This window comes from Haematobia irritans, chromosome 1 (genome assembly GCF_050003625.1).
Source record: "Haematobia irritans isolate KBUSLIRL chromosome 1, ASM5000362v1, whole genome shotgun sequence".
Lineage (NCBI taxonomy): Eukaryota > Metazoa > Arthropoda > Insecta > Diptera > Muscidae > Haematobia > Haematobia irritans.
Genome location: NC_134397.1, coordinates 25,330,603 through 25,452,498, shown reverse-complemented (window position 1 = coordinate 25,452,498; position 121,896 = coordinate 25,330,603). Strand labels below are relative to the sequence as shown.

At 29.7% G+C, this 121,896-nt stretch overlaps 6 protein-coding genes, 1 long non-coding RNA gene and 1 pseudogene across 9 annotated transcripts; 6 read left to right on the top strand and 2 right to left on the bottom strand.

The window, feature by feature from the left end:
- The first annotated feature begins 5,898 nt into the window (after positions 1–5,898).
- Positions 5,899–67,411, top strand: LOC142220469 (uncharacterized). 2 transcript variants are annotated; one of them, XM_075289643.1, is made up of 10 exons: positions 5,899–6,205; positions 47,049–47,418; positions 47,489–47,667; positions 47,740–47,921; positions 47,994–48,232; positions 48,297–48,462; positions 61,026–61,143; positions 61,211–61,370; positions 61,435–61,562; positions 67,289–67,411. In XM_075289643.1, exons 1-10 carry the CDS (start codon positions 6,139–6,141, stop codon positions 67,336–67,338), a joined length of 1,659 nt encoding a protein of 552 aa, XP_075145758.1. In that variant the 5' UTR covers positions 5,899–6,138; the 3' UTR covers positions 67,339–67,411. The 2 variants fall into 2 exon arrangements, with proteins under 2 accessions (XP_075145758.1, XP_075145757.1); XM_075289642.1 differs by lacking the exons at positions 61,026–61,143; positions 61,211–61,370; positions 61,435–61,562; positions 67,289–67,411 and adding exons at positions 52,376–52,493; positions 52,568–52,727; positions 52,788–52,915; positions 53,017–53,208 and having other exon boundaries at positions 5,932–6,205.
- Positions 15,751–25,882, bottom strand: LOC142219747 (uncharacterized). Its single transcript, XM_075288597.1, has 9 exons — positions 25,770–25,882; positions 24,994–25,296; positions 24,786–24,918; positions 21,662–22,050; positions 21,439–21,592; positions 16,865–17,235; positions 16,663–16,795; positions 16,190–16,590; positions 15,751–16,099 (listed from the first exon to the last, which is right to left on the bottom strand). The coding sequence occupies exons 1-9, from the start codon at positions 25,880–25,882 to the stop codon at positions 15,934–15,936; spliced, it is 2,163 nt and encodes a 720-aa protein (XP_075144712.1). The 3' UTR covers positions 15,751–15,933.
- On the top strand, positions 34,153–40,100 carry LOC142220468 (sulfotransferase 1E1-like). Its single transcript, XM_075289641.1, has 4 exons — positions 34,153–34,497; positions 34,560–34,692; positions 35,187–35,584; positions 39,844–40,100. Exons 1-4 carry the CDS (start codon positions 34,226–34,228, stop codon positions 39,983–39,985), a joined length of 945 nt encoding a protein of 314 aa, XP_075145756.1. The 5' UTR covers positions 34,153–34,225; the 3' UTR covers positions 39,986–40,100.
- Positions 67,412–74,240: 6,829 nt separating the features above from the next.
- On the top strand, positions 74,241–82,421 carry LOC142220467 (luciferin sulfotransferase-like; annotated as a pseudogene).
- Positions 82,422–85,467: 3,046 nt separating this feature from the next.
- LOC142220466 (sulfotransferase 1E1-like) lies at positions 85,468–93,881 on the top strand. The gene is made up of 4 exons (XM_075289639.1): positions 85,468–85,772; positions 85,839–85,971; positions 90,286–90,686; positions 93,683–93,881. Exons 1-4 carry the CDS (start codon positions 85,498–85,500, stop codon positions 93,816–93,818), a joined length of 945 nt encoding a protein of 314 aa, XP_075145754.1. The 5' UTR covers positions 85,468–85,497; the 3' UTR covers positions 93,819–93,881.
- Positions 93,882–101,397: 7,516 nt separating this feature from the next.
- MED7 (mediator complex subunit 7) lies at positions 101,398–102,568 on the bottom strand. The gene is made up of 2 exons (XM_075289638.1): positions 102,102–102,568; positions 101,398–102,024 (listed from the first exon to the last, which is right to left on the bottom strand). Exons 1-2 carry the CDS (start codon positions 102,423–102,425, stop codon positions 101,695–101,697), a joined length of 654 nt encoding a protein of 217 aa, XP_075145753.1. The 5' UTR covers positions 102,426–102,568; the 3' UTR covers positions 101,398–101,694.
- A 4,597-nt stretch (positions 102,569–107,165) lies between these two features.
- On the top strand, positions 107,166–107,607 carry LOC142237884 (uncharacterized). The gene is made up of 2 exons (XR_012722590.1): positions 107,166–107,356; positions 107,414–107,607. It is a non-coding gene; the product is annotated as an uncharacterized LOC142237884 (long non-coding RNA).
- A 430-nt stretch (positions 107,608–108,037) lies between these two features.
- On the top strand, positions 108,038–120,331 carry LOC142220464 (uncharacterized). Of its 2 annotated transcripts, none has more exons than XM_075289637.1 (3): positions 108,038–108,217; positions 108,281–109,568; positions 118,823–120,331. In XM_075289637.1, exons 2-3 carry the CDS (start codon positions 108,287–108,289, stop codon positions 120,244–120,246), a joined length of 2,706 nt encoding a protein of 901 aa, XP_075145752.1. In that variant the 5' UTR covers positions 108,038–108,217; positions 108,281–108,286; the 3' UTR covers positions 120,247–120,331. The 2 variants fall into 2 exon arrangements, with proteins under 2 accessions (XP_075145752.1, XP_075145751.1); XM_075289636.1 differs by lacking the exon at positions 118,823–120,331 and adding an exon at positions 111,993–113,954 and having other exon boundaries at positions 108,045–108,217.
- Positions 120,332–121,896: the final 1,565 nt, after the last annotated feature.

The window sequence follows — 121,896 nt, the reverse complement described above, 5'->3', positions numbered from 1 at the left end:
AGTATCCTCATGAATCCAGTTCAGACCTGTCTGGTATGCTGCCTGGTCTAGAGGCTCTCTTTTGTAACGCTGGATCTCGTGCTCTAGAAGGTGAAGATCGACCCTTACATTACTGGGTGGAGGTTGTCTATCCACAAGATGATGATTCGGATGACAACTTCGATGGCAACCCAAGAGGTACTGCTTTGACAACATGTAAAGGGTGATTTGTTAAGAGCTTGATAACTTTTTTAAAAAAAAAAAACGCATAAAATTTGCAAAATCTCATCGGTTCTTTATTTGAAACGTTAGATTGGTCCATGACATTTACTTTTTGAAGATAATTTCATTTAAATGTTGACCGCGGCTGCGTCTTAGGTGGTCCATTCGGAAAGTCCAATTTTGGGTAACTTTTTCGAGCATTTCGGCCGGAATAGCCCGAATTTCTTCGGAAATGTTGTCTTCCAAAGCTGGAATAGTTGCTGGCTTATTTCTGTAGACTTTAGACTTGACGTAGCCCCACAAAAAATAGTCTAAAGGCGTCAAATCGCATGATCTTGGTGGCCAACTTACCGGTCCATTTCTTGAGATGAATTGTTCTCCGAAGTTTTCCCTCAAAATGGCCATAGAATCGCGAGCTGTGTGGCATGTAGCGCCATCTTGTTGAAACCACATGTTCAGTTCTTCCATTTTTGGCAACAAAAAGTTTGTTAGCATCGAACGATAGCGATCGCCATTCACCGTAACGTTGCGTCCAACAGCATCTTTGAAAAAATACGGTCCAATGATTCCACCAGCGTACAAACCACACCAAACAGTGCATTTTTCGGGATGCATGGGCAGTTCTTGAACGGCTTCTGGTTGCTCTTCACTCCAAATGCGGCAATTTTGCTTATTTACGTAGCCATTCAACCAGAAATGAGCCTCATCGCTGAACAAAATTTGTCGATAAAAAAGCGGATTTTCTGCCAACTTTTCTAGGGCCCATTCACTGAAAATTCGACGTTGTGGCAGATCGTTCGGCTTCAGTTCTTGCACGAGCTGTATTTTATACGGTTTTACACCAAGATCTTTGCGTAAAATCTTCCATGTGGTCGAATAACACAAACCCAATTGCTGCGAACGGCGACGAATCGACATTTCACGGTCTTCAGCAACACTCTCAGAAACAGACGCAATATTCTCTTCTGTACGCACTGTACGCATTCGTGTGGTTGGTTTAATGTCCAATAAAGTAAACTGAGTGCGAAACTTGGTCACAATCGCATTAATTGTTTGCTCACTTGGTCGATTATGTAGACCATAAATCGGACGTAAAGCGCGAAACACATTTCGAACCGAACACTGATTTTGGTAATAAAATTCAATGATTTGCAAGCGTTGCTCGTTAGTAAGTCTATTCATGATGAAATGTCAAAGCATACTGAGCATCTTTCTCTTTGACACCATGTCTGAAATCCCACGTGATCTGTCAAATACTAATGCATGAAAATCCTAACCTCAAAAGAATCACCCTTTAGTTGTGTCGACGCACTGGGATGATCTTGGTCTCCGCATAAAGGTGATCCAGGGGTGTACTGCGAAGACATCCTGTTGCGGTTCTAAGGGCAGCATTCTGACAGGTCTGCATGTTATTCCACTGCGTATCGCTCGTTTGAGGTGTCCACACTGGCGCTGCATAGTTTACCACTGACCGACCAATTGCCTTATATGTAGTTAACAAGGTTTCTTTGTCCGCATCCCAAGTGCTGCCGGCAAGCGACTTGAGGACATTGTTTCTACCGCGGAGCTTATCACAAATTGCAGTGGCATGGGCGGACGACTTATAAAGGCTGTCGAATGTGACCCCGAGAATCTTGGGGTAATTTGTTGTCGGAATTGTTTCGCCATCGACTCTGACATTCAACTGCCTGCGTACTTCCGCCGTCCATGTAGTGAATAGTGTGGCTGAGGATTTGGTGGGAGATATCCTCAAATTTCTTGCAGTGAAATAACTGGTAAGATCAGCGAGGTAGACATTTAATCGATCGCAAATGTCATCAACAATGGGCCCGGATGCCATGATTGTGCAATCGTCCGCATAAGACATAATATCGACGCAGTCAGGATGGAGTGGAATCGAGGACAGGTAGAGGTTAAACAGTGCCGGAGATATCACCCCGCCCTGGGGAACTCCCTGTTTAACTCTACGGGGTTTTGACTTATTGTCCCTAAATTCCACGTACGACTGGCGTCCACAAATATAATTCAGAACCCAACGCTTCGTTCCTACCGGTAGGGACGTGTTCTCGATGTCCTCGAATAATGTGGCATGGTTGACCGTATCGAACGCTTTTGATAGGTCAAGCGCCACGAGGACCGTCCTATGACACGGCTTGGGCTGATTAAGTCCCCTATTGATATGTGTCGAAATGGCATGTAAGGCTGTCGTCGTACTGTTTACCTTACGGAATCCATGTTGATGGTGGGCAGCTGGAAAATTATTCACAAGGCTGGGGAGGAGTAGTGCCTCAAGTGTCTTGGCTACTGGCGAGAGAACGGATATCGGTCTGTACGATTCACCTTTACTCGAATCTTTGCCTGGCTTCAGTAGTGGAATCACTCTTCCCACCTTCCAGACATCGGGTATAATGAGTGATTCCAAGGACAAATTGAGGAGTCTGGTCAGCTACTCAACTCCCAGTATTCCCAGATGCTTCAGCATTAGCATTGAAATTCCGTCGGGGCCCAGCGTCTTAGATGGTTTCGCGCTGTTGATGACATTGGTAACTTCGTCTGCGGTAAATTGTGGTGTGTCGTCGGCTCGGAGACCACGTATGCGACGAGTGGCTCTCCTTTTCGCTCTATCACTCTCGGGATGCTGGACAAACTGTCGGTTGAAGTATTTGGCGCATCTCTTCGGATCAGTCACAGTCACGTCGCCGAAGGTGACTGAAATCTCATCATCCCTTGTAGCGGGGTTCGAGAGGACTCTCACTGTTGACCACAATTTACAAGTTCCTGTGCCTAAGTTACATTGCTTCAGGTGCTCTAACCAAGTGTTCCTCTTGTGCTCGTCGACTATCTTACTAATCTCTAGATTTAGTTCTCTGATTCTAGGATCAGCAGGGTTAGCACGACGGCGTTCATCACGGTCGTCTGCGAGTCCCGCCGCTTCGCCTGGGAAGTTTGGCCTCACTTGGGCAATTCGACCAGCGGGTATGAAGCGAGCGGCTGCTGCGTTGATGATGTCCCGGAACGCCCTCTGGGCAACATGAACATGAGAGGGGGACGGGAGCTCTCTGAAGCGGCGATCGGTGTATTCTCTGAAGCCTTCCCAGTTGGCTTTCTTTTGATTGATAAACGGCCGGCGTTCAGAGGTTATGAAATCGGAGGGTCGGTTAATGGTGAGAATTATGGGGAGGTGGTCCGATCCCAATGAAATAACGGGTTGCCAGGAAACGTCCTTTATCAGGCGACGATAAAGATAAATCTGGCGAACTGCTGCAGTCACCCATAATTATTGTGGGGGCCTCTTCGTTCACCTTCGTTCACGTGCAAAATGTGGAGTCATCTATCTGCTCTGCCAAAGCTATGCCTCTCTGGTCATTACCTAGGAGTGAATGCCAAAGTTCATGGTGGGCATTAAAGTCTCCTAGAATCAATCGGTTATGCCCGCACAATAGCCACTCAATGTTTGGGCAATAACCTGGAGCACAGCTACCAACCGGCGGTATATACACATTGTATAGCTCTATCTCCAGCCCCAGACTTGACTGCTACCCCCATACATTCCATATACGGGTCACTAGTGTCTGGCACAAGCGGGATAGGTCTATACTGCACGGAACGGTGTATTATGAAAGCCAGGCCACCACCTCCACTTCTTGTGCGATCCTTTCGAAGCACATTGTATCCATCACAATGGCGTAGGCTGCAGGTGGAATTCAGCTTAGTCTCCTGAATCGCCGCGACCCTTATCCTTTTCCGATTCATAAAGTCCACGATTTCGCTAATCTTACCTCGGAGCCCGTTGCAATTAATTGCAAAAACAATGCACTATCCAGAACTGGGACAACAATATTGGGTGTAAGATGCTGCGGCGGAGAATATTGTTGTACGGGAGATGTCGGAGGGTCGCATAGTCAGACGACCCACTGCTGCTATCGCTGGCACAGCATCCTGCCACGTAGTCAGTATGACTATACTCCCGCAGCGATGTTAAGCCAGAGCAGTTCCGGTAATGCACCCACTCCAAGCACCGGTTACACCTGACCGAAACCGAACGGTGGTGGATCAGGTTTCGGCAGACTGAATAATACCATGGTCCGGGGTTCTCCTCTATCCCGGTTCGGACCAACAGCAAACGGAGAAGGCTCCCCGGGATGCACCTTCTCCAACACAAAAAGACGGACGAAACAACACGTACACTGATGTGACAGCCGCTGACCAATGGATGGGGTCCATCGGGTCAATCCGGTACACAGAACTCGCCGCCGTGGGATTGAAGCTAAGCGAGTAAATTATTGTGTCGTTAAAAAATCTATCTCTTATAGATTTCGAGAAATTCGAATTTTCCAAAATCACCAGAATCGGCATTTTCAAACGTAAATATTTCTTTTGTTGTTCTCACTTGAGTCTTTTTTGAGACGTTTTGGAGAAAATCGCCGTATTAATTTATTCCAAAGTAGATAAAAGCCAAAATTTTAAATTTTGAATAGCTAACAAATGTAGGGACATTTTATGTTAGATCACCTTTCTATATCAAGCCGCGTTGGAGAAAATTGCTAAAACCCTACAAATTTCCAATCATAAAAATTGACAAAAGCTTTATTATTACTTTTCTAATGCCATTTCGAAGATGATAATGACATTTCCAAGATTGTGCTGCTAATAGCGATGTGATGATAAATGAAAATTTTATTTTGTCTTTGGGGGATACAGGCGGAAAGTTTTTGATAGATTAGATATAAGATTAGACTTAGATAAGCCCTAAACACTAGAAGGCAGATCACAATTGGAGACGATTTTGTAAAATACCAAATAACAAGAAGTAAAAGTTTTAATCGGAGTTTTTCTTTTTTTAATAAAATGATGCGTGTTTACATTTCTCTTGCTTTCTTTTTTTTCAGTTTTATTTAAACACATTTTATCTGTGGACAATTATATGAGGGGTAAACTTTATAACATCAGTGACAACAATAACAACAACTGGCATTTATGACAGCTTCCCTGATGGTGGTGGGATGATTTCACAAAATCAGGAAAGAGGAGAAACAATTTTTTTTACTTCGTCATTTTAACGATGTACAAGGAATATCTCATATGCCACATTTTTTTTTAAATATGCTTGCAATTGTCCCATTAGAATCAGTCCAAACGTGACATTCAAACCGTATTGAGGGAAATAGAAGAAGGAAAAAAATCTTTACTAAAAAATCTTGTGAAAGGTCTCCTCTTCGGATTTGAAATTCATTTTTTTTTTTTGCTCATTGGTTATTTAAGCAAGGAAGCAAAAAAAACAACACTTACAGTTAATTGAAATGCCCATAAAATGAGAATATAGATTTGCACTGTGAATCTTCAATAAATGTCAGACATTAAAAATTGAAATTAATTGATTGTTAATTAACAAGAAAAGAAAAACAAAACAATTTTTGTGAAAACATAATATTAAATTGTATAGAAAATTGTATGGAAAAAAATCCCCAAGTGATTGAACAATAAATAAAATATTAAAAAAATAAAATAAAATAAAATAAAACAACATTTTTTAAAATACGAGTATTATATTATTTTCAAATCTTGAATTTGTGAAATTTTCTAAGAAACGTGTTTTTCTTTGAAATAGAAAAATAATAAAAAACAATAAATTTTTTTATAATAGTGACAACAACAAAAATAATTACATAAAATATAAAAAACAATAAATTTTTTTAAAACATTATATTATTTTCAAATCTTGTATTTGTGAAGATTTCTAAGAAAAACGTTTTTTTTCTTTGAAATAGAAAAATAATAAAATAATATTAAAAAAAAACATTTTTTTTTGGAAATATTATTATTTTCAAATCTAGAAATTTGTGAAATTTTCTAAGAAAAACGTGTTTTGCTCTACCCATAAAGTGATCCCACTTAGTTCTTAAGTCCATTTCAAACAAAATATCTCACTCTCTGATAATGGCAGTGACGAGTGTCAACAAAGATGACGATGCTAACACCATGAATGGCGGTGATAAAATTAAAGGTAATTTATGATTTTAGGGTAGGAACTGAATATAATCAACGTGGTGCTGTTATATACAGCACTTTAATAATTTTTACAATTTCTGCTAAATAAAGTTACTACTACATAATTTAAATTTTATTCAATTCTCTCGTTATAACCCAAGTTTGAAAAATTAATAGAATAATTCCGCAGATAAGGATTGAAGTGGCATTTGTAAATAAGATCCAAAATTTTTCTTTTAATATAAGCACAAAATTAATTGATCCAATAAATTTTTATTTGAATTAATAAAAATATCGATCATCGAATTTAATTAAAAATTTTTATTAATTCAATTAAAATTTTATTGATTTTTTGATTTTAGTTTTGATAAAAGATTTATTAGAATCAGTCAATTGTTTAGTTGCACTTTTGTTTTGTAAAATTCGATTCCGATTTTATTTGAAAAAATTTTCGTGAAATATTTCTCACCGATCAATTTTAGCTTTGATAAAGTAACATATCTAATTAACGGCCATTTTCATGTAGCTCCGTTAGGCTTTAACTGTCAGTTAACAGAAAGTAAATTGCAAAGATCTTTTCTCCAGTTAACTTTAACTGAAAAATTTTTAGCAGTTAAGCTCCTAACTGGCATATAGAATGTATAGGCAAGATGACACATATGTCCATAGATCGGTTTAAAAATTAGTTAGCTAACGTAGCACTAACGGAGCTTCATGAAAATGGGGGTAAATCAGTCAATTGTTTAGTCGAATATCGTTTTTATACCCACCACCATAGAATTGTAACGGGGGTATAATAAGTTTGTCATTCCGTTTGTAACACATCGAAATATCATTTCCGACTATATAAAGTATATATTCTTGATCAGGGAGAAATTCTAAGACTATATAAGCATGTCCGTCTGTCTGTCTGTCTGACTGTTGTAATCACGCCTTCAATAATGGCGCTATCGTTCTGAAATTTGGCACAGATTCGTTTTTGCTTTGCAGGCAGGTCAAGTTCGAAGATGGGTTATATCGGTCCAAGTTTTCATATAGTCCCCATATAAACCGACCTCCCGATTTGGGGTCTTGGGCTTATAAAAACCATAGTTTTTATCCAATTTGCTTGAAATTGGAATTCTAGAGGTATTTTAGAACCATTCATATGTGCGCCGAAAATGGTGCCTATCGGTCCATGTTTTGATATAGTCCCCATACAGACCGATCTCCCGAATTTACTTCTTAAGCTTCTAGAAACTGTATTTACTATCCGATTTGCCCGAAATTGAAAATCTAGAGGTATTTTATGACCACAAAAGGATGTGTCGGGGTGTTTCGGTCCATGTTTTGGTATAGCCCCCATATAGACCGATCTCCCGATTTTACTTCTTGGGCTTCTAGAAACTGTATTATCAATCCGATTTACGTGAAATTTGAAATCTAGAGGTATATTAGTACCAAAAATTGGTGTACCGAAAATGGCACATATTGGTCCATCTTTTGGTATAGCCCCCAAATAGACCGATCTCCCGATTTTACCTCTTGGGCTTCTGAAATTTGAAATCTAGAGGTATTTAATACCAAGAATTGGTGTAGCGAAAACGATTTTACTTCTTGGGTTTCTAGAAACCGTATTATCAATCCGATTTACCTGTAATTTGAATTCTAGAGGTATTTTAGTACCAAAAATTGGACCCTCAAAAAAATCTGTATCTCATTTATTTTTACCGGTCCATTTCGTAAGGCATCGATAGCAGGCGCACTAATCATAAAAATTGAGTGAAACTGAAAGTAAAAGCTCAAGATTTTACTCTTCGTAATCATTTAAATAATGGCGGTAAAAATCTACAACTTTAAGATTTTAAATTAAGGCTTTCTTTCATCAATTATACGATATGTTTATGTTTTCTCTAAAAGTCAAACAAAATTGGTTCTTATAAATCCAGAATCTGGTCTAGTCTTCATAGGTAGAATCTTTAAATTTATCTTCGGGAAGCGTACTGGTTGAAAGTATCTGCTTGGGAGAATATCTGTCATCAAACCCCCTGAAATTCTATATATTATCAAGTAACCCGCCACACCTAAGCGTTTTCAAAGTACCATGAATTCATGAATCAAATTAAACAGGACCATGAATCAAATTTAATAGTTAATTTGATTCATGGTGGTGGTTATTTAAGATTCGGCCCAGCCGAACTTACTACTGTATATACTTGTTTCAAATTCAATTCAGATTTAATTTGAAAAAAATATTGGTAAATAAAATATTGGTAAATATAGAAGGAATAGTCACAGATCCATCTTTTAGTATACCAATCGGCTTAGAATTAAATTCTGAGTCGATTTAACGATGTCTGCCTGTTGATTTATTTTTGTGAAAAGTCCGGCTCGCAGTTTAAGTCCGATCGTCCTCATATTTGGCATAGGGTCCTTTTTCGGCTCAAAGACGATCCCTATTGATGAAAAAATCGGTTCAGATTTAGATATAGCTGCCATATATATTTATAACCGATCTGGTCATAATTGATGTAATTATCAACTGATCTTCTTCCAATTTCGTGTAATTGAATATTTTGCGAGTCTCGTAAATTTTGCAGAATATCAGTCAAATCGGTTCAGATTCAGATATAACTCTCATATATATTGCTTTCGGCCGATTTACACTCCTTAGGCCCCAGAGGCCAATCTTTTGTTCCGATTTACGTGAAATTTTGCACAGGGGGTAGAATTAACATTGTAAATATGCGTACCAAATTTGGTTGAAATCGGTTCAGATATAGATATAGCTGCCATATATAGATTTACACTCCTATGGCCCCAGAGGTCAATTTTTAGTTCCGAGTTACGTGAAATTTTGCACAGGAAATAGAATTAACAATATAAATATGCGTACCGAATTTGATTGAAATCAGTTCGGATTTAGATATAGCTTTCGCCGATTTACACTCCTACGGCCCCAGAGTCAAAGTTTTACTCCGAGTTACGTGAAATTTTACACAGGGAGTAGAAGACATTATAACATTATATTATAGACATTATAAATATTTATACCGAATTTGAAATCGGTTCAGATTTAGCTATAGCTCCCATATATAGACTATTCAGTTCCATATTTAGTTTTCGCCCGATTTACAATCCTATGGCCCCAGAGGCCAAAGATTTACCCCGAGTTGCGTAAAATTTTGCACAAGGTTAGGACTAACATGACAAATATGCATACCGGATTTGGTTGAAATCGGTTCAGACTAAGATATAGCTTCCATATATATCTGTCTTCCGATTTACAATCATATGACTAGCGTAGATCAAAATTTCCCACCGATCTACTTAAAATTGTGCACAAGGAATGGAAATATCATTTTTAATTTTTTTACTGATGCATAAAGATTGTACCAATAAGGCACTGATACTGATACTGGCTCTAAACACAAGTTTGCAACTTTGAACTCTAATTTCTTCCGTCACACTACAAAAATTTCGTTTACAAGTTAAAAAATCAATTATGTCTAATAAATTTTCTTGAATTTGTCGAAAAATATTTACTTAACGTTTGTACTACAGTTTCGTTAAGATTTTCTAAAATTAATCAAAACTTCCCTTTGTGGTGGGGTCACATTTTTATTTTGAGTGTACCATCTGCGACGCTTGAGTTCTTGTGGGCAATCGTGAATATCGTGCATATTCACCGGCCAAAAATAACATTTTTCTCTTAAAACATATTGGGGGGATCATTAACCATAGCATGGAAAAAAAATTAAGAAATTAGTTCATTCATCGCGTTTAACAGGTAACAAGAGTTAAGTTGTTAATATTCTACATTTTTCTTTTTTTTTTAAATAATAAAAATAGTGTCATATTTCCGTAATTACAAAATTCTAATTACCTGTTAAAAAGAAATAAATTATTTTACAAAACCAGTTCCTGGTTAAAACATATTATTGATATGAATTCTGCCAGCTATTTTTTTTAGGGAAAACAAGTTTTTTTTATTAACATTTAACCTTATTACGTGAACATTTCTCATGTAAAGAAAAAGTTCAGCATCATAATTGGTAGAGTAATTGAATGACTGATTTTCTATCGAAACATAACCAAAAGAAAGGCTAATCCCAATTTTATTCAGAGAGTGAGAGAGGGAGAGCGAAAGAAAGAGAATTCGTAAACAACTGAGAAAGTCTTAACGTCGAATAACTGGTATATGCCAAATGTCATGAATTTAAAGAATGCTTAGTAGCAATTTTGAAAAACTTCTCATGTAAATAAAAAGTTAAGCATCATAAATGGCAGAGTAATGTAAATGACAGATTTTCTATCGGAACATTACCAAAAGAAAGAGGGAGTGAGAGAGAGTGAAAGAAAGAGAATTCATAAACCACTGAGAAAGTATTAAAGTCGAATAGGTGGCCAAATGTTATGAATTTAAAGAAAGCTTAGTAGCAATTTTCAAAAAATACTTGATGTTGTTATTATTATGAAAATCTGGTATATATTGTATGCAATATAATAATGTAAGTGAGTACTAGAAATAATTACCACATAGTATTTGTTACAGCTGGTACTATGTTTGGTTTTCCAATTGAAAACCCCTTAATTTTCGCGCTTATATTTTTTTTTAATATAGATATAAATGAAAACAAAAACCTTGTTTGCATTGCAATAAATTATTTTATCAGAATAACCACGAAAATTTCAATTCGACCTCCGAATATAGTACCGACCCCAAGGAACGAAATTTTAGACAGACCAATTTTTCTTTTGACCCAAACGAGTTTTTCTAAAAGCAAAAAAATGTTATCTCTAATCCTGAAGGAAAGTATTTGTTCTGTAGGAAATAAATGCATCTTTTCCGTTTTTATATTAAATTTATTTTTTATTAAATATATCTAGTGTGGCAAAAAAATATTGATGGACTTCAAAAGTTTAACATCAAACGTGCTTCAAGAGCAAAATGTCATTTTTGGATGGGGAACATGTTCATGTCATGTGATGACAATATTTATATCGCATGGATTAATAGGGATCGTAGGGGTGATGATTCAATTTCCATTGAATTGTAGACGATTGATATCAATTTTCAATGCGATGATTTTAGTTCATGAAACTCTATAAAATTATCTCAGGGGTAGTTTTTCGTATCAAATTTTTATATGTTTAGCGCAAATTAGGGTAAATTTTCTTATTGGAATAATTTGAAGTGGGATAAAGTATATTAAGTTATAAGTTTTCTTATTGGAATAATTTGAAGTGGGATAAAGTATATTAAGTTATAAAAACTATATATTATATATAACTATATATTTTTTTCTTCGAGATCGTAGAATTGGAAACGGAGACATTTCGTGATCTTTGAGACTTGAACGTGAAATATTTCCCATCTTGGACATGAAGTAGATCTATCCCGAAGAAATGGAGGACATATATCCATAATTACACTCAAAGTTACCGCAAGAATTGGTAGAATTCTTGATGTTTTGGTAGATTTTGCAAATTCTTCCTCTCCATCTAAGAGGGAGGTACTTCAACTTTCTATACATAGAAATAACATTTTGACAAAATCTTCTATAGAAATAAAATTTTGATAAAATCTTCTATAAAAATAAAATTTTGACAAAATCTTCTATAGAAATAAATTTTTGACAAAATTTCTATAGATATCAAATTTTGACAAAATGTTGATAACATTTTCTATATAAATAAAATTTTGACAAAATTTTCTATAGAAATAAATTTTTGACAAAATTTTCTATAGAAATAAAATTTTGACAAACGTTTCTATAGATATCAAATTTTGACAAAATAAAATTTTGACAAAATTTTCTATAGAAATAAAATGTTGACAAAATTTTCTATAGAAATAAAATGTTGACAACATTTTCTATTGAAATAAATTTTGACAAAATTTTTGATAGAAATAAAATTTTAACAAAATTTTCTATAGAAATAAAATTTTGACAAAATTTTCTATAGTAATAAAATTTTGACAAAAGTTTCTATACATATAAAATTTTGACAATATTTTCTATAGAAATAAAATTTTGATTAAAGTCTCTATAGATATACGATTTTGACAAAATGTCTATAACATTTTCTATGGAAATGAAATTTTGACAAAATTTTCTATAGAAATAAATTTTTGACAAAATTTTCTACAGAAATAAAATTTTAACAAAAGTTTCTATAGATATCAAATTTTCACAAAATCTTCTATAGAAATAAAATTTTGACAAAATTTTCTATAGAAATAAAATTCTGGCAAAATTTTATATAGAAATAAAATTTTGAAAAAATTTTCGATGGGAATAATATTTTGAAAAAATGTCCATAACATTTTCTATGCAAATAAAATGTTGACAACATTTTCTATAGAAATAAAACTTTGAAAAATTTTCTATTCAAATAAAAATTTCTATAGAAATAAAATTTTGACTTCAAAATATTTTTTTTTAATTTCGTAGATTTTTGGTAAAATTTTCTTCAAATTTTGTTAGATTATTTTTGGCACCGAGTGGCAACCGTGATCCATTGCCAATGTCTAGCTAATAATGTATCGGCATACTTTTCAAATATTTTTTTTTTCGTTTTGTTTTGTTATTGTTGGTTTTTTTCTTTAATCATTGTTGTTGTTTTTTTGGAAATTTTCTGTATATTATTTTTCGTTGCTGTTTTTATAAACAGAAAATTTAAATTTATTGCGAAAACTGCGAAAATAAACCATTTTTATATATATCTTCTCTTTTTATTAAGTGAAAAATAAGTCCATCTATAGAAAAGCAGTTGTGGATATACATTACAAAGTAATGACCTAGGAAGAATTTCCAAATGTTTTGCTGGGAAATTATGCCGCTGAGCTACCAATTTTAAGGAATGATTCGTTAAGATATAATTAAAAACAAGTATATAAGGCCGTAAGTTCGGCCAGGCCGAAGCTTATGTACCCTCCACCATGAATTGCGTAGAAACTTCTACTGAAGACTGTCATCCACAATCGAATTACTTGGGGTGCGGTAACATTTGCCGATGGCAAGGAATCTTAAAACTTCCTAACATCGTAATATATACCACATAGTCCATACGTGGTATATATTAAACTAAAAAGTCCGATTAAATTCGTATATAATTAAGTTTAAAGTTTCTAAAGAAATAAAATTTTGACAACATTTTTTATAGAAGTAAATTTTGGAAAAAAATTTTTATAGAAATAAAATTTGGAAAAAATTTTCTATAGAAATAAAATTTGGAAAAAAAATCTATAGAAATCAAATTTGGAAAAAAAATAATATAGAAATAAAATTTTGACAAAATTTTCCATAGAAATAAAATTTTGACAAAATTTTCCATAGAAATAAAATTTTGACAAAATTTTCTATAGAAATACAATTTTGACGAAATTTTCTATAGAAATAAAATTTTGACAAAATTTTCTATAGAAATGTTTTCTATAAAAATAAAATTTTGGTAGATTATTTTTGGCTCGAGTGGCAACCATGATTATGAACCGATATGGACCAATGTTTGTGTGATTGGGGATCGGCTATATATAACTGGACCAATTTTGGCATGGTTATTAGCGGCCTTATACTAACACCACGTTGCAAATTTCAACCGGATCGGATGAATTTTGCTCCTCCAAGAGGCTCCGGAGGACAAATCTGGGGATCGATTTATATGACGGCTATATATAATTATGGACAGATATGGACCAATTCGTGCATGGTTGTTATAGACCATAAGTAACACCACGTACCAAATTTCAACCGGATCGGATAAATAATGCTCGTCCAAGAGGCTCCGGAGCTCAAATCTGGGGATCGGTTTATTTGGGGGCTATATATAAATATGGACCGATATGGACCAATTTTGGCATGGTTGTTAGAGACAATATACTAATACCACGTACCAAATTTCAATCGGATCGGATGACTTTTGCTCCTCTAAGATGCTCCGGAGGTCAAATCTGGGGATCGGTTTATATGGGTTCTATATATAATTATGGGCCGATGTGGACCAATTTTTGCATGATCATTAGAGAACATATACCAACACCATGTAAAAAATTTCAGCCGGATCGGATGAAATTTGTTTCTCTTAGAGACTCCGCAAGCCAAATCGGGGGATCGGTTTATATAATTATGGACCGATGTAGACCAATTTTTGCACGGTTGTGAGAGACCATATACTAACACCATGTACCAAATTTCGGCCGGATCGGATGAAATTTGGTTCTCTTAGAGGCTCCGCAAGCCAAATCGGGGGATCGGTTTATATGGGGGCTATATATAATTATGGACCGATGTAGACCAATTTTTGCACGGTTGTTAGAGACCATATACTAACACCATGTACCAAATTTCGGCCGGATCGGATGAAATTTGGTTCTCTTAGAGGCTCCGCAAGCCAAATCGGGGGATCGGTTTATATAATTATGGACCGATGTAGACCAATTTTTGCACGGTTGTGAGAGACCATATACTAACACCATGTACCAAATTTCGGCCGGATCGGATGAAATTTGGTTCTCTTAGAGGCTCCGCAAGCCAAATCGGGGGATCGGTTTATATGGGGGCTATATATAATTATGGACCGATGTAGACCAATTTCTGCATGGTTGTTAGAGACCATATACAAATACCATGTACCAAATTTCAGCCGGATCGGATGAAATTGTCTTCTCTTAGAGCAATCGCAAGCCAAATTTGGGGGTCCATTTATATGGGGGCTATACGTAAAAGTGGACCAATTTTTGCATGGTTGTTAGAGACCATATACTAACACCATGTACCAAATTCCAGCCGGATCGGATGAAACTTGCTTGCTTAGAGCAATCGCAAGCCAAATTTGGGGGTCCGTTTATATGGGGGCTATACGTAAAAGTGGACCGATATGGCCCATTTGCAATACCATCCGACCTACATCAATAACAACTACTTGTGCCAAGTTTCAAGTCGATAGCTTGTTTCGTTCGGAAGTTAGCGTGATTTCAACAGACGGACGGACGGACAGACGGACAGACGGACGGACAGACGGACGGACGGACGGACGGACATGCTCAGATCGACTCAGAATTTCACCACGACCCAGAATATATATACTTTATGGGGTCTTAGAGCAATATTTCGATGTGTTACAAACGGAATGACAAAGTTAATATACCCCCATCCTATGGTGGAGGGTATAAAAAGTGATTTCACAATTGTGTATAAGGAAAGGAAAATAAATGCAATTAATTCGTATTTTCGTATTATTGCGAATGCTACGCTGAAAAATATATTGTCTTAAGCACATTTTTCTACGTTTTGTGCCTCTGTTTTAAATTAGCGTGCCACCAATTATTGCGAATGCTACACTGAAAATATGATATAGTCATAAACACAAAGATTTCATGTCCTGAATATCTCATTCACTTACACGTCCACTTCCAATTTGAATTTGTATCATATATCCAAACCGTAAAAGTGCATTGCTTCTAAAATGTATTTTTAGTGTAATTCCTCACTTCTTTATCTCAGAATTAGTAAATACAAAATCTTCGGAACGGGGTAATTTTTCTTGCCAATTTTTAGAACTTATCATACAAACTCGTTATTAGGAATTGGCTTATATTTACAATATTTATAGAAAACTTCCAATTAAAAACACAACTGTGAATACGATAAATACATAAGTATATAGAACACATAGATAGTATAATACATAAGTATATAGAACAGAATAGATAGTATCATATATTCTCTGCCGCCTGAAATTGAAACTTTTCCGTTTCTTTCAAATGGATTTTGTAGCTGCATCGTTATCAATCAATAATAATTCACTCAAGGTAACATTCAACTGTTTCAAATTTGTTTGAACCCAATCATCAATTTTGCTGACCATGTCTGGAGACAATTCTTCTCGATAGGCATTCATCTTCCCCTTACGAATAAAATTATATCTGAAAATAAAATTTAAGAAATACACACACACACACACACAAATCATGACCGAAATCTATCCATGAAAATTAGCAACAGTAGCAACTTACTCATATGGTTTGTCATTTGCGATACCACGTTTAGCACGTGCTTGATCAAATTCCCAAATATGATTGGTTTTTGGATTCTTTTTCATTTCCTCAAATGATAAATGTTTAAGCATTTTTTCCATGGTCTCCTCATCAACGGTTTTATCTAGAAATCGACAGACATCTGTAATGACCTGACGTAAATTCAGTTTCATTTGCTCGAAACTAGTATAGAATAGCCAGGGCTCGTGACGCATTGCATAAAATTCTGTTATATGTAAGAATGGATCATGCAATTTGGTGCCCTCAATTTCTTCACGAACATAGTCATCCAATGACTTGTCCACTACAGCGCCAACAGTACATGCATGATAATATTCCGAAACAGTGGCATCTTTTATATTACGGGCAACATAGACAACCTGGGGGGGTGATAAGAGTGAAAGTATATTTAAATGGAATTCCAATGTCCAATTCCTATAGTTTGAGTATACCTTGGGTTTTTTATCCCATATCTGATGGGGCAATAGAGGCAAACTTAAATGTGTTTTAATCAGACGAGGGCGTTTCAATTCTTCTATGGGTTTGAAACAATTCTCCAAATCATTATTGATCATATAATCAAACCTAGAAATTTGTACACAAAAATCAGTCTATACGGAATTACTTTCTCTCTCCACCTCCATTCAGACTTACTCCATATAGGGTGATCGAACTTCCAAATGTTCATTCTTGGCTGTTTCAAAATCATAGTCATTCATTACCAACCATAACAATTCCTGCATCCAGGTGGTACCACATTTGGGCAAGGTCACCAACCATACATCATTCGGAAATACCTCAACATTGTGCACTTTTTTAATGTATTCCAATCGTTCTGTTCGATAGTGTAGTTTTCTTTTATTCCAATCTTTTTGTAATAAATTACTTGGATAGCGCGGAGGTTGATATTCTGTAAAAGAACTCATGATGCGTGTAAGGCCCCAACAACACGAGAGTACTGTATGAATGCAACACAGAGACTGTTGTGAGTGCCAATTTTGAGATTGATGTGAGTGAAAATTTGTATGTTAATGTGGCCCCACACAGTTTTTTTGTTGCTGTTTGCTTTATTCCTATTGAGGTTTTGTTTATGTTTCTCTTTATCTCTCAGATTACAACTGGCGACATATAATGACAAGAGTTGACTATACGTTATCTAGGTGTTATATGTTATGAATTGTTTCAAGCAAATATTGTTTACTTGTTTACAATTATAGCTACATTTACAGTCTCTTACAAGAATATAGTAGTTTAGGAAAAAATTCTAGTTTATGAGCTACAACATAAAATTTTGGTTAATTTTAAAATAATACACATACAGGCCGAATCTTATGTACCCTCCACCAGGGATTCTACTAAAGACTGTCATCCACAATCGAATTACTTGAGTTGTGGTAATACTTACCGATGCACAGTGGTCGATCCCATTGGCCAAAAATAAAAAATCAAAGTTAGAAGTTTGTCAAAAAGTGTGACAGCCCTGTTTCTTATGCAAACAATGTTTTGAAATTTTGACAAAATTATCTATAGAAATAAAATTTTGACAAAACTTTCTATAGAAATAAAATTTTGACAAAATTTTCTATAGATATAAATTGACAAAATTGTCTAAAGAAATACATTTTGGACAAATTTTCTATGGAAATTAAATTTTGACAAAATTTTCTGTAGAAATAACATATGACAAAATTTTCTGTAGAAATAAAACTTTGACAAAATAATCTATAGAAATAAAATTTTGACAAAACTTTCTATAGAAATAACATTTTGACAAAATTTTCTATAGAAATAAAATTTTGACAAAACTTTCTATAGAAATAAAATTTTGACAAAATTTTCTATAGAAATAAATTGACAAAATTTTCTATAGAAATAAATTGACAAAATTTTCTATAGAAATAAACTTTCGACACAATTTTGTATGGAAATAAATTTTTGACAAAATTATCTATAGAAATAAAATTTTGACAAAATTTTCTGTAGAAATAAAATTTTGACAAAATTTTCTATAGAAATTAAATTTTTACAAAATTTTCTATAGAAATAAAATTTTGACAAAACTTTCTATAGAAATTAAATTTTATTGTTGTTTTTTTTCTATTGCAGCTTAAAACCATACATTGACTAAACTACAAGTGTAGCTTAACAAACAGAGGAAAAAAACAACAACAATGCTTAAAGAACAAAACCAACAATAACAAAACAAAACGAATGAAATTAAATTTTGACAAAATTTTGTATAGATATAACTTGACAAAATTGTCTATAGAAATACATTTTTGACAAAATTTTCTATAGAAATAAATTTTTGAGAAAATTTTCTAAGGAAATTAAATTTTGACAAAATTTTCTGTAGAAATAAAATTATGACAAAATTTTCTGTAGAAATAAAATTCTGACAAAATTATTTATGGAAATAAAATTTTGACAAAATTGTCTATAGAAATAAAATTTTGACAAAATTTTCTATAGAAATACAATTTTGACAAAATGAAATTAAATTTTGACAAATTTTTCTATATTTTAACAAAACTTTCTATAGAAATAAATTTTTGACACAATTTTCTATGGAAATTAAATTTTGACAAAATTTTCTGTAGAAATAAAATTATGACAAAATTTTCTGTAGAAATAAAATTCTGACAAAATTATCTAGAGAAATAAAATTTTGACAAAACTTTTAAAGAAATAAAATTTTGACAAAATTTTCTATAGAAATAAAACGTTGACAAAATTTTCTATAGAAATTAAATTTTGACATAATTTTCTATATTTTGACAAATTTTTTTATAGAAATAAAATTTTGACAAAGTTTTCTATACAAATAAAATTTTGACAACATTTTCTATAGAAATTAAATTTTGACAAAATTTTCTATATTTTGACAAAACTTTCTATACAAATAAAATTTTGACAAAACTTTCTATAAAATTATGACAAAATTTTCTGTAGAAATAAAATTCTGACAAAATTATTTATGGAAATAAAATTTTGACAAAATTGTCTATAGAAATAAAATTTTGACAAAATTTTCTATAGAAATACAATTTTGACAAAATGAAATTAAATTTTGACAAATTTTTCTATATTTTAACAAAACTTTCTATAGAAATAAATTTTTGACACAATTTTCTATGGAAATTAAATTTTGACAAAATTTTCTGTAGAAATAAAATTATGACAAAATTTTCTGTAGAAATAAAATTCTGACAAAATTATCTAGAGAAATAAAATTTTGACAAAACTTTTAAAGAAATAAAATTTTGACAAAATTTTCTATAGAAATAAAACGTTGACAAAATTTTCTATAGAAATTAAATTTTGACATAATTTTCTATATTTTGACAAATTTTTTTATAGAAATAAAATTTTGACAAAGTTTTCTATACAAATAAAATTTTGACAACATTTTCTATAGAAATTAAATTTTGACAAAATTTTCTATATTTTGACAAAACTTTCTATACAAATAAAATTTTGACAAAACTTTCTATAGAAATAAAATTTTGACAAAATTTTCTATGGAAATAAATTTTTGACACAATTTTCTATGGAAATAAATTTTTGACACAATTTTCTATGGAAATTTAATTTTGACAAAATTTTCTGTAGAAATGAAATTATGACAACATTTTCTGTAGAAATAAAATTCTGACAAAATTATCTATAGGAATAAAATTTTGACAAAACTTTTTATAGAAATAAAATTTTGACAAAATTTTCTATAGAAATAAAATTTTGACAAAATTTTCTATAGAAATAACTTGACAAAATTTTCTATGGAAATAAATTTTTGACAAAACTATCTATAGAAATAAAATTTTGACAAAATTTTCTGTAGAAATAAAATTTTGACAAAATTTTCTGTAGAAATAAAATTTCGACAAAATTTTCTGTAGAAATAAAATTTTGACAAATTTTTCTGTAGAAATAAAATTTTTTGTAGTAATAAAATTTTGTCAAAATTATCTATAGAAATAAAATTTTGACAACATTTTCTATAGAAATTAAATTTTTTCAAAATTTTCTATAGAAATAAAATTTTGACAAAACTTTCTACAGAAATAAAAATTTGACAAAATTTTCATAGAAATACATTTTCACAAAATTTTCTATGGAAATAAAATTGTTAAAAAATTTTCTATAGAAATACAATTTTGACAAAATTTTTTGTGTAAATAAATTTTCTATGGAGATAAAATTTTGACAAAATTTTGTATGGAAATAAAATTTTGACAATGTTTTTTATAAAAATAAAATTTTAACAAAATTTTCTATAGAAATAAAAATTTGACAAAATTTTCTTTAGAAATAAAATTTTAACAAAATTTTCTATAGAAATAAAAATTTGACAAAATTTTCTTTAGAAATAAAATTCTGACAAAATTTTCTATAGTAATAGGATTTCAGGCAAGAAGATTTGTTTATTTGGTAGTTTTGTTTGGTAAAATTTTCTCCAAATTTTGGTAGATTATTTTTGGGTCAAGACATGGTCACCATACAAAAATAACATTTTGCTCTTGAATCATGTTTGAGGTGATCATATTCCTTCTCTGCGTGTGGAGAGTGTAGAAAAACGAATGATGATCAGGTAGAAATTTTAACGCGATATAACGATGTCCGTCTAGCAATCTCTCTATTGTAATCATGGTACAGCATTCATTAATGGCGCTATCGTCCTGAAATGGTACAGCATTCATTAATGGCGCTATCGTCCTGAAATTTGTTACACATTCATTTGTTGTCTACAAGCAGCACAAGTTCGAAGATGGGATATATAAGAGTCCAGATTTTGATATAGGCCCCAGATAAACCGTTCCCCCATTTTGTTTTCTTGAGCATCTAGATACCGTAATTTTTATCCGATTTACATGTAAATGGAAATTTGGATGTATTTCAGGCCTCAACAAGGTGTGCCAAATAGGGAGCCACCATGGTACAATGGTTAGTATGCCCGCCTTGCATGCAAAGGGTCGTTCATAGAGTCGTATGTCCCTTGTCATTGAGTTAGAATCGGGCAGCATTCAGTGTCATGTCCTGTATGATAAAGTTGATTTTTGAATTGTATACATATAGTGAATATTCAAATATGGTATTCCAAATGGTTGCGAAATTAGTTTTACAATTTTATTATCTGATAGATTTTTAATGACGGATACAAAATTTTTTATTTCAAGCTAAAACTATGGTCGACAAATTGAGTTCTCTATTCTATAGTCTCATTTTTAATTTTTATCTTCAATATTCAACAGCAACAAATCATCCAGAGTAACATTGTATATCTTCAAATTATCATCAACCCAATGATCGAGTTTACGAACCATTTCCTCGGATAATTCTTCACGATAACTATTCACCTGGCCCTTACGCACAAAATTGAATCTTAAATGTAAAAATAAAATATTTATAACATAATTATGGCACATGGTCCGTCCCATTATTGAAACTTACTCAGGCATATTGGTCTTCTGAGTTTGTTGAAATTCCCACAAATGATTGGTTTTTGGATTCTTTTTCATTTCCTCAAATGACAAATGTTTCAGCATTTTTTCCATCGTAGTCTCATCAATAGTTTTATTCAAAAACTTGCATACATCTGTTATCACTTGTCTCAAATTCATTTTCATCTTTTCAAAACTGGTATAGAAAATCCACGATTCATTTCTTAGAGTATAAAATTCCATCATATGGGGAAATGGATCTTCTCCTTCAAAACCATCTTCAATTTCGTATTTTACAAAACTATCCAAGGTTGTATCGTTTGAAATCATACCAACAGCTCGTACATGGTAATATCCGGATACTATAGCATCTTTAAGATTACGAACAACATAAACTACCTGCATATAAATTAGAACACATATAGGATAGAGTTAATAAGAACTGATTGATTAATGATGTTATGCCTAGTACACAGAAAAAAGTGAACTCCCAGCAAAAAAGAGCTTCCAAAAAAGTAGTTTGGATCCCCAATCTGTGATCCGGAAGTAGTGCAAACTTGGATCATCTCCAATGAATTTTACATGAGCTTGTCATAGGACTGAAGTACTCCCTTTTTGGATCCTTTGCATTGCTTTAGAAGTTGTGCCCTGGAAGTTAATTTGAATGAAGAAATTTAAAAAGCGAAAAAAACAAATTTTTTTCAACCAATTTCACTTTTTTTCATCCATATGTTTTATTACACAATTATTTTCCTATTATATAATTTTTACAATTTGAAAAACTTTTTCGCTCCGATCAGGGGTTGAACCTGGGTTTGCTGGCACCATATTTTTATACCCTCCACCATAGGATGGGGGAATATTAACTTTGTCATTCCGTTTGTAACACATCGAAATATTGCTCTAAGACCCCATAAAGTATATATATTCTGGGTCGTGGTGAAATTCTGAGTCGATCTAAGCATGTCCGTCCGTCCGTCCGTCTGTTGAAATCACGCTAACTTCCGAACGAAACAAGCTATCGACTTGAAACTTGGCACAAGTAGTTGTTATTGATGTAGGTCGGATGGTATTGCAAATGGTCCACTTTTACGTATAACCCCCATATAAACGGACCCTCAAATTTGGCTTGCGAGACCTCTAAGAGAAGCAAATTTCATCCGATCCGGCTGAAATTTGGTACATGGTGTTAGTACATGGTCTCTAAACACCATGCAAAAATTGGTCCACATCGGTTCATAATTATATATAGCCCCCATATAAACCGATCCCCCGATTTGGCTTGCAGAACCTCTAAGAGCAACAACATCCGATCCGGCTGACATTTGGTACATGGTGTTAGTACAGGGTCTCTAAACACCATGCAAAAATTGGTCCACATCGGTTCATAATTATATATAGCCCCAATATAAACCGATCCCCCGATTTGGCTTGCAGAACCTCTAAGAGCAACAATTTTCATCCGATCCGGCTGAAATTTGGTACATGGTGTAAGTATATGGTCTCTAACAACCATGCAAAAATTTGTCCATAATTATATATAGCCCCCACATAAACCGATCCCCCGATTTGGCTTGCGGAGCCTCTAAGAGAAGCAAATTTAATCCGATCCGGCTGAAATTTGGTATATAGTGTTAGTATATGGTCTCTAACAACCATGCAAAAATTGGCTCACATCGGTCCATAATTATATATAGCCCCCATATAAACCGATCCCCCGATTTGGCTTGCGGAGCCTCTAAGAGAAGCAAATTTAATCCGATCCGGCTGAAATTTGGTATATAGTGTTAGTATATGGTCTCTAACAATCATGCAAAAATTGGTCCATATCGGTCTATAATTATATATAGGCCCCATATAAACCGATCACCAGATTTGACCTCCGGAGCCTTTTGGAAGACCAAAATTCATCTGATTCAGTTGAAATTTGGTACGTGATGTTAATATATGGCTTCAAACACCCATGCAAAAATTGATCGATATCGGTCCATAATTATATATAGGCCCCATATAAACCGATCCCCAGATTTGACCTCCGGAGCACCTTGGAAGAGCAAAATTTGTCCCATTCGGTTGAAATTTGGTACGTGATGTTAATATAGGGTATCCAACAACCATGCAGGAATTGGTTCCTATCAGTCCGTAATAATATATAGATCCCATATAAACCGATCCCCAGATTTGACCTCCGGTGCCTTTTGGAGAAGCAAAATTCATCCGATGTGGTTGAAATTTGGTACGTGGTGTTAGTATATGATATTTAACAACCATGTGAGTTGAAATTTGTGGATGACAGTCTTTCGTAGAAGTTTCTACGCAATCCATGGTGGAGGGTACATAAGATTCGGTCTGGCCGAACTTACGGCCGTATATACTTGTTTCCATTAAAAATCAACAAAAAAATAAAAATTCTCGTAATTTTCAAAACCTTCTCAAAAGAACTTCCATGGAAGCGAAAAAGTCAAACGGCACAGGTTCAAATCCCAGCGGGGATGAATTTTTTTTTTTAAATTATTTTTTTACTTTTTTTATTAATTTTTATTTTTTTATTAGTTTTCTATTTTTTTGTAAAAATTAACTGTACAAAATTTGCACTTAAAATAGCCTGATTGCGTTCTTTCTAATACTTGTCCACAAGAACTGCATCGGAAGTAGAAAAAAATCATTGGGGGATCCCAAGATGCGCTTTAGAAGAAATGTTTGTGGACTTGTCCAAAAGGACTGCATCGGAAGTGGAAAAAAATTATTGGGGGATCCCACGATGCGCTTTAGAAGAAATGTTTGTGGACTTGTCCAAAAGGACTGTATCGGAAGTTGAAAAAACTCGATGGAGGATTCTGGGATGGGATTTAAAAGAAATGTTTGTGGAACAACTTCCTATTTTTTTTTGCTGGGCTCTTACCACAACCCAATTAACAGTCTTTAGTAGAACTTTGTACGCAATCCAGAAAATTCTTTATGAAAAAGAAGAATTTCATTTTTCTAAAATTTTGTTCCGGAGATTTTTTTCTTTGGGTATAGTTTCTCAAACATTCTCCAAAGCCAATCATCCTGTAATTTGCTAACTGTCAGTGAATAATGCTACCACATAACTAATATAACTGTCATCGGTGTCTATCTTGGTGTATACTCACCTTGGGTTTCTTATCCCAAAGTTGATGTGGTAAAAATGGTAAACTTAAATGAGTCTTTATCAAACGTGGCCGCTTAAGTTCTTCTATACGTTTGAAGGCTGTCGTCAAATTATTATGAATATAATAATCAAATCTTTATATCAAAATTATAAAATAAAATAAAATTATTAAAATAATGTTGTTTTCTTATAACTTTATCCAAACTTACTCCATAAATGGTGATCTCAATTCCAAATGTTCCTCTTTAGCTGAGGCGAAATCGAAATCATTCATAACCAGCCACAACAATTCTTGCATCCATGTGGTTCCAGCTTTGGGGACTGTCACCAGCCATACATCATCGTCGAAAACTTCAACGTCATAGACCTTTCTATGAAATTGCAAATCTTTTACCGAAATATTGAGTTTTCTTTGAGACCAATCCTTTTGTATTAAATTTGTGGGATAACTAGGTGGAACATATTCCGTGTAACCATCTTTCATTGCTTGCGACTTGGAAGGTATATGACATCTAAAATGGTGGAACACAAAAAATATATAAGTAATATATTTTCCCATACTGGATGAAATACAAGATATTCCCCTCGGGGTATAACCTCTTCTCAAAAAAAAAAAAAAAAAAAACAATATACTGCAATGATCGGTAAACTATTTCAAGATGTATGTGAGTTAAAATGGGACTTATTCAGGAGTTAATTCTGGGTCGTCCTCATGAGATATATCAGATTAAAAAATGTGTTATAACCTATAGTCTATAACATATTTTCAGAGGCAAAATAGGAGATATTATCAACTCGATCTTATCAATATTAGATCTATTTTATGGGATTGCTGATCTTTTCTGTTGAACTTCTTTGAAAGAATAGTATAGGTTACCAAGATTTGTATTGGGTCCAATGGCTATAAGTTATTGAATACCAAACAAATTGACAATGCCCACAACTTTAAAGAACATGTTATTAAATACAAATTGTAGACACTTACGAAAATATTAAGATCAAATTAAAAATATTTAATATTCTTAAGCCAACTAACCCGGACATCGTAAATATTGTGACTGAGGTTAATTTGCTTGTTTTTTTGTAAAATATATGCATTTTTTCATATTAATCTGTTTCCCAGCCGAAGAGAGAATATAATTGAATTATTTGAGTGAGCCGAGATTACGCTGTAGAGATGAGCCCGTGAGTGTAATTTTTTCACTGTTCATTTTCACTCGTACGCAAGCGCACCACAACACAAAATAACCCACAAGCTTTCTTAAGCCTTAAGAGGGGGATAATGTTTTCGTGTTTCAATCACGGTTGCCAATACATTTCATTTAAGTTCCAACAATGATATAATCGGATCTTTCTAACTCGGATCTTTCTAAAAAAGAGCGAAAAACTACAAATAACGGGATATCTCAAAAACTGTTCCATAAAAAAATTTAAAATTTTGTTCTCGAATTCAGCAGATCAAAATACATAAGAAAAGTCACATCTCTTCAAATTTTCATGAAACAAAAATCATTTTGTAAAAATTTACCAAAAATCTACAAAATTTAAAAAAAAATCTTATTTCGAAACAAGTATATACGGCCGTAAGTTCGGCCAGGCCGAATCTTATGTACCCTCCACCATACATTGCGTAGAAACTTCTACGAAAGACTGTCATCCACAAATTTCAACTCACATGGTTGTTAAATATCATATACTACCACCACGTACCAGAAATTTCAACCAGATCGGATGAATTTTGTTTCTCCAAAAGGCACCGGGGGTCAAATCTGGGGATCGGTTTATATGGGAGCTATATATTATTATGGACTGATAGGAACCAATTCCTTCATGGTTGTTGGATTCCCTATACTAACATCACGTACCAAATTTCAACCGAATGGGAAGAATTTTGCTCTTCCAAGGTGCTCCGGAGGTCAAATCTGGGGATCGCTTTATATGGGGCCTATATATAATTATGGACCGATATCGACCAATTTTTGCATGGGTGTTTGAGGCCATATATTAACATCACGTACCAAATTTCAACTGAATCAGATAAATTTTGGTCTTCCAAGAGGCTCCGGAGGTCAAATCTGGTGATCGGTATATATGGGGCTATGTATAATTATGGACCGATATGGACCAATTTTTGCATGGTTGTTAGAGACCATATACTAACACCATGTACCAAATTTCAGCCGGATCGGATGAAATTTGCTTCTCTTAGGGGCTCCGCAAGCCAAATCTGGGGATCGGTTTATATGGACCGATGTGAACCAATTTTTGCATGGTTGTTAGATACCATATATTTACACCATGAACCAAATTTCAGCCGGATCGGATGAAATTTGCTCCTCTTAGAGGCTCCGCAAGCCAAATCGGGGGATCGGTTTATATGGGGGCTATATATAATTATGGACCGATATGGACCAATTTTTGCACGGTTGTTAGAGCTCATATACTTACACCATGTACCAAATTTCAGCCGGATCGGATGAAAATTGTTTCTCTTAGAGGCCTCGCAAGCCAAATTTGGGGGTCCGTTTATATGGGGGTTATACGTAAAAGTGGACCGACATGGCCCATTTGCAATACCATCTGACCTACATCAATAACAACTACTTGTGCCAAGTTTCAAGTCGATAGTTTGTTTCGTTCGGAAGTTAGCGTGATTTCAACAGACGGACGGACGGACATGCTCAGATCGACTCAGAATTTCACCACGACCCAGAATATATATACTTTATGGGGTCTTAGAGCAATATTTCGATGTGTTACATGGTGGAGGGTATAAAAAAATCAAAGTTTTGTGTTTATTATAAAAAAATGTTTGTTTCTTGGAAAGAAATGTTGTTTCAGTATTTGCTATATTAAATATTACATATTTTGTCAAAATTTTATCTCTATAGAAAATTTTGTTAAAACTTTATTTCTATAGAAAATTTTGTCAAAATTTTATTTCTATAGAAAATTTTGTCAAAATTTTATTTCTGAAGAAAATGGCCTCAAAATTTTATTTCTATACAACATTTAAGCACCTCTTAGTTGGAGAGATATTGAATTTATAGAAAATTTTGTCAAAATGTTATTTCTATAGAAAATTTTATTTCTAAATAAAATGTTCTCACAATTTTATTTCTATAGGAAATTTTGTCAAAATTTTATTTCTATAGAAAATTTTGTCAAAATTTTATTTCTATAGGAAATTTTGTCAAAATGTTATTTCTATAGAAAATTTTGTCAAAATTTTATTTCTATAGAAATTTTTCAAAATATTATTTCTATAGAAAATTTTGTCAAAATTTTATCTCTATAGAAAATTTTATCACAATTTTATTTCTATAGAAAATTTAAATACCTCTTAGTTGGAGTGGAATATTTTGCAAAATCTACCAAACCATCATGAATTCTACCAATCTACCAAACAGTAAAAAATTTATCATTGTTGTTAGAATTCTACCAACTGTGGCGACCGTTGTTTCAATATGAACATCGATCCTTAATTTTTCGTTTCATGTAATTGCACATATGCAATGTTAGTTTTTTTTGCCCTTATGGTGCTATGCTTTTATACATGTTTCCATATTATTTTTTTCTTTCTCACTGGTTTGAATTTAGAGATACTATTTGATGAGCTATTTGTCATAATTGAAAGTCAATCGGGGTTTGGTACACGGTTGCCACTCGAGACCAAAATAATCTACCAAAATTTGGAGAAAATTCTACAAAAAACTTCCAAACTAAAAATATCGAATTTTACTTGTATAGAAAATTTTGTCGAAATTTTATTTGTACAGAAATTTTTCTCAAGTTTTATTATTATAGAAAATTTTCTCAAAATTTTATTACTATAGAAAATTTTCTCAAAATTTTATTTATATAGATAAATTTTCTCCAAATTTTATTTCTATAGATACATTTTCTCATTGATTTATTTCTATAGAAATTTTGTCAACATTTTTTTACATAGAAAGTTTTGTCGATTTTTTTTTTATGTAGAACAATTAAGGACTTTGTACAACTAAATTTTGGATACCATATCACATCCGTCAAATGTGTTAGGAGCTATATATAAAGGTTTGTCCCAAATACATACATTTAAATATCACTTTGATCACAAAAATGTGTTCAGAGACAGACGGAGGACGGACTGAGCATTATTGCCAAAGACACCATGTGTCAATCTCGTCTCCTTCTGGGTGTTACAAACATATGCACTAACTTATAATACACAGTGTGGCGCAGGGTATAAAAATTTGCAAAATCTACCAAAACATCAAGAATTCTACCAATCTACCAAACAGTAAAAAATCGACCAAGTTTGAGTTGTTTCACCGTACATCATATGATAAAACATTTGTCCTTATCTTTACCATTTTCAAGAGAGGGAGAGGCTCAACACCAAAAAATACTCATAACTGGTGAATCACTAAATTATTCTTGACTTAAGCCTCTTATGTTTCACGTGTCCATCTCTATCTATTGTAGCTATATATATGCAATTCATGCTCTCCTACTCATAGGTTATCTGCAATTCATGTTCTACTTCTCATAGGTTATTTGAGTATTTATTTATTGAGGTGTGTTAAAAAAAAATCAACTGTAAATAATACACTGAAAAAATTAACGTAACTAACCGAAGTACTTACCTTACTTTTAAAAAGTAAAAATTTGTTCATATTTGGAAATCCAACCAACGAAAACGGATTACTCTTCACCACGACAATGCTAGCTCTCACACATCGGCTCAAACGACTTCAGTTTCGAGCACTCAAAACCAGGGCTGCCAATAAAATTTCAAGAACAATCGTCACCTTTTTCTGAAGAAATCGAACAGAATTTTTGCATACATAACTATGTATTTCAACAACAAAAGCATAATAATTTAAGTTTTGTATAAAAATAATACACTACAAGCAATTATTTAAAAATAAAGATCTTTAATAATTACGATCTTTAATAATTAATAATTACGTATTATTATTATTAATAATTAATAATTTAATAATTAATAATTACGTGAAACGATTTTCCACAATTCGATCATAAAACTCTTATTGATTGACACTCCATTTAAGAGGTACAATTTTCCACAGAAATAAAATTTTAACAAAATCTTCTATAGAAATAAAATTTTAACAAAATTTTCTATAGAAATAAAATTTTGAGAAATTTTTATTAAAAAAAAACAAATTGCAAATATTTTCATAGAAAAAATATTTGCAAGAATTTACTATAGAAAAAAATTGCAAAAATGATCTATAGAAATAAATTTTTGCAAGAATGTTCTATAGAAAAAAATATGCAAAAATGTTCTACAGATATGGAATTTTGAGAAAGTTTTCTATAGAAATAAAATTTTGACAGAATTTTCTTAGAAATAAAATTTTGACAAAATTTTCTTCAAACTAAAATTTTGACAAAATTTTCGTAGAAATAAAATTTTGACAAAATTTTCGTAGAAATAAAATTTAAAAAAATTTTCTATAGAAATAAAATTTTGACAAAATTTTCTATAGAAATAAAATTTTGACAAAAATTTCTATAAAAATAAAATTTTGGCAAAATTTTCTAAAGAAATAAAATTTTGACAAAATTTTCTATAGAAATTGCATTTTTGCAATAATGTTCTATAGAAAAAAAAAATGTGCAAAAATTTTCTTCAGGCATGGAATTTTGAGAAAGTTTTCTATAGAAATAAAATTTTGACAAAATTTTCTTAGAAATAAAATTTTGACAAAATTTCCTTAAAAATAAAAATTTGAAAAAATTTTCGTAGAAATAAAATTTTGACAAAATTTTCATAGAAATAAAATTTTGACAAAATTTTCTATAGAAATAAAATTTTGACAAAATTTTCTATAGAAATAAAATTTTGACAAAATTTTCTATAGAAATAAAATTTTGACAAAATTTTCTATAGAAATAAAATGTTGACAAAATTTTCTATAGAAATAAAATTTTGACAAAATTTTCTATAGAAATTAAATTTTTGCAAGAATGTTCTATAGAAAAAAAATGTGCAAAAATTTTCTTCAGACATGGAATTTTGAGAAAGTTTTCTATAGAAATAAAATTTTGACAAAATTTTCTGTAGAAATAAAATTTTGACAAAATTTTCTATAGAAATAAAATTTTGACAAAATTTTCTATAGAAATAAAATTTTGACAAAATTCAGCAATTTTTCCTCGAAATAAAAAAAACATTTTTGATTTAAATAAACTGAAATATTGAATCTTTTGATTTAAGATAAAAACGCTTCAAATAACGTTTAACGTTTTTTTTTTGGAATTAAAAACCATTTTTTACTTTGAAAAATCTGTTGTAATTTAGATTTTTAAACTGACATTTATTTTTACGTGAATACCCGTAGCTTTATTAAAATACCGAAAATTCCAAAAATTAGATCTATATCCTAAATTTTATTAAGCTACATAGTTCCCTAAAAAATGTCTTTATTTTAAAGATGTCGGATTCAATACCAAAATCCTTCAGGGAAGGTCAAAATCTTTCGATCCAAGTAAAATTTTTTTTGAGTGTATAGATCTTAATAAGGAAAAAATAATAAATCTATTTTCGATGATTACATGCAATTGGAAGTCTCTTAATGTTACTCTGCATCTTTGCAGTGTATGTATACTTGTCTCACCAATGGAATTTTTATTAGTGCTAACACATAAACATCAGAGTTGGGAAGTAGTACTATACAAAAAGCAGTTATAGTTGATTAAGTGAATACATAGATGTTTTCTAAAAATTTTTTCTGACCTTGTAGTTTTAACATATTTGAAACTAAAAAATTAAAATATTTTCTCTAAAAATATGAAAACGCGAGTTATACAATGTTTAATTAAAACCACTTCCTGAGAAGTTAAATTAAACAAAAACTTTGGTAGGACAGTTTTGGAAGTTTATTTAAAGTTGTTTAATGCAGTAATTTAATGCAGTGCAGTGTTTTCTAATAATGATGATTAATATTTCTCTAGGTGTATCTTTTAGGATTAATTGTTTAAAGCATACATAAGTCGTATATAAATTTGATAGTTGAATTGTAGACAGTGCAAATATAGCTCCCTTGTGAAAAATCACACATAAAGTCATACCGATAACAGAATCTAGAGATAAGCAAATGAGTATATAATTCCTACAAAATAATAAAGCAATTTTTATCGTCTTTACAATTCTCAACAAATATGTTACAGAGATGGAAAATGCTATTTTTTAAGAAAATACCAAAAAGTTATTTTTTGAGCGAAAAAGTACTTTTCAACAAAAATTCCATTGGAAGATTATTGTCAAGATCTTCTTTAGATTGAATTTTAAAGAAAATATTTTGTTTGTCAACTCCTCAATTTTAAATATTTTTTAGTTTTATATTCGCTTACAAAAATTGTAGTATTGTAATCACGGCTGCCACAGTTGGTATAATTCTACCAAAAATTGTAGATTTTTTACTGTCTGATTAATAGAATTTGTGGTACTTCATAAATTATCTATAAATAAATAAAAAGAAATTTTTTACAAAATTTTCTAACAGGTTGGCTGATAAGTCCCCGCTCTAACAAAGAAAAACACATTTTTTTGTCAAAATTCGTTTTTATTATTCAAGAGCGATACAACGATTATAACGACCTTCCAATTTTTTGATACCATTTTGGTAGTACTCCTTCGGTTTTGCCTCAAAATAAGCCTCAGTTTCGGCGATCACCTCTTCATTGCAGCCAAATTTTTTCCCTGCGAGCATCCTTTTGAGGTCTGAGAACAAGAAAAAGTCGCTGGGGGCCAGATCTTGAGAATACGGTTGGTGGGGAAGCAATTCGAATGACTTGTGGCACGGTGCGTTGTCTTGGTGGAACAACACTTTTTTCTTCTTCATATGGGGCCGTTTTGCCGCGATTTCGATAGAAATACGATTTTGAGAAATTTTTCTATAGTAATAAAATTTTGACAACATTTTCTATAGAACTAAACTTTTGACAACATTTTCTATAGAAAAGAATTATGAGAAAATTTTCTCTAGAAATAAAATTTTGAGAAAATTTTCATCAGAAATAATTTTTTGATAAAAATTTGATATAGAAATAAAATGTTGACTAAATTTGATATGGCAATAAAATTTTAAGAAAATTATAAGAAATCTATAGAAATAAAATTTTTTATAAAAATAAATTTCTGACAAAATTTTCTATAGAAATACAATTTTGAGACAAAAATTATTTTTTGTTTGAGGTGATCATATTCCTTCTATGGGTGAAGTTTCAACCGTGACTGTAATGGTTTGCATTATTTAGTACGCGATCGATAACTTTTATATAAAAAGTATTCGTGTGGAAGCGTAACCAAAAAAATCTTGAAATTCTTGAGGTTTTCTTCCCGCATGAACTTGTCTGTCTTGCCAAATTTGTAAATGACCGTTGGCAAATAAGTTTGCTAAAGACTTTCTCGAAATATTAAAATATTTCGTCAAAACTATTATACCATAAATTTGATATCGGCTCAAGACTGTATACACAAAGAGGTACTAAATCATTCGCTGGGGTACAACGGTATTGACCAAGTATTGAAAAAGTACTATAGTACTACATTTTCCATCTCCGAAATGTTACCAGTTGTTTTCAACATTCTTAAGGTGCATTATCTATTCACCGCCATGAATTATCTCCAGACTGATGCTAGTAGTATTTGTTCCGGCCCGATAACCAAACTAAGGGAATGAAAAATCAAATTATTAATTTTCAAATTTTATTTGTAAAATAAATAAAAAAAAAATTGCGACTCCCGGGAAGAATAAACTCTTATTGTACTTTACTTTGATATAAATTACAACAAAATGATATTGTGTATAAAGAACATCCCAGCATCATTCTGGACCGATGTGGACCAATTTTTGCATGGTTGTTAGAGACCATATACCAACATCATGTACCAAATTTCAGCCAAATCGGATGAAATATGCTTCTCTTAGAGGCCAAATCTGGGGATCCGTTTATATGGGGGCTATACGTAAAAGTGATCATATATGCAATACCATTTGCAATACCATCCGTTCTACATCAATAACAACTACTTGTGTGGACGGACGGACATGCTTAGGTCGACTCAGAATTTCACCACGACCCAGAATATACTTTATGGGGTCTGAGAGCAATATTTCGATGTGTAACAAACGGAATGACAAAGTTAGTATACCCCCATCCTATGGTGGAGGGTAAAAAAAAAACTATGGCCCCGTGAAAAAGTTCGTTGGACAGAAAGTGTGTTTGAAAAATTCAAGGTCATTGTTTTTAAAATTCGTTCATTTTGTGGTCAGCATTCCACATACCCATCTCTGGCTGATAGCAAGCAATATTCGCCAGAGAGCCAACGCAATGGCAAAATGTTTGTCCGGATTAAAAGAGAAAAAAATTAAATTTAAAAGTGGAAGTTTGGCACAAATACTGGTCATATTAGTAGACAAAATGCTGCAACCGGTAGAAGTCACACCAAAGAGCTATCCAACAAATATCTTAGCCACAGATTGGTCTAAACGAAAATGTTTCTATCGACCCAATAGTGAAGAATTTCTTCATAAAGTTCATGATCTTGAAATATACACAGACGATGTATGGCTTGTAACATTGAAGAAAGCTGGAACTACTTGGATGCAGGAACTTTTATGGTTGGTTATGAATAATTTTAATTTCACGACAGCAAAAGAAATCGATTTAGAATTACGTACACCCTTCATGGAGTAAGTTCAATATAGGGAATAAAATGGTAATTGTTATCATTTCTGTTTACTTTTTTTTCAAGATTTGATTTTATGACCTATGGAGATATGTGGAGGGCTTTTAAACCAATTGAAAATACAAAAAGACCTCGTCTGATAAAATCCCATTTATGTATGCCTCTATTGCCAACTCAGATATGGGAGAAAAAACCTAAGGTAGGTAATGGTATCAGAGAGAATAAAAACATAAACAAGAGAACGAAAATTTCTCCTCTACAAAAACAACAAATGTCAACCGTATAGATGTCGCACAATGCCTGCGGCTTTGGTATTACCGACGTTGCGGTTGAAGCGCTGTTTTGACAAATTCTTTATAAAGGCATCGGCAGTTAAAATTTCAAATTGTCTGCCAAAAAAATTAATAGAATGAAAAGATTTATATTAAAGAACATTTGTTATTACAAATTTTGCTTACGTTTCGTAAAGCCGGCAGAGAACTGAACTGGGCGACGCCGACGCAAATTGTATGATATTTGAGAGAAGTGCCGACAAAAACTGCATGAGATTAGAGAAATTTTCCTCATGACTGACACCTATTGACGCAGTTTCCCTTCACAGTTTCGTCCTCTTGTCTTTTTATTCTCTCTGATTGTATGTCACACAGACTTTCCATTTACATATATTAAAATCCACCTTTTTCCCCTCCCAAGGTGGTTTATGTGGCCCGTAATATCAAAGATGTTCTTGTTTCGGAATTTTATCACGATAGAACTCTGGGTCGTTTACCCTCGACAAGTTTAGATGATTACATCTGCAAACGCATGGAAATGAATACCGCTCATGATTACCTCAATCATATCACCGAATTTTATGCCATACGTTCGGAACCATGGCTATACTATACAAGCTATGAACGCATGAAACGGAATTTAAAAGAAGAAATTCTCAATATTACCCAATTTTTACGAGTATCCATCGATGAATCCACTATGGAATTAATGCTGAAACATTTGTCATTTGAAGAAATGAAGAAAAATCCAAAAACCAATCATTATTGGGAATTTGAACAGATTATGCGAAAATCTGGATTACATTTTGAAGGAACTGGGTAGGTGGTTTAAACAAAAAAGGTTCATTAAGTCAACAAAATTGGTTTTTAAATTTGAGTCAATCAAACTGTATTGGCTCAATTTTAATGAATTTTTCTTTGTTTGCATGACTGTGAGAGAGCAACGTAAATGCATTTAAGTGCCATCTAATCATGGAGTGCAGTGATAAGAAATCATTTGCTAAAGTACATTCACCTCCAAGACAAAATACTTTTGTTTGGCGATGGTGGATGGTCAAGTTTTATTTCTTCACTTTGTCTCTAAATTGTCCATAGTCCATATGGAGTCTATGTTACACTGAAAAAACATATTGTCGTGAATCCAAAGATTTCTTGTCCTTAAAAGAAGAAGGAGCGTTGCTCTGATATACACGTTTTTTCCTTGTCCAAAAGTCGATAAAAATTTCAATTTCAAGTCGATTTGTCTTTATAGTTAAATGATTCGACATAAACATGGGTATAAAATGGGTAGAAAATTTGGTTTTACTAAAGTCAACTTGACTTTAATGGTTCTGAAAAATCTTAAATATGAATCAAATCGTCTTTAAATTTGTAGACTTTTTGAATACAACGCAAAAAAAATCACATGTTTTCATCGCCTTATTTTAAGGACGTTTTTACTTGAAACCTACCATAATTTCTACTTGAAGACGTGTCCTTAAAGTATTGTTACTTCAATTCTCCACTTCTGTGGTTCGAAATCAAAATCAATAGTCTAATGACAAAATCTTTGGAACCGGACAAGCTTTTTTTTTTCAGTGTAGATAAAAAGAGAGATTACATATCTATACAAGCCTCTTTAGTTCTTGATCGGTTTATGTAGAGGAGTTTATAAATAATTATGAACCGATATGAATCAATTTTCGTATGATATTTAGGGGGCTACATTCACGGTTGCCTCTCGAGTAAACAAAAATCTACCAAATTTTGAAGAAAATTTTACCAAACCAAAAACTCTTGTTTTGTCAATTTTTTTTTTTTTGTTTTTGTCTATAGAAAATTTTGTCAAAATTTTATTGCATAGAATATTTTGTCAAAATTTTATTTCTATAGGAAATTTAGTCAAAATTTTAGTTCTTTAGAAAATTTAGTCAAAAATTTATTTCTGTAGGAAATTTTGTCAAAATGTTATTTCTTTAGAAAATTTAGTCAAAATTTTATTTCTATAGAAAATTTTGTCCAAATTTTATTTCTATAGAAAATTTTGTCAAAATGTCAAAATTTTATTTCTATAGAAAATTTTTTCACAATTTTATTTCCATAGGACATTTTGTCAAAATTTTATTTCTATAGGAAATTTTGTCAAAATTTTATTTCTATAGAAAATTTTGTCAAAATTGAATTTCTATAGAACATTTTGTCAAAATTTTATTTCTATAGAAAATTTTGTCCAAATTTTATTTCTATAGAAAATTTTGTCAAAATTTTATTTCTATAGAAAATGTTGTCAAAATTTTATTTCTATAGACAATTTAGTCAAAATTTTATTTCCATACCACATACTGTCGTGAATCCAAAGATTTCTTGTCCTGATATAAACGTTTTTTCCTTATCCAAAAGTCGATAAATATTTCAATGAAGTCGATTTGTCTTTATTGATAAGTGATTTGACATAAAAATACGTATCTTTACATCAAAGAAAATTTGGTTTTACTAAAGTCAACTTGACTTTAATGGTTCCAAACAAATTTTTAAAATTAATGAAATCGTCTTTAAATTTGTTGACTTTTTGAATACAACGCAAAAACAAAAGCACATGTTTTCATCACCTTATTTTAAGGACGCTTTCACTTGAAACCTATCATAATTTCTATTTGAAGACGTGTCCTTAAAGTATCCTTACTTCAATTCTCCACTTCTGTGGCTCGAAATCAAAGTCTAATGACAAAATCTTTGGAACAGGGCAAGCTTTTTTTCAGTGTAGATAAAAAGAGAGATTACATAGCTATACAAGCCTCTTTAGTTCTTGATCGGTTTATGCAGAGGAGTTTATAAATAATTATGAACCGATATGAATCAATTTTCGTATGATATTCAGGGGGTTACATTCACGATTGCCAATCGAGTAAAAAAAAATCTACCAAATTTTGAAGAAAATTTTACCAAACCAAAAAGTCTTGTTCTGTCAAAATTTTTTTTTTCTATAGAAAATTTTGTCAAAATTTTATTGCATAGAATATTTTGTCAAAATTTTCAAAATTTCAAAATTTTATTTCTATAGTAAATTTTGTCAAACTTTTATTTCTATAGAAAATTTTGTCAAACTTTTATTTCTATAGAAAATTTTGTCAAAATTTTATTTCTATAGAAAATTTTGTCAAAATTTTATTGTTACAGAAAATTTTGTAAAAATTGTGTTTCTATTTTGTTACAGAAAATTTTTTCAAAATTTTATTTCTATAGTAAATTTTGTCAAAATTTTATTTCTATAGAAAATTTTGTTTCTATAGACAATTTTGTCAAAATATTATTTCTATAGAAAATTTTGTCAAAATATTATTTCTATAGAAAATTTTGTCTAAATTTTATTTCTATAGAAAATTTTGTCAAAATATTATTTCTATAGAAAATTTTGTCAACATTTTATTTCTATAGAAAATTTTGTCAAAATTTTATTTCTATAGAAAATGTTGTCAAAATTTTATTTCTATAGAAAATTTTGTACAAATTTTATTTCTATAGAAAATTTTGTAAAAATTTTATTTCTATAGAAAATTTTGTAAAAAATTTATTTCTATAGAAAATTTTGTAAAAAATTTTATTTCTACAGAAAATTTTGTCAAAATTTTATTTCTATAGGAAATTTTGTCACAATTTTATATCCATAGGAAATTTTTTCAAAATTTTATTTCTATAGGAAAATAAAGATATAAAAAATTTTGAAGTACCCTTTAGTTGGAGAGGGATATTTTGCAAAATCTACCAAATCATCAGGAATTCTATCAATCTACCTAATAATAAAAAATCTACCATTTTTGGTAGAATTCTACCAACTGTGGCAACCGTGGTTACATTTCAGCTGGTACGAATGAAATTTATTCCTCTACGAGGATCCCGAAATAGAATAGAAAAATTGATTTTATACAAAATTTTGCCAAAATTTTATTCCTATAGGAATAATTTTTGTTGTTAGAAAGCATATACTAACGTCACGTACCAAATGTCAAACAAATCGAATGAAATTTACTCATTCAAGAGATTTCGCAGGTCAAATCTGAGATTTGGTTTATATGGGGGCTATATATATTTATAGACCGATATTTACGAAATTCTTCGTAGTTGTGATAGGTTACATACCGACATCGTATACCAAATTTCAAGCGGATCCAATCAAATTTGTATTCCAAGAGGCTGCGGTAGTTAAATCTGGGCATGGGGTCTATATGCCGACTTTATTCAATTATGGAACGATATGGGCGATTTTTGTATGATTTTTAGAGACCATATATACCAAATTTTAACCGGAAGGGATGAAATTTGCTTTTTCAAGAAGTTCCGGAAATCAAATCTAAGCATCGGTTTATATTGAGACTACATAAAATTAGAGACCATATACTAAAGTCACATCAACCGAATCGGATAAAATTTGATCTTTCAGCGACCTCCGGAATTCAAATCTGGGTATATATGGGGATATATATAATTATGGAACGATATGGGCCGGATCGGATGAAATTTTATCATCCAAGAGGTTCCCAAAATCATATCTGTTGGTATATGTTTGCTCTAGCTAAAAATGGTCTGTACCACGTTTCAAGTTGATAGCTTGTTTAGTTCGAAAGTTAGCGTGATTTCAACATATGGACTTACGGACATCGGGGGTCTGATGTTGTAAAGAATGACAAAGATAATGTACCTCCCATTGTATGGCGGAGGGTATAATAACTTATCGATATTTTAATGTACGGGCTGCTAACGAAATATGTCGTGCTTTACAAAGAGTCATAGGTTATATTACCGTCTCCACCCAACACCTAAAAATTTTAAGGAGTGACTTATCTCTGATGGTATATACAACACCAATTAAGAAAATGTCATTAAAACGGAACAAAATAAATATTTCATAAATGTAATGTAATGTTTCGTTATTATAATGAATTTCTATTGAATAACCGCATTTTCATTATCCTTATAAAAATATTTCGTTTTATTATTTTTGTTGACTCTACTTTATAGGCGTACCTCGATCTCTCTATTCTGTGATCTCAGCTCGATAGCAATTATAAACTTCATGTAAATTCGTTTTTTGTTTTCAACAGTTTTTGCCGAAAAGGTCAAATAAATGCCTACAAAGAGGAACTATCACCAGAAATTGCCAAAAAATTAGATGAATGGGTTGACGATGCCTTACCCAGTTACAATTTAACTATGGATCAAATTTTATTGTTGAATAACCCATAATACCTTTGCGATGAAGCCAGTCGGATATTTAAAAAGTATTATGAATTTATAATTAATTTTCATTTATTTTTGTAAGAAATGCCAAATAAAGCAAATAAAATTATTTTATTATTAATGTATATAGTTTAACAAAAAACAAGTATGTTATAGCATTAAGTTCGGCCAGGCCGAATCTTAAATACCCTACCCACCACCATAAATCAAATATAATAGTTACCTTTGAAAACTCGTCGTCGTAGTGTGTTACTTGATAATATATAGAGGGTATTTAATGCTAATATATAAAAATGAATTAATAACGCCTTGATTTTAAATCTAAAATCTATAGACTTGGAAACTTCACTTTCAGTTTCAAGCAAATTTGATGATCAATGCGCCTTCTATACCCTCAAGAAATGAAATCGGTCTATATGGAGGCCTTACCAAATGGAGCGATAAACTAAATCCGTTACAATTTTAGGAAAATCGAATAAAAACGACGGTTTCTATAAGCCCAAGTAGTTAAATCAGGAAACCAGTCTATATGGGTGCTATGCCAAAATATGCACCGATACACAAAATTCAGCACAACTAGTTGTGGTTCTGAAAAACCTACAGAATTTAGGCCCCAAATCGAATGGGGGGTTTATAAGGGAGATATATCAAAATCTATACCGATACACAATTAATTCGGAACACCTATTTCTCAAAAACCTCTAGATTTCAAATTTCAAGCAAACTGAATAAAAACTACGGTTTCTAGAAGTAATAATATCGGGAGATCGGGCTATATGGGGGCTATAGCAAACCATAGACCGATACACAACATATTCGGCATCCCTGTTTGTGGTCCTAACATACCCTTAGATTTCGAATTTTAGGCAAATCGGATAGAAAATAAGGTTTCTAGAAGCCCAAGACCCCAAATCGGGAGGTTGATTTATAGCCCATTTTCGAACTTGACATGCTTTGAGACAAAAAACGAGTTTGTGCAAAAATGAAGCAAGATAGCTTTGTTGTTGAAGGCTGTAGCGTGATTACAACAGACATCCAGACAGGCAGACGGACATCGTTATACATAGATGGCGTCGCTAGTATTAAATGTATATTATTTTTATATAAAGGGTGATACGGTCAAAATTTGGTCAATATAAACGTGACGTACTTCTTTAAATTTTGCATTTAAAAAACCTGAACACCCCTCATTTTGAATGTGTGTGTGTAGAATGTTGCTCCTATTTTGATTTTGGAATTCACTCTTCAGTTGTCAAAATGCCGTCCAAGCAAGAAGAGCAGCGTATCAAAATTTTGCTCGCGCATCGCGAAAATCCGAGCTACTCGCACGCAAAGCTGGCAAAATCGCTAAAAGTTGCCAAATCAACCGTTACAAATGTAATTAAAGTGTTTGGGGAACGTTTGTCGACAGCCAGGAAGTCTGGATCGGGGGGAAATCGAAAACCGGAAGCCGCTGAGACGACAAAGAGAGTTGCCGGTAGTTTCAAGCGAAACCCTAACCTCTCTCTCCGAGATGCCGCAAATAAGCTGGGTGTATCGTCTACAACCGTGCATCGAGCCAAAAAACCAGCCGGACTATCGACTTACAAGAAGGTAGTGACTCCAAATCGCGATGATAAACAAAATACGACGGCCAAAGCGCGATCCAGGAGGCTGTACACGACGATGCTGACGAAGTTTGACTGCGTGGTAATGCACGACGAAACCGAAGCCGACTACAAGCAGCTTCCGGGACAGGAGTTTTATACGGCAAAAGGAAGGGGAAAGGTAGCAGATATTTTCAAGCACATAAAACTGTCAAAGTTCGCAAAAAAATATCTGGTTTGGCAAGCCATCTGTACCTGTGGCTTGAAAAGCAGCATTTTCATAGCTTCCGGGACTGTCAACCAAGAAATTTACGTGAAAGAGTGTTTGAATAAACGTCTGCTGCCTTTCCTGAAGAAACACGGTTGTTCCGTACTGTTTTGGCATCTTGCCATGGAGTGGTACGCCGCCAACAACGTGCAGGTGGTTCCCAAGGACAAGAACCCTCCCAACACGCCAGAGCTCCGCCCAATTGAGAAATACTGGGCTATTGTCAAGCGGAACCTAAAGGAGACAAAAAAAACTGCTAAGGACGAGCAGCAGTTCAAGGCAAACTGGCTTTCTGCGGCGAAGAAGGTGGACAAGGTGGCTGTACAAAATCTGATGGCAGGTGTCAAGCGTGAGGCCCGGCAATTCGGATTTGGAAAAGCGAAAGCCTAACTGAATATTTTTCCTGAATTTTATACTAATTGAACTTGAAAAAGAAATTTAATTTGATTTTTTAAATAAACGATTTCACCGATTTACACGCGTTTTCCCTTGACCAAATTTTGACCGTATCACCCTTTAGTACCAACCTTCAAATGATTCGTGTCAAAATTTGACGTCTGTAAGTCAATTAGTTTGTGAGATAGAGCGTATTTTGTGAAGCAACTTTTGTTGTTGTGAAAAAAATGGAAAAAAAGGATTTTCGTGTTTTGATAAAATACTGTTTTCTAAAGGGGAAAAATACGGTGGAAGCAAAAACTTGGCTTGATAATGAGTTTCCGGACTCTGTCCCAGGGAAATCAACAAAAATTTAGTGGTATGCAAAATTCAAGCGTGGTGAAATGAGCACGGAGGACGGTGAACGCAGTGGACGCCCGACGCCCGTCGATATGTGACAATGGATGAAACATGGCTCCATCACTACACTCCTGAGTCCAATCGACAGTCGGCTGAATGGACAGCGACCGGTGAACCGTCTCCGAAGCGTGGAAAGACTCAAAAGTCCGCTGGCAAAGTAATGGCCTCTGTTTCTTGGGATGCGCATGGAATAATTTTTATCGATTATCTTGAGAAGGGAAAACCCATCAACAGTGACTATTATATGGCGTTATTGGAGCGTTTGAAGGTCGAAATCGCGGCAAAACGGCCCCATATGAAGAAGAAAAAAGTGTTGTTCCATCGAGACAACGCACCGTGCCACATGTCATTGAGAACGATGGCAAAAATTCATGAATTGGGCTTCGAATTGCTTCCCCACCCACCGTATTCTCCAGATCTGGCCCCCAGCGACTTTTTCTTTTTCATCCTCAGAAGGATGCTCGCAGGGAAAAAATTTGGCTGCTATTAAGAGGTGATCGCCGAAACTGAGGCCTATTTTGGGGCAAAACCGAAGGAGTACTACCAAAATGGTATCAAAAAATTGGAAGGTCGTTATAATCGTGGTATCGCTATTGATGGGAACTAAAGGGTGGTTAAAATTTCAAGGGCCGATGTTGATTTTGAATAAAACACAAACTATTTAGGAAATTATTGTAATTTTATTTTATTATGATATATTGGTATTACTGAATTATGTATGGAACAAATATCGGCCAAATGGGCGCCGCGACCTCGGTAGCACACCATCATCCGATGGTCCAAATTTTCGATGACGCTGAGGCATAATGGAGGTTCTATGCCATTAATGTGCCGAATTATCTCATCCTTTAGCTCTTGAATTGTTGCTGGCTTATCGACGTACATCTTTTCTTTCAAATAACCCCAAAGAAAAAAGTCAAAAGGTGTCAAATCACATGATCTTGGCGGCCTTATCAGCCAACCTGTTATCGTCTTAGAATTTCTCCCTGATCAAGAATATATATACTTTATATGGTGGGAATCGATATTTCGATGTGTTACAAACGGAATGACAAACTTATTGTACCCTCAACACCATTCTATGGTGGTGGGTATCGAAAAACAAAGCAAAATAATATAAATTATTTTAATTTAAATCTTTCTAATGGTATGAAACTATAATGAAGAAACGAAATACTACAACAAAAAAATTCTGATTCCATCACGAAATTAATTGATCCAATTATTTTTATACCCTCCACCATAGGATGGGGGTATATTAACTTTGTCATTCCGTTTGTAACACATCGAAATATTGCTCTAAGACCCCATAAAGTATATATATTCTGGGTCGTGGTGAAATTCTGAGTCGATCTAAGCATGTCCGTCCGTCCGTCCGTCCGTCTGTCCGGCTGTCCGTCCGTCTGTGGAAATCACGTTAACTTCCGAACGAAACTAGCTATCGACTTGAAACTTGGCACAAGTAGTTGTTATTGATGTAGGTCGGATGGTATTGAAAATGGGCCATATCGGCCCACGTTTACGTATAGCCCCCATATAAACCGATCCCCAAATTTGGCTTGCGGAGCCTTCCGGAGCAGCAAAATTCATCCGATACGGTTGAAATTTGGTACGTGGTCTAAGTATACGGTCTCTAACAACCATGCCAAAATTGGTCCATATCGGTCCATAATTATATATAGCCCCCATATAAACCGATCCCCAGATTTGACCTCCGGAGCCTCTTGGAGGGGCAAAATTCATCCGATCCGGTTGAAATTTGGTACCTGATGTTAGTATACGGTCTCTAACAACCATGCAAAAATTGGTCCATATCGGTCCATAAATATATATAGCTCCCATATAAACCGATCCCCAGATTTGACCTCCGGAGCCTCTTGGAGGAGCAAACTTCATCCTACCCGATTGAAATTTGGTACGTGGTGTTAGTATATGGTCTCTACCAACCATGCAAAAACTGGTCCATATCGGTCCATAATTATATATAGCTCCCATATAAACCGATCCCCAGATTTGACCTCCGGAGCCTCTTGGAGGGGTAAAATTCATCCGATCCGTTTGAAATTGGGTACCTGATGTTAGTATACGGTATCTAACAAGCATGCAAAAATTGGTCCATATCGTTCTATAATTATATATAGCTCCCATATAAACCGATCCCCAGATTTGAACTCTGGAGCCTCTTGGATGAGCAAAATTCATCCGATCCAATTGAAATTTAGTACGTGGTGTTAGTATATGGTCTCTAACACCCATGCAAAAATTGGTCCATATCGGTCCATAATTATATATAGCTCCCATATAAACCGATCCCCAGATTTGACCTCCGGAGCCTCTTGGAGGAGCAAAAGTCATCCGATGCGGTTGAAATTTGGTACATTTCGTTAGTATATGGCCACTAACAGCCATGTAAAAATTGTCAAATTTTACTACTATAGAAAGTTTTGTCAAAATTTCATTTCTATAGAAAGTTTTGTAAAAAGTTTATTTCTATAGCAATGTTTGTCAACATTTTATTTCCATAGAAAATTTTGTCAAAATTTTATTTCTATAGAAAATTTTGTAAAAAATTTATTTCTGTAGAAAATTTTGTCAACATTTTATTTCTATAGACAATTTTGTTAACATTTTATTTCTATAGAACATTTTGTCAACATTTTATTTCTATAGAAAATTTTGTCAACATTTTTTTTTTATAGAAAATTTTGTCAAAATTTTATTGCTATAGAAAATTTTGTCAACATTTTACTTCCATAGAAAATTTTGTCAACATTTTATTTCTATAGAAAATTTTGTCAAGTTTTTATTTCTATAGAAAATTTTGTCAAAATTTTATTTCTATAGAAAATTTTGTCAAACTGAATTATATACGTATTTAATCGGCCTTTTTTTTGTTTAATATATACCCCTTATGGACTAACTTACAATTTAGAAGACAGTGTTAAAAAGTTTTACGATACCTTGCCATCGGCAAGTGTTATCGCAACCCAAGTAATTCGATTGTGGATGACAGCCTTTAGTAGAAGTTCCTACGCAATCCATGGTGGAGGGTACATAAGATTCGGCCTGGCCGAACTTACGGCCGTATATACTTGTTTTAATTGAAATGTCTTCAATCACAGAAATGATAGTATAAATTAAAAAATTAATTGAAAGCCAATTAAAAAATGTATTGATCCAATTAAAAATTAATTAGTACTATTAATTTTTGTGATTGATTTTTGTTTCAATTAAAAATTTGTTGAATTATTTAAATTTTTAATTGAATATTTGTTAAGGCTCGGTTAAGACTTTAATTGGAAAATTTTTTGTGATTTTTTTTTCTGTATATAGACTAAAATTTTTATTTTAAACTATTAAAACTAGACAAACTTACAACTTGGCATCAAAATAATTTATTAATTATACCCCCACAATACGCCGAATCTTAGCCACTCTCCACCATGGGTTGCGTACAAAATTCTACTAACTGTGCTGGGATAGCGGATATAGATAATAAATATTTAAAATTGTTTTCCTCATTGGAAGTTAGTTATAAATCATTTTATATTGGGACAATATTTAATTTGGGCAAAAATAAGCCAAATTTTGTGGTGAACTTCTCTCTTATCACTGAGTGGTGCCCGATACTATGTTTGGCTCAATGTCAGGGGACCTCTTGTTTATAGCCGAGTCCGATCGGCGTTCCATATAGCGGTGAAAACTCATAGAGAAGCCATTAAACACCACTGAAAAACTTTTTGGTGTTTGATGGAAATTGGAATTGAACCCAACACCCTTTGTATACAAGACGGACATGCTAACCTTTGCGCCACGGTGGCAGAAGGCCCAACAAATCATATCGGTGGATCAGTTTATACACCCTCAAAAAAATCGCTTCTGTAACATATACCCCAAATACATTCTGCTTCAAGCATATATATTTTCAGGATTGGTCCAAACAAAATATTGTTTGTATTGTTCAAACATATTATGTTTCACCTTAGGCATACACTGGTAGAAAAAAAAATTTGAATGAAATTTTCTTTGTGTATATATATTTTTAAGGCGCCAATTGGTTACTTCCATTCTTTTACTTGCAGCATACTCTCTAGATCTCTCTTTCTAAACACATATATGTTCATAGGATATTTCTAAATTAGTATATGTTTGCATCCAAGCATATTATATTTACAAAAATTTTATGTCCCAAACATAATATGTTCTAACATATTAACATATATGTCCCAAACATGATCTACTAGTTTATATGCCCGCACTTTAAAATTGTGTTAAAAATTTTGAGTTCCAAACATTTAATTTTCACACCCAAACATATGAAAAACAGTCTTTTTCATCCGTGTAGTTATATAGTTTATTTTATTGGGATATATATTCAAATATATTTATAACAATATTTCGATTTTCATTTTTTTTACAGATCTCAATACTCCTGCTGATTTTGAAAAAGCTATAGAAGCTTCGGGATTTGGTCTCTTCAATTTATTGCTGATTTTTGTAGCAATACCGGCAACCCTGGCCAATGTATTCTCTACCACAACTATGGCTTATATACTGCCCATAGCAGAATGCGATCTAAAACTAACACTCTTCAATAAGGGCATGTTAAATGCAGCTACCTATGCTGGAATGATATCTTCGGCTATTATTTGGGGTTATCTAGCCGATACACAAGGAAGAAAAAAGATTCTAGTAGTAGGCTACATAGCCGATGCCATATGTGTATTTTGTAGTTCATTAAGTCAAAATTTTACTATGTTAGTTACCTTTAAATTTCTTGGAGGATTAATGTGAGTTTTTTGAGAAATTCCCCGTAACTTTCAAATGGTTAAAAACTGCCCATTTTTGGTTTTATTCTAGAGTTAATGGTCCCGGAGCAGTATTGTTTACCTATTTAACAGAACTTCATGGATCAAAACATCGTCCTACAGTTTTAATGATTTTGGGAATGATAACATCTTTGGGTACACTATTGCTACCAATTTTGGCATGGTTAATATTACCAAGAGATTGGGAATTTGTAATAGAGGATTTCAATGGTAAGTGTCCTTGAACTAGGAGTTTTAGAGATTAATCCCTTCAAATCGATTTCTATTATTTTTTTCTTACAGTTCACACATGGCAAATATTTTTATTACTATGTGGCCTGCCCAGTTTAATATGTGGCCTAACACTTATCATTCTACCAGAAAGTCCGAAATTTCTAATGTCTCAGGGTCGTAATATGGAAGCTTTGAGAGCTTTTCAAAAAATCTACCATTTTAATACTCGAAAACCAAAGAATACATATCCTGTAAGTTATAGAGCTACAATAAAACAGTCTACATGACTTTAGGGATTCATTATAATTTTGTAATTTCCACAGATTCATCATTTAATAGAAGAAGTTCCCACACGTGATACCAATGCCAATGAAGTGATTTTTACCATAGAGAATAAAAATCAAATTGCCGATGGAACTAATCCTCACAAGTCTAAACGTGAACATCGCACCTTGATACAGAGTTTACGTGAAGGTTGGCAACAAACCAAACCCATGTTCCGCAAACCTCTGCTGGCCAGATCTTTACATGTCTACGTAATGCAATTTTGTATTTTATTGGGGTAAATTCTATTAACTTTAATTTAAATATTTATATTAAAATGCTTCATTTTTATACAATTTCAGTTTAAATACCATACGCCTATGGTTGCCCCAATTATTTGCCTCCATTGCTGAATTTGAACACGAATTTGCCGATACCAATGAATCAGCGAACTTATGTGCCATTTTGGATTATAGTGTAAATAAGACCGCTACAGCAATAGCCAGTGATACTGAAGAATGTACAGCAGTAAGTAATTTACTTCAATCACGAAATTAATTGAGTCATTTAATAAATTTCTATAGCAATATATTTAATTTAAATAAAATTTAGACAACATTTTCTATAGAAATAAAATGTTGACAAAATTTTTTATCAAAATAAACTGTAGACAAAATTTTTCATCAAAATAAAATGTTGACAAAATTTTCTATGGAAATAAAATTTTGACAAAATTTTCTATAGTGATACAATTTTGCAACAATTTTCTATAGAAATAAAATTTTGACAAAATTTTCTATAGAAATAAAATTTTGACAAAATTTTCTATAGAAATAAAATTTTGACACAATTTCCTATAGAAATAAAATTTTGACAAAATTTCCTATAGAAATAAAATTTTGAAAAAAATTTGTATCGATAGAAAATTTTGACAACATTTTATATAGAAATAAAATTTTGAGAAAAATTCTATAGAAATAAAATTTCAGCCAAAAATTCTATAAAAATAAAATTTTAACAAAATTTTCTATGGAAATAAACTGTTGACAACATTTTCTATAGAAATACAATTTTGACAAAGTTTTCTATAGAAATAAAATTCTGACAAAATTTTCTATAGAAATAAAATTTTGAGAAAAATTCTATAGAAATAAAAATTTCACAAAATTTTCTATAAAAATTTTGAAAAAAAATTCTATAAAAATTTTGAAAAAAAATTTCTATAAAAATTTTGAAAAAAATTCCTATAGAAATAAAATTATAACAAAATTTTCTATAGAAATAAAATTTTGACCAAATTTTCTATAGATATCAAATGTTGACAAAATTTTCTATAGAAATACAATTTTGACACAATTTCCTATAGAAACAAAATTTTGAAAAAAAAATTGTATCGATAGAAAATTTTGACAAAATTTTATATAGAAATAAAATTTTGCCAAAATTTTATATAGGAATAAAATTTTGACAAAATTTTCTATAGGAATAAAATTTTGAGAAATTTTTCTATAGAAATACAATTTCACCCAAATATTCTATAGAAATAAAATTTTGACAAAATTTTCTATAGAAATAAAATTTTTACAAAATTTTCTATAGACATAAAATGTTCACAACATTTTCTATAGACATAAAATTTTCACAACATTTTCTATAGAAATGCAATGTTGACAAAATTGTCTATAAAAATAAAATTTTGATAAAATTTACTATAGAATTAAAATTTTGACAAACTCTACTATATAACAAGAATATACTGCCGTAAGTTCGGCCAGGCCGAATCTTATGTACCCTCCACCATGGATTGCGTAGAAACTTCTACGAAAGACTGTCATCCATAATCGAAATACATGGGTTGTGGTATCTTAAAACTTCTTAACATCGTTTTCTAAATTGTTAGTCCATACGTGGTATATATTAGACAAAAAAGTTATGTATAGTTAAGTCTACAAATAATTACGAATCGATATGGACTTTTTGCACGGTACGTAGAGAGCCAGAATTGAAATATGGGGGGCTTCTCCAAAAGGCACCGGAGGTCAAATCTGGGGATCGGTTTATATGGGAGCTATATATAATTATGGGCTGATATGAACCAATTCCTGCATGGTTGTTAGATACCATATACTAACATCACTATCAAATTTCAACAGAATCGGTTGAATTTTACTCTTCCAAGGGGCTCCGGAGGCCAAATCTGGGGATCGGTTTATATGGGGGCTATATATAATTATGGCCCGATTTCAACCAATTTTCGCATGGGAGTTTGAGGCCGTATATTAACACCACGTACCAAATTTCAACTGAATCAAATGAAATTTGGTCTTCCAAGAGGCTCCGGAGGTCAAATCTGGTGATCGGTTTATATGTGGGCTATATATAATTATGGACCGATGTGGACCAATTTTTGCAAGGTTGTTAGAGACCATATACTAACACCATGTACCAAATTTCAGCCGGATCGGGTGAAATTTGCTTCTCTTAGAGGCCTCGCACTCCAAATCGGGGGATCGGTTTATATGGGGGCTATATATAATTATGGACCGATGTGGACCACTTTTTGCATGGTTGTTAGAGACCATATACTAACACCATGTACCAAATTTCAGCCGGATCGGATGAAAATTGCTTCTCTTAGAGGCCTCGCAAGCCAAATTTGGGGGTCCGTTTATATGGGGGCTATACGTAAAAGTGGACCGATATGGCCCATTTGCAATACCATCCGACCTACATCAATAACACCCACTTGTGCCAAGTTTCAAGTCGAAAGCTTGTTTCGTTCGGAAGTTAGCGTGATTTCAACAGACGGACGGACATGCTCGGATCGACTCAGAATTTCACCACGACCCAGAATATATATACTTTATGGGGTCTTAGAGCAATATTTCGATGTGTTACAAACGGAATGACAAAGTTAATATACCCCCCATCCTATGGTGGAGGGTATAAAAATAAGTCGAGAGGCCTCGGGCTCTGTGAGGTTTATAGCAAAGAAATTTCAAGAAAAGCGGTAAATATAGAATTATGAACTTGATATGGAACAATTTTTGTGTGATTGGGGATCGATTTATATGAGGGCTATGTATAACTATAGAGCGATATGGATCTAGTTAGGCAAGATTTTAGCGGACATATACTAGCACAATGTACCAAATTTCAACTCACTCGGATGAAATTTGCTCCTCCAAGAGGCTCCAAAACCAAATCTCGGAATCGGTTTATATGGGGGCTATATATGATTATGGACTGATATGGACCACTTTTGGCATGATTGTTAAATAGCATATACTACTACCACGTACCAAATTTCAACCAGATCTGATGAATTTTGCTTCTCCAAAAGGCACCGGAGGTCAAATCTGGGGATCGGTTTATATGGACTGATATGAACCAATTCCTGCATGGTTGTTGGATACCATATACTAACATCACGTACCAAATTTCAACCGAATCGGATGAATTTTGCTCTTCCAAGGGGCTCCGGAGGTCAAATCTGGAGATCGGTTTATATGGGGGCTATATATAATTATGGACCGATGTGGACCAATTTTTGCATGGTCATTAGAGACCATATACTAACACCATGTACCAAATTTCAGCCGGATCGGATGATCGGAGACCATATACTAACACCATGTACCAAATTTCAGCCGGATCGGATGAAATTTGCCAAATTTGGGGGTCCGTTTATATGGGGGCTATACGTAAAAGTAGACCGATATGGCCCATTTGCAATACCATCCGACCTACATCAATAACAACTACTTGTGCCAAGTTTCAAGTCGATAGCTTGTTTCGTTCGGAAGTTAGCGTGATTTCAACAGACGGACGGACGAACATGCTCAGATCGACACAGAATTTCACCACGACCCAGAATATATATACTTTATAGGGTCTTAGAGCAATATTTCGATGTGTTACAAACGAAATGACAAAGTTAATATACCCCCATCCTATGATGGAGGGTATAAAAAAAATTGTCTACATTTTCAATAGAAATAGTATGTCGACAAAATTTTCTATAGAAATAAAATGCTGACAATATTATCTATAGAAATAAAATTTTGATAAAATTATCTATAGAAATAAAATTTTGACAAAATTTTCTATGGAAATAAAATTTTGTAAAATAGCATTTTTTTGTTTGCTAGTTGTTTGGTAAAATTTTCTACAAATGTTGGTACATTCCCCACAAAATATTCCTATATATGTATCTGTATAATTGTAAATAGAATGGCAGTTTTTATTTTTTAATTAATTTGGAAAATTGACGAAAAACAAGTTATTTGATATTTGTGATGATATTAAAACAAACACTATCCTTCACAAAAACTAATTGGTTTCGAATCACTGTCAAAATTCCCTGAAGGACATGTATGTATATACATAATTGATTAAATTCATCACAATTGTCTTTATTTTATTTCAAATATTCTTTCAGAGTCGAAATATATCAGTTGATATGTATTTGAATAACATCATTGTGGCCACATCAAGTTTGGTGGGTTACTGTTTTGCTGGTTTAATAATTCGGGCCTTGGGTAATAATCGTCTACTAAGTAAATATCTTAATTTAAAATGGATTTATAAGTTATTATTCTCACATATAGTTTATTAATGTTATTTCCTATAGCATATGGTCTTCTACTATCAGGATGTTTGGGTTTCAGTTTGTATTGGTCTACAAGTGGTCGGTCAACTCTGATATTATCCTCAGTATTTATTACCGTATGCAGTATATCAACTTCATCATTGTTGGGAATGGTTGTAGCATTATTTCCCACATCTATGAGGTAAGTTATACGAAAATCGATAGATGATAGGAGAAATCAAGAACTCTTTTATGATTATAGAACTATGATAGTTGCAATTGCAATGATGTTGGGTCGTCTGGGAGCTTTGGCGGGTAATTTAATGTTTCCCGTTTTAGTGGAAATCGGCTGTGTTCCTCCATTTATAATGGTAGGAGCGGTTTTGATATGTAAGTATAAATACGTTTTATTTTTTAGATTCATCAGCATTTATACAAATCTATATTAATTTCAAATAATCTTATATATTTTCTCTTTTTGTAATATACAGTTGCTAGTGCGTTATCCTGCGTTTTACCCAAAAAGATCGATTTCAAATAGGAACCAAAGTACCTGATGTGTAAAATGTACAACATACATATATGAAAAATACATAATATTTTTAATTTTTAAGATTAGTTTAATTTTAAAAATGTGATAGTGATATAAAAAAAAAATAAATAAACACATTTATTCTAATATATTTAATTTGCATATGATTCCATATTACGTCGATTATTTTCTTGGTGTAGCTATGAACACTCCCCCAGCTCGGAAGGAAGTCAGCTGCCGGTAATTAACAAAATTATACTATGGTTCCATATTATATATTATTGTATGAACAATCGTCTTTACGGAAATGGAACTCATTAACTATGAGGGAATTACACTCAAAAAAGTGAGCCCTTCAAGACACCAAATTCAAATTCAGCACTATTTTAGTTCAGGGAAATTTTTATAATATACGCACAAGAAAATGAGACCACCATGAAAGAAACAGTATTTTTTTTTGAAAATTTTAGCTAAAATATTTTAGTTATTACAACATAATACAAATACGTTTTTTTTTTTTGTAAAATTGAAGAACATTCATTAAAAATAATACATTTTTTCTGTTGTTTATGAATAGTTCATATTTGAAAGGAAAAAATTGCTGTTTAAAATTGTTCAAATGTTTTTAGCTCTAGATAAAGTTCAAAACGGACAAAGTTGAAAACGGACGGATTTAAGAAAAATTTACTCATATGACAAACTTAAGAATTCAATTTAAATAAACTTAACCCATATTAGAATTTTAGAAAAATATGAACTATTTTCCAATTTAGTAAAATTTCAATATTTAATAAAATAAAAATGATTAAAATATGCAAAAAAATAATTAAATCAATCTTCTGTACCCTCCACTATGGATAGCATAGAAACTTGTAGTAAAGACTGTCATCCACAATCGAATTACTTGGGTTGTGGTAAAACTTGCCGATGGCAAGGTATCTTAAAACTTCTTAACACCGTCTTCTCAATTGTAGGTTAGTCCATACGGGGTATATATTGAACAAAGAAAGCCGATTAAATACGTAAATAATTCAGTTTGACAAAATTTTCTATAGAAAAAAATTTTGACAACATTTTCTATAGAAATAAAATTTTGACAAAATTTTCTATAGAAATAAAATTTTGACAAAATTTTGTATAATTAATTTAGAAAATTTTGATAAAATTTTCTATAGAAATAAAATTTTGACAAAATTTTCTATAGCAATAAAATTTTCACAAAATTTTCTATAGAAATAAAATTTTGACAAATTTTTCAATAGCAATAAAATCGTGACAAAATTTTGTATAGTAATAAAATTTTGACAAAACTTTTTCTATAGCAATAAAATTTTGACAAAATTTCCTATAGAAATAACATTTTGACAAAATTTCCTATAGAAATAAAATTTTGACAAAATTTTCTATAGAAATAAAATTTTGACAACATTTTCTATAGAAATAAAATTTTGACAAAATTTTCTATAGAAATAAAATTTTGACAAAATTTTCTATAGAAATAAAATTTTGACAAAATTTTCTATAGAAATAAAATTTTGACAAAATTTTCTATAGAAATAAAATTTTGACAAAATTTTCTATAGAAATAAAAATTTGACAAAATTTTCTATAGAAATAAAATGTTGACAAAATTTTCTATAGAAATAAAATTTTGACAAAATTTTCTAAAACAATAAAATTTTCACAAAATTTTCTATAGAAATAAAATTTTGACAAATTTTTCAATAGCAATAAAATCGTGACAAAATTTTGTATAGTAATAAAATTTTGACAAAACTTTTTCTATAGCAATAAAATTTTGACAAAATTTTCTATAGTAATAAAATTTTGACAAAACTTTTTCTATAGCAATAAAATTTTGGCAAAATTTTCTATAGAAATAAAATTTTGACAAAATTTTCTATAGAAATAAAATGTTGTCAAAATTTTCTATAGAAATAAAAAATTGACAAAATTTTCTATAGAAATAAAATTTTGACAAATTTTTCTATAGAAATAAAATTTTGAAAAAATTTCTATAGAAATAAAATTTTGAAAAAATTTTGACAACTTTTTCTATAGAAATACAATTTTGACAACTTTTTCTATAGAAATACAATTTTGACAAATTTTTCTAAAGAAATAAAATGTTGACAAAATTTTCTATAGAAATAAAATTTTAACAAAATTTTCTATAGAAAGAAAATTTTTACAAAATTTTCTATAGAAATAAAATGTTGATAAAATTTTCTATAGAAATAAAATTTAGACAAAATTTTCCATGGAAATAAAATTTTGACAAAATTTTCTATAGCAATAAAATTTTCACAAAATTTTCTATAGAAATAAAATTTTGACAAATATTTCTATAGCAATAAAATTTTGACAAAATTTTGTATAGAAAAAAAAATTTTTTGACAAAATTTTCTATAGAAATACAATTTTGACAACTTTTTCTATAGAAATACAAATTTGACAAATTTTTCTAAACAAATAATATGTTGACAAAATTATCTATAGAAATAAAATTTTGACAAAACTTTTTCTATAGCAATAAAATTTTGACAAAATTTTCTATAGTAATAAAATTTTGACAAAATTTTCTATAATTAAGACTGTCATGGACCAATTTTTGCATGGTTGTTAGAGACCATATACTAACACCACGTACCAAATTTCAACCGAATCGGATGATATTTGCTCAGCCATGAGGCTCCGGAGGTCAAATCTGGGGATCGGTTTATATTCAGCCGGATTGGATGAAATTTGCTTCTCTTAGAGGCTCCCCAAGCCAAATCTGGGGATCGGTTTATATGGGGGCTATATATAATTATGGACCGATGTGGACCAATTTTTACATGGTTGTGAGAGACTATGTATTAACACCATGTACCAAATTTCAACCGGATCGGATGAATTTTGCTCCTCTAAGAGGCTCCGCAAGCCAAATCTGAGCGTCGATTTATATGGGGGCTATACGTAAAAGTGGTCCATTTGCAATACCATCCGACCTACATCAATAACTACTACTTGTGCCAAGTTTCAAGCCGATAGCTTGTTTCGTTCGGAAGTTAGCGTGATTTCAACAGACGGACGGACGGACACGCTTAGATCGACTCAGAAATTCACCACGACCCAAAATATATACACTTTATGGGGTCTTAGAGCAATATTTCGATGTGTTACAAACGGAATGACAAAGTTAATATACCCCCCATCCTATGGTGGAGGGTATAATAAGAAGAATGTTCTGACATTTGGTTAAATTTAACTAAAATCATGAAATTTTCATGAACTAAAATAAAGTTAAATCGAAAAATTTCATTGGGGTTTTTTCTGAGGGTACCAACCATTAGAAAAATATGAACTATTTTCAAATTTAGTAAAATTTCAAAATTTAATAAAATAAAAATGATTAAAATATGCAAAAAATAATTAAAATATGAAGAATGTTCTGACATCTGGCAAAATTTAACTAAAATCAAGAAATTTTATGAACTAAAATAAAGTTAAATCGAAAAATTTCATTGGGTTTTTTTTGTGGAGGTACCAACCATTATAGTATGGTGATGGTGGTATAATATATTCCCCCATATATATTCTTGATCAGGGGGAAATTCGAAAGACAGCAGAACCTTAAACGTCTGTTAGTCTATTGTAATCACGCTACAGCCTCCAACAATGGCGATAACGTCCTGAAATTTGTCATAGATTAGGCCTTTGTCTGCACGCAAGTGAAGTTCGAAGATGGGATATATCATATATCGGTCCATCTATCTCCCGATTTGAGGCTTATACACACCGAAATTTTTATTCAATTTGCTTAAATCGAAAATCTATTATATGGAGTCTATCGATCTATGCTTTATTTTAGCCCCCATATAGGGCGATCTCCCGATTTGAATTCTTAGGCTTCTACACACCGCATTATGCGATGTGTTCTATAGAAAAATTTTGCAAAATTTTATTTCTATAGAAAATGTTTGCAAAATTTTATTTCTAAAGGAAATTTTTGCAAAATTTTATTTCTGTAGAAAATTTTTCAAAATTTTACTTCTTAAAAGTTTGCAACATTTTATTTTTATAGAAATTTTTTGCAACATTTTTTTTTTTATAGAAAATTTATGCAAAATTTTATTTCTATAGAAAATTTTTCAAAATTTTATTTCTATAGAAAATTTTAATTCTAAAGAAAATTTTAGCAAAATTTTATTTTATAGAAAATTTTTGCAAAATTTTATTTTTATAGAAAATTTTTGCAAAATTTTATTAGTATAGAAAATTTATGCACAATCATATTTCTATAGAAAATTTTTGCAATTTTTTTTTCTATAGAAAATGTTTGCAAAATTTTATTTCTAAAGGATATTTGCAACATATTTTTTTTATAGAAAATTTTTGCAAAATTGTATTTTTATAGAAAATTTTGTCAAAATTTTATTTCTATAGAAATATATTGAAAATTTTATTTCTATAGAAAATTTTGGCAAAATTTTATTTCTATAGAAAATTTTGTCAAAATTTTATTTTTATAGAAAGTGTTTTTATTTCTGTAGAAATTTTTGTCAACACTTTATTTCCATAGAAAATTTTGTCAAAATGTTATTCCTATAGAAAATTTATGCAAAATTTCATTTCTAAAGGAAATTTTTGCAATATTTTATTTCTAAAGAAAATTTTTGCAAAATTTTATTTCTATAGAAAATGTTTGCAACATTTTATTTTTATAGAAAATTTTTGCAAAATTTTATTTCTATAGAAAATTTATGCAAAATTTTATTTCTATAGAAAATTTGTCAAAATTTTATTTCTATAGAAAATTTTTGCAAAATTTTAATTCTAAAGAAAATTTTAGCAAAATTTTATTTTATAGAAAATTTTTGCAAAATTTTATTCCTATAGAAAATTAATGCAAAATATTATTTCTATAGAAAATGTTTGCAAAATTTTATTTCTATAGAAAATGTTTGCAAAATTTTATTTCTAAAGGAAAATTTTGTAAAAATTTATTTCTGTAGAAAATGTTTGCAACATTTTATTTTTATAGAAAATTTTTGCAAAATTTTATTTTTATAGAAAATGTTTGCAAAATTTTATTTCCATAGAAAATTTATGCGAAATTTAATTTCTATAGAAAATTTTTGCAAATTTTTTTCTATAGAAAATGTTTGCAAAATTTTATTTCTAAAGGAAATTTTTGCAAAATTTTATTTCTATAGAAAATATTTGCAACACGATCTCCCGATTTGAATTCTTGGGCTTCTACACACCGCATTATGCGATGTGTTCTATAGAAAAATTTTGCAAAATTTTATTTCTATAGAAAATGTTTACAAGATTTTTTTTCTAAAGGAAATATTTGCAAAATTTTATTTCTGTAGAAAATTTTTCAAAATTTTACTTCTAAAAAGTTTTCAACATTTTATTTTTATAGAAATTTTTTGCAACATTTTTTTTATAGAAAATTTATGCAAAATTTTATTCCTATAGAAAATTTTTCAAAATTTTATTTCTATAGAAAATTTTTGCAAAATTTTAATTCTAAAGAAAATTTTAGCAAAATTTTATTTTATAGAAAATTTTTGCAAAATGTTATTTTTATAGAAAAATTTTGCAAACTTTTATTAGTATAGAAAACGTATGCAAAATCATATTTCTATAGAAAATTTTTGCAATTTTTTTTTCTATAGCAAATGTTTGCAAAATTTTATTTCTAAAGCATATTTGCAACATATTTTTTTTATAGAAAATTTTTGCAAAATTGTATTTTTATAGAAAATTTTGGCAAAATTTTATTTCTATAGAAAATTTTGTCAAAATTTTATTTTTATAGAAAGTGTTTTTATTTCTGTAGAAATTTTTGTCAACACTTTATTTCCATAGAAAATTTTTGTCAAAATGTTATTCCTATAGAAAATTTATGCAAAATTTCATTTCTAAAGGAAATTTTTGCAATATTTTATTTCTAAAGAAAATTTTTGCAAAATTTTATTTCTGTAGAAAATGTTTGCAACATTTTATTTTTATAGAAAATTTTGCAAAATTTTATTTCTATAGAAAATTTAAGCAAAATTTTATTTCTATAGAAAATTTGTCAAAATTTTATTTCTATAGAAAATTTTTGCAAAATTTTAATTCTAAAGAAAATTTTAGCAAAATTTTATTTTATAGAAATTTTTTGCAAAATTTTATTCCTATAGAAAATTAATGCAAAATATTATTTCTATAGAAAATGTTTGCAAAATTTTATTTCTATAGAAAATGTTTGCAAAATTTTATTTCTAAAGGAAATTTTTGTAAAAATTTATTTCTGTAGAAAATGTTTGCAACATTTTATTTTTATAGAAAATTTTTGCAAAATTTTATTTTTATAGAAAATGTTTGCAAAATTTTATTTCTATAGAAAATTTATGCAAAATTTAATTCCTATAGAAAATTTTTGCAAATTTTTTTCTATAGAAAATGTTTGCAAAATTTTATTTCTAAAGGAAATTTTTGCAAAATTTTATTTCTATAGAAAATATTTGCAACATATTCTTTTTATAGAAAATTTTTGCAAAATTGTATTTCTATAGAAAATTTTGTCAATATTTTACTTCTATAGAAATATATTGAAAATTTTATCAACATTTTATTTTTATAGAAAATGTTTGCAACATTTTATTTCTGTAGAAATTTTTGTCAACACTTTATTTCCATAGAATGTTTTGTCTAAATTTTAGTTTAGGGTAGCGATGGTTAGCATGCCCGCCTTACATACACAAGGTCGTGAGTTCGATTCCTGCTTCAGCGGTGGATTATCCCACCTCAGTAATGCTGGTGACATTTCTGAGGGTTTCAAAGCTTCTCTAAGTTCGGACTCGGCTATAAAAAGGAGGTCCCTTGTCAATGAGCTTAACATGGAATCGGGCAGCACTCAGTGATAAGAGAGAAGTTCACCAATGTGCTATCACAATGGACTGAATAGTCTAAGTGAGCCTGATACATCGGGCTGCCACCTAACCTAACCTAACCTACTTCTATAGAAAATTTTGTCAAAATCTTATTTCTATAGAAACATTAAATGAACCTCTTAGCTGGAGAGGAATATTTTGCAAAATCTACCAAAATATCAAGAATTCTACCAATGGACCAAACAGTAAAAAAATCTACCATTTTCGGTAGAATTCTACCAACTGTGGCAACCGTGGCTTCTAGACACTGCCGTTTTTATTAGATTTGTTTGAAATTCGAAATCTAGAAGGACTTTAGATCCACAAATAGGTGTGCCTAATATGTTGTGTATCGGTCCATATTTTGCTTCAACCCCCATATAGACCGATCTCCCGACTTGGCTTCTTATGTTTCTAGACACAGCAGTTTTTATACAATTTTCTTGAAATTGAAAATATGGAAGAATTTTAGGTCAACAAATAGTTGGGCCTAATATGGTGTGTATCGGTCCATCCTGATCTTCCGATTTGATTTCTGGGGTGGCTATGCACCCCAATTTATATCCAATTTGTCTGAAATTCAAAATCAAGATGTATTTTAGGTCCACAAATATGGTGTGCCAAATATAGTGAGTATCGGTCCATGTTTCAGTATAGCCTGCATATAGACCGGGCTTGCCATTTGCCTTCTTGGGCTTCTTGACACTGCAATTTTGATCCGATTTTCCTGAAATTCGAAATCTAGATGTACTTTAGGTCCATAAATTATTGAATACTCTTAATTGTTTTAAAATATATGCATAGCACAGATACTCCAACAGCCATTTAATTTAGTAATTTGTTGTGATACAACTTTTTAATAGTGACGACGCTTTTGCGATGAACTTTAGATACCAAGAAGTATCGTCAAATTCAATAAATGTTAGCAGGACATTTTTAAATTTTGGAAAATTCGACATTGGTACGAAAAAAACGTAGCTATTAATTAATCCTTAGAATATTGTATTAAAGGATTTTGCTTAATTTGTTTTTATTTTTATATCATTTCAATCCACAGCACCTAAATGTATCAGTTGATACATATTTCAACAATATCATTGTATCACTAACGGGCTTAATAGGATTCTGTTTTGCCGATTTCATTGTACGTGCTTTGGGCAATAAGCGTCTTTTAAGTAAGCATAAAATCAATTTGTCCAATATTTACAAATATATTTATTTATATTCTCAATATATTTTTAGCTTATGGTTTATTTATATCTGGATGTTTGGGTTTGAGTCTTTATTGGTCCAATAGTGGTCTATCCACATTAATTCTATCAACACTTTTCATCAATGTGAGTCTAATATCAACCTCTTCATTGTTGGGTATGGTAATTGCTTCATTTCCTACAACTTTAAGGTAAGGGTATTAAAATAAGATAATATGAAAAAAATATTTTATTTTTATAAATACCTCTTTATAGGACTATGATTGTAGCCATGGCAATGATGTTTGGACGTTTGGGTGCTTTAACGGGAAATTTATTATTTCCTATCCTGGTGGAAATCGGATGTATTCCACCTTTCATAATGGTGGGCTCTGTATTGATATGTAAGTGAAATATATTGATAGAAAAAGTTTCGAAACGAAAATTTTCATTACAATGGAGCCAACGAAACAATTTTAGAAATGCAATGAAACTTGAATGTTATTGTTATTATTTTTTTTTTTATAAAATAATGAAAAGATTAATATCTTTTCCCTAATGAAACACCTAGAACAGGCTTTAAAGCCGTTATACACATAAAAAATATTTTTCTGATTCAATCACGAAATTAATTGATCCAATTAATTTTTAATTGAAATGTCTTCAATCACAGAAATGATAGTATCAATTAAAAAATTAATTGATCCAATTAAAAAAGTCATTGCAATTCAATTAAAAAATTAGTTGACACTATTAATTTGTGTGATTGATTTTTGTTTCAATTAAAAAATGTGTGGAATCAATTAAAGTTTTAATTGAATATTTTTTTAAAACTCTACTAAGATTTAAAGGTGGGTATTAAGTTCGAGTTTAGCCGCTAAAATCAAAAATAAATCTGTAGAAGCTGAATAAAATTACAACTGTTTTGGGCAAATTTGTTTATAATCTGATGGGGAATCATTCAAAGCAAAAATTTAAAAAGTTTTCTTTAAAGTGAATTATTAAAGAAAAGTAACAGTGAAAAAATGCAATATTAGCGGCTAACTCGAACTTAATACTCACCTTTAATTAGAAACAAGTAAGGAAAGTCTAAAGTCGGGCGGGGCCGACTATATTATACCCTGCACCACTTTAGATCTAAATTTTCGATACCATATCACATCGGTGAAATGTGTTGGGGGCTATATATAAAGGTTTGTCCCAAATACATACATTTAAATATCACTCGATCTGGACAGAATTTGATAGACTTCTACAAGATCTATAGACTCAAAATTTAAGTCAGCTAATGCACTAGGGTGGAAAAATATGGGAAACATTTAAATCTGAGGCAATTTTAAGGAAACTTCGCAAAAGTTTATTTATGATATATCGCTCGATATATATGGATTAGAAGTTTAGGAAAATTAGAGCCATTTTTACAACTTTTCGAATAAGCAGTGGCGATTTTACAAGGAAAATGTTTGTATTTTGATCATTTTTTTTCGAAATCAGAAAAACATATATATGGGAGATATATCTAAATCTGAACCGATTTCAACCAAATGGCACAATGCTAATTCTACTCCCTGTGCAAAATTTCAACTAAATCGGAGCAAAAAATTGGCCTCTGTGGTCATATGAGTGTAAATCGACCGAAAGCTATATATTGGAGCTATATCTAAATCTGAACTGATTTCAACCAAATTTGGCACGCATAGCTACAATGCCAATTCTACTCCTTGTGTAAAATTTCAACCAAATTGGGGTATAACTCTGGCTTCTGGGACCGTATTAGTCCATATCGGGCGAAAGATATATATGGGAGCTATATCTAAACCTAAATCTGAACCGATTTAAATAAAATTTGGCACACTTGACTATAGTACTAATTGTTCTTCTTGTGCAAAATTTTGAGCAAATTAGGGTAAAACTCTGGCTTCTGGGGCCATATAAGTTCATATCGGGCGAAATATATATATGGGAGCTATATCTAAATCTGAACCGATTTCTTCCAAAATCAATAGAGTTCTATTCTGAGCCGAAACACATACTTGTGCCAAATTTGAAGTCGATTGGACTAAAACTGGGACCTAGACTTTGATTACAAAAATGTGCTCACGGACATGGCTATATCGACTCAGGAGCCCACCCTGAGCATTTTTGCCAAAGACACCATGTGTCTATCTCGTCTCCTTCTGGGTGTTGCAAACATATGCACTAACTTATAATACCCTGTTCCACAGTGTGGCGCAGGGTATAAAAATTTGCTGAAATTTTTGTCTGCATACAAAAAAAAATTTCTGATTCAATCACGAAATTAATTGATCCAATTAATTTTTTAATTGATATGTCTTCAAGCACATAAATAATAGTATCAATCAAAAAATTAATTGAAATTCAATTTAAAATTAATTGATACTATTATTTTTATACCCTCCACCATTGGATGGGGGTTAACTTTGTCATTCCGTTTGTAACACATCGAAATATTGCTCTACGACCCCATAAAGTATATATATTCTGGGTCGTGGTGAAATTCTGAGTCGATCTAAGCATATCCGTCCGTCCGTCCGTCCGTCTGTTGAAATCACGCTAACTTCCGAACGAAACAAGCTATCGACTTGAAACTTGGCACAAGTCGTTGTTATTGATGTAGGTCGGATGGTATTGAAAATGGGCCATATCCATTGAGTTGGTATATGGTCTCTAACAACCATGCAAAAATTGGTCCACATTGGTCCATAATTATATATAGCCCCCATAGGGTAGGTTAGGTTAGGTGGCAGCCCGATGTATCAGGCTCACTTATACTATTCAGTCCATTGTGATACCACATTGGTGAACTTCTCTCTTATCACTGAGTGCTGCCCGATTCCATGTTAAGCTCAATGACAAGGGACCTCCTTTTTATAGCCGAGTCCGAACGGCGTTCCACATTGCAATGAAACCACTTAGAGAAGCTTTGAAACCCTCAGAAATGTCACCAGCATTACTGAGGTGGGATAATCCACCGCTGAAAAACTTTTTGGTGTTCGGTCGAAGCAGGAATCGAACCCACGACCTTGGGTATGCAAGGCGGGCATGCTAACCATTGCACACGGTGGCTCCCATATAGCCCCCATATAAACCGAACCCCAGATTTGACTTGCGAAGCCTCAAAGAGAAGCAAATTTCATGCGATGTTGCTGAAATTTTGTACATGATGTTGGTATATGTTCTCTAACAACCAAAATTGGTCCACATCGGTCTATAATTATATAGCCCCCATAACATATAAACCGATCCCCAGATTTGGCTTACGGAGCCTCAAAGAGAAGTAAATTTCATCCGATCCGGCTGAAATTTGGTACCTGATTTAAGTATATGGTCTCTAATAACCATGCAAAAATTGGTCCACATCGGTTTACAATTATATACAGCCCCCATATAAACCGATCCCCAGATTTGGCTTGTGGAGCCTCAAAGAGAAGCAAATTTCATCCGATCGGACTGAAATTTGGTACATGATGTCGGTATATGGTCTCTAACAACCATGCATAAATTGGTACACATTGGTTCATAATTATATATATGATAGCCCCTAAACAAACCGATCCCAGATTTGGCTTGCGGAGGCTCTAAGAGAAGCAAATTTCATCCGATCCGGTTGAAATTTGGAACATGGTGTTAGTATATGGTCCCTATCAACCGTGCCAGAATTGGTCCATATCGGTCAATAATTATATATATAGCGCCCATATAAACCGTTCTCCAGATTAGACTTCCGGAGCCTCTTGGAGGAGCAAAATTCATCCGATCCGGTTCAAATGTGCAACGTGGTGTTAGTATATGGTCTCTAACATCCATGCAAAAATTGGTCCACATCAGTTCACATTTATATATAGCCCCCTTATAAACCGATCTCCTGATTTGGCTTGTGGAGCCTATAATAGAAGCAAATTTCATCCTATCCGGTTGAAATTTGGACATTGGTTTTAGTATATGGTCTCTAACAACCGTGCCCGAATTGGTCCATATCGGTCCAAAATTATATATAGCCCCCATACACGCAAAAAAATAATTCTTTCCTCCCAAACGAAATTTTAGACAAACAAAGTTCGTTTCTCATTTGCTTTTCGCTGTAAGGAAGTGTATTTGGAAGAAAAGTATATACTTTTTGTGATAAACGTTTATTCTTTTCCAGGATGTAAAAACAATTTCATAAATACTAACTCAAAAAAAAAACATTATTTTCTTGCTAATTGCATTGTCCCTCACATCTTTCTCACATCCACGAGGATTTTTAGTTCTTAACACCTTTTCCTGTAATACCAACAATGTAGAAGAAATTATACGATTTTATAAATTTTTAAAATTTTTTTTACCTTTCGTCTGGACGGAGAATCGAACCGCGGACCATGCACATTGTAAGCCAACACACTAACCACTGAGCTATGTACCTGTATGGTCATCAATAGATAAATATCCATATAAGTTATATTTATATAGCATAGCTTGCGGCGCCCACGAACCGAATAAACAAAGTTTATTTAACAGAAACAAACATTTAGTTTGGCACCGTGGAGCAGTGGTAGCTACCTCCGACTCTCATGCCAAGGGTCGTGGGTTCGATCTCTGCTTCGGCCAAAGTTTTTTTTTTTTTGCTTTTGTTTTTTTACATATATTACAGATATATTCGGAAGATTCCGAAAAAATGTTCAACATTACATTGTACTATATTAAATTTTGAACTGTAAAATGCGTCTTATTAAAGACCTAAAGTCAGAAAAGAACAGTGTTTGATATAAACGAAATGGACTGTGTTGTTATTTCAAAAATAACTTTTTTTATTGAAAAAATAAAAATTTTATAACAAACGAATTTTTTTGGTGATAAAAGTTTAAAATTTTCGAAGCAATGCAAAAAACTCTAACAAAAGAAAAACGTTTTCGGTACACGTTTTCCAAACGTTTTTTTTCTTTGCGTGTATAAACCGTTCTCCAGATTTAACCTCCGGAGCCTCTTGGAGGAGCAAAATTCATCCGGCCCGGTTCAAATTTGGAACGTGATGTTAGTATATGGCCGCTAACAACCATACCAAAATTGGTCCATATCGGTCTATAGTTATATATAGCCGATCTCCAATCACACAAAAATTGGTCCATATCGGTTCATAATCATAGTTGCCACTCGAGTCAAAAATAATCTACCAAAATTTTATTTCTATAGAAAGTTTTGTGAAAATTTTATTTCTATAGAAAATTTTGTTAAAATTTTATTTCTATAGAAAATTTTGTTAAAATTTTTATTTGTATAGAAAATTTTGTAAAAATTTTATTTCTATAGAAAGTTTTGTCAAAATTTTATTTCTATAGAAAATTTTGTTAAAATTTTATTTCTATAGAAAATTTTGTTAAAATTTTATTTCTATAGAAATTTTTGTCAAAATTTTTATTTGTATAGAAAATTTTGTAAAAATTTTATTTCTATAGAAAGTTTTGTCAAAATTTTATTTCTATAGAAAATTTTGTTAAATTTTTATTTCTATAGAAAATTTTTTTTTAAATTTCATTTCTATAGAAAATTTTGTCAAAACTATATTTCTATAGAAAATTTTTTCAAAATTTTAAGTTCAATTAAATTTTTAATTGAATATTTTTTAAAACTCAACTAAGACTTTAATTGGATACATGTTCGTGAAATTTCTTTCTGTGTAGAAGTAATATAAGAAAATCTAAAATAATCATTTATCAATGTCGTATAGCATTAAGAAGTTAAAAAAAAATCGTTATGGTAATGACAAATTTCGTAAGCTTAATTGTAATAAAATTTTCTTTTTAAACACCAATGATTACACACAATTTTTTTCTGATTCAATCACGAATTGATCTAATTGATTTTTTAATTGAAATGTCTTCAATCACAGAAATCATTGCATCAATTAAAAAATTAATTGGAAGTCAATTAAAAAATTAAATGACTACGAGTATTATTTTTTGTGATTGAAATTTTTTTGAATCAAGTAAATTTTTAATCGAATATTTTTTAAAACTCAATTAAGACTTTAATTGGAAACATTTTCGTGAACATTTTGTCTGTGTAATATTTTATTTTTTAGCCAATGATTAATATTTTATTTTTTTGCATTTTCCATTTTGTTTGATTTCAGTTGCCAGTGGACTTTCATATTTTTTACCAAAAGCCACAACATTTAAATAGTATAAATTATTTATTTGTCATTTAACTTGTAATTATTTTATAGTGATAATAAATTATAGCTAATAAATTTTTTTACGAAAATCACAACTACACTGAAAAAACGCATGCTCCGTTTCAAAGATTTTGGTATTGATTCCGAGCTAAAGAAGCGGAGAATTCAAATAAGGATACTTTTAAGACACGATTCTCTTTTCAATGTGGGGTTTGCTTTGATTCTAGGAAGCAAATTTTAATTTTTCGTTTTGTTCTTCATATGCTATCAATTTTCAAAATCAGACTCGACTTCCAGTAGAAATTATGCTATGTTTCAAGTAAAAAACGTCTTTAAAATAAAGTGTTGAAAAACATGTCATGTTGAACGATTGTTTGCTTTGTAGTCAAGATGCAAAAAGACAACAAATTTAAAGATAATTTCATTAATTTTAAAGAATTTTTCTGAATTAATAAAGTCAAGTTGACCTTAGTCCAAAAAATTTTTCTTTCATTTTTTGATACCAATTTTTAATTCGAATCAATAAATTCTAAGGGCCAAACAACTCCATTGAAAAGTTTATCGACTTTTGGATAAGGAACAAAACTTTATATCAGAGAAATGCGTCTACTTTGCTAGAACATGAAATCTTTTACCTCACGACAATATTTTTTTCAGTCTAGCCATTTTCCGATATTCAGAATCGCAGGAATTTATTTTTCTAAAGGTAAGTACTATGTACGCTTTTCCCATTGAGATTTTCGCGGTTACTTTATTAAAACAGTTCAATATAAAGCAGATAGATTAACTCATTTGATGTGCAATTTCTTGTTCATCTAGATTTCGACATTTTTTGCTTTTTTTTGACCGGTTGTCACACTAGTTTCCAAAGAACTGAAAAAACCCTAGTATAACAACAATCGAAAAATTTCTTGCTTTAACATTTCGTTTCCCACAAAAGAAATTCATTTTTTGTGTGTAGCACTATTTTGCACTCATTTCTTTTTTGGACTGAGAAATATTTATGCGGGTATAATCATTTGTCATATCAGTATATATTTAAACCACAAGTATATAAAAACTATTTTATTTCTAAATATGAACCTGAAAAATTAGGCGTACTATATCTTATCAATTTACGTATGAGGCATTCCATTTCACTGTATTATATCAAAATATTTGCTTGTGGTTCTTTACAGCGGACTGATATGTATGGCAAACAAATTTAGGTTGCTATGATTTCTAAATCGCTCATTCATAATTTTATTGTTTACAAGCTTATAAAAACATTATGATCAACATATCACGGAAAGGATGCAACCCACATATAAAAATCTGACAAAAATTTCTATAGAAATAAAATTTTGACAAAATTTTCTATGGAAATAAAATTTTGACAAAATTTTCTTTAGAAATAAAATGTTGACAAAAACTTCTATAGGGATAAAATTTTGAAAAAAAATTCTATAGAAATAAAATTTTAACAAAAGTTTTTATAAAAATAAACAATTGAAAATATTTTCTATAGAAATAAAATTTTGACAAAATTTTCAACAGAAATAAATGTTTGACAAATTTTCCCATAAAAATCAAATGTAAGGTGTCATAAAACAGTAAAGTGCAATTCACTCTTGTTTTATTTAAAACCTGGCCCTGATGAAGATTGACGATGTCAAATCGAAATATTGGCTTGAATAAAATAAAACTCAAATAAAAAACATCTGGAGTATTTCATTAATGACCTCAAGCTGGACTAAAACCAAAAATAAAATCAAATATTGACAAAATTTTCTTTAGAAATAAAATTTTGACAGAATTTTCTATGAAAATACAATTTTGACAAAATTTCCTATCGAGATAAAATGTTGAAAAAATTTTTTATAGTTATAAAATTTTGACAAAATTTTCTATAGAAATCAAATTTTGACAACATTCTCTATAGAAGTACAATTTTGACAAAATTTTCCAAAAAAAAATAAAATTTTCTTTAGAAATAAAATTTCGACAACATCTTCTATAGAAATAAAATTTTGACAACATTTTCTATACGAATAAAATTTTGACAAAATTATCTATAGAAATAAAAATTTGACAACATTTTCTATAAGAATAAAATTTTAACAAAACTATGCATAGAAATAAAATTATGACAAAATTTTCTTTAGAAATAAAATGTTGCGAAAATTTTCTATAGAGATAAAATTTTGACAAAATTTTTTATAATAATAAAATATTGATAATATTTTTTATAGAAATAAAAAATTTTAACATAATTTTTGATAGAAATAAAAATTTTAACAAAATCTTTAATAGAAATAAAAATTTTAACAACATTTTTTGTAGAAATAAAAATTTTAACAACAATTTTTATAGAAATAAAAATTTGAAAATATTTTCTATAGAAATAAAATTTTGAGAAAATTTTTTATAGAAATAAAATTTTGACAAAATTTTCTATAGAAATAAAAATTTGACAACATGTTCTATAGGAATAAAATTTTGACAAAATTATCTATAGAAATAACATTTTGACAAAATTTTCTATAGAAAGAAAATTATGACCAAATTTTCCATAAATTTTCTGTAAATTTTCTGTAAAAATAAAATTTTGACAACATTTTCTATACGAATAAAATTTTGGCAAAATTTTCTATAAAAATAAAATTTTGACAAAACTATGTATAGAAATAAAATTATGACAAAATTTTCTTTAGAAATAAAAGGTTGTGAAAATGTTATATAGAAATAAAATTTTGACAACATTTTTTATAATAATAAAATATTCATAATATTTTTTATAGAAATAAAAAATTTTAACATAATTTTTGATAGAAATAAAAATTTTAACAAAATCTTTAATAGAAATAAAAATTTTAACAACATTTTTTGTAGAAATAAAAATTTTAACAACAATTTTTATAGAAATAAAAATTTGAAAATATTTTCTATAGAAATAAAATTTTGAGAAAATTTTCTATAGAAATAAAATTTTGACAAAATTTTCTATAGAAATAAAAATTTGACAACATGTTCTATAGGAATAAAATTTTGACAAAATTATCTATAGAAATAACATTTTGACAAAATTTTCTATAGAAAGAAAATTATGACCAAATTTTCCATAGAAATAAAATTTTGACAAAATTTTCTGTAGAAATAAAATTTTGACAAAATTTTCTAAAGAAATTAAATTTTGACAACATTCTCTATAGAAGTAAAATTTTGACAAAATTTTCAAAAAAAAAAAATAAAATTTTCTTTAGAGATAAAAAGTTGACAAAATTGTTTACAGTTATAAAATTTTGACAAATTTTCTATAGAAATCAAATTTTGACAACATTCTCTAAAGAGGTAAAATTTTGACAAAATTTTTCACAAAAAAATAAAATTTTCTTTAGAAATAAATTTCGACAACATTTTCTGTAAAAATAAAATTTTGACAACATTTTCTATACGAATAAAATTTTGGCAAAATTTTCTATAAAAATAAAATTTTGACAAAACTATGTATAGAAATAAAATTATGACAACATTTTCTTTAGAAATAAAAGGTTGTGAAAATGTTATATAGAAATAAAATTTTGACAACATTTTTTATAATAATAAAATATTCATAATATTTTTTATAGAAATAAAAAATTTTAACAAATTTTTAATAGAAATAAAAATTTTAAAAAAAATTTTAATAGAAATAAAAATTTTAACAACATTTTTTATAGAAATAAAAATTTGAAAATATTTTCTTTAGAAATAAAATTTTGAGAAAAATTTCTATAGAAATAAAATTTTGACAAAATTTTCTATAGAAATCAAAATTTGACAACATTTTCTGTAGGAATAAAATTTTGACAAAATTATCTATAGAAATAAAATTTTGACAAAATTTTTTATTGGAATAAAATTTTGACAAAATTTTCCATAGAAAAAAAATTTTGACAAAATTTTCTATAGAAATAAAATTTTGACAAAATTTTCTATAGAAATAAAATTTTGACAAAATTTTCTATAGAAATAAAGTTTTGACAAGAATTTCTAAAAAAAATAAAATTTTCTTTAGAAATAAAATTTTCTATAGAAATAAAGTTTTGACAAAATTTTCTAAAAAAAATAAAATTTTCTTTAGAAATAAAATTTTGACAAAATTTTCTAAAAAGAAATAAAATTTTCTTTATAAATAAAATTTTGACAAAATTTTCTATAGAAATCAAATTTTGACAACATTCTCTATAGAAGTACAATTTTGACAAAATTTTCCAAAAAAAAAAATAAAATTTTCTTTAGAAATAAAATTTCGACAACATCTTCTATAGAAATAAAATTTTGACAACATTTTCTATACGAATAAAATTTTGACAAAATTATCTATAGAAATAAAAATTTGACAACATTTTCTATAAGAATAAAATTTTAACAAAACTATGCATAGAAATAAAATTATGACAAAATTTTCTTTAGAAATAAAATGTTGCGAAAATTTTCTATAGAGATAAAATTTTGACAAAATTTTTTATAATAATAAAATATTGATAATATTTTTTATAGAAATAAAAAATTTTAACATAATTTTTGATAGAAATAAAAATTTTAACAAAATCTTTAATAGAAATAAAAATTTTAACAACATTTTTTGTAGAAATAAAAATTTTAACAACAATTTTTATAGAAATAAAAATTTGAAAATATTTTCTATAGAAATAAAATTTTGAGAAAATTTTCTATAGAAATAAAATTTTGACAAAATTTTCTATAGAAATAAAAATTTGACAACATGTTCTATAGGTATAAAATTTTGACAAAATTATCTATAGAAATAACATTTTGACAAAATTTTCTATAGAAAGAAAATTATGACCAAATTTTCCATAGAAATAAAATTTTGACAAAATTTTCTGTAGAAATAAAATTTTGACAAAATTTTCTAAAGAAATTAAATTTTGACAACATTCTCTATAGAAGTAAAATTTTGACAAAATTTTCAAAAAAAAAAATAAAATTTTCTTTAGAGATAAAAAGTTGACAAAATTGTTTACAGTTATAAAATTTTGACAAATTTTCTATAGAAATCAAATTTTGACAACATTCTCTAAAGAGGTAAAATTTTGACAAAATTTTTCACAAAAAAATAAAATTTTCTTTAGAAATAAATTTCGACAACATTTTCTGTAAAAATAAAATTTTGACAACATTTTCTATACGAATAAAATTTTGGCAAAATTTTCTATAAAAATAAAATTTTGACAAAACTATGTATAGAAATAAAATTATGACAAAATTTTCTTTAGAAATAAAAGGTTGTGAAAATGTTATATAGAAATAAAATTTTGACAACATTTTTTATAATAATAAAATATTCATAATATTTTTTATAGAAATAAAAAATTTTAACTAATTTTTAATAGAAATAAAAATTTTAAAAAAAATTTTAATAGAAATAAAAATTTTAACAACATTTTTTATAGAAATAAAAATTTGAAAATATTTTCTTTAGAAATAAAATTTTGAGAAAAATTTCTATAGAAATAAAATTTTGACAAAATTTTCTATAGAAATCAAAATTTGACAATATTTTCTGTAGGAATAAAATTTTGACAAAATTATCTATAGAAATAAAATTTTGACAAAATTTTTTATTGGAATAAAATTTTGACAAAATTTTCCATAGAAAAAAAATTTTGACAAAATTTTCTATAGAAATAAAATTTTGACAAAATTTTCTATAGAAATAAAATTTTGACAAAATTTTCTATAGAAATAAAGTTTTGACAAAAATTTCTAAAAAAAATAAAATTTTCTTTAGAAATAAAATTTTCTATAGAAATAAAGTTTTGACAAAATTTTCTAAAAAAAATAAAATTTTCTTTAGAAATAAAATTTTGACAAAATTTTCTAAAAAGAAATCAAATTTTCTTTATAAATAAAATGTTGACAAAATTTTTATAGAAATAAAATTTTGCAAAATATCTTATAGAAATAAAATTTGACAACATTTCCTATAGAAATAAAATGTTGACATTTTCTACAGAAATAAAATGTTGACAACATTTTCTATAGAAATAACATTTTGGCAACATTTTCTATAGAAATAAAATGTTGACAACATTTTCTATAGAAATAAAATATTGCAAAAATTTTCTATAGAAATAAAATTTTGACAAAATTTTCCATAGAAATAAAATTTGGACAAAATTTTCCATAGAAATAAAATCTTGCAAAAATTTTCTATAGAAATAAAATTTTGCAAAAATTTTCTATAGAAATAAAATTTTGCAAAAATTTTCTATAGAAATAATATATTGACAAAATTTTCCATAGAAATAAAATTTTGACAAACTATTCCATAGAAATAAAATTTTGACAAAATATTCCATAGAAATAAAATTTTGACAAAATATTCCATAGAAATAAAATTTTGACCAAATTTTGGTAATTACGTTCTTTATGGTTATCTCAGACGGTTTATGGTTTATGGTTATCTCAGACGATTTTAAAATCGTCCGAAGTGGTCTCTAAATATAGAGACGTCACTTTAAACTGTCAAAACAGCTGTGACAACAAAGTGATTCATTTCAAAAAAAAACTCATAAAAAACTCCCTTTATTATCACTAACTGCAACAGTTGCTCTTATCTAATCCACGCTTACAATTTAGTTGTTTGTAATTGTTTAGATTCCCAAACATGTGTTATCTTCGATATTTATATTTAGGATAGATAAAGTTTATGACAGGTATTACAAGAAAAACGAAGGTGCATTACATATGTGCAACCGAGGCTTATGACGCACCAATGGGCTGCACGTGCGCGGTAATATAACCTTTTTAGTGGCAACAACTACAAAGTAGCTGTTGGAGTTCTTATCTCTTAACTTTTTAATATTTAGACTGTAGCTAGTTTAAGATTTAGTTTATAAGGGTTGCATATTTTTTTGATAATAAATTAGTGTCTTCCAAACACTCAATGAGCAAAGTAAATGCTGCAGTCAAGTATTTTCCTCATAGGATATGCTTTTGAAAAAGTAAAAACAAAAAATCCATTTAATCGTTTGATCTTGTAAAAAAATCACGCAATGTCCCATATATGTACATTTTAATAAACTATGAAATTTTAATAAAGTACAAATAACAGACACATTGGAAAAACAATAATTTTGGCACAATAAAAAAAACTCTCAAGTTCAGTGTAAATAAGTTAATAATACAATGAAGTTAACGCATATACAACCACCCAAAAATTTGCCAACAAATATTTTACCCCAGGAATATTGGTCACAGCGAGTATTTCGTTATTCTGCCAATCATGAGAGGTTCCTTGAGAAAATTCACGAAATGGAAATCTACGAAGATGATGTATGGCTGGTGACATTACCAAAATGTGGAACAACATGGATGCAAGAACTCCTGTGGTTGGTGATGAATAACTACGATTTTCAAACAGCGAAAAATTAGCATCTGGAATTGCGTTCTCCTTTCTTGGAGTAAGTAAATATCTAGAAATAAATAAAAATGCATAGTATGTATTTTTTTTTTTTTCGTTTTAGATTTGATTATCTCTTTTATCAAGATTTTGAAAAAGCATTTAAACCAATTGATACATTAAGGCGACCTCGTCTAATAAAAACTCATTTATGTTTGGGATTATTGCCAGCACAAATTTGGGAAAAGAAACCTAAGGTAAGTTCTTTTGCTTCTGATTGAATATAAGATACACTAAAAAAAAACGCCAAACCAAAATATTGTCTTTACACTAATGATTTTGGTATTGATTCCGAGCCAAAGAAGTGCAGAATTTTCGTAGGGATATTTTTAAGATACAATTCTTTTGCGTACTTGATTCTGGTAAACAAATTTTAATTTATTCATGATTTTCAGCTTTTTTACTTCATACTCTGTCAAAGTCCTTTAAAATTGTAGTAACAACAATTTAAGTTTCCAAATTCAGACTCGATTTCAAGTACAAATTATCCTATCTTTAAAATAAAATGTTTAGAAACATCTCATATTTTTAGACGTTGGTTTGCTTTGTGTTAGAAATATATACTGTAGAAACCTTTTTCCAATTCAACATGAATATTGAAAGCCATGAATAATATTGTATAGTATTGTATTTTTCTGTCTTGTGACTTGTCATATTTTTTCATTTTCTAAATATTAATTTTGCTTCTGAATAAATACTTTTGTATAAAAACTATCCAAACCGCGTTCTGCTAATAGGAGATCACAACAAATTATCTCCATCAGGTTATGGGCCCAGAGCGCATTGGGTTATTTAAGATAGCGATTTATCAGTGAGAAAAATAAGTATATATTCAACATGAGTTCGCCGTTATACCAAATTGAAAAGCTCGATGAGAAGAACTATGAAACCTGGAGTATTCACATGAGAAGGGTGCTAATACACAGCGGATACTGGAAGTACGTGAATGGACAATTTCCGAAAGATTTAACATGGAGCGCTGAGAGGAAAGCGGATTGGGATTCCACAGATGAAAAGGCTCTAGCAACTCTCATGTTAAGTGTGAAGTCAACTCAACTAAATTACGTGAAAAATTGTTCAACTTCAAAGGATGCTTGGGATAAGCTTATGGAAGTCTATAAGCCCAGTGGACCCCTGCAAAAGGTAACGTTGTACAAGAAATTACTTGGTCTGAACATGAAGGATAGCCAAACTATGAGTGAGTATTTAAGTGGTTTCTCTGATATAACTGAAAAATTGGCCGACGTGGGAATTCAAATCCAAGAGGAACTTCTTGTCATCATTCTGCTATCCAGCCTTGAGAAAGACTATGAGAATTTTGTGGTTGCCATTGAAACCAGAGATGAGTTGCCATCTTTGAGGGTATTAAAGCAAAAACTTCTTGAGGAGTGGGAACGGCGAAATCAAACGAAAGATGAAAATTCGAGTCAACAAGCTTTTGGAGCAATTTCAAAGAAGAATAAAAAGGGTTTTGGGAAAAATCAAGATTTTAAGAGAGAAAAAGATCTCAAATGTTTTATATGCGGTAAGACAGGTCACTTTGCGAACAAGTGCAACTCCAAACGTAGCGAGCATAAAACATATTCCATGATAGCAATGGCAGAATCAAAAACAAAACAAAAATCGTCTACATGGTACCTAGATAGTGGTGCTACGAGCCATATGAGCTCTAACCGTAAGTTTTTTGTAACTTTCAATGATTGTGAAGAAACCATCATGTTGGCAGATGATAAATCTATAAAGGCCAGTGGAGTTGGAATTGTATCTTTGGAGGTTAATGGGAAAGAAATAAGGCTGAAAGATGTTCTGTTTTCTTCAGAGCTAAACGGCAATTTCGTTTCAGTTAACAAACTAGTACAAAATGGTTGTGTGGTCAAATTCAGCGAAAAAAGGACAGAAATAACCGATGATGGAAAATTGGTATTTACTGCGAGAAGAGAGAATAATTTATTTCTATTTGACGCCAAAGAAAATCAGCAAAAAGTCTTCCAAGCGGCTTCTAGCAACCAGTTGTGGCACAGGAGGTATGGTCACCTTAATTACAAAAATCTAACTGATTTGTGTAAGAAAGAAATGGTGGATGGTTTGAAAATGGAGAAACATTCTGGTAAGATGGATTGTAACACATGCATGGTGGGAAAAATACATGCCTTACAGTTTCCCAAAAATTCTGAAATAAAGTCCGAGGAGTTACTTGATATTATTCATTCGGACGTTTGTGGGCCTATCGATGTAGATTCACTCGGTGGCTCAAAATACTTCGTAACTTTCATTGACGACAAGTCAAGAAGAATATTTGTCTATTTCATGAAAAGGAGGAATGAAGTATTTGAAATATTCAAATCGTTTAAAAATATGGTGGAGCGTCAATTGGAACATAAAATAAAAATATTCCGCAGTGACAATGGCGGTGAATACGTTGGTAAAGAATTTAGCAAATATTTGAAAGAGCATGGCATTCAACACCAACTAACGGTCCCCTACACACCTCAACAAAACGGAGTGGCAGAAAGGGCCAATAGAACATTAGTGGAAATGGCGAGATGTTTGCTAATAGATGCAAAATTAGATAAGCGTTTTTGGGCTGAAGCTATAGCAACGTCATGCTATATAAGGAACCGTTGTCCATCAAAAATGCTACAAGATAAAACTCCATATGAGATATGGACTGGACGTAAACCAAAGGTAAGCCATTTTAAAGTTTTTGGTTCGCAAGCTGTAGCGCTCAATAAAAAGAAGTCTGGAAAATTTGATGAAAAGGGTTCCGAGTGCATAATGGTTGGATATTCCTTGACATCCAAGGCATACAGATTATTCGACAAGAAAAGGCAAAAAGTCATCGAATGCCGAGATGTTTTATTCAATGAGAGCAATTTGCCAGGTGGAGATTACACAGTTGAATGCTCTGAATTTGTATCATTCGAAGAACCTAAATCTCATATAGGTGCTGTGTTAAACCAAGACCCAATCGAAAGAATCGTTGAACCTATAGAGGTGGGGAGTAGGTCATCTTCGCCTGAAATTTTTCACGAATTCTCTACAGAAGAAGAAGAGGAGGAGGAGAACTCAACAGAGATTATCCAAAAAAGAGGACCAGGAAGACCACGGATTATTCGAAATGGACTTCGCGGAAGACCTAAGAAAGTTCCAAATTTGCTGAACAATGTGGTGGAGGATGATAATATTCCAAAAAGTTATAAGGAAGCATTGTCCAGTAAATCAAGAAATGAATGGGAAGATGCAATGCAAAAGGAAATAGCATCGTTATTAGAAAAGAAAACTTGGGATATGCAAGATCTTCCTTCGGGTCATAAACCTATAAAATGTAGGTGGGTGTACTCCCTGAAAAAGAATAAGAAAGGAGAAATTGTACGATATAAAGCAAGATTAGTAGCGAAAGGTTGCAGCCAGAGGTATGGTGTAGATTATCAAGAGACATTCTCTCCCGTAGTCAGGCATGCCACAATCAGAATGCTATTGGCATTGGCAGTGGAGTATGGGATGCACTTACATCAAATTGATGTTGTCACGGCATACCTGAATGGAAATCTCAGCGATGAGATTTACATGGTTCAACCAGAAGGATTTGAAGATGCCAAAAATCCTCAGAAAGTTCTACGTTTGCGAAAGTCGCTTTATGGTCTTAAACAAGCTGGGAGAGAGTGGAACACTAAGTTAAATGAAACTTTGTATAAACTTGGATTCAAAGCATGTGAGAATGAACCGTGCTTATATATGATGACCAAGAATGACAGCTTGATTCTCATTGCCGTTTATGTCGACGATATAATTATCGCTTGTAAAAATGAAGATGAAATTCGAAAAATCAAGACTCAGATCGGAAAAGAATTTGAAATCACTGACAAAGGATTGCTGGACCATTTTTTGGGAATTGAATTCAGCCGCGAAGGAAAAACAGGCAACATTGCAATATGTCAAACTAACTATATAAAAGAATTGTTAGAAGACTATGGAATGTCAAATTGTAAGCCAGCATCAGTTCCATTGAACCCAGGGTTTCAAGTGAAATGTAACGATGCATGTGCCAAAGTGGATCAAACAACATACCAATCGTTAATTGGCGCATTGATTTACTTGTCTGTGACAACAAGACCGGATATTCTCCACTCAGTCTCCAAATTGTCACAAAGGAATTCAGACCCCCATGAAGAACACTTTACAGCTGCTAAACAAATTTTACGTTATCTAAAAGGAACGCAAGATTTGAAACTTCAATTCAAGAAAGGAGATAAAAATCTTGTCGGATATGCAGATGCAGACTGGGGTGGATGCTCAATGGACAGAAAATCTTACTCCGGATTTGTATTTTATCTTGGAAAATGTGCCATTTCATGGGAATCAAAAAAGCAATCTACAATAGCTTTAAGCAGCACCGAAGCTGAGTATATTTCCATGTCAAATGCAGCAAAGGAAGCTATATACTTGAAGAGGTTGTTGCATGAACTAGGTTTCTGGAAAGATGATCCAGTACAGTTACAAGTAGATAACCAAGGAGCGTCAAAATTAGCTACAAACCCGATATACCATAACCGTACCAAACACATTGATATTAAATACCACCATGTAAGAGAATTAGTATCATCAAATGAAATTGAATTGAAATACTGCCCGTCGGAAAATATGATAGCCGATATTTTCACCAAAAATTTAGCCAAGCCAAAACACGCTAATTTTGTAAAATGGATAAATTTAGAAAAATAGATTTTGTTTTAATATCCATGTTGAGGAGGAGTGTTAGAAATATATACTGTAGAAACCTTTTTCCAATTCAACATGAATATTGAAAGCCATGAATAATATTGTATAGTATTGTATTTTTCTGTCTTGTGACTTGTCATATTTTTTCATTTTCTAAATATTAATTTTGCTTCTGAATAAATACTTTTGTATAAAAACTATCCAAACCGCGTTCTGCTAATAGGAGATCACAACAAATTATCTCCATCACTTTGTACTCAAGACACAAAATTACAAGAAATTTAAAAACGATTTAATTAATTTTGAAAAATTTTTGAGAATTATAAGAAATTTTTCTCAAAATTTTATTTCTATCGATTTTTTTCAAAATTTTATTACTGTAGAAAATTTGGTCAAAATTTTATTTCTAAAGAAAATTTTGTCAAAATTTTATTTTTAAACAAAATTTTGTCAAAATTTTATTTCTATAGAAATTTTGGTGAAAATTTTATTTTAATAGAATTTTTTTTTAAATTTTATTTCTATAGAAAATTATGGTAAAATTTTATTTTTATAGAAAATTGTGTCAAAATTTTATTTCTATAGAAATGTTTAACAAAATTTTAGTTTTATAGAAAATTTGGTCTATATTTTATTTTTATAGAACATTTTGTCAACATTTTATTTCTATAGAAATTGTTATCAAAATTTCATTCCTACAGAAAATATTATTTTTTATAGAAAATTTATTAATTTATTATTTATAGAAAATTTTGTCAAAATGTTATTTCTATAGAAAGTTTTGTCAAAATTTTATTTCTATATAAAGTTTTGTCAAATTTTATTTCTATATAAATTTTTGTCAAAATTTTATTTCTATATAAAATTATGTTAACATTTTATTTCTATAGAAAATTTTGTCAAAATTTTATTTCTATAGAAATTTTTATCAAAAAAAATTTTTTTATAGAAAATTTTGTCAAAATTTTATTTCTATAGAAAATTTTGTCCAAATTTTATTTCTATAGAAAATTTTGTCAAAATGTTGTTCCTATAGAAAATTTTGTCAAAATTTTATTTCTATAGAACATTTTGTCAATATGTTATTTCTATAGAAAATTTTGACAAAATTTTATTTCTATATAAAATTTTGTCAAAATTTTATTTCTATAGAAAATTATGTTAAAATTTTATTTCTATAGAAAATTTTGTCAAAATTTTATTTCTATAGAAAATTTTGTCAAGATTTTATTTCTATAGAAAATTATGGTAAAATTTTATTTTGTATAGAAAATTGTGTCAACATTTTATTTCCATAGAAATTTTTAACAAAATTTTATTTCTATAGAAAATTTGGTCTATATTTTATTTTTGTAGAACATTTTGTCAACATTTTATTTCTTTAGAAATTGTTATCAAAATTTCATTCCTACAGAAATAATTATTATTTTTTTAATTTATAGAAAATTTATTAATTTTTTATTTATAGAAAATTTTGTCAAAATGTTATTTCTATAGAAAGTTTTGTCAAAATTTTATTTCTATATAAAGTTTTGTCAAAATTTTATTTCTATATTTCTATTATGTTAAAATTTTATTTCTATAGAAAATTTTGTCAAAATTTTATTTCTATAGAAAATTTTGTCCAAATTTTATTTCTATAAAAAATTTTGGCAAAATGTTATTCCTATAGAAAATTTTGTCAAAATTTTATTTCTATAGAAAATTTTGTCAAAAATTTATTTCTATAGAAATTTTTACCAAAATTTTATTTCTATAGAAAATTTGGTCAATATTTTATTTCTACTCGTATAGAACATTTTGCCAACATTTTATTCCTATAGAAATTTTTATCAAAATTTTATTCCAATTGCCTGTTTCGGTATAAGGCTAACATGAAAAATAAACTTTTATTCCTATAGAAAATATTATCAAAATTTTATTTTTTATAGAAAATTTTGTCAAAATTTTATTTCTATAGAAAATTTTGTCAACATTTTATTTCTATAGAAAATTTTGTCAAAACATTATTTCTATAGAAAATTTTGTCAAAATTTTATTTCTATAAAAAAATTTTGTCAAAATTTTATTTCTATAGAAAATTATGTGAAAATTTTATTTCTATAGAAAATTTTGTCTTTTTTTTTTTTTTTTTTTGACAAAAAGTCGATGTAACGCAATGTGATTGGTTAACAAGCTACGAAAATTCCTCTTTCGATTACCCAATATTTACTTTATTTTTTATTTTCAGATTATTTATGTATCTCGTAGTCCCAAAGATTCCTTTGTTTCCGAATATCATTTCTTCCGTCAATTGGGATATTTTCCACCCGAACATACGCTAGAAGAATATTTAAAAGAACGCATTGAGGATATCCATTCAAATGAACAATTTGATAATATGATGGAATTCTATTTATTGAAAAATGAACCTTGGCTATATTATACCAGTTTTGAACGTATGAAAGCCGATCTTCGGAGTGTCATTGGAGATGTTGGCCAATTTCTCAATAAAACCATAGATGAGGACACAATGCAGGAAATGTTGGAACATTTATCGTTTGAACAAATGAAGAAAAATCCTACAACAAATCATTATTGGGAAATCGAACAAGTCCAGAAGATGAAAAATTTGTCATTAGGTGGATTTCAGTGAGTTATATTTATATTAAATATTTTTTAATTGTTTTTAAATATAATTTTTTTTAATATTTTAAAGATTTTGCCGCAAAGGACAAGTAAATGGTTATAAGGAAGAAGTATCCTTGGATATGGTAAATAAATTAGATGAATGGGTCCAAAAGCAAACTTTACGATGTAATATCACCTTGGATGAAGTTTTATTGTTAAAATAAAAATACAATTAATGACATATAATAATATTAAGATATGTAACATATGATTACAATATATCGTCATAAATAAAACAAACATTCCAAGCTATTTTTTTTAGACTAAACTGTATCCGTTTCTGTATCGGTTTTATAATAAATTTTGTCAAAATTTTATTTCTAGAAAATTTTGTCAAAATTTTATTTCTATAGAAATTTTTATCTAAATTTTATTTTTATAGAATATTTTGTCAAAATTTTATTTCCATAGAAAATTTTGTCAAAATTTTATTTCCATAGAAAATTTTGTCAAAATTTTATTTCCCTAGAAAATTTTGTCAAAATATTATTTTAGTATAAAAATTTTTGTCAAAACTTTATTTCTATAGAAAATTTTGTCAAAACTTTATTTCTATAGAAAATTTTGTCAAAACTTTATTTCTATAGAAAATTTTGGTAAAATTTTATTTGTATAGAAAATTTTGTCAAAATTTTATTTCCATAGAAAATTTTGTCAAAATATTATCTTAAAATAAAAATTTTTGTCAAAATTTTATTTCTATAGAAAATTTTATCTAAATTTTATTTTTATAGAAAATTTTGTCAAAATTTTATTCCATAGAAAATTTTGTCAAAATTTTATTTCTATAGAAAATTTTGTCAAAATTTTATTTCCCTAGAAAATTTTGTCAAAATATTATTTTAATATAAAAGATTTTGTCAAAACTTTATTTCTATAGACAATTTTGTCAAAACTTTATTTCTATAGAAAATTTTGTAAAAATTTTAATTACATAGCAAATTTTGTCAAAATTTTTTTTCTATAGAAAATTTTGTCAAAATTTTATTTCCATAGAAAATTTTGTCAAAATATTATTTCGATAGAAAATTTTGTCAAAATATTATCTTAATATAAAAATTTTTGTCAAAACTTTATTTCTATAGAAAATTTTTTCAAAATTTTATTTCCATAGAAAATTTTGTCAAAATTTTATTTCCATAGAAAATTTTGTCAAAATTTTATTTCTATAGAAAATTTTGTCAAAATATTATTTTAATATAAAAAATTGTGTTAAAATTTTATTTCCATAGAAAATTTAGTCAAAATTTTATTTCTGTAGAGAATTTTGTCAAAATGTTAATCCCTATAGAAAATTTTGTCAAAATTTTATTTCTATAGAAAATTTTGTCAAAATATTATTTTAATATAAAAAATTCTGTTAAAATTTTATTTCCATAGAAAATTTAGTCAAAATTTTATTTTCATAGAAAATTTTGTCAAAATTTTATTTCCATAGAAAATTTTGTCAAAATATTATTTTAATATAAACAATTTTGGCATTGTTGTCGTTTTTTTATTTCAGCTTAAAACCATACAATTTTGTCAAAACTTTATTTCTATAACAAATTTTTGCAAAATTTTAGTTCTATAGAAATTTCTGCAAAATTTTATTTCTATAAAAGTTTTTGCAAAATTGTATTTCTATAGAAAATTTTGCCAAAATGTTATTTCTATAGAAAATTTTGACAAAATTTTATTTCTATAGAAAATTTTGTCAAAATTTGATTTCTATAGAAAATTTTGTCAAAATTTTTATATAAACAATTTTAATATAAACAATTTTGTCAAAACTTTATTTCTATAACAAATTTTTGCAAAATTTTAGTTCTATAGAAATTTCTGCAAAATTTTATTTCTATAAAAGTTTTTGCAAAATTGTATTTCTATAGAAAATTTTGACAAAATTTTCTATTTTGACAAAATTTTCTATAGAAATAAAATTTTGTCAAAATTTGATTTCTATAGAAAATTTTGTCAAAATTTTATTTCTATAGAAAATTTTGTCAAAATTTCATTTCTATAGAAAATGTTGTCAAAATTTTATTTCTATAGAAAAATTTGTCAAAATTTTATTTCTATAGAAAAATTTGTCAAAATTTTATTTCTATAGAAATTTTTGCAAAATTTCATTTTTATAGAAAATTTTTTCAAAACTTTTTTTTATAGAAAATTTTTTCAAAATTTTATTTCTATAGAAATTTTTTTCAAAATTTTATTTCTATAGAAAATTTTGTCAGAATTTTATTTCTATAGAAAATTTTGTCAAAATTGTATTTCTATAGAAAATTCTGTCAAAATTGTATTTCTATAGAAAATTATGTCAAAATTTTATTTCTATAGAAAATTTTATTAAAAGTTTATTTCTATAGAAAATTTTGTCAAAATTTAATTTCTATAGAAAATTTTGTCAAAATTTTATTTCTATAGAAAATTTTGTCAGAATTTTATATCTACAGAAAATTTTGTCAAAATTGTATTTCTATAGAAAATTTTGTCAAAATTGTATTTCTATAGAAAATTATGTCAAAATATTATTTCTATAGAAAATTTTGTCAAAATTTTATTTCTATAGAAAATTTTGTCAAAATTTTATTTCTATGAAAATTTTGTCAAAATTTTATTTCTACGAAAATTTTTTCAAATTTTTATTTTTAAGGAAATTTTGTCAAAATTTTATTTCTAAGAAAATTTTGTCAAAATTTTATTTCTATAGAAAACTTTCTCAAAATTCCATGCCTGAAGAAAATTTTTTTAGGTCGAAAACCTTAGTTGTTAGTACCTTCATTTTTTTGTATTTATTTTCATAATTTATTATGATTTTAAATAAACTAATAATAATAATAATAATATTATTTCTATTGAAACTTATGTCAAAATTTTATTTCTATAGAAAATTTTGTAAAAAACAATGAAGCGCCACTGTGGACAACTCAGACAAGTAACACGAAGTGGAATAACATACAGAACTGTCAGTACGACAGGGTGTCTTTGCAGTACTCCCTTGGATCATCTTTATGTGGAGGCCAAGATACTTTCGTAGAAATGTTAAATAAATATATTTCTCAGTGTACATTCACACTTCTCTTAACAAAATATCTTTGGTTGTTTTATAAATTGAATGGCTAATGTCAATACCACTGGTTTTAGATTTGAATCAAGTATACAACATTCCCATCCCTGATGTTATCTGCAATAAGCTTTTATTTTTTTATTTTATTTTATTTATTTTTTTGCAAAAACAAAAAGAAAGTATATAGTGTGATTAAACTATATAGATTTTATTGCAAATAGTTACAATATATTTTACACTAGAGTAATGTAAGCAAAAGGGTCAGTATTAATAGAAATGCAATCGGCACAAGTAAGACCGCCCAAACGATTTCCCACAAATCTTCTACCTCTGGAACATTGGTCCAAACGCGTATTTCATTATGTACCCAATCAAGAGAAATTCCTCGATAAAGTTCACGATATCGAAGTATTCGAAGATGATGTTTGGCTAGTGACATTACCCAAATGTGGAACAACTTGGATGCAAGAGCTGCTATGGTTGGTAATGAATGGCTATGATTTTCAGGCAGCTAAAAGTGAACATCTAGAAGTGCGCTCTCCTTTCATGGAGTAAGTTTAGCAAAACCTAAATGGAAATCTGATAGACAGAATTTTTGAAAATTATTATATTGACAGGTTCGATTATTTAATCTATCATGATTTGGAGAGGGCATTTAAGGCAATTGAAAATGTGAAACGTCCTCGCTTGATAAAATCTCATTTATCATTGGCTTTATTGCCTACACAAATATGGGAAAAGAAACCAAAGGTGGGTGTTTACATTTTTTTAATATTAAGGAATATGTAACGAAAGTTAATGTGTCCGTCCATATGTCTACTTATTTTGATGTAAGAATGAACTATCTCGTGAGAAAGTTAAACTTTTCCATTTACCAAATTCTTCCATCTCATAAAAGAAAAAAAAAAAAGTAACGAAAAAATTATTGGCACCAAACTATAACCATGCCGTAGTTCATTCTTACTATTTTTAAGAATTTTACAAACATTTTCCTCGGCTTTAGTGAGCATTGATTGACTTGATTATCAGTTAACATTGGAATTTTTATTATGGCGTTTTCTTTTCTTGTAAAAAATGCGCACTTTTTTTCATTTTGCCCGGAAAATGTACGTTTTAGGTTATTTTCTAAAAAAAACAGACAAAAGTGTGAAAAGGCTTCGAATTCTTTGTGAAAATAGCGCCACACATAGAGACAAAGTGCGGGCATCCGCCGACAAACGAGAGTGCTGCGATTGCCTTTTTTGAATTCTTTTCTGCTCGCTGATTGACAGCATTTTTTAGGTTGTATCGGAGCACTTTTTAGATATAGCCTCCATAAAAACCAACCCCCACATTCTGCTTGTGAGCATTTTGCTGGAGAAAAATTCATCCGATCCGGTTAAAATTTGATACGTACGTCTTAGTATATGACCTCTAACAAAATTGTTTCGTATCGGTCCATAATTATATTTGATTTCCGAAGCTTCCTAGAGGTCCAAATTTGATATTAAATATAATTGAATTAATTTAACGCTATATAAATGAATTTAAATAAATTAGAAATTATTTTCTTCTAGTTTAAATTAAATTATAGTAATTATTTTAAATTTTATTAATTAAATTAAATTTACGTAATTAAATTAAACATAAATTTAAAATAAATTAATAAATTTTTTTACTATAATAAATTTTAATGATAGATCCAAACTGGAGGTCCAAATTTGATATTAAATATAATTAAATTAATTTAACGCTATGAATTTATATAAATTTCAAATTATTTTTATACCCTTCACCACTACTGTGGCACAGGGTATAATAAGTTTGTGCATTTGTATGTAACGCCAAGAAGGAGTAATCATAGACCAACCTTTTAGTATACGGATCGACTTAGAATTAAATTCTGAGTCGATTTAGCGATGTCCGTCTGTCTGTCTGTCTGTTGGTGTATTTTTGTGTGCAAAGTACAGCTCGCAGTTTTAGTCCGATTGTCCTAAAATTTGGTATAGGGTCCTGTTTCGGCTCAAAGACGATCCCTATTGATTTTGGAAAAAATCGGTTCAGATTTAGATATAGCTGCCATATATATTTTTCACCGATCTGGTCATAATTGGCGTGTATATCAACCGATCTTCCTCAAATTCCGTACATCCGAATATTTTATGAGTCTCGAAAAACTTGCAAAATATCAGCCAAATCGGTTCAGATTTAGATATAGATCCCATATATAGCTTTCGCCCGATTTACACTCATATGACCACAGAGGCCAATTTTTTGCTCCGATTTAGTTGAAATTTTGCACAGAGAGTAGAATTAGCATTGTAGCTATGCGTGCCAAATTTGGTTGAAATCGGTTCAGATTTAGATATAGCTCCCATATATAGCTTTCGCCCGATTTACACTCATATGACCACAGAGGCCAATTTTTTGCTCCGATTTAGTTGAAATTTTGCACAGGGAGTAGAATTAGCATTGTAGCTATGTGTGCCAAATTTGGTTGAAATCGGTTCAGATTTAGATATAGCTCCCATATATAGCTTTCGCCTGATTTACACTCATATGGCCATAGAGGCCAATTTTTAACTCCGATTTAGTTGAAATTTTGCACAAGGGGTTGAATTAGCATTGTTGCTATGCATGCCAAATTTGGTTGAAATCGGTTCAGATTTAGATATAGCTCCCATATATATGTTTTTCTGATTTCGACAAAAATGGTCAAAATACCAACATTTTCCATGTAAAATCGCCACTGTTTAGTCGAAAAGTTGTAAAAGTGACTCTATTTTTCCTTAACTTCTAATGCATATATATCGAGCGATAAATCATAAATAAACTTTTGCGAAGTTTTCTTAAAATTGCTCCAGATTTAAATGTTTCCCATATTTTTTTTTACTAACATTGTGTTCCACCCTAGTGCATTAGCCGACTTAAATTTTGTCTATAGATTTTGTAGAAGTCTATCAAATTCTGTCCAGATCGAGTGATATTTAAATGTATGTATTTGGGACAAACCTTTATATATAGCCCCAACACATTTGACGGATGTGATATGGTATCGAAAATTCAGATCTACAAAGTGGTGCAGGGTATAATATAGTCGGCCCCGCCCGACTTTAGACTTTCCTTACTGGTTTTTTACTAAAATTGTGTTCCACCCTAGTGCATTAGCCAACTTAAATTTTGAGTCTATAGATTTTGTAAAAGTATATCAAATTCTGTCCAAATCGAGTGATATTTAAATGTATGTATTTGGGACAAACCTTTATATATAGCCCCAACACATTTGACGGATGTGATATGGTATCGAAAATTTAGATCTACAAAGTGGCGCAGGGTATAATATAGTCGGTCCCGCCCGACTGTAGACTTTCCTTACTTGTTTCTAATTAAATTACGGTAATTATTTTAAATTTTATTAATTAAATTAACTTTACCTAACTAAATTAAATATAAATTTAAAATAAATTAATAAATTTTAAACTATAATTAAAATTAAAAAAATTAACTAAATTAACCATAATAATAAAAAATTATATTAAACAAAATTAATTTAAATTTTATTGTGTTATATATCAACAACAAACATAATAATCATTTTGTGTAAAAAAGAAAACTACATATTTTATATTAAATTGAAATACATTTAATTAAACTTAAAATTAATTAAATGAATTTATTTATAATTATATTGCATTGCAATAAATTTAATTTATTTTAATTATATTGAATTTTACTGAATTATATTAAATAGTTTTATTTTAAAGTTATAATAATTTAATGGTATGAAGTCCTTTAAATTTAATTTAGTAAAATCTATTATTATTATTATTTACTTTAAAATTAATTCATTCAAAACTAAATTAACCACAATGCCAAAAAATGGATGTTAAATGAAATTTATTTAAATTATATTGAAATATCTTTAAAAAAACAATAATAATAATAATTTTATTTAATAAGATTAAAATAAAAAAATATATGTTCTATATTAAATTAAAATAGATCTAAACAGGTCGAAAACCTATGTTGTTAGCACCTATATTTCCTGTTTATTTTCATAATTCATTATCATTGTAAATATATAAATAAATAAATAAATAAGATCTAAAGTAGTTAAATGAATACATTTAATTTATATTGCATTGTAAAATTAATTTTGAATTATTTAATTTAATTTGTTTTTTATTCTTAATGGAACTCTTAACGAAAAAATATACTAAAGAAATTTAATTTAAATTTTATTGAATTATATATCAAAAAACCAACAACCAAAAATTAATTTTGTTTAATATACAGAAAAAAATTCACAAAAATTTTTCCAATTATAGTCTTAATTGAGTTTTAAAAAATATTCAATTAAAAAATTAATTGATTCAAACATTTTTTTTTTAATTGAAACAAAAAATTTTTTTCATGACTTTGAATTAATTTTTTAAGTGATATTATCATTTCTGTGATTGAAGACATTTCAATTAAAAAAATAATTGGATCAATTAATTTCGTGATTGAATCAGAAAAAAATTTTGGGTGTATGATTAAAATAAAAAACTTTATATTTTATATTAAATTGAAATATATTTAACTAAACTAAAATAATAAAAAAAATATTTTAATTACATTACGTTGCATTAAATTGATTATATTTCAATTAAATTTTTATAAAAATAATTGATTCAAACATTTTTTTTAATTGAAACAAAACTCAATCACAAAAATTAATAGTATCAATTAATTTTTCACATGACTTTGAATTAATTTTTTAAGTGATATTATCATTTCTGTGATTGAAGACAATTGGGATTATACTATAATGTAATCTACATATCCTATTATATCCCTATTTGTATATTTGTTATTTATGTATTATGACATTTATTGTATTCCTTATGTTATTGACTAAACTTACTAACTAACTAAACTAAAATTAATAAAAAAAAATATTTTAATTACATTACGTTGCATTAAATTGATTATATTTAAATTAAATTTCTTTAAATTATAACAATTAGTTTTATATTATTTTATATTATAATTATTTAACTTTATATTATAATTATTTAACTTAAACTCTTTATTTTCTTTCAGTTAATTTATGTTTCACGCAATCCCAAAGATGCCTTTGTATCGGAATATCATTTCTTTCGTCATATGGGTGATTTTGAGCCCGAACATAAGCTAGAGGATTATCTATGTAATCGCATGGAGAATAGCAGTTCTAATGAACAATTTGATAACACTATGGAATTCTACACTTTGCGAAATGAACCATGGATTTACTATACCAGTTTTGAGCGAATGAAAATGGATCTTCGAGCTGTTATCCAAGATGTATGTCAATTCCTTAATAAAACCATTGATGATGAAACGATGAAGCAAATGTTGAAACATTTATCATTTGAGGAAATGAAGAAAAATCCTACAACAAATCATTATTGGGAAATTGAGCGTGCCCACAAGGAGAGGAATGTTTCTTTAGATGGATTTCAGTGAGTATTATTTAGTATGCAGTTTTTAGACTTTGAATTTTTAAAAAGTGAAGGAGCAAAACATACAAAGAAAATTTCTTTTGTTTTTACTACTAACTTTTTCTTTTGAGTGTGCTTAACTTACATATCCACAAAACATTTGATTTAAAGCAGCTCTTAGTCTTTATCGCTGACAGACATTTCAGTGATTGAGGTATAGTGTGTTTTAGGAACCTCAAAATGCAAAATGTAAAGGGTTCGGGCTCAAGTTAGTCTGGTTTGCGCTCAGTGTTAGTAATTGTTACTGTTCGTACAGACTTTTTTCTATGAGTGTATTACAGTCTCTGTCAATGAATTATTACACACTCATAGAAGTCAGCAAAAACAGCTGCTGTAGAGGAGTCTATAAATAATTAGACTACACCCAAAGAAATTTGTTAGTAGGGACAGCAGAAAAGTCTGCTAAAACAGCAGAAAGTCTGCTGAAAAAGGGACAGCATTCACTGTTTGCTGAAATAGCAAACATTTCCTGCTATTTTTTAAGCTCGATTACACTAAAACATGTTTTATTTTGACTAAAACAAATAAAAATGTCAACTTAGGAGCTATCCTAACATAATTAAAACAATATTTTATGAATATCTATAGTATTTGACCAAAAATCTGAATATTTATCGAATTGAGGCATAACAGCAAACAAAATGTTTGCTGATCGTATTTAGGAGCTTGTAGGTATATTACAGTGCAAAAATATACCAAAAACTACTTTTGGTTCTTTAATATGCTTTGGGGAAAAATTTATAACCTATAAATTTTATAAATTGTTGTTCACTTGGCCCTGAAGTACAAAAATATAACAGCAGACATCGACTGCTGTTTTTAGCAGACTTTTTTCTATGAGTGTAGTTTACAAAAAAAAAATATTTCATGTACATTTGATGAGAGGCTACTTTTCTTATGTATTTTGATCTACTGAATTCGAATAAATATTAAAAAAATTATGGAACAGTTTTTGAGATATCCCGTTATTTTTAGTTTTTCGCTCTCTTACACACAAAAAAATTTTTTTCTGATTCAATCACGAAATTAATTGATCCAATTAATTTTTTAATTGAAATGTCTTCAATCACGAAAATGATAGTATCAATCACAGTTTTAATTGGGCATAGAAAAAATCTTGATGAAAAATTAATTGATTTCATTACCAAATTTCAATTAATTTTTTTATTGATTCAATTAAAAATTTAATTGATGTTGATTGCAAAACTCAATTAATTTATTAATTAAAAAAAGGTAACTATTTTCAATTACATTCTGAATTGGCTTAGAATTTTTATTTGGATTAACAATTGATTGCTTGAAAAAAAAAAATTAATTAAAAATTTAAAAAAATGTTCATGGCTTTTTTAACTGACTTAAGGTTGAATTACACACCATGCGTCAATCCGTGCGTTGATGGAAGGGTTGATATTTTCTGTTTGCGGCAGCCTATTCGAGCTTTTGATTTCAAAGAGAAATTTCAACTCTTCAATCATCGGACGCATTGAATGCATGGTATGTAATTCTACCTTTAGTCTTCCGAATTTGATTAAAAGTTAATTGTATCAATTAACTTTTTAATTAAAAATTTTAAAATTTTCAATCATTGACTTAATTAACTTAATGTTTCAATCTTGATTAAAAAGTTAATTGTACCAATTAATTTATTAATTGAAAAAAATTTCAACTTCAATTAACTTTTTAATTGGAAATATTTTGGTGATATTTTTTTTCTGTGTATATGGCCAACTAGAAGAAAAACGAGGGAGCCACCGTGGTGCAATGGTTAGCATGCCCGCCTTGCATACACAAGGTCGTGGGTTCGATTTTTGCTTCGACCGAACACTAAAAAGTGTTTCAGGGGTGGATTATCCACCTCAGTAATGCTGGTGACATTTCTGACGGTTTCAAAACTTCTCTAAGTGGTTTCACTGCAATGTGGAACGCCGTTCGGACTCGGCTATAAAAAGGAGGTCCCTTGTCATTGAGCTTAACATGGAATCGGGCAGCACTCAGTGATAAGAGAGAAGTTCACCAATGTGGTATCACAATGGACTGAATAGTCTAAGTGAGCCTGATAAATACATCGGGCTGCCACCTAACCTAACCTAACCTAGAAGAAAAACGACCGAAAAATGACAAAGTTACAAACAACTGAGTGAACATATCCGATGTCAAATCATGCAAATATGTGCAACTCACCCACACAAAAATGCCTCTCGGCCACAGAGAAATGCATTTTTGTGTGGGTGAGTGGCTCATATTTGCATGATTTGACATCATTCAATTGCTTATAATTTTGTAATTTTTCGGTCGTTTTTCTTCTAGTTGGTCTTATTCCTTACGTTAGAGTATCATCTATAAGACCATGGAGACAAAATGTCCAAAGGTCCATTGTTATCTTAATACCTTTAATTTAAGTACCAACAACGATATAATCGGACATTGCAAACTCGAGCTTTAATTCGTTTAGTAAAAGAACAGCGAAAAACTAAAAATATTTCAAGAACTGTTCCATAAAAAATGTTTAAACATTTTTTTTTTTTCGAATTCAGCAGATCAAAATACATAAGAGAAGTCGACACTCATTAAATGTACATTTTCAGTGTAAACAAGTCTTATGAACCAATTTTCGCATGGTAATTAGAGGGCTTCGGAAGTTAAATCTTGTGGAGTCGGTTTATATGGGAGCTATGTATAATTATGGGCAAAACAGATATGGGGATCGGTTTATGTGGAAGTTATACCTAACACAGATCCGATATGGCCCATATGCAATACTATCTGAGACCTACATCAATAACAACTACTGATACCAATAATTCAAGTCGGACGGACGGACATCGCTAAATCAACACGGAATTTCACCACAATTAATCATAGTATTAAAGAAAAATATTCTTATATTTTAATTGAATACATTTTTTTACTTTAATTAACATAATAATATTTGAAATTCTTTTTAATTTTTTTTTTAGATTCTGTCGCAAAGGAAAAATCAATGGTTACAAGGAAGAGATATCCTCGGGTATGGCTAAGAAATTAGACGACTGGGTACAAAATAAAATGGCATTCTATAATATTACCTTGGATGAAATGCTATTATTGAAATAAATTATAATAAATTAAACAATTAATTATGTGATAATAAAATAAAAAAGCAACAAAATTGAAAAATTGCTTTAAAACAATTTTTAACCCATACACAAAACCAGGGCTGTGGAGTTGAGCCAATTTTGCCAATCTCAAATCAGACTTCTACAAAATCTCAAGCAATATTTGGGAAATATTTATAATTGTTTAGACAATATCGCAAAAATGCATTTATGATTCATTCATTGAAAAATTTGAAAATTTGAGTAATTTCTACAAGTTTTCGACTTAGCAGTGAGTATCAGTGAGCATACAATTTTGGAAAAATTTTTGTCTAGTAAATAAAATTTTGCAAAATTTTCTACAAAAACAAAATTTTGACCAAATTTTCTATAGAAATAAAATTTTGACAAAATTTTCTATAGCAATCAAATTTTGACCAAATATATAGAAATAAAATTTTGAATAAAATTTTTATAGAAATAAAATTTGGCAAAATTTTTTATAGAAATAAAAGTTTGAAAAAATTATCAATAGAAATACAATTGAAAATAAAAATTGTGTAGCAAACAAAATTTTGCAAAATTTTCTATAGAAATAAAATTTTGCGAAATATTCTATAGAAACAAAATTTTGACTAAATTTTCTATAGAAATAAAATTTAGACTAAATTTTATATAGAAAAAATATTTCTATAGTAATTAAATTTTGAATACATTTTTTATAGCATTGAGTATCAATGAGCATTAGTAAAAAAAAAATTGAGAAAATTAGCTATAGAAATAAAATTTGACAATTTTTTCTTATAGAAATAAAATTTTGAAAAATTTTCAATAAAAAAAAATTTTAGAAAAATTTTTGTGTCGTAAATAAAATTCTGCAAAATATTCTACAGAGACAAAATTTTGACTAAATTTTCTATAGAAAAAAAAATTTAACCAAATTTGCTAATAAAAAAATCTATTACTATAAAATTTTGGCAACATTTTCTATAGAAATAAAATTTTGACTTAAATTTTTATAGAAATAAAATTATCAATACAAATAAAATTTTGAAAAAATGTTTGTGTAAGAAACAAAATTTTGCAAAATTTTGTATAGAAATAAAATTTTGCAAAATACTCTATAGAAAAAAAATTTTGACTCAATTTTCTATAGAAATAAAATTTTGACTAAATTTTCTATAGAAAAAAAATATTTCTATAGTAATAAAATTTTGAATAAATTTTTTATAGAAATAAAATTTTGACAAAATTTGCTATATAAATAAAATGTTGACAAAATTTTTTATAGAAATAACATTTTGACAAAATTTTCTATAAAAAAACAACTTTGAAAAAATTTTCTGTCAATATTCCACATATGTATATGGCCTTAAAATAAAATTAAAAAAAAAAAATTTCGATTGTTCGAAATATTTTAAATAAATTGATATGGGCATTAAAATGGATCGATCCAGCCCATTTGCTAGTCTAACATTCTAGGAAACATAAAAAGATAGCTGTAATTGGAAGTTGATTTTCATTTACAATCATGCTGTACATTGATCGAATGAATAACGCAATGGAAACTAATTTGCGTAAAAACTTGCTTAGTTACAAAAATGTGAAGTGTTTTAAAAAATTTGGTTTAGCCGGAGTCGGAGTCGAGCAAAATTTTTACGACTCCGACTCCAGCAAAATCTTCAGACTCCGACTCCAAGACTCCGACTCCGGCTCCACAGCCCTGCTCAAAACAAGTAAGGATAGTTTAAAGTCTATATTATACCCTGCACCACTTTGTAGATGCACATTTTCGATACCATATCAAATCCGTCAAATGTGTTGGGTTCTATATATAAAGGTTTTTCCCCTATACATACATTTAAATCTGAGTCGATGTGGACAAAATTTGTAAGACTTCTAAAAACAACTGTAGACTTAAAATTTCAGTCGGATAGTCCCCTGGGGTGGAAAACAATGATAGTAAAAAATATGGGAACCATTTAAATCTGAAGCAATTATTAGGCAACTTTGCTAAAATGCATTTATTATTTATCGGTCAACAGCTATGTATTAGAAGTATTTATTTAAGTCATTCTTACAAGTTTTCGACTTACCAGTGGCGATTTTGCCAAAATAAGAAAAAACATATATTTGGGAGCTATATCTAACTCTAAACCAATTTCAACCAAATTTGGCATGCTTAGGTACAATATTAATTCTACCCCCTGCGCAAAATTAAAGTAAATCAGGCTAAAATTCTGGCTTCTGGGGCCGTATTAGTAGATATCGGGCGAAAGTCACAGTGTGGCGCAGGCTATAAAACAAAAAAAACCATTTTTAACTGAATACTTATTTTTAAAACATTGCCTTTAAACTTACTAAACACTGACTGTCTTTCTTTCCTTTTTTTCTCCAAACCTCAGACACTATGAAAACCGGACATCCCCAAAAGTAGGCAATTGTCGTGAGAAGTTGGCTGTATTAGCATATTCTATTTTTTATTTATTTACTTATTTATTTGTGGACAATATTTAGGCGACCGTGGGTGTCCACTTTTGAGAGGTTCAACTGTATTCAGGCGACCGAGGTTTCACTGTATTTGCAAAATCTTGATCATCTACAAAACGTGTTTCATAATTCTCTTATCTCTGCGATAATTAGCGTTTATGGCATATCTGGGAACATTTTTCATTTTTTTTTTTTATTATTTGAGTATCAACAAAGTTAAGAAACTGTCTTCAATTATCTACCTATCATAAAATCGTACTACAATAAAATATATTACAAACCCTATTTCTATTTGCATATTTCGCAATAAACATCCGTTAGTTGAAATAGCAAACATTTTTCTATGCTGAAATAGCAAACGATTATTTGACAAAAATCGCTGCTGAAACAAAAAACTGCATTATTGAAATAGTTTTTATTTCTATAGAAATAAAATTTTAACAAAATTTTCTACAGAAATAAAATTTTTACAAAATTTTCTATGGAAAAAAACATTTTGACAAAATTTTCTATAGAAATAAAATTTTAACAAAATTTTCTATAGAAATAAAATTTTAACAAAATTTTCTATAGAAATAAAATTTTGACAAAATTTTATACAGAAATAAAATTTTGACAAAATCTTCTACAGAAATAAAATTTTGACAAAATATTCTACAGAAATAAAAAAAATTTTCTATAGAAATAACATTTTGACAAAATTTTCTATGGAAATACAATTTTGACAAAATTTTCTATAGAAATACAATTTTGACAAAATTGTCTATAGAAATTAAATTTTGTCAAAATTTTCTACAATTTTAACAAAATTTTCTATAAAAATAAAATTTTGAGAAAATTTTCCACAGAAATAAAATTTTGACATAATTTTCTAGAGAAATAAAATTTTGAAAAATTTTCTACAGAAATAAAATTTTGAGAAAATTTTCTATAGAAATAAAATTTTGACAAAATTTTTCTATAGAAATAAAATTTTAACAAAATTTTCTATAGAAACAAAATTTTAACAAAGTTTTCTACAGAAATACAATTTTGACAAAAGTTTCTATAGAAATAAAATTTCGACAAAATTATCTATGGAAATAAAATTTAACAAAATTTTCTATAGAAATACAATTTTGACAAAATTGTCTATAGAAATTAAATTTTGTCAAAATTTTCTACAGAAATAAAATCTTGACAAAATTTTCTATAGAAATAACATTTTTGCAAAATTTTCTATAGAAATAACATTTTGACAAAATTTTCTATTGAAATAAACTTTACACAAACTTGTCTTTTTCTACAGAAATAAAATTTTGAGAAAAAAATTTGTATAGAAATAAAATTTTGACAAAATTTTCTATAGAATTAAAATTTTGACAAAATTTTCTATAGAATTAAAATTTTGACAAAATTTTCTATAGAAATAAAATTTTGACAAAATTTTCTATGGAAAAAACATTTTGACAAAATTTTCTATAGAAATAAAATTTTAACAAAATTTTCTATAGAAATAAAATTTTGACAAAATCTTCTACAGAAATAAAATTTTGACATAATTTTCTAGAGAAATAAAATTTTGAAAAATTTTCTACAGAAATAAAATGTTGACAAAATTTTCTACAGAAATAAAATATTGACAAAATTTTCTATAGAAATAATATTTTAACAAAATTTTCTATAGAAATAAAATTTTGACAAAATTTTCTATGGAAATACAATTTTGACAAAATTTTCCACAGAAATAAAATTTTGAGAAAATTTTCTATAGAAATAAAATGTTGACAAAATTTTCTACAGAAATAAAATTTTGACAAAATTTTCTACAGAAATAAAATTTTGACAAAATTTTCTATCGAAATAAAATGTTGACAAAATTTTCTATGGAAATAAAATTTTAACAAAATTTTCTATCGAAATAAAATTTTAACAAAATTTTCTATAGAAATAAAATTTTGACATAATTTTCTATAGAAATAAAATTTTGACAAAATTTTCTATAGAAATAAAATTTTGACAAAATTTTCTATAGAAATAAAATTTTGACAAAATTTTCTATGGAAATAAAATTTCATAGAGAAATAGAATTTAGACAAAATTTTCTATAGCAATAAAATTTTAACAAAATTTTCTATAGAAATAAAATTTTGACAAAATTTTCTATAGAAATAAAATTTTGACAAAATTTTCTATGGAAATACAATTTTGACAGAATTTTCCACAGAAATAAAATTTTGAGAAAATTTTCTATAAAAATAACATTTTGACAAAATTTTCTACAGAAATAAAATTTTGACAAAATTTTCTATAGAAATAACATATTTGCAAAATTTTCTATAGAACTAACATTTTGACAAAATTTTCTATGGAAATACAATTTTGACAAAATTTTGACCAAATTTTCTATAGAAATAACATTTTGACAAAATTTTCTATAGAAATACAATTTTGACAAAATTTTCTATAGAAATAAAATTTTGACAAAATTTTCTACGGAAATAAAATATAACAAAATTTTATATAGAAATACAATTTTGACAAAATTTTCTATAGAAATAAAATTTTGACAAAATTCTCTATAGAAATAAAATTTTGACAAAATTTTCTAAAGAAATAAAATTTTGAAAAATTTTCTAAAGAAATAGAATTTTGACATAATTTTCTATAGAAATAAAATTTTGACAAAATTTTCTATAGAAATAAAATTTTGAGAAAATTTTCTATAGAAGTAAAATTTTGACAAAATTTTCTATCGAAATAAAATTTTGACAAAATTTTCTATTGAAATAAAATTTTGACAAAATTTTCTATCGAAATAAAATTTTGAGAAAATTTTCTATCGAAATAAAATTTTGAGAAAATTTTCTATCGAAATAAAATTTTGAGAAAATTTTCTAAAGAAATAAAAGTTTTGAAAAAATGTTCTATCGAAATAAAATTTTTACAAAATTTTCTATAGAAATACAATTTTGACAAAATTTTCTATACAAATAAAATTTTGTCAAAATTTTCTACAGAAATAAAATTTTGACAAAATTTTCTATAGAAACAAAATTTTGACAAAAGTTTCTATAGAAATAAAATTTCGACAAAATTTTCTATGGAAATAAAATTTAACAAAATTTTCTATAGAAATACAATTTTGACAAAATTGTCTATAGAAATTAAATTTTGTCAAAATTTTCTACAGAAATAAAATTTTAACAAAATTTTCTATAAAAATAAAATGTTGAGAAAATTTTCCACAGAAATAAAATTCTGACATAATTTTCTAGAGAAATAAAATTTTGACATTTTCTTTAGAAATAAAATTTTAGCAAAATTCTCTATAGAAATAAAATTTTGACAAAATTTTCTATAGAAATAAAATTTTGAAAAATTTTCTAAAGAAATAGAATTTTGACATAATTTTCTATAGAAATAAAATTTTGACAAAATTTTCTATAGAAATAAAATTTTGACAAAATTTTCTATCGAAATAAAATTTTGACAAAATTTTCTATCGAAATAAAATTTTGACATAATTTTCTAGAAAAATAGAATTTTGACAAAATTTTCTATAGAAATTAAAAATTTAGCAAAATTTTATAGAGAATAGAATTTTCACAAAATTTTCTATTTTTGACAAAATTTTCAGTAGAAATAAAATTTTCTATAGAAATAAAATTTTGGAAGTGTAATGTGAATGAGGTATTAGGGATAAATCCTAAGTTGACATTTTTATTTTTTTCAGCCAAACTAAAACCTGTTTTAGTGTAATCGAACTTAAAAAATAGTAGACAATGTTTGCTATTTCGGCAAACAGTGACTTATTTCCCTTTTTTCAGCAGACTTTTCTGCTGTCCCTACTAACAAATTCCTTTTGGGTGTAGAACGGCAATGTATGCGACATGTGATATTTTGGGGCCCGGGACAAATGCCAATTTTTTAAACATACGTCCAAAGAAATTGTTTAGTAGATACAACAGAAAAATCTGCTGAAAAAGAGAGAGAGAGAGAGAGCTGTTGAAACATTTGCTATTGCTATTGTCTGCCAGTTTTTAAGCTCTATTGTTATAGGTCAGGAATATACTTTCTGCTGCTTTTTCGTTTAACGACCATAGTCACACATTCATTTTTGGATCAGCTACCTTTAGGTGACCCAAGAACGGAGGATACTATAAAAACAAATGACGACAAATTTCTCTTTCTGGAAAACATCGTATACCAAACAATACTCAAAAATGTGGACTTTGTGCAGCGAACTGAAAAAGCTGAAGACTTCCCGAATGTTGTAGCCCTTTAGAGTTGTGTGTATTTTCGACGTTTTCAGGCAATAAACATGCTCCAAATGAGCGTTTGCACTCTTTGGATAGAGTTAAAAACCCTGTATCCGCCCCGCATTGACTATGTCGGTAAACACTGCTGCCCTTCTGCCACATTCTTCTGATTTGGGTTTATGCGACTTTTTTTTTCCAAATTTTAGAAAAAGAAGTATCAGTCAAATGAGGTCAAACGCCCTCCACCAAGACCAAGAAAATATCTTTTTGATATAGGCGAATAAAGTTAAAAGCATCAATGGGCCAAGTGCACCGAGATGTCGAAAATACCACCACCCTTCCACAGTATTCTCTTCATATGGTCCCATGCGACCATTTTTGTTTTGTTTTCCGAATTTAGACAATATTACAAATATCAATTAAATGAGAAGGCCATCCACTCAAGACCTCGAGGAAAGATATATGTTGGATACAGGCGAAAAAATGTGGAGCATCTCTGGGTCAGTGGTACGCGATAAAAGTAGCCTGTGTTGAAAAACAAACCGATTATGTTGAAAAACACTGCCATTCCCGTTTTCTTGGCATGGTCCCATGCAACTTTTTTTGTATCCAAATTTAGAAAATTAGGAGACCTCAAGTCCTCGGTAAAAGTATTTTTGAGACAGGCCATATTAGGTATAGTAACAGCTGGTTATTTTAGACTCACTTAAGACAATTCAGGTTTTTTGTGGGATATGCTAATAAAGAGCAGGAAACTATGTTGAAAAGCAAGTCGCCATTTTTTGAATACCCCACATTTATTAAAAGTACCTTATCCACCTGTCAATAACAATTTACCCTTTTATGCTATCTTAAAAAGAGATCATATTCCGTATTGTTCCTTTGTTTAATTATTGCCTTCTTTATACTATAAATAAACTCATCTATTTTATATTATACATTGTTTTTATACACAATTATTAAAAGATTTGTTGGTTGTTTTTGTTTTTCAGTACTTTTTGGGGGGTTGGAACTCATCACTTGAAGTAAGGACAAGTTGATTTGTTTCTTTTTTTTAAATATAGAAATATATATCTAAGTAATTATAATTAATAAAAAAATCAGAGATAACCTACTAAAATTACAAACTAATGTCAAATCATCATGATCATCGCACACCTGAGGTTATTCCATGCTATCAATAACACTGCACATAATACGGTCTAATTGATAGCTGGCATCTGATTTATTGCCACTATTTGTATCCTGCGAATCGACTTCCATTTTTATATCACTATCGCTCATATCGTCGTCAGTGATTTCTGGTAAATCGCTGAAGGCTGTATTCACAATATCACAGACCTTTTCCAAATGCTTTTCGAAACGTGTGGTGGTTTCTACTCGCTGACGTTTTTGAGTCTCCATCATTACTCGCAGTGTCTCGCGGGCCTGATGGGGTCGAAATTCGTTGAGTAAGTGGTGCATATGGACAAACAGCAGGCTTAAATCGTCAATCTAAGATGAACATGGAAAAGGATTTAATTATCTGACACTTGTAAACTAAAAAAAAACAACAAATCTCAAAATCATACCTTCTCTGATCTTCGTGGACTATCTGGATACTGTATGAGCAAATCTATCAGGTCCAGAAAATTTACAAACAATGAATGATTAAGCTTTTTCAATTCTTTCCTTCTATCAAAATGCAGGGGTATGAGTCTTTTGATATTCTGCGACTCCAGGGAACGTATCATTTCCTCATTGTTATATTGTATGCCAAACATACTGTAGCCATCTGGAATGGGTGGTGGTGGTCTAGGAGCTCTATTGCGTCTGATGTTCTCCTCCGAAAAGAGATTTATGTATTGTGACGGCGGCAGAGGCAAGCTCATCACCTGTGACTCCTGCTGGGCCATTTTTGTTGGTTCTTGGTGTTATCCGGCCTGTATGGTAATTTGTAGTATTATCCCAATAGTATGTTTTTGTTAAATAACAATTTCAATTGTTTCAGTTTAATTTAATATTGGTTTTTTTGTGATTTCTTTTTCTACTTGATTGTTTCGTTGTCATACAACACAAAATATTTCACAAGCTCTTCTTCTTCCATCTTTATGGGATTCACATCATGATGTTAACAGACCAATTTCACCACTGAACATACATTCCACCACCAGGAGTTAAATGTTTATCCAAACCAACATTAAAGCGCTCCAAATACATTCACAATGAGCTCAAGCGGAAAATGTTGCCACGCGACAATTATTTCTTTCCCTTTTTGGGTTCTGTTAGAACTAATGTTTTTAGTCAAGGTCGGGCTGTGTACATAAATTTTAAACCAGCTAATCGCTTTTAAAAATTGTTAATATATGTTCCAAATATTCCTCAAATGAATTGTTTATTATTTACAGACCTTTTAAAACTTGTACGCACACAATGATTGTAATAAATTAAATGTTTGCTGCCAAAATATGCTTTTGACAACCCTGTTATTTTCATTAGAGGTGCGTACCAGCTTACGAAATTGAACGCTACCGAAAATTTCGTTGGCATAAATAGCAATGCATTTCTTATGGGAATGAAATTTTTCGCTAGAGGTGCATACCGGCCTTCAAGCCAAAGCTATTATTTGTTGATGAATTGTAAATAATAACAAGAAATTATTTGTGCTTTCGCTTAAACAAATAATTTTTATTGGTAGAGACAATTCATACCCTGCTAGCATTTCAAAGTTCCATTTCATCCTAATCGCTACCACAGACTCGTAAGTGACACTGCAACAATCGCCAACTGTGATAGTATTTTGCCACCACTATTCGCATGAAAGTATTTTGCCATAACTATTGTTACAAGAGCCATTTTATATTTTGTGAAACACCAAGCACAACTAGCTTCTTTAAATTAAAATGATAATGAAGTGCTGAAAGCATAGTTATTTCGCTTAAAATTGTGAAAGGTATATTGGTGAACAATTTTTTACTTTCCAAATGGAATAAATTGATAGTTTTTCAAATATTTTTCCAGACACGCTGCCTCCATTGGGAATAAAAGCACTGGCTGATAGACGCTACATCATGTAACTTGCAACTTGTAACTCAACATTAATCTTTTATTAATGCATAACAAGTATATACAGCCGTAAGTTCGGCCAGGCCGAAGCTTATGTACCCTCCATCATGGATTGCGTAGAAACTTCATCTAAACACTGCCATCCACAATCGAATTACTTAAGTTGCGGTAACGCTTGCCGATGGCAAGGTATCTTAAAACCTCCTAACACCATCTTCTAAATTGTATGTAAGTCCATACGTGGTATATATTAAATCAAAAACGATCGATCCAATACGTATATAATTCAGTTTGACAAAGTAGGCATAAAATTTTGACAACATTTTCTACAGAAATAAAATTTTAACAAAATTTTCTATAGGAATAAAGTTTTCACAAAATTTTCTATAGAAATAAAATTGTGACAATGATGAAAATTTTATTATGAAAGGCCGGTATGCACCTCTAGCGAAATTTTCGGTAGCAAAAATTTATTTAAGTCTACAACAAAAAGCAGGGCTGTGTACACAAATTTTAAACCAGCTAATCGCTTTTAAAAATTGTGAATATATGTTCCAAATATTCCTCAAATAAATTGTTTATTATTTACAGACCTTTTAAAACTTTTACGCACACAATGATAGTAATAAATTAAATGTTTGCTGCCAAAATATGCTTTTGACAACCCTGTTATTTTCGGTAGCGTTCAATTACGAAATTGAACGCTACCGAAAATTTCGTTAGCATAAATAGCAATGCATTTCTTATGGGAATGAAATTTTTCGCTAGAGGTGCATACCGGCCTGAACCGAATAAAATTTTAACAAAATTTTCTCTAGAAATAAAATTTTGACAAAATTTTCTATAGAAATAAAATTTTGACAAAATTTTCTATAGAAATAAAATGTTGGTAGATTATTTTTGGCTCTAGTGGCAACCATGATTATGAACCGATATGGACCAATTTTTGTGTGATTAGACCAATTTTGGTATGGTTGTTAGCGACCATATACTAACAACACGTGCCTAATTTGAACCGGATCGGAATTTAACTCCTCCAAGAGGCTCCGGAGGTCAAATCTGGAGAATGTTTTATATGGGGGCTATATATAATTATGGACCGATATGGGCCAATTCTGGCACGGTTGTTAAAGATCATATACTAACACCATGTTCCAAATTACAACCGGATTGGATGAAATTTGCTTCTCTTGGAGACTTCGCAAGCCAAATCTGGGGATCGGTTTATATGGGGGCTATATATAATTATGAACCGATGTGGACCAATTTTTGCATGGTTGTTAGAGACCATATACCAATATCATGTACCAAATTTCAGGCGGATCGGATGAAATTTGCATCTCTTTGAGGCTCCGCAAGCCAAATCTGGAGATCGGTTTATATGGGGTCTATATATAATTATGGACCGATGTGGACCAATTTTTGCATGGTTATTAGAGACCATATACCAACATCACGAACCAAATTTCAGCCGGATCGGATGAAATTTGCTTCTCTTTGAGGCTCCGCAAGCCAAATCTGGGGATCGGTTTATATGGGGGCTATATATAATTATGGACCGATATGGACCAATTTTTGCATGATTGTTAGAGACCATATACCAACACCATGTACCAAATTTCAGCCGGATCGGATGAAATTTTCTTCTCTTTGAGGCTCCGCAAGCCAAATCTGGGGATCGGTTTATATGGGGGCTATGTATAATTATGGACCGATGTAAACCAATTTTTGCATGGTTGTTGGAGACCATATACCAACACCATATACCAACACCATATACCAAATTTCAGCTGGATCGGATGAAATATGCTTCTGTTAGAGGCTCCACAAGCCAAATCTGAGGGTCCCTTTATATGGGGGCTATACGTAAAAGTAGACCGATATGGCCCATTTTCAATACCATCCGACCTACATCGATAACAACTACTTTTGCCAAGTTTCAAGTCGATAGCTTGTTTCGTTCGGAAGTTATCGTGATTTCAACAGACGGACGGACGGACGGACATGCTTAGATCGACTCAGTATTTCACCACGACCCAGAATATATATACTTTATGGGGTCTTAGAGCAATATTTCGATGTGTTACAAACGGAATGACAAAGTTAATATACCCCCATCCTATGATGGAGGGTATAAAAATATGTTATGCGCTTTACAGACTATAAGTTATTCCGGACGACAATGCTCGCGTCGAACATATCCCATATACTGTGCACATTATAAGTTAAGGTAAGTACTATGTTCGCTTTTCGAGTTGAAATTTTCGCGGTTACTTTATTAAAACAGTTCAATATAAAACAGACAAATTAACTCAATTGATGCGCAGTTTCTTGTTCCTCTAAATTTCGGCAAGTCGTTATTAGAATATATTTCTTTTCATTTATAATTTTGATTATTTCAGGAAAATTTATCGCGAAAATAAAGTGATTTTCAACTCGAAAACCGAACATAGTACCTACCTTTAAGTTCGAAGGCATAATCGATACTGCTGCATGTTTATGGGATCCATAACACGTTTACCGATTATTTAGACATCGCCGATAAGTCGTATCGATCCGACACACTGTAAGATTCTTTACAAACACCGACATTCCGTCCGGAATAACTGATACTCTGTAAAGCGCATTAAATGTGATGTGATAGTCGTATAAAAGTTTTATTTATTAGCATTTACAAATGTTTAATAAAATTAATAAACATCTAAACAATCGTGTTTTGCTTGACCACAATGATTCTTTTACAACTATCTTAAAATGCACTTTGTCTGATTGTTTGAAGGGGCTCTTATTGGCGTCCTTCTAAATGTATCCAAAAGGGCACCTAATAATTGCACTCATGCGATACTTTTTTGTAGTAGGTTAGGTTAGGTTAAAGTGACAGCCCGTTAAAATTCAGGCTCACTTAGACTATTCAGTCCATTGTGATTTTTTTTGTAGTAACTTGGCGTGGTACAACTTCTCAATAGTGACGGCGCATTTCTGTGGAGTTTATGATATCGTATACGACTGTTTTCGACGTAGTGGGGATTCTCAGAAGCGCCCCCAAATTCAAAAAATATCGGCAGGGTTTATCTATCGGCTTGGGGAGGAAATTTCTGGAAAGTATATATTGAATTAGGTTTTGTAGTTTGACCACATAATAACCATCTGCCATTGGTTTAGAAAAATACCCCTATAAAAATAGACAAACATTATTTCATCCCTTTGTAAATTGATCTCACATATAGATCAAAAGCCTTTGTTGTAAGCATATTTTGTAATTATTTTCGTAATTTATTATGATTGTAAATCTTGTAATAAATTAATAAAATCTCAATATAATCTGCCCTTTCATTTAATATTGGAATTTGGTTAGGGTAATAATAAATAACATCGATGGCGGTTGCACCAACAAACCAAACAAATAATTTGAGATTGCGACAACCAATGCTGAGTTGGTCCAACATACTACCATGCAGTTGCAATTGCCATATGTTAGTTGTGCTGACAGATATCATTGATAGTTGATGGAACCTCATGCTTTCGGTTGGCAAATAATTCCCCTGCCAGCATTTCAAAGTTCCATTTCAACCTCATCGTTACCACAGACTCGTAAATGTCACTTCAACCATCATGAAAACGTACATCAAAAAGTACATGCAAGTAATTTGCCATCCCTACTGTTAAAAAAAGCCATTTTTTTTTGTGAAACGCCAAGCGCAACCAGCTTGTTATATTTTAATTAAATAAAAACGAAAATAAAGTTCTGAAAACATAGATTATACGCTTAAAATTGTGAAAGGTATATTGGTGAACAATTTGGTGATTTTCCAAATGGAATAAAGTGATTGTTTTTCAGATATTTTACAGACACGCTGCCTCCATGGAATAAAAACTCTGGTTGATAGACGCAGCAACATGTAACTCGCTACTTGTAACTCAACATCATCATTAATGCCAAAAATTATGTTAAATGTAATGTGATAGTGGTATAAATGTTATATTTTTAAGTAATTGTAAATGTTTAATCAAATTAATAAATATCTAAACAAACGTGTTTTACTCGACCACAATGATTCTTTTACAACTATCTTAAAATGCACTTTTTCTGATTGTTTGGAGGGTCCCTTATTGGCGTCGTTCTAAATTGATCTATAAAGGCACCTAATAATTGCACTCATGCGAAACATTTTTGTAGTAACTTGGCGTGGTACAACTTCTCAATAGTGACGGCGCTTTTCCGACGAGTTTTTTATGTCGTATATGATTGTTTTCGACGTAGTGGGGATTCTCAAAAGAGTCCCCAAATTCAAAAAATGTTGGCAGGGTCGGTTTAGGCAACGAATTTGTTTGGGTGTATCTATACCTTCCTTTGTCTATAATTTAGGTCATTTACGCCTTTAATTCGATTTTATTTGGCAACACTGATCTTAGGAATCCCCGTTGTAAACAAACGAATAATACCCGTGTTAATTGTGAATGAACTATTAAACCGTAAATTAAGCCGGCAGGATTTGCAATGGCGCTCTGTATCAACTGATGGGCCAAGATAATCTCTTTCTTGCTGACTGGGAGTAACTTTAAAACTTAAATAAATAAGCCGGCAGGACAACATTTGTTTCTTCAGCTCAGCAACGTACGGAAGTCTGGAACAAAATTAGGCGTGAGTAAAAATAAATTCTTCAAGAATATTTTTAAAATACCACCTAATCTAATTCATAAACAGGTGGAAATGATGTCTTCACAACAAGATGCGGATCCAATTTCCATGCTTAAGGCAAAGGTGGATTCTCTCGAATGTGCCATAGCAATGACTTTGGGAGCTCACAACAGGTGTTCTTTCAATTGTACCTTGAAGGTAAACAAAACGAAATTATTTACGGCTACGGCACCCACAGCTAACTTAGCGAAGAAAAGGGCCGCATTAGTTGCCCTGGAAGAATTACAAAAAAGTGCTCACCTTATACCAAACCCAGCGAAGCTGTTCCGTAACGGTCGTAACGTTGAAAGTGAAAACCTGAAAAAATTGTGTGCTGGCACACAAAATTTGGAGAAGGAAAGTGTTGAAGGCCATGAAAATAATAAAAGAACCATCGACAAAACAACTGATCTCAATGAAAAGCACGCAGGAGGAGAGGCCCAACAAAACAAAGGTTCTGGTCATGACTCGAATAATAAAACTGGAGATGCGAACCATGAGTCAAAGTTAGAAGATACTCCAATTGCAGAAGTTATAAAAGTATATCCTTCCAAAAGACAAAACGATGATAATTTGGGTTTATGTCAAAAGAAACCAAAACTAGCCGAAGAGCTTAATTGTGAACTGGGAAAAGATAAGGAATCTAATACAGACTGTATAGCACTTCGAGAAAAATTAGAAAATGTATCACAAGAAGAACCTATTATGCCTGATCCCAATCTAGATGCTAGTGAAAAATTGTCGGTAGCACTTCAAGATACAGATAATCTTGTAGATCTTAGCGATACAGAAGATAGTTCAATCGAAATTCTTTCTCCAGAACCAAATGCTCCTATTGAGCTGGTGTCTGATGAAGACGAAAGTGTGGAAGAAATAATCAATGATTGTATGATCCAAATTCTACAAGAACCGCCAAAGCAAATAGAAGCAATAGAGGCACAAGACATAGAACAAAATAAAGTCGAAGACCATAAAATTCCCGATGGAGTAGGTATTGACCTATCAAGTGTAGATAATTCCAACTCTAGCGAAGGCATTCAAATATTGGATGATGAGCATGATCTGAATAAATCACTTCCATGTGAAGACGAATCTAAGGATGTTGAGGTCAACGAAATGAGTGGAAATTTGGCCATGAATGAATCTCTAACATCTTTAAACACATCCCAGGTTGACAACAATACGGAAGCAATTGTAACTTCTTGTTTATCAATACCAAGAATTGAGGAAGAGAATAGTGAAGTCATAGCAACTAAAAGGGCGTCGAAGTGGTTATCCAAAAATCCTTTCCGAACCAGAGAAAGTTCATCACTTGGTAAGTTTATGAAAATCCGTTTTCATCTAAATTCTTCCAATAACAGTTTAACAATAATATAACAATTTTCTCATAAAATTCTTGATCGTATTAAATATTTTATATTATACGATATGCTATAACCCTAAGGAAGGGCGGCTGCTTGTTTCTATGGACACTCTTCGAATTACTTTCAAAAAAGCGCTACATAATATTTTATAAGGTAGAGTTTTCCATAACACCCTTGCCCACTAGGGCGGATATCATAGGTTTTAATTAAAAAATTTCTTTCTATACCAATGAAATTTGTGAAAGATTTTAATAGCGCTCTTAGTTTAGGATTTAGTTTGTGGCATGAGCGGATAAATTAGTGCGTGTCGCTTACATTGACCAATATCAAGATTTTATTTCTATAGAAAATTTTGTCAAAATTTTATTTCTATCGAAAATTTTTCAAAAATTTTAGTTCTATAGAAAATTTTCTCATAATTTACTTTCTAACGAAAATTTTGTCAAAATTTTTGTTTCTATAGAAAATTTTGTCAAAATTTTATTTCTATAGAAAAGTTTGCCAAATTTTTATTTCTATAGAAAATTTTGTCAATATTTTATTTCTTTAGAAAATTTTGCCAAATTTTATTTCTATAGAAAATTTTGTTAAAATTTTATTTCTATACAACATTTTATTTCTATAGAAATTTTTCTCAAAATTTCGTTTCTATAGGAAATTTTCTCATAATTTACTTTCTAAAGAAAATTTTGTCAAAATTTTTGTTTCTATAGAAAATTTTGTCAAAATTTTATTTCTATAGAAAATTTTGTCAAAATTTTATTTCTATAGAAAATTTTCTCAAAATTTTATTTCTATAGAAAATTTTCTCAAAATTTTATTTCTATAGAAAATTTTCTCAAAATTTCGTTTCTATAGGAAATTTTTTCATAATTTACTTTCTAAAGAAAATTTTGTCAAAATTTTTGTTTCTATAGAAAATGTCAACATATTATTTCTATATAAAATTTTGTCAAAATGTTATTTCTATAGAAAATTTTGTCAGAATTTTATTTCTATAGTAAATTTTGTCTAAATTTTCTATAGATTATAGAAAATTTTGTCAAAATTTTATTTCTATAGAAAATTTTCTCAAAATTTTATTTCTATAGAAAATGTTGTCAAAATTTTATTTCTATAGAAAATTTTGTCAAAATTTTATTTCTATAGAAAATTTTGTCAAAATTTTATTTCTATAGAAAATTTTGTCAAAATTTTATTTCTATAGAAAATTTTGTCAACATTTTATTTCTATAGAAAATTTTGTCAAAATTTTATTTCTATAGAAAATGTCAAAATTTTATTTCTATAGAAAATTTTGTCAAAATTTTATTTTATAGAAAATTTTGTCAAAATTTTATTTCTATAGAAAATTTTGTCAAAATCTTATTTCTATAGAAAATTTTGTCAAAATTTTATTTCTATAGAAAATTTTGTCAAAATTTTATTTCTATAGAAAATTTTGTCAAAATTTTATTTCTATAGAAAATTTTGTCAAAATTTTATTTCTATAGAAAATTTTGTCAAAATTTTATTTCTATAGAAAATTTTGTCAAAATTTTATTTCTATAGAAAATTTTATTTCTATAGAAAATTTTGTTAAAATTTTATTTCTCCAGTATAAAAATTGAAAAAAAAGAACAAGTAACCCTGAGAAGGCAGCCGCTGGCAGATGTGCTTGGGGCTTTCTGATGATATCAGGGCTCTTCGAATATTATGTTCACTGTGATGCCCGATATGATGTTTAGCTCAATGCCAAAGGAGATCCGTTTAATAGTCCGAGTCCGAATGACAAGTTTTGAAACACTAAGAAATATCACTAACATTCCTGGAATCGAATAGAACACAGCTGAAAAACGTATATAATTTTGCCAAAACAAAAACAACTTTGTCCTGAATTTCTATGTCTCCAGACAAAGCCGCTAGCTAGGGCGTTTAACAAGTTTATTCCCTTTCATGATACAGATAACGTTTAGGTATAGTGACAGGCTATTTTTGGGGCACACTTTGACTATTTTGTCCATTGTGATGTCACTGGAACACTTGAGAAGGGAACTCCTTTTAATAGCCGAATCCGAAGGAAAATTTAGGAAACACTAAAAAAATGTCACCAGCATTGCTGACATGGAATAAATCACTGACGATCGGCCGAAACTGGCAATAAACCCACGAGCTTACCATTGCACCACGATGGCTAGCATTTGGAAGCTAGCTTAAGATCACTTTTAATCGAACTCTACAATTCGAAAATAAAATGGTATTTGATTAAGGTTATCCTCTTTGACGCTGCCAAATATAACATCCATATTTTACTTATATTTATAAAAAATTCTTATATTCCCCGCTCGTGCCATGCTATACCATGATATATGATTATCCAATTTCCTTTCCTATAGGTTCAAATACACCGGGTAACTCGCGTATGGTGTATGTGGCACCGATGAAAGAATCTACAAGTACGCATTGGAGACCAATGCAGAATTCATCTAATAAATCATTCCATAATTTTAAATCAAATAGAACTAATAACCATAGAATAAGCGACCAACCAATATCCGAAATAGATAATATGGAAGATTCTGTAAATCGTCTAAATAAAATATGTCCTGGTATTCGTTATAATTTGGAAGCCGATATGAGTACACCTGACAAAACATTTATGTTAATGTCTGCCACATTCAATAAAAACAAATACTATGGTCATGGAGAGAATAAAGATCAAGCTTGTGCAGATGCGGCTAAAAAAATTCTTAATGCCTATGACAGTATTGTACCCCAAGTACCAGGGGCCGAATTTTCTATTGGTCATCAAAGTCATTTTAAAGTAATGCCCGAACCCTATGATAATAATTTTAGCGATGCACTTCCTGATGATATCGATGGACAAATGCTTATGGATGGTAGACGAAGCAATGCTAATATGTGTACCTTGACCTTACCACAAAATGAGGCCGACCAAGTGGAGAAGCTGATTTTAAACAAATACGATCAATTAATGAAAAATTGTCCTAAATTTTCCAAATACAAATCAATTGCCGGTATTGTAATGACACGCAACTTAGATTTTGAGAATGCCACCGTTATATCTGTTGCAACGGGTACAAAATGTATCAATGGACTATGCATTGATCGCAATGGTGGAGTTTTGAATGATACCCATGCTGAGATTATAGCCCGGCGATGTTTAATGCAATATCTGTATACACAACTAAAAGAGCATTGTAATCCCAATTGGGGAGATGATAACTCAATATTCTATAGAAATCCAAGTGGTCTTCAGTATGCGTTTGCATTGAAATCAGAGATTGCTTTCCATCTGTATAGCAGTACAGTACCATGTGGTGATGCCAAAGCCTATAGTGATCGCAATAATTATGATGAGTATGGACATTTGCGTACGAAACTATATGGTGGTTTGACAACTAGAAGTATTGGTAATCGGTTTTTTGCTCAATCATGGAATGATGTAAAATATGGCAGAGAGCCCCTTTACATAATGTCCTGTTCGGATAAAATTGCCCGTTGGAATGTTTTAGGTGTACAAGGTTCATTATTGGCCACCCTAATTGAGCCTGTCTATCTGTACTCCATAGTCCTGGGCAATAAATTCTATACAAATCATATGTATCGTGCGGTATGTGGTCGTTTAGAGCAAAAAATAAAATTCCTACCGAAACCATACCATTTGAATCGACCCTTATTGGCTTCTACTTCGGTCAAAAGGTTCCGTACTATATATGACATTCCAAATGTTGGCATGAATTGGACTATGGGTGATGGTCATATATCACTTGTGGCGCTTCCAACGGGTCTGCTAATCAATAATGATGTATCGCATTTATCGAAAAAGTCATTCTTTTCCAAATACCTATTTTTACTACGCTATTTGCCGAATATAAATCTATCGCCTCTACTCAATAACTATGCAAAGGCCAAAGAGAAAGCTAAAGATTATGGAATAGCAAAACAGGAACTCTTTGATGCCTTTCAACATTCTGGCCTTGGATGTTGGATAAAGAAACCACCGGAACAAAATGACTTTACCATAGAACTAAGACATTAGACTGATATTGATAAACAACAAACAATTTGAACTTATTGATATGGACGTGCCTTCCATTGAGCTACTGGATTTTTCAGGCTTATGTTAACTTTTTGTATATTTTTAGTTTTAGTTTAGAATCTTCTTTTTTATGATTAATGGGAATTATATTGTTTTTTTTTTTTTATTAAAATTAAATTACTTTGTCCTAAGAGTATATAAATACGCTGTTTTTTCTTCATTGAAATGGAAACCAAAGCAAATTAAATTTTGTTCTCAATAAATGTATGCTGATTTCTTGCTTAACTGAAAGAGATTTTCGGTGTCAATATCTTTGTAAGTATAATGAATGTACCCAACTGTAATTTGCAACCTTTCTGTACATACCAAACGAAGGAAAAATAGCTATGGAAAAAGATGTGTAAAAATGATTTCGGAAAATTCATCTACTATAAACCTTGGCTTTGATAAGGGCAGAAACAAATCTGGTAAGAGATACGGATAGTGTACCGAGAAGATCATATAGGAATCCGGAAGTAACTCTCACATCAGGTCGCTGCCTGATAGGCGATTTTGCAAAATCTATTGGCGCGAAGTATAATGACTATTGTATGAGCTGTCATGATGCGGAGGAAAAAGAATCAATTAAACACCTCTTGTGTAAAGCGCAAGCAACTTTTAGGAGCATATAGCTTCAGATTACTGGCGGATCTGGAAAACGTTAACTTAAGCAGTCTGCTAATGTTTTTGGAACAATCTGCTTGGTTCAACAAAGAAAAATAATCAAGAAGGTTCAGCGGTTAAAACTAGAAGTGCCCATATGTAATAGGTACTTTGTTAATGGGGTATCACAATGGACTGAATAGTCTAAGTGAGCCTGAATCTTAATCGGGCTGCCACTTTAACCTAACCTAACCTAACTCTCACATCTACTTCATTAACTCCCAGATACTTAAAAATGCGTGCAGAATCGATTGAAAAGACCATCCTATTCTACGACTGGAGTATTATATTGCGAGGGAGAAAGACGAGTGCCGAAAGAGATCAAATCGAGACCGATTCACGGTTGCCACAGTTGGTAGAATTCTAACGAAAATGGTAGATTTTTACTCTTTGATAGATTGGTAGAATTTTTAATGTTCTGGTAGATTTTGCAAAATATTCGTCTCCAACTAAGAGGTAATTCATAAATAGAAATCCAATTTTGGGAAAATTAAATAGAAATAAAATTTTGACAAAATTTTTTTAGAAATAAAATATTGACAAAATTTTTTATAGAAATGAAATTTTGACAACAGTTTTTATAGAAATAAAATTTTGACAAAATTTTCTATAGAAATAAAATTTTGACAAAATTTTTTTAGAAATAAAATTTTGACAACAGTTTTTATAGAAATGAAATTTTGACAACAGTTTTTATAGAAATAAAATTTTGACAAAATTTTCTTTAGAAATAAAATTATGACAAAGTTTTCTATAGAAATAAAATTTTGACAAAATTTTCTATAGAAATAAAATTTTGACAAAATTTTCTATAGAAATAAAATTTTTGACAAAATTTTCTATAGAAATAAAATATTGACAAAATTTTCTATAGAAATAAAATTTTGACAAAATTTTCTATAGAAATAAAAATTTGACAAAATTTTCTATAGCAATAAAATTTTGACAAAATTTTTTATAGAAATGAAATTTTGACAACAGTTTTTATAGAAATGAAATTTTGACAACAGTTTTTATAGAAATAAAATTTTGACAAAATTTTCTTTAGAAATAAAATTATGACAAAGTTTTCTATAGAAATAAAATTTTGACAAAATTTTCTATAGAAATAAAATTTTGACAAAATTTTCTATAGAAATAAAATTTTGACAAAATTTTCTATAGAAATAAAATTTTGAGAAAATTTTCTATAGAAATAAAATTTTGACAAAATTTTCTATAGAAATAAAATTTTGACAAAATTGTCTATAGAAATAAAATTTTGACAAAATTTTCTATAGAAATAAAATTTTAACAAAATTTTCTATAGAAATAAAATTTCGAAAAAATTTTCTATAGAAATAAAATTTCGAAAAAATTTTCTATAGAAATAAAATTTCGAAAAAATTTTCATAGAAAAAAATTTTGACAAAATTTTTTATAGAAATAAAATTATGACAAAATTTTCTATAGAAATAAAATTTTGACAGTTTTTATAGAAATTAAATTTTGGCAAAATTTTCTATAGAAATAAAATTTTGACAAACTTTTCTATAGAAATAAAATTTTGACAAACTTTTCTATAGAAATAAAAATTTTACAACATTTTCTATAGAAATAAAATTTTGACAAAATATTCTATAGAGATAAAATTTTGACAACATTTTCTATGGAAATAAAATTTTGACAAAATTTTCTAAAGAAATAAAATTTTGACAACATTTTTTATAGAAATAAAATTTTGACAAAATTTTCTGTAGAAATAAAATTTTGAAAAAAAAAATCTATAGGAATAAAATTTTGACAACATTTTCTATAGGAATAAAATTTTGGCAAAATTTTATACAGAAATAAAATTTTGAAAAAAATTTCTATAGAAATAAAATTGTGACAAAAATTTTTATAGGAATAAAATTTTTTATTGAAATTAAATTTTGGCAAAATTTTTTATAGAAATTATATTTTGACAAAATTTTCTATAGTAATACATTTTGACAAAATTTTCTATAGATATAAAATTTTGACAAAATTTTCTATAGAAATAAAATTTTGACAAAATTGTCTATAGAAATAAAATTTTGACAAAATTTTCTATAGAAATAAAATTTTAACAAAATTTTCTATAGAAATAAAATTTCGAAAAAATTTTCTATAGAAATAAAATTTCGAAAAAATTTTCTATAGAAATAAAATTTCGAAAAAATTTTCATAGAAAAAAATTTTGACAAAATTTTTTATAGAAATAAAATTATGACAAAATTTTCTATAGAAATAAAATTTTGACAGTTTTTATAGAAATTAAATTTTGGCAAAATTTTCTATAGAAATAAAATTTTGACAAACTTTTCTATAGAAATAAAATTTTGACAAACTTTTCTATAGAAATAAAAATTTTACAACATTTTCTATAGAAATAAAATTTTGACAAAATATTCTATAGAGATAAAATTTTGACAACATTTTCTATGGAAATAAAATTTTGACAAAATTTTCTAAAGAAATAAAATTTTGACAACATTTTTTATAGAAATAAAATTTTGACAAAATTTTCTGTAGAAATAAAATTTTGAAAAAAAAAATCTATAGGAATAAAATTTTGACAACATTTTCTATAGGAATAAAATTTTGGCAAAATTTTATACAGAAATAAAATTTTGAAAAAAATTTCTATAGAAATAAAATTGTGACAAAAATTTTTATAGGAATAAAATTTTTTATTGAAATTAAATTTTGGCAAAATTTTTTATAGAAATTATATTTTGACAAAATTTTCTATAGTAATACATTTTGACAACATTTTCTATAGATATAAAATTTTGACAAAATTTTCTATAAAAAAAAAATTTCACAAAATATTCTATAGAAATAGAAAATTTCGAACAAGTTTTTTATAGAAATAAAATTTCGAAAAAATTTTCTATAGAAATAAAATTTCGAAAAAAAAAATTCTATAGAAATAAAATTATGACAAAATTTTTTATAGAAATAAAATTATGACAAAATTTTTATAGAAATTAAATTTTGGCAAAATTTTTTATAGAAATTATATTTTGGCAAAATTTTCTATAGAAATACATTTTGAAAAAATTTTCTATAAAAATAAAATTTTGACAAAATTTTCTATAGGAATAAAATTTTGGCAAAAATTTCTATACAAATAAAATTTTGAAAAAAATTCTATAGAAATAATATTTTGACAAAATTTTCTATAGAAATAAAATTTTGACAAAATTTTATATAGAAATAAAATGTTGACAAAATAGAAATAAAATTTTGATAAAATTTTCTATAGAAATAAAATTTTGACAAAATTTTCTATAGAAATAAAATTATGACAACATTTTTATAGAAATTAAATTTTGACAAAATTTTCTATAGAAATAAAATTTTGACAAAATTTTCTATAGAAATAAAATTTTGAAAAAGTTTTTTTAATATCGGTTTTCGATTCAATGTACTGGGTTTTATTGCAAGCAAAACGGTGACGCGTGTCTTTGGCCCTTGATAATAGATGGTACAGCCAGGCTGCTATCAATCACTCATAGGAATTGAGGCGGCCTGATCTTAGTTGTGCCAAAAATACCCAAGTCTGTCGTAGAAGGTCTCTTTCCTCCAGTGCAAAGGGTCATGGATTCAATCCCAGTTTCGACCAACATCAAACAGTTTTTCAGCGGTGGATTATCCCCTCTCAGTAATGTTGGTAGCATTTCTGAGTGGGCATATAAAAAGAGAAGTTCACCACTGTGACTCCACAGTGGACTGAATAACCTGTATCGAATGCCTTTGATAGGTTAAGAGCTACGAGTACCATCCTGTCAGACTGCTTGGGTGGATTGAACGCTCTGTTTATTTATGATGTAATGGCATACAATGCTGATGTTGTGTTGTTAGCTTTACTGAACAATTTTCCACAAGGATGAGGAGGAGTAGTGTCTCAAGTGTCTTGGCTGATGATCGCCAAAGGATACAGAACCCATCATCCCTTGTAGAGATGGTGAATAAGGCCGTTGGGGGGTTTCAGATGTTACATCTACATTTAGGGCCAATTTCTTAATCTCCTTAGGGCCAATTTCTTAATCAACAACAAATTTAAATTTAAAATATTCAGGTAAAAAATGCTCCCACGATGGTCGAGTGAATTGAAGTTGGAGGATCATCATCTGCATCAGATCTACATGATATTTATGTATCCATGTATTGCACGATTTTCACAAAATTATTAACATTATCCGTTTTAATGGGGGATATTCTTCAATCCCTATACAAAAACGAAACCAAAGGTTCCAAATAAAGCTAAAAATTTGGAAATTTGTTTGGTAAACAAATTTACACACATAGAGCATTCTATTGGGTTTAGTGCACATGCTAAACGGAATCAAAATGAATAAGAATTCATAGTGACTCAGTTTATTTGAAATGATCGATCACCTTTTGTATTATTTGTATAATATCTTCGAATTTTATTTTTGTTTTTCCTCTTAGATACAGTTGTGGCGAAATCCAAATCCAAATTGAAATCTGTATTTAAAGCAAAGAATGCACACAAAACAACAAAGCGCAACAATCATCTGCCCACGAAATCCGATACAATAAAATATTTCTTTAAAAATTTGGGCTCTGCCGATGGCTGTTATACAGTAATGCTTGCCGCATGGAATAATCGAAAATTCTATGGTCAGGGAAGAAATTATAAACAGGCAAAATTAGATGTAGCAAAGCAAATAATGAAATACAAAACCGATTGCAGTAATAAGACAGTGGAGTGTGTTTACAGGGAACCAAGAATGCCACGGAATTTTGGAGATTATGTGGAATCTTTAGTTTTGCATGGCTTTGCAGAACAAACACAAAATTATCCAGAAGTGGCCGACTATAAAGTACTGGCTGGAATTGTACTAACAAGTCTATCAAATTCCCAAGTAATTGCCATTGCCACGGGAACAAAATGGGTAAATGGAAATAATCTCGATGGGAATGGTTGTAATCTCAATGATTGTCATGCAGAGGTAATAGTTCGTCGTTGTTTGGTTAAATATCTATATGGACAACTAGAACTACACTCGCGACCAGCAACAGCCCCTTTCTCGATATTCCATAGAAGATGTGATGGACGATTTGCTCTAAAACCTGGTTATGATTTCCATCTATATATTAGTTCAGCACCATGTGGTGATGCTCGAGTTTCTACAGAATGTAAGAATCGGTTAGGTGTGTCAGACAAATATGGGAAATTACGTTTGAAAGTTTCCAATACCCGTGGTAATCCGATCAATACTCGCCTCAAACAAACCTGGAATGATATAATAAATGGCGAACCTTTGCGTATAATGTCATGTTCGGATAAAATAGCCCGTTGGAATGTTTTGGGCGTACAGGGTGCCTTGTTGTCCAGCCTTATTGAACCGATATATCTGAGCTCCATTGTGCTGGGAAGTATGTTCAATGGCAATCATTTATTTCGAGCTGTTTGTGGCCGTTTAGAAAACACATTCCGCATTTTACCTCAACCCTATCATCTTAATTATCCAAGTTTGCATTCGGTTTCTGTTCAACGCGATCCCAACTATAATGATCGAACACCAGGCATTGGTATAAATTGGACAATTGGTGATAATGATATTGAAATTATTTCTTTACCTGTTGGCCGATTAATAAACAATGAAAATTCATGTTTATGTAAATATGAGTTATTTTCCAGATATGTTCATTTAGTTGAAATATTGCCAGGGTTTTATAATAAACCCATAGCTCATATATATGCCCAAGCTAAATTGACTCAAGCTGCCAATTATTGTTTAGCAAAATTGGAATTATTTAATGCATTCTCTCGCTCGGGTAATGGATGTTGGATGCAAAAGCCTCAAGGTATTGATAATTTTAGTTTGTACAAAACTTTCCATGGTTAGGAATTTCATATACATATATGTAGTATGTATGGAAATTTAATTTAATATACATAAAATAAATGCAACAAAAATCATAGATATTTGTGTGGCCCAAGTTCGAATCAAAGACTGAAGTTTTTAAGTTTGATAGTTTCTATTAATATATAATAATAATATATAATTTACAAAAAAATATATAGAAATTTGCTATAGTATTTTAGAAAATATTAAAAGTGAAACCAAAGAATACCTCAATATAAAATGCGAAAATTTTCAATCAAAACCCTTCACACCATTCTGAATTCTTTAATACTCTATATATTTTATTTTTATATGAATTTTAAGAAATGAAAGTAAAAATGTTTTTGCAGTTTTATTTTTTTTATAAAATATTTGTGTAAAACGTAAAACTGTAAGGCTGTTAGTTTAAGCTCCTATATATTTTTTCTTACAATTTTTATTTTGATAAAAATGTTTAAATTAATAATTTTAAGAAAAAAATATATGTTCTATGAAAGTGGAACAATTCAGTATTAAAGCTAGAGTTAAAACATAAAATGTTTACAAAAACTTTTTACTGAGATAGAAATATTAAAAAACAATTCTGTGTTATAGTTGGAATAAAATTTTATGTTTTATATAAGTTTTAAATATTTTTAGTTTATGTATATGCGGGCATATAAAAAAAAATTTGTGTTTTTACTACTAACATATTCCCCCATATTCTGAAATTCGTAATCGCAAATTGCAAGAATTTATTTTTCTTATAAAATAAAAAATAAAATAAATATTAAAAAACAATTCTGTGTTATAGTTGGAATAAAATTTTATGTTTTATATAAGTTTTAAATATTTTTAGTTTATGTATATGTCCTATGAAAGTAGAACAATTCTGTATTAAAGCTAGAGTTAAAACATTAAATGTTTACAAAAGCTTTTTACTGAAATAGAAATATTATAAAACAATTCTGTGTTATAGTTGGAATAAAATTTTATGTTTTAAATATTTTTAGTTTATGTATATGCGGGCATATACAAAATTTGTGTTTTTACTACATATTCCCCCATATTCTGAAATTCGTAATCGCAAATTGCAAGAATTTATTTTTCTTATAAAATAAAAAATAAAAGAACAAGTATATTTTAAGGAATTCTGAATACCTTAATACTATCATATTTTATTTTTATATTAATTTCAAGATATGAATATGAATTATTATTTTGATAAAAAGTTTATTTAAAGTTCAACTTTTTATTTAGAAACAAAAGTTTCATTCTGTGTTATAGTTGGAATAAAATTTGACTTTATATATACGGTTTTAATACTTTATAGTTTTTTCAAGCATACTATATATGCGGGCATATAAAAAATCCATCTTATTACTACTAAAATATTTACCCATATTCGGATTCGCAAGATTTTTTTTTGTTTTAATGAAAATATCGCTACACTTTTGGACTTCAATTTCAATTTGAACCTCTCATTAAAGAGAACTGTATTGACAATTTTAAGTTTAAACCATATTTTCTGGTTTGTAAAATTACAAAACGATATATTTTGAACTATGATTCGAAATATAAAGACACTATTCTTGCGGACAGGAAAATAATTTAAAACAAAGGTTTAAAGAGAAATGTCGATCAGCTTATGAGTTCTTAGAAATACGAAAT

What these genes read in the sequence shown, in the direction of transcription:
- LOC142220466 (XM_075289639.1), top strand. Translation starts at nt 85,498, where the DNA reads ATGCAATCGGCACAAGTAAGACCGCCCAAACGATTTCCCACAAATCTT. An exon ending in GTGCGCTCTCCTTTCATGGA is followed by an intron (nt 85,773 to 85,838) that starts GTAAGTTTAGCA and finishes TTATATTGACAG; the next exon opens with GTTCGATTATTTAATCTATC. An exon ending in GTTTCTTTAGATGGATTTCA is followed by an intron (nt 90,687 to 93,682) that starts GTGAGTATTATT and finishes TTTTTTTTTTAG; the next exon opens with ATTCTGTCGCAAAGGAAAAA.
- LOC142219747 (XM_075288597.1), bottom strand. Translation starts at nt 25,882, where the DNA reads ATGCATATATTTTACAAAAAAACAAGCAAATTAACCTCAGTCACAATA. An exon ending in TTTGGGATAAGAAACCCAAG is followed by an intron (nt 22,051 to 24,785) that starts GTGAGTATACAC and finishes ATTTATATGCAG; the next exon opens with GTAGTTTATGTTGTTCGTAA. An exon ending in CAGAAGACCAATATGCCTGA is followed by an intron (nt 21,593 to 21,661) that starts GTAAGTTTCAAT and finishes TTTACATTTAAG; the next exon opens with ATTCAATTTTGTGCGTAAGG.
- LOC142220469 (XM_075289643.1), top strand. Translation starts at nt 6,139, where the DNA reads ATGGCAGTGACGAGTGTCAACAAAGATGACGATGCTAACACCATGAAT. An exon ending in TGGCGGTGATAAAATTAAAG is followed by an intron (nt 6,206 to 47,048) that starts GTAATTTATGAT and finishes TTTTTTTTACAG; the next exon opens with ATCTCAATACTCCTGCTGAT. An exon ending in CAATTTTGTATTTTATTGGG is followed by an intron (nt 48,233 to 48,296) that starts GTAAATTCTATT and finishes ATACAATTTCAG; the next exon opens with TTTAAATACCATACGCCTAT.
- LOC142220468 (XM_075289641.1), top strand. Translation starts at nt 34,226, where the DNA reads ATGCTGCAACCGGTAGAAGTCACACCAAAGAGCTATCCAACAAATATC. An exon ending in TTACGTACACCCTTCATGGA is followed by an intron (nt 34,498 to 34,559) that starts GTAAGTTCAATA and finishes TTTTTTTTCAAG; the next exon opens with ATTTGATTTTATGACCTATG. An exon ending in TATGGGAGAAAAAACCTAAG is followed by an intron (nt 34,693 to 35,186) that starts GTAGGTAATGGT and finishes TCCCCTCCCAAG; the next exon opens with GTGGTTTATGTGGCCCGTAA.
- MED7 (XM_075289638.1), bottom strand. Translation starts at nt 102,425, where the DNA reads ATGGCCCAGCAGGAGTCACAGGTGATGAGCTTGCCTCTGCCGCCGTCA. An exon ending in GTCCACGAAGATCAGAGAAG is followed by an intron (nt 102,025 to 102,101) that starts GTATGATTTTGA and finishes TGTTCATCTTAG; the next exon opens with ATTGACGATTTAAGCCTGCT.
- LOC142220464 (XM_075289636.1), top strand. Translation starts at nt 108,287, where the DNA reads ATGATGTCTTCACAACAAGATGCGGATCCAATTTCCATGCTTAAGGCA. An exon ending in CAGAGAAAGTTCATCACTTG is followed by an intron (nt 109,569 to 111,992) that starts GTAAGTTTATGA and finishes CCTTTCCTATAG; the next exon opens with GTTCAAATACACCGGGTAAC.